Source organism: Rattus rattus, chromosome 7, assembly GCF_011064425.1.
Source record: "Rattus rattus isolate New Zealand chromosome 7, Rrattus_CSIRO_v1, whole genome shotgun sequence".
Taxonomy (NCBI): domain Eukaryota; kingdom Metazoa; phylum Chordata; class Mammalia; order Rodentia; family Muridae; genus Rattus; species Rattus rattus.
The window spans coordinates 4270281-4400664 of NC_046160.1; the positions used below are offsets into that span (position 1 = coordinate 4270281).

The 130384-nt window shown below is 46.5% G+C and overlaps 1 protein-coding gene across 1 annotated transcript; it reads right to left on the minus strand.

Moving 5' to 3' along the window:
• Positions 1-14842: 14842 nt before the first annotated feature.
• Ppp1r21 (protein phosphatase 1 regulatory subunit 21) lies at positions 14843-78913 on the minus strand. Its single transcript, XM_032908703.1, has 22 exons — positions 78772-78913; positions 64841-64909; positions 62179-62325; positions 60096-60197; positions 58015-58179; positions 57831-57889; positions 56973-57067; positions 52640-52692; positions 51810-51959; positions 48738-48839; positions 48559-48647; positions 44628-44764; positions 41448-41540; positions 38339-38466; positions 34921-35073; positions 32454-32546; positions 30798-31040; positions 25788-25820; positions 23439-23555; positions 21641-21739; positions 20206-20334; positions 14843-15528 (listed from the first exon to the last, which is right to left on the minus strand). Exons 1-22 carry the CDS (start codon positions 78826-78828, stop codon positions 15499-15501), a joined length of 2343 nt encoding a protein of 780 aa, XP_032764594.1. The 5' UTR covers positions 78829-78913; the 3' UTR covers positions 14843-15498.
• Positions 78914-130384: the final 51471 nt, after the last annotated feature.

Genomic DNA, 130384 nt, shown 5'->3' on the forward strand with positions numbered 1-130384 from the left:
TGATTCCTAAGCAGCAGTGAGAGGTTTGCAGAGAAGACAACATCACCCCTCCCCCATGCTAAGGTAATTTTTGCATGGAGTTCTTCGTTTGTAAATGATAGCAAGCTGAAGATACTTTCAGGAACATAAGTATTTTAAAATTTACCAAGGAGCCTGTTTAAGAGAACTTCAAGTCCCCAGAACAAAGAATGAAAGCAGGGAATGAGTTGAAGGCCAGCCTGGGGTACGTGGGAAGACCCTGGAGGGGGGGAGCAAGGAGGACAAAAAAGACAAACACAGAGATTGTAAATTTACACTAATGGGGAAAAATAGACTCAGCTGGGAGGTGGCGGTGCCCATCTTTAGTCCCAACACTGGGGAAGCAGAGGCAGGCTGTGAGTTCAAGGCCAGCCTAGTCTACAGAGTGAGTTCCTGGACAGCCAGGGGTACACAGAGAAACTCTTGTCTCAAAAAAAAAAAAAAAAAAAAAAAAAAAAAAAAAACCCAAACAAAGGTGTGGAGAAAAGGATGCTGAGGACTGCCCTTGTCAGGAAGCCTGAGTTCAGCTCCTACCACCCATACCTCAGCCACACACATACACATAATTTACACACACACACATGCACACACACATGCGTGCACACACACATATATTAGCAGCCTCATAAATCCACTGAATGGATACAGTAAAATACTGTGATATAAGTGTGAAACAGGAAGCATAAGGAGAAGCAGACAGGGAATAGAGTGTCATTAGTTGTCAAATAGAAAGACCCAGAAAGCCCTACAACTGCCGTTGGCTTCGAGCTTCCTCCAGCAGAATGATAAAAGATAATCACCAATAATTGTGGGGCACAACCCCCATTAGAGAGCACAGGCAAACTGCTCAGAGGGACATACGCCCACCACTGAGACCAGAAAGAAACCTCTTATTTGTTAACTATAATGAAGAACTCAAATAACAGTGTAATTGGGGTGAATCAGGAGGGGGTTCTTGACACTCACATTGATTTTTCTTTTGATGTGTCTATTGTTTTATATTGTATGTGTGTGGATACGGGCATGTGAGCACAGGTGCCCACGGAGGCCTAAGGAGGGTGTCAGATCCCTTGGACCTGAGTTACAAGTGGTTTGTGAGCCAAAACTCAGGTCCTCTGCAAGCACAGTATGCAGTCTTAGTCAGGGTCTCCCTACATAGTCCAGGCTGTCCTAGAACTCACTTTGTAGACCAGGCTGTCCTGGAACTCACAGAGATGTGCCTGCCTCTGCCTCCTGAGTGCTGGGATTCAAGGTGTGTGCCACACTTGACCAAAATGTATGTTCAGTGAGGTCACCGTTATTAGAATCATTACGCTTCCAGCAATCGCTCCCAGAAGAATGGGGAAAAGACTTTTTCTGAGACTTAACAAGGCTTGTCGGTGGGTAGGGGCAGTGATGACACAGTGGATATTTCTGAGGACAGGGGAAGGAGAGAGTGACCTCCGGGGCCTGGCTCCCTGTTAGAGTGGGCGGAGCTTAGCCTGGTTCCCTGTGGGAGTGGGCGGGGCTGAGCCTGGTTCCCTGTGGGAGTGGGCGGGGCTGAGTCTGGTTCCCTGTGGGAGTGGGCAGAGCTGAGCTTCAGATTCCTGCCAAACTCCCCACCCCCATTAAATTAGCCAACCTTGCCAATGCCTGAGATCGCCCACAGAGCCAGGCTTCCAAATACGAGTTCACTTCTAAATGAACTGAGCATCGAGACACAAGGAGCTTCTCCACACACCCCATCGACACTGCCGTGAAGGGCAGCAGATGCCCAAGCTGATAGCTGTGTAGACAGAATCTGCCTGGTCTACTTCAAAACGCCCAGCCTCACACTCCAGCTGCTCCCAGTCCCATGGGTCCCTGGAACTCCAGTCTGGCTGGGAAGCTTCCAGAGACTTCTGGTTACATCTATGGGGAAGACTTGTTTCGCAATTATGTTGTAAGTCAGGAACAGTCCTCGACAACTTCCAAGGAAAGGGGTCAGTGGGAGCATTTTATAAGCAATATTTAACTCTATTAAAGCAAGAAATGTATTCCTTCCCTTTTCTACTTGTCTATAACACTACGGACAACCTGCGTGCAGGGACAGTAGAGACTGAGGTGTGTAGGATTTCGCCACTGACCTAAGTTTGAGATTCGCTTCCCACACTTAGCACCTGTGCAGCCTTGGACCAGTTCCCCTCTAATCCTGGTTTCTGAATCTCCACAATGAAAATAATAATAGTTCTTACCTCAGAGAGTTTTAAGACTAAGTACTCCCCGCGAGTGTTTAACACTTGGGAAACGTTAGCTCTCATGACTGTCAGAAGCTGAGGAACCGTGGTCAACATGAGGAAAAGCAGGAGCAACTGTAATCCTGAGTCCGCTTCAAAGCACAGCGTTTCTCAAGCACAGCGTCTCAGACGTCACAGGTATATTTTCAGAGTGAAAGGATAGTGCTTTCTAATCCATAACTAGCTATTTGAATTCACCCCTGCTCTCTTAGCATCTGCTATGTAATTCAGTATTCTGTACAGCATAGCATTTAAAACATTCCTCCGGGTGAGTTTACTTCTGACAACCCCTACCCTCATGCCTTTGGACAGAGGTCTCACACCTTCTGTATTTCTAACCCATTGGACACAGACAGGCAGGTGGTGGCTGGCTTTCCCCTGGCTGTGTGGAGATGCAACTCCCCCTCACTATTCACGCTGAGGTCAGGGCCCCTTCTGTGGTCTCTCCTGTGTAGCCCATGCCTAGCCAGCCTTTGCTGCTGGGTTTGCGGCAGACTACTCTGTGTAACTAGATTCATCCCGTGATGGGTACAAATAGAGCATGGGCAGATAGGCTGTTGTTTTCCCAGACAGTATAAAGTGGTTTCCAGGGCATTAACCTCACCATTAGAAATTCTCAGGAACAGGAAAAGACTGAAGATCCATATCAGGGTGCATTGTTTGTCTAGGGAACAAGGGCATACAAGTTCAACACTTGAGGACTTGCATTTAAATGAAGGATATCCCAACACCCTATGCTGTTACAAGACCACTGACAAAGCCTTACTGACTGATATAAACGTGAGACTGTCACACTGGGCAGAAGTGACACATCCTGTTTAAAACAAGTCACCCCTGCCCCCTATTTTCAGGAATTCAGTTTTTAAAATCCTTTGTTGTATTAAGTTTTTCACAATGCCTACATACATAAAACGTGCTTTAATCATCCCCTCCTTGTCCTCTTACCCCTTCTCCTCTCTGCTCTTCGTCCTAAGTGCCCCCTCGTGTATGTGTGTGTGTGAGTGTTTGTGTATGTGTGTGTGTGTGTGTGTGTGTGTGTGTGTGCTGTGTGTGGGTGTGGGTGTGTGTGTGTGTGTCTGTCTGTGTGTGTGTGTGTGTGTGTGTGTGTGTGTGTGTGTGTGTGTGTGTGTGTGTGTGTGTGTGTGTGTGTGTATGTGTGTGTATGTGTGTGTGTGTGTGTATGTGTGTGGTGTGTATGTGTATGTGTGTGTGAGTGTGTATGTGTGTGCTGTCATGTGTGGGTGTATGTGTGTGTGTGTCTGTCTGTGTGTATGTGTGTCTGTCTGTCTGTCTGTGTATGTGTGTGGTGTGTATGTGTATGTGTGTGTCTGTCTATGTGTATGTGTGTATGTGTGTGTGAGTGTGTGTGAGTGCATGTGAGTGCGGGTGTGTGTATGTATGTGTGTATGTGTGACTGTGTATGTGTGTATGTGTGTGTGGTGTGAGTGTGGGTGTATGTATGTGTGTGTGTCTCTGTGTGTGTATGTGTGTGTGTGTTCCATTGCACTTTATCACGATCGCTTGTTTTAGCATGGGTAGGGGGTGCCCTTATTCAACTTACCAGTAACTGCACCACTGAGGACTATCTCCTGGAGATCACTGATTATCTGAAGCTCAACAGGGAAGGCAGAGCCTTAGGAGCCCCTCCCTGATCCTCGATGGACGTTGGTGAGCCCAGTTTTGTGCAGTAGCCTTACTGCAGCTGAGCTCATGTAAGTGTTTTAGCATCCATCAGTTCTTCATTTCTATCCACCCTGTCTTCTGCCGAGTCCCTGAGCCTTGCAGGGAATGATGCAGACGTCTCATGGGCAGTCCCTTATCTTCAGTGTGCTAAAAGCAGTTGTAAGTCTCTGCAGGTTCTTTTAACTCTATATGAACACCCTCGCCTGCCGTATACTGTTCTCTGTGTCATGTGCTATGACCCTGGTGTTGTTTATACAGAGAACAGCTCATGTTCCTCAGATCATGTCTTCCTCGGGGGCTAGACCTGGATAGGAATCTCTGCACCCACGTAAAACATACACGTGGCAAGAACCAGGCATGCCCGGGCAGAGGCGGGATGCTTGCTGGGGTTTGCCAGTCTGTTGGGCAAGCAGTGGGCTTCAGGTTAGTGAGAGACCCTGTCTCAAGGGAATAGAGCAGAGGGGATTGAGCAGGGCATGCACCATCCTCCTCTACCTCCCATAGTTGTGCACACACACACACACACACACACACACACACACACACACACACACACACACCACATGCACAAACACCCTCAAGAAGTGAACTTAAGGCAAGCATGTATTCCCCACACACAGTGAGGTGTTGTGGCCCCTGTAGTTCCCCTCACACAGAGCAGCTCTGGTGAGGCCCGGCTGCCTGAAGCAGCTCTGACTCCTAGTGAGTGATGAGCAGACAGCCAGCCCCACTCAATCCCTAAAACACAGGCGGAACGACAACAAAAACCACTCCTGACCCATCTGTGTAGACACAAACTACTCCTGACCCATCTGCGTAGCTTTGTGGGAAAATCAGCAGGCTGTCTGAAAGAGCCCAGAGAACCAAGCCTGTCATGGAAACATTGATTCAGCCATAATAAGACCTGACATAAAAAGCACACAAATGAACTAAGCAGTCCTTCCGCCCAATCAGAACTCAGTGGAAGCCGCAGCCGCAGAGCTAAAATGAGTGCACTACCCCGCTGCCCATTTTGTCTATGGCCCTCACTCCAGTTTCTGCTCTCTCTCTCTCTCTCTCTCTCTCTCTCTCTCTCTCTCTCTCTCTCTCTCCTCTCCCTCTCCCTCTCCCTCTCCCTCTCCCTCTCCCTCTCCTCTCCCTCTCCTCTCCCTCTCCCTCTCCCTCTCCCTCTCCCCTCCCTCTCCCTCTCCCTCTCTCTCTCTCTCTCTCTCTCTCTCTCTCTCTCTCTCTCTCTTGTCTGCACCTCCTGCTTAGGGCAGAGAAAGTGCAAAAGGGAACAGAGAGCGCTGCAGAATGGCAGGCTGGAGTGACACCAGTCTTCCTGCCCAAGCAAGTGCGGGGAAATTAAAGCCTCCAGCCTGGAGGGGGCTGATAGCCCGGTTAGAGGAGTCAAAAAACAAAACAAAACAAAACAAACTAACACAGTTGAGTGGAGACTGAAATCTCTAATTTCCCAAGCCCAGCTTCTGCACGCAGTTTTATTTTGTTAGTTGCTTTTGTTCCGTTTTGTGTTTGTTGGGTTTAAGTGTCAGCAGTGGGGCAGGGATAGAGCGCCACGGGTGGAATGTGGAGTGGGTTTTCTCCCTGCACCATTTAGATCCCCAGCAATTGAACTCGAGTCCTCAAGGCTTGGCAGCAATCACCTTTACCCACTAAGCCATCTCACCGGCCCAAAAGAAAAAACAAACAAACATTTTTGGCTAGAATTCTATTTTCCTTCATGAGCTTTGCCATCTAATTAGATTAACTGTCATTGATGGGACCATACAGTTGGAAAGAAAATAGACAGACCATAGACAACTAGATATCTAGGATGGGTGCTACCAGACCATAGAGTCAAGTCCTGTAAAGGGATGTAGTCTCAACCCCTTCAGCATCCTCAAATCCTCACACATGCCAAATCCTCACACATGTCATTCCTGCAGCAAACTTTGGGGCAGAGTGTGCTGACACTCCTGCGTGACGCCTTGGCCTGACTGCAGCCTGGCTGGTCATCTCGGAGGGCAAGAGGGGATGGAGGTGAACCCAGAGGTTCACAGGACCACCGAGGACAGGAGCCAGGAAGACTGCAGGAGTGGGGGTGGGAGTCATAGGTGTGGGGATCCGGAGTTCTGAGGGAAGTCTGCCCTGATCCGACAAGTCTGGGTGGCGGTGACCACGCGTCGGCTCCTACAGTCCCCGCCCCGTCCTGCCCACGAACTTGACTGTCCCGTGCAGTAGTACTTTTCTTTCTTTGCAGTCAGGCCCAGGGCAGAGAGAAGCCGGCGGGGCCCATCCCCTCGCCGGCTCTGGGCGCCTGTCGCGAGTTAGGGAGATGTCTTCTGCCCCCGCCCTCAAATTCCAGAGAATCAGAGCGATCCCACCCTGGAGAGGGTCTCCCCCAAGCCGCCTTGGGCCTGTCCCTGGGGCTGATCACTCACGCAGCGCTGCTGGGGCTCCGACTCTGGCCACCGCCATCCACACAGGGAAGAAGAGAGGGGAGGAAAGGGAGGGAAGAGGGGAGGGAGGGAGAAGGGGGAGGAGGGCCCGGGCGGCTGGGGGCGGGGTGGGGGGGACGCTCAGTCCCCGCCCCTCTTCCCCTGCAAGATCCTCCCTTGCTGGTTTCTCCAACCTAGATCCCCCAAAGTTGTTTTTTTTTTTCTGGTGTGAGATTGGACATTCGCTTTCCCTCTGTCCCGGGCGAGTCTGTAGTCCCTAGAAAGGAAGCTGGAAAGTAGTCACCAAATTATTCTGGAAGCCTCCTTTTTTCCTTTCAAAGTGGAACCAGCCGGGCCCACAGTGATGGGTGGTGGTTGGTCATGCTAAAAACCCTCCTTCCTTGATGAAATCCACACCCATCTGGCGCACAGATGACCAGGTGAAAGAGTGAAGGGCCAGGCTGTGTGCGGAGACAGGAATACCACGACGCTCTGGCGGGCATCTTGGAGGGTACACGAGGGATGTGGAAGAGGAGGCCTCTTCCCCAGATGGTTTCCAGTGTATTCTCCCCACAACACACACACACACACACACACACACACACACGCACGCGCGCGCGCACACACACACACGCACACACACACACGCACGCGCGCGCGCACACACACACACGCACACACACACACGCACACGCACACACACACACACACACACACGCGCGCACGCACACACACATACACACACACACACGCACACACACGCACACGCACACCCCACACACACACACACACGCCACACGCACGCGACACGCACAATGCACACGCACACGCACACACACACACAAAGACATCATGAAGGTTTTAAGCAAAGAGCCTTGATTCCAGTGGACTCCCACTCACTTTTGTATTCCCCAGCAGGGCGCGCCGTGAATCCCCGTGGACTGAGAATGGCCAGAAGAAATACTTGTTTAGTGGTCTGCAAGATAAACTGCCTAGGAAGAGAACATGTGTGGGAGGGAGAACAGCTCAAGCAGAGGCTGGGCTGGCAGGTGAGAGGATGCGGGAAGTCTGGTGGAGCATCTCCCTGAGCTCACACAACATTTTCCCCGGTGTCGTTTTTGTGGTCTCAGAAAACCTAATGAAATGGAAAAGATATTCCAGAAGTCTGTCCAACCACCAAGACTCAGGGAGAAAATGGGGCTCCAGAGAGGACACAGGTGTGCCTGGCATCACACAGTTGGGCACACTTGGGATAACGTTATTTTCTGGTAAGATTTCTAATTGTGTTTATACTCAGAGCATAACACTAAGAGAGCTAAACAAACAGAAGAAGGAGGGCCCCTTGCCTTGAAAGGCAGGTCTGGGTAGGGACGGCTGGGTCTTGCCTACCGCACAAAGCCTGGTGTTTGGTCACCAGCACCCTGTTTTGGGTACATGTGTGTCCATGGGAGGGTTTGTGGGTGTGGGTGTGTTCAAAGAGGCCAGAAAATGGCATCAGATCCCCTGGAGACAGAGTTACAAGCACCTGTGAGCTCCTCAACATGGGTGCTAGGAACTAAACTCTAGTCCTGTCAGAGTAACACAGTGCTGTAACCACAGACCCACCTCTCTAGCCCAGAGCACCAGATTTAAATAAAAACAAACAAACAAATAAACCAAAAAAAACAATGGGCTGAGATCCACTGTCCCTGTGTCCCTTGTGTCTACCATCAGCTTCTGGAGGTTTGAAGGGGACAGTCTCTCTCAGAAAGGCCATAGCTAACTGGAAAGGCATGCAGAAAAGAACGCACTTGGAAAAGTCACTACCACTTACAACAGCTTTCTGAGAGCTGCTTATAAATCATATCATCTTTGAAACAAGCAGTATGGCCTTAATTAGTAGCTTAGGGTAGCTAAGCTGGTGAAAGAAATCTCAGGGAAATTTTGACACTTTCTGGGGAGCAAACAGACATGAAACTCTCAGAAGACTTCTCCAGTTAACTGAAAACTGCTTCCTCTCTTACCTTATGTTCCTGCCCTCCTGTGACCCTACGTCACTCTGGAGATCGCCACCTTTCAGATCTTTTCTTCTTTCTGGCCTGTTTGAATGTACAACGCTCATCTCTATAGGATTCTGTCTTGCAAAGTCTTTTTATATTAAAATCCGGTGGTAAACTGCTTAGCCTATCCTCACGTAAGCCACTGCAGCCATGCACCAGCTGGGACCCCATTTCATTCCAGCTGCATTCGCCTGCTGTGCACTACACGGACCCTCGGAGGACGCCTTCCTCCTTTTTACTCAGAGCTTCCCTTTTCGTGGAAACCACTGAGAACTTTCATGGAGGTCCCTGAACTCACACAGCAGTGGGGTTCTGTTTTAAACACCTTCTCTGCTATTGTCTTTGTGACCTTGGGAAACCTAGTACATGGAAAAGATATAGAAATGGTCTGTCCAGTCACCAGGAATCAAAGCATTCAGGATTCAGTATTACGAGGAGATCTCCAAAGTTTCTGTGGGTAGACACAACAAAATTAGTCAGCTAAAGCTACTAGGATCAACATACCTTCATGAGGAGGGCAAGGTTTGGCCTCAATGGTTAATGAGGCCATTATTTCTCTCTCAAACTTTACAGCAATAGTCTCTAAAAGACAAAAACCATTCAAGACAATGGGATGGCTTTGGGGGAAACTATTTAAAAAAAAAAAACAAACAAACCCGGAACACAGACATTTCACATGCATGATGCATTCTGACACAAGCTAAGTAGCTTTTCTGAGTTCTTTTCTGAAGGAATTCAAGTACACTTTGTAGATTGATGTCACTATGCAGGTGAAGGCAGGTACAGGATAGAAGAGGCTTGTCATTGGACAAGAAGGATGGGCGGGAGTAAAGTTTTAGAGAGGAGGAGACCAGTGAGAGGAGAGGGAGCAGCTGAGAGAACAAGGAGGCGGATGTTAAGATTTCTCTCTGCACATTTACAGGTTATGACTATTCTTAAGGGATGGATGTGTACAGGATTTTGTGTGTCTAGATGAACAAATTATATCTTATCTAGGTGGGCGGTTTATATCCTTATCAATTGGTTGTAAGTTAATCGTGTGGATGTATTGTCCATTGAGCATTTAACATACAAATCTGGTTGCTGGGTCCCCGTTCGTTGAGTGACAACTTCACTGGGTTGTCGGGAGTGTGAGCAGGGTCCGTGACAGGAAGCCATACCAGGCTATAGAGTGCTTGGGGCTAGCGTGGCGTGGGGCTGTGCTAGCAGGATCCTCGGAACTCGATGGTAACAGGCGTGGTAACAACTCGCCAAGGCGACAGCGTGTGAAAGCAGCTGGCAGAGAAACAGCTAGAGAGCATGCGGATTCGTGCGGAGTGGGAACTCTCGGGAACCAGGTCATGTACCTATTTAATTACACTGCAGCAACACTTCAGAGGGGAATTCCTGAGCTGAAAAGCCCACATCTTCACTCAGAATGCCAACCAAAAGCCACCACATCAATGCCAGCCAGCCATCGACTGGTAGTCTTTTATCATGAAGATGACACTCCTTGCCTGTCTTGAGCCACGCTGGCTGCTGGCTACAGCTGGTCCATGGCCCGCGCCTGTGAAGTACCTGATGAGCGTTTACTGACTGCCTTCGGTGTACAAGATACACACTGCTCAACGGCAACAATCTGAGCCTAGCGCTGGTCCCTGCCTCCAGCTCTGGCCGCTGTTGGGGCCGATGACATACATTAAAACACAATGGGAAAATAGTCCAAGTAGCCCAACTGACGGGATGACTAAAGAAATTAAGAAAGGTTAGAATGATGGATGCCTATAGCACGCAGGAGGAGACGCCAAGGAAGGAAGCCCATGAAGCAGGGCCCAGCAAGGAGGAGGAGAGGGTGGGGGAGTGGGAGGGAGAGAGGCAGGCAGGCCAAGGGGGACTGCTCTTTAGTATTTGAGCAGGGTGTGACTGCCTTGTGCTGTGGACTAGATTATGCTGTGTCTACTCTTAGGCCTCAAAGATCTCCCTCCTGGGCCATTCCACTACACTCCTGGTGTTTCAGAGAGGACTGGGGAGTTCAGGGATTATTAAAGCCCCCAGCAAAATAAACAGTGAGGTTCCAATTGGAGAGTTGCCTTTCGAGGCCCCTCCATTGACGGGCTCCCCCACGCTTCTGCTGAGTGTTCCTGCCTTTTCATGGAAAAGTTGTCCAAAAGTTCTCTTGCCTTTTCTTCCAAAGACTTAGAAGAACAGAGCTATAATTGCCAGCTAGCCTCCTAACTTGGAGCTAATTACCAAACTGCTCAGAAATGTAAGGCAGAGGGCTCTGTTTGCTGACAGCCTCCCCCCCTCAGATCACCATGGTATCTGAGGACAGGACTCCCGGCCGAGGACAGAAACTTCCTCTGCGTACACAGACTGGATGACTCTCTGGCCTGACCCTCATAATTTCTCAGCATCATCTCCATCTATGGTTTCTCTTCGGGTTGGAGTTACGGAGTGGCTTGAGGCCTTTAAGAGTGGGGAGGACTGGAGAGATGGCTGAGCAGTTGGAGCACTTGTTACCCTTAGAGGACAGAGGTTCAGTTCCCAGCACCGACCTGGTGGCTTACAAGCATCCACAGCTCCGGGTCCAGGGAGTGAGCTCTCTTCTGATCTCCACGGCACCAAGCAAGCTCACACGCACAAATTCAGGCTAACCCTCATGTGCGTAAAATCACATAAATAAATCTAAAAGATACTGTTTTTAAAGACCAGAGCCAACCACAGGGGATAACACTGCATAAAACAGAACTGTAAATCTCAGACCTTAGTCCGCTGGAGGATTTTCACAGTAGAGAAGGTTTCCGACCAACTGAGGAAAGCTTTTGGTCGCTCTCACTCGGTGGCTTCAAGCTGGTTGTTTCCAGTTTTAACTGGCTTGCAGAGGCTGTGCTATGGCTCAGTTGCTTCGGTTTGTAAATTGTTGTTTGTTTGTTTTTAATGCAAATGCTAGTTACTTCTGTCTTGCAGTGACTAAATACTTGGCAGAAAAAACTCAAGGGAGGAAAGGTTTATTTTGGCTAACGGGTTTGGAGAGACGTCAGTCCGTCCCGGAAGGGAAGCACAGCAGCAGAGCGTGTGCCAGGGCCGTCCACTTCTCTGTGGTCCAGGAAGCAGAAAGAGCAGGCTGGACAGCGGGCTTATCACCCAGTGGCCTTCTACCACCTACAGTCTTCAAAATGGCCCACAAGATGGGCCCTGCATCCAAAGCAAGGCCCTGCAAGAGGTGTTTCACGTACTAACCATGACAACGGAGTAGGAATCAGAAGCAGTCATGTTACAAGTCACATCGGTTTACCCAACAGTGTCTTTTTTTTTTTTTCTTTTTTTTTTGGAGCTGGGGACCGAACCCAGGGCCTTGCACTTGCTAGGCAAGCGCTCTACCACTGAGCTAAATCCCAATCCCTACCCAACAGTGTCTTAACCACCTCACAAAAAGCAGCAGCTCTGTGTGGAGAACTGAACATTCTCGGTATACAGAACAAGCTATCCCTTGGTGTGGCTCTCACATGCTTGCCTGGCTGTTATCTGCCAACGAAGTTACCATCATCATGTTAAAGCCCATTTTATATATTTTATCAGCTCTGAGAGCCAGCAGCACCACATCTGACAACTTAATGCAGGTGATGCTGACGAATGACAATTCAGCAAACAGCAAGACATATTCATCCGTCTCTCAAGCTGCGTCTGAAGGTTCTCCACACTGCCAGCCTCTTGAGTGCTCACAGCCTGCCAGGCATCGGGAGCCAGGTAATGAGGTGACAGACCTCCCTTACGGTCGGACAGTCTTTGTTTTCCCCACTGGAATTTCTTAACCACATATTTTTTTTTCTTTTTTCTTTCTTTTCTTTTTTTTTTTTTTTTTTTTTGACTGGGGACCCGAACCCAGGGCCTTGTTTTTAGTCCTTTTTTTTTTTTTTTTTTTTTTTTTTTTTTTTTTTTATGTACAGCAGTCTGCTGTCATTGTGACTGCAGGCCAGAAGAGGGCACCAGATCTCATTACAGATGGTTGTGAGCCACCATGTGTTGCTGAAATTGAACTCATGACCTCTGGAAGAGCAGTCAGTGCTCTTAACCGCTGAGCCATCTCTCCAGCCCGCTTGCTTTTTTTAAAGGTCCTTATTGGCTCCAGATTTATGTAGGAATGGAGAAGTCATATATTATGTGACTTGGATAACCATGTACATCTGAACAGTCATAAGGAAGTTTATATCGAATATCAACATGATCAGATGTTGAAGTAACCGATTTAAGGAGACAGTGTTGTGTGAGCGGTGGGCAGGGAGGCACATAAAACATCTCCCAGGGGCAGGGCCAGGGCCCATCAGGAAAATCACAGGTAAGTACATGCTATTAGGGAATATAAAGACCAGACCGGTGAGCGGAAGTGGTTTTCTCTTACAGAGCAGGAGGTAGGCAGAGGACTGAGGGACTGTTTTTGCTTGTTTTTCCTCAGTAACATATTTTAGAATAGCCTCACTCAACTGAAGTTCGTAGCAGGAGTAAAGTATAGACAACTTGGGAGCTAGAGCGATGGATGGCTCAGCAGTTAAGAACGCTGAGCCGAGTTCAGTCTCCATACCCAGTTCAGCTCAGCTCGTAACCACCTGAGACTCCTTGTCCAGACGCTTCTGGCCTCCTGCATTCATGCACACAGGGAGACACACACATAGTTAAAAGTAATAAAAAATCGTCAATAATGAAACAGTAACACGAAGAAAACTAGCCTCTATGTATTCTGCTTGGTTTCTTGATCTGAGACAATCCCAGGCAGAGTGAGAACAAAAGACAGTGGTGATTGTGTCCCCGATTCTGTCCCCGATTCTGTCCCTTCCCGGGCTCTCCAGGCAGCCGACAGAACTCTCTGCCCCCACCACACCCAACACATGCACACGCTTCTCAGCACCTGAGTGATTGTGTGAAGAAATGGGACCAGAATCAGTGCTTACACCACCCACAAGTGCGCAGAACTAAAGCGTTCAGATGAACTAACCCAGCCTTAGAAGAGCCCGAGAACAGAAGTGTGTACACAAAGGAAATAAACAAGATTAGTAAAGTATCTCTAAAGCTCGGTGGGCATGAGGCTATTCTTTTCACATCTGCTGTGATGGTTTGTATACGCTGGCCCCGGGAGTGGCACTATTAGAAGGTGTGGCCTTGTTGGGATGGGTGTGTCACTGTGGGCATGGGCTTAAGACCCTCATCCTAGCTGCCTGGAAGCCAGTGTTCTGCTAGCAGCCTTCAGATGAAAATGTAGAACTCTCAGCTCCTCCTGCACCATGCCTGTCTGGATGCCGCCATGTTCCTGCCTTGATGACACTGGACTGAACCTCTGAACCTGTAAGCCAGCCCCAATTAAACGTTGTCCTTATAAGAGTTGCCTTGGTCATGGTGTCTGTTCACAGCAGTAAAACCCTAAGACATGTATTATTTCAAGATTCTCATAATAATGACAACCAAATTAATGGCATAAATACACTCAACTTGCTTTGTTAGATGGCAAGGTTTGTATAGAAGAGAATATGTATTAAAAAAAAAAAATCCAGGGGCGGGAGAGGTGGCTCAGTGGTTAGGACCAGTTGCTGCTCTTGCAGAGGACCTGGCCTCAGTTCACAACACCCACATGACAGCTTCTAACAGGGCGCAATTCTGGTTCTAGTGACCCAATGCCCCCTTTTGGCCTCTCCAGGCACCGGGCACAGGTGTGGTACATACATACCTGTAGGCAAAGAAGTAAAACGCAGAAAAAATAAAAATGAATTTCTTTTGAAGTCAGAGAAGAAAAAGTCTTGCCAAGGGCTGAAGATGGTGGCAGTTAAGAGTGGTCACTGCTCTGGCAGAGCCCGATTCCCAGAACAGCTCTCTCATAACCACCTAAGGCTCTCACCTTAGGGGAGCCTACACTCCTGGCTCCTACAGGCCCCTGCTCTCATGTGTACATACATACATACATCACTTTTTAAAAAAGAAAATGTATGCCAAAGGGAAATATTGTATCCAGCCTTGAAATGATCTAAGAAGCTAGCAGCTTACAGGCTTCTGAATGAGGTGTGGAAGGTGGGCAGGATGAAGTCCTGGAGTGACTGAGAGACAGTTTACCTCCAGATATGAGGCACCTGCAGTGTGATGCCCATCCAAAGGCCTCTTGGTGAGCAGGCGCAGGCATGTGTTCCTAACTGTGGCCGGGCTGCCTCAGCCCTCTAAGCCTTACTTTTCTCTCTGCAGGACAGTGGTGAACGGCTGGGCAGGAAGCCTGTGTTTGTGGCCTGGGGAGCAGGGTGTAGGGAGAGGTACCCGGGGTTTGCACTGAAGCAGCTTGTCTACCACAGGCCAGGGAGAGCTGAGGGCTTAGGGTCCACGGCAAAAGCCGAGGGCCTCCTACAGGCTCAGCTGTGGATGGCCCGATTAGGAAGGTCACCTCTACGTCAGTGTCTTTCATCACAGCGTCACAGACTGAAGGTTCATGTGTGTATGAATTTATTGACAGGATTTCCTTTAGCAGTTATTTGAACACAGTTATTTGTACAGCTGCAGACATGACAGCAAAGCCACAGGCTCTAAAGGGCTGTAAGGCTTGTCACCCCCAGGGGACAGAGGAAAGGGAAGGGAAAGGACGGGGAGAGGGCAAGGCAGAGAGTCTTTTAAAAGGAATCTGAGATGTCTTTCAATTTTTCAATTATAAGAAGAAATGACAATACAGGAAGTGGTGACATCTGACAATTTAAGCATTTTATCCAGAAACATATATCTATTCCACAGATACCAAATCCATTACCATATAATTGAGTTTGAAAATATACAAAATATTTGTTGTTCTTACATACTGAAATTAAATCCTAATTTTAAAAAGTGCACAGTAAAAACAGCGTAAGGAAACCTACAATCCATGGTATGTCTACTGTTCTCCATTTGACTGTCAACATGAAATTCTGTATTCGCCTCGCTGTTTACAAATGTCTCAGGGTCACAGACGACACTGGTTAGTCTAAGTCCAACAGCACATGGCTTCCCAGCAGCCACCAGCACTGGTTGTGGAGTCTGGCTCGAGTCTCCAGGCAGCAGCTGCAGCCGATCTGGAGGGAACAGTCACTGGCCAGCCGAGGTCATCAACTACCGACTCCTGTTCTTCTTAGCATTTCCCTGTGCAAAGAAAAGCACCCACCATAAGAACCCAGGTTTCAGAAGTGTTCTCAGAGCTGTGGAACACTATGGCTTCCCATGAGGAGAGCAGCTGGCGGGTAACCTGCACGGTGGCTGGGACGCAGTAACCACAGAACTGTCTAGACTCTTGCCACTCCCAATGTCCACATCCAATCTCCCCCAGGGCCAAGGGCAGATAAGACAGGAAAGCAAGCCATTACCTGGTTTACCAAAATCCCTTTCTTATGGAATTTCATGAAACAAAATAGTTTTAGCACAAATATGGATTTTGTTGTTTAAATAAACGGGTTTTAGAGCAGCGGTTCTCAACCTTCCTAATGATGCAACCTTTAATATGTGGTGATCCCAGCCATAAAGTTATTTGTGTTGCAGCTTCATAACTGTTATGATTCTGTAATGTAAGTATCTGTGTCTTCCAATGGTCTGAGGCGACCCCTATGAAAGGGTCATTCAACCCCCACCCCCACCCAAAGGAGTCAAAACCCACAGGATGAAAACTACTGTTTTAGAGCTTGGAGCAGTGGTCCAGAACTCGCTCTCACAGGGTGGTTTCACAAAGTTCTCTTCTCTGTGGAGACATTCACTTCTTAGGGCTACATTCCAATTAAGTCCCTAAATGACAAAGTCCATACACTACTTCTTCCCATAAATGGGAACATTTGCAGCGTACAGGCACTAAGAGCAAGATCATGACACACACGGTAGAGACCGTACTCAGCATCCAGTGGATAGATGGTCACTCAGCACAAGAGGACATTACAGCGATGAAGGTGACCAGTGAGTACAGGCATGTGCTGGACAGTTTATGCCGAGCTGATACAGCTACAGTCATCTGAGAGGAGGGAACATAAGAAAATGCCTCCATAAGACTGGGCTGCAGGCAAGCCCATAGGCTGTTTTCTAAATTAGTGATTGATGTGGGAGAGCCCAGTCTACTGTGGGTGGTACCATCCTGGGTTCTATAAGAAAGCAGGCTGAGCAAGCCATGAGGAGCAAGTCAGTAAGCAGCATCCTCCATGGCCTCTGCATCAGCTCCTGCCTCCAGGTTCCTACTATTTGAGTTTCTGTCCTGACTTCCTTCAGTGATGAGCGGCAATGTGAAAGTGTGAGCTGAATAAACCCTTTCCTCCCCCAAGCTGCCTTTAACCATGGTGTTTTGTTGTAGCAGTAGAAACCCTGACTAAGACTAGCAGGAAACAAAACCCAGGGCTGTCAGAGTGGCCCGAGAATGATTAAGATCACCACTCTGACCTAGAGAGGTTTCCTACTTGGATTAGTTTCTTTTGAGACAATGTTATAATGTCCACTTTGCTTGTGTTCGCCTCACACTATGTATGTGTACCTCAGGGATGAAGCACTCCTCTGGGAACAAGGTCACTGCTTTTTAAATATTACACCTAGCTTCTCAAAGTTTGCTACAATAAATTAAATTACAGAGAAACTAAATATGACCATGATTAGAAATATAACCAAGTCATGAGAGTAAGGGGAGGCATTCACAGAAAGGAGCTTACCCACACTGTATGTACCCCCTGCCTCCAAGGTGGCTGGTAACCAGCACAGAGGTGGCCCAGTTGAGCAGGAGTGAGACCTCCCCGCAGGAAGAAGCCAATGAACATCCTGAACTGATGCTGACAAGTGTTATGCAGTGCACACTTCTCCAGCAGAGAACACAGTACATTCTCCAAGGAGACCTCGCTGAGCAGACACCTGGTCTAACCGCCAGGACAAAGCCGCAGCTGCGCCTCTCTATTGCCTCATCAGTTCACAGACGGGTGGGAAAGTACGTCTGACCTACAGACATGCAGTGACCGCCTGAGATGACACACAGAACTGAATGCCTGCACCCTAAAGGTTACATTCATAGAAAAGAAGCTGTATAGTACCATTCACTAACACAGACAGGATACATGGAAACGCACCCCAACCAAAGATAACCAAAGTTATCTACCGACGGGCTCAGACTGAGGACCTTTCAGAAACAAAACCACCAGGAATCCTGGAAGTAAAATGGTTAGCATTCCTAGGTTATGTGGACAGTTCAGAGAATAAATAAAGGGTTTTATTCCACTCCTGGGCGTATATACAAAGACGGCCTGCTGGAGTAGGTGTGTCACTCTGGCTGTGAGCTTAAAAGTCTCATCCTAGCTGCCTGGAAGCCAGTATTATTCTAGCAGCCTTCAGATGAAGATGTAGAACTCTCAGCTCCTCCTGCATTATGCCTGCCTGGATGTTGCCATGCTCCTGCCTTGATGACACTGAACTGAACCTCTGAACCTGTAAGCCAGACCCAATTAAATGTTGTCCTTGTAAGAGTTGCCTTGGTGTCTGCTCACAGCAGTGAAATCCTAGTTCAGACACAGCCATGTCCTACCCCAGAGATGCCCACACATACACGTTCATTGCTGCTGTATTCACAATAGCAAGGGGAGGAACCAGCCTGGATGCCTAGCAACAGATGAAGAGATCATGAAAATGTGAGAGATATAAAATTTGCAATATTACTCAGCTGTTAAAGAAATGAGATCTGCAGGAAAATGTATGGGTTTGGGAGGCATAATTATAGCTAATATTCTAATACTATAATTATTTAATTATAATAATAATAGAGGTAGCCTAAACTGAAAAGAAACTGTTCCCCCTCATATATGTATCCTAGTCACTCATGTAAACACGGACGCATAGAACAGGTCTGAGGGTGGCCATGGTCTAACAGGTCTGAGGGTGGCCATGGTCTAACAGGTCTGAGGGTGGCCATGGTCTAACAGGTCTGAGGGTAGCCATGGTCTAACAGGTCTGAGGGTGGCCATGGTCTAACAGGTCTGAGGGTGGCCATGGTCTAACAGGTCTGAGGGTGGCCGTGGTCTAACAGGTCTGAGGGTGGCCATGGTCTAACAGGTCTGAGGGTGGCCATGGTCTAACAGGTCTGAGGGTGGCCGTGGTCTAACAGGTCTGAGGGTGGCCATGGTCTAAGGTCTGAGGGTGGCCGTGGTCTAACAGGTCTGAGGGTGGCTGTGGTCTAACAGGTCTGAGGGTGGCCGTGGTCTAACAGGTCTGAGGGTGGCCATGGTCTAAGGTCTGAGGGTGGCCATGGTCTAACAGGTCTGAGGGTGGCCGTGGTCTAACAGGTCTGAGGGTGGCCATGGTCTAACAGGTCTGAGGGTAGCCATGGTCTAACAGGTCTGAGGGTGGCCATGGTCTAACAGGTCTGAGGGTGGCCGTGGTCTAACAGGTCTGAGGGTGGCCGTGGTCTAACAGGTCTGAGGGTGGCCATGGTCTAACAGGTCTGAGGGTGGCCGTGGTCTAACAGGTCTGAGGGTGGCCATGGTCTAAGGTCTGAGGGTGGCTGTGGTCTAACAGGTCTGAGGGTGGCCGTGGTCTAACAGGTCTGAGGGTGGCCATGGTCTAAGGTCTGAGGGGTGGCTGTGGTCTAACAGGTCTGAGGGTGGCTGTGGTCTAACAGGTCTGAGGGTGGCCGTGGTCTAACAGGTCTGAGGGTGGCCGTGGTCTAACAGGTCTGAGGGTGGCCATGGTCTAAGGTCTGAGGGTGGCTGTGGTCTAACAGGTCTGAGGGTGGCCGTGGTCTAACAGGTCTGAGGGTGGCCGTGGTCTAACAGGTCTGAGGGTGGCCATGGTCTAACAGGTCTGAGGGTGGCCATGGTCTAACAGGTCTGAGGGTGGCCGTGGTCTAACAGGTCTGAGGGTGGCCATGGTCTAACAGGTCTGAGGGTGGCCATGGTCTAACAGGTCTGAGGGTGGCCATGGTCTAACAGGTCTGAGTGTGTCCATGGTCTAACAGGTCTGAGTATGGATGTGGTTTAACACTCAGAGAAGAAGCCAAGAGGCTAACACTGAATGAGGAGGAGGACAGTGCAGGCGGAGACATGGGATCCATGGAAGAAGATCTTAAGTTAATTTTACTTTATTTTTTTGCTAGTTTCAACTCTGCCCATTTCTGCTTTCTTCTTGTGGTGGATAACTGAATAAAGTTGTAATGGAAGCCAGGCAGTGGTGCACAACTTTCATCCCTGCACTCAGGAGGCAGAGGCAGGTGGATTGCTGAGTTCCAGGCCAGCCTGGTATACATAGTAAGTTCCAGGACAGCGAGGGCTACACAGAGAACCCTGCCTCAGCAAAAACAAAAAACAAATAAAAAAAAAAAAAAAAAAAATAAAAAAAAAGTATAACACATAAAACAAAAAATAAAAAAGGAAGTGCAGTGAAAGGTGTAACCTAGTCAATGAGGCCTGTGGTCTCAGAACACAGACGTCACCGAGAGTCAAGAGTTTGGGATGGGTGTTTGAGTGGCTTCCTTAAGCTTGTGTGGTTTTTATCTGTGAATTAACCAGATACAGATTTTGCTAAAGAAAACACTTTGCTAAGGGTTACCCAAACATCACTGAGGTCTTATACAGACAGCACGGTATCCCCCTCCTGAGGCTGTCTGCCAGTCCCTCACTCTGACTCAATGACAAAAGGCAACAAGTCAGACCTGACCATAGCTTCGACTCAGCCAAGGAAACGTAATTTTCTTTTGGGACAGGAAATGAAGCGAAGGAAGAGGGTTCCCAAGAGCTTTCCTCTTACACACAGCACATGCGGTGTTTTCTAGCGCTGCACTGGGCCCGCCTGTGGGGCAGGCTGCCTCCCACACACCTTACTGGACATCTTGAGCGTGTCAATCTCTTCCCTCTGCTTGGACAGCGTCTCGTTCATGCTGCACAGGTGGTCGCTCATCATGCTCAGCTGATCCTCGTAGCTCCTCTTGGTGGTGGTCAGCTCATCCTGAACAGCAGGGAAGGAGGAAAGGCCGTCAAGACCCCCCACCACCTTGAGTACAAACATCTGTGAGGGCAGCCCGTCACAACGTTGATCAGTTAACACAGTGTTAAGGTGCAGGCCGAATGGAAGGCCGGAGTTAAAGGAACTGGGAGAAAATGCGTCAGCCACCCAGGAGTGCGCTCATTACTTATTGGCAAAAATTGAAGGGCCGGCGGCTGTATCAGCAAAGTGTTTGCCTGGGAGTAGGAGGGCCCAAGTTCCTTCCCCAGAACACACATAAAAAGAAGGTGAACCTGGGGGTGCACACTAGGATCCCAGCCCCGGGAGAGGGAGATCCCTGAGACTCACTGACAAGATGGCCAGCCTACGGGGCAGAGACCCAGTCTCAAAAAAAAAAAAAAACAAAAAGGCGGCCAGCTCCTGAGGAACAACACCAAGGTTGTCCTCTGGTCTCCACATACGTGCTCACATACATGTACCTGCACTTACAAAATCCAAGCACTCTCTTCTTGGCTGGCTACAGAACTGCCAAAGCCTGAGGGTGAAACGATGCTTCCAAACCTGCACAGGCCTCTGCACCTTCCCAGAAGGCACCCTCCCCTCCTCCCACCCCCTGCTCTCCTCAGCCCCTGGAACAGACTGCAGGATTCCTGACTGACTGAGAGCAGGGCGCTGTGTTGCAGGGTTCCCCGGGCCTACCTCTTGTTGATATCAAGATCAGCAGGTTATGGTCACCAAAGCCCAAGGGCACTCATTCACTCACTCACTCACTCACTCACTCACTCACTCACTCATTCCAAAAATCTCTGCTGAACACACATGGTGGAGAACGCAGAAAATGTGGCCACCCTCTTGTTTTAACAAGATGAGAGGCCAGCAGCCCAGCTTAACAGGGGCTTCCTGAAAGCCAAGGTGTGAAACTGAAATCTGACTTATCCACTTATGTACTTATTTAATTATGCATTAAAATGTGTATCTGGCAGCCGCACTCAGGTTTACTGAGGTCAGGTTCTGAAACAAGACTGAGTACTGTGTACAGCACAATCCTCCAGTCACTCGTGAGTGTTCTCAAGAAAGGGGAAGGAAAACTGTGGGTAAGTGTAAATAACAAGTGGAAGAATGAAATTCTATGGGAGAATTTAAAGTCAGCTTCCAGCCAGACACAAACAAGACGGCCAGCCTCTCTGTCTGTATGAATGATCTTCCCTATGGCACTCATAGACCGCTGCTTCCCAGGGAAGGCTGGCTTCGCACCCCGCGCAGTGGCCAGTGAAGGACGTGGTGTGCGGAGGTCACGTCAGGAGCTCACCTGCAGCCTGCTGACGTTCTGACTGGCCAGCCTCATCTCCTCTGTCAGCGTCTCCTTCGACTTCTCTGCCAGGGCTAGTCTCTTAGAGAGCGCTCGGCACTGTATGGTCAAAACACCAAATCTTATCCTCGGAAGGTTAGCAGGTTACAGTCACCAAAGCCGAAGGTCACTCACTCACTCACTCACTCACTCACTCACTCACTCACTCATTCCAAACTCTCGTCCTGCTACCGTCCAGTGACCAATGATTACAAGCAATGAGAACATTCTCCATTTTCACAGGACCCATTTATATCGGTGACAGATAATGGACAGTGGTTATCTTAAAAGGGACCGAAGGCTGCCAGCCATAGCAGCTTTAGCTTTGAGTTCTTCACTAGGGTCTCACTATGACAACCAAACACCCCGGTAACCCACCAAGACTCACAGTCAGTCCCCTGGGGGGGCAGGCGGTCTCTCTAGGAGTGTTGTTAACCCAGAGGATGCAAGGCAGAGCAGTGAGAGGAAGAAGAGGGAACTTTATTTATCTCACACTATTGTTTCCCAGGGAGGATCTGAAGACGTGCGTGAATGCTGTCTGTCCCAGCTGTCTGTCCCAGCACAGTGGTGCAGGGGGCAGTACTTCCTGTTTACAGATGAGCGCAAACTACGGCAATCTAAACCTCCTTGTACCATAGCCGTGCTGAAGCACTTACTGGAATAGGCAGATCTCACGAAAACCAGACGGCCTGAAATCCCCAGTTAGTATTTGTTCTCGAGAGAATCTCAGGACAGTTTGTACAGCCAACCCAATCGCTTCCCTCTGTGCTCAGCAATGAACTCCCAAGAGGGAGACAACACAAGACACAGGCCCCAGGAAGATGACAGTCACAGCTGGGACACCAACTCAGAGAGCAGAAAGGGAACCAGAAATGATGGCGTCAGCTGCAGGCATGGCTCAAGACAGCACTCCAGCGTCTGCCAGCCCCACACTGCACTGTGACAAGCACGTGACCAACCTATCAAGGGTGGGTACAGCAGCTTCCTAAACAATGGACTAGACACGGTCCTATTTAACAGGAAAACCAAAGTCCTTCTCCACCCCTAGCAAACTGGCTGGCTGCTAACCTCTTCATTTCTGCAGTGTTGGAGACAATCCTAGGTAAAGCTAGATCCCAATATAGTGTGCCATTCCTTCCTTTTTGGTTTGACAATATAAGTGGTGTAATTCTCTGCCTACCATCTGTAATTAATTCTTGCTATAAAGTGTCAAATCAAAGGCTTAAAGATCTTGCATGATTAAGTATTTAATAATACTTATCATTCACTTTCTCTCTAACACACACACACACACTCATAAATACACATATACACACATACATACATGGATGAAGTTTGGTGCAAGCTGTTTTCTCCCATTAACCTGTGCTGTGACGCTCACACACATACAGAACAAATAAATGTAAAGATAAAACACATGAGGTGCACCAGACCTTTCACCTTTCTATGCCTGTCCTCTACCTCTAAGATAAGTTATCTCTACTAATCCTGCAAAGCCCACAGCACAGGACCATGGAGAGGCTGCTGAACTCCGTCCTCTCTCTTGCAGTAACTTGGAAACGACACAGGAAGTCGTACACTTGCTGAAACGAACATTCTGGAGTGGTACAGGCTAATCATCGTGAGCCACAACCAATCCAGACACACGTGGACAAAAAGTGCAGGCGATGGTGACTTTCTTCCAGCAGATGGAGAACAGCACAGGGACCTGACTCTAGCAGGGTCAGGGAGAAGTGGGGGTCCCAGTGGGCCCACTCACCTCGGCGTAGAAGTGTACTGACTTACTGTCAGCCAGCTGCAGCTGAGACGTGAGCTCTGCTATCCTGGCCATGTAGTGACTCTTAATTAGGTCTTCACGGGACTCGATGTCCGGAGCCTAGCAGAACATGAAGAGAGATGCCAGTGAGAAGGGCAATTCTAGCGGAGGAGACAAGGACCACCTCTCAGCCCTGGAACCTTACAGGAACCACGCGGTTCTCAAACGTCAGTCATGGCAGAGAGCAGACCAGCCTTGCTCAGTCAGCATCTGGGGTCTGTGTCCTAGGGCTCCCCAGAAGACAGCAGCACTGTGGTGATGTACGGAAGCCCCATGGGTCACGCCTTCCAGGAACCACGTTTTTCATTCATCTGTTGATTCACTCATTCTTTGTCTTTGAAGTATTTGCTTGTTGTTAGGTTAGAGTGTTGCTAAGCATCCAGGGCTAATCACACATTCATAATCTTCCTTCATCAACCTCCCAAGTGCTTGGGATACAGGCATGAGGCACCACAGCTCTGACCAGCTTTTAGCAGCTACAAACCTAACTTTCAAAATCCCCACGTTTCTGACGGGTATGTCCTCTTTAACTAGAAGAGGCACAGAAGGGGCATTCATTGGAACCACTGTTTTTACTAGCATATAGTTACATACAGCACTGGGTTTCAGCTCATATAAGTATACATACATTTGCCTGTGCCCCAGATTTCCCATCTTCTCTTGTCGCTCCCTCCTCCCATTAGTCCCCACTCTTCTTCTAGATAATCCCATGTGGAGCGCCTTTTGGGGCCACTTGCTTCTAGACACTTGGCGGGATCTGACATTATCAGGACAAAAGAAGTAAGCCCAGGGCAGGACTCTGGCTTAGGGCCTGGACTCGGGACTCAGGCCCAGATTAAGAACATTTACATCTGAGTTAATGCAAAGCTCAGAGCAGGCGCCGCTGAGGCCTGTGTGGCATCCTTTTGTCTCGGTCATCCTGACCAGCCCCCAGAAAGGTGTTTACAGGAGCCTTGCTTGTTCCTTGACCCAGAACTGATCTTAGTATTCTGCAGGTAATTAAATTAAAGGTATAAAAGCTGATTGGAAAATAAAACATCTGCTTCGGCCTCCGAACTGGCTGGGGTCATGTTAAATGTTGTCGAATTGTCGTTTTCTTTTCAATCCTCACTCCTGCCCTGGAGAACCTGCTGACTGATGGAGCTGGCTTGGTCAATCCCAGATATGCTTTCCTGTATCTTTATGTAGTCTAGGACCCGAGAAGGGAGAAAACACAGCGTTGGTCTTTCTGAGCCTGACCTGATCTACTCTGTATGACAGTCTCTAGTTAGATCCATTTTCTGGCAGATGACAATCACTGCTTATGGCTTCATGGAGCTCCACTGTGATACACAGCACATCTTCTTTGCCATTGCTCTGCTGATGGACACCTAGGCTGACTGCATGGCCTGGCCACTCTGAACACTGCTGCCTAAACAGCTAAGGGGAAAGAGTGCTGTGCTGTGCTCACCCTTTGGAACTTCTAAATTTACAACCATATTTTTAGCCCTTAAATTTTCTTCAGGAAAATATAAAGCTCTTAAAAATACTAATAAATTAAACAAAACTTCACGGTTTTGTTTGTGGCCTTGGCTCCAGACTGGTATTTTTCCTGGTTGCCCTTCCTTTAAGTTTGGATACATAAGTGATCCAAACTTAAAAATACACAAATCTCGGGCTGGAGAGATGGTTCAGTGGTTAGAGCACTGACTGCTCTTCCAGAGGTCCTGAGTTCAAATCCCAGCAACCACATGGTGGCTCACAACCATCTGTAATGGAATCCGATGCCCTCTTCTGGTGTCTGAGGACAGTGACAGTGTACTCATATATAAAATGAATAAATAAAATCTTTAAAAATAAATACACAAATCTGAATACTACCTTTGTTAAATAAGGAAACCCGGGCCTCCTGGCCTCCTGACCATGATGTGTCATGGCCACACTGCGTGATAAGGAAATCACAGAGTCAGCCTCCTAAACCACTGCATTGGTGCTAAGCGACCTCAGCTACTTCAGCTTTCATCTTCTGGTCCCATGCAAAACCATAATCTTCAAGTACAACAAAATTCAGACGTGCAAGCCCACATGGAGGCCTGAGAGCCACGCCTTCTCAGCCGCCCTGGCTCACACACCTGGCCTAGGACCCAGAGCAGTGGCCACAGCCAGGCAGGGACGCATCACCAAACTGGGAAAGCTGTGAGAGCTGGCTCTAAACTGAGGACAGCATGCAAGGAGTGAGAAAGCAGCGTGGACTGTCCACAAACACGCGCCACACACGTGCTAACAAACATCATGACCCCGAGTGCACGTTACCTCACTGTCTGGAGTCCTGGTTAAAATCCCGATCTAGAACATAAAGAAAAATACCGTTAGAACAGGAGATTTACATGTGAGACACAGAAGCTAACAGCCGACAGCACATTCTCTTCTCAGTCTGTGCTGGTGCACGCAACATTGATCACACAGCGGTGGATGGTCAGCAGGGATTCTGCCTTGAGCAAGAGGATGATCGACTTCGACCTTGAAATATCATCTCCAGAGCAGTAGCCAGAGATAGCTCTTTGGAGACCACAAACCTGTAAATGTGCTGAATGAAAAATACAAATAAACACTGTATAGAAACTCAAAAGGAAAAGGCATACTTCAACATGATGTTATCAAGACATTAATAAATATTTGAGACTTAAAACAAATATATATAATTTTAGATAAATTATAGTACAACTCCATTTTTTCTGGAGTTTGCTTTTATAGATTAAGACTTCAAAGACAGAACTAGGGGTATCTCAATGGTAGACAGCTTGCCTCATATTCACGGGTCTTAGGTTCAATCTTGACCACTACCCCCACTCCTTAAAAAAGAGAAAAGATATCAAACACAGGTATAACTGCAAGATTCAAGCTACTGTCCAGGGTGGTGGGTTGGGCCAATGGTAGAGTACTTAAGGGAACAACTACTGGGAATCATTCTAAGAGGGTCCACCTCACTCTCAGTAGTCAGACTCTCGGGAGGTCACCAGGGAGGACCTCTAAAGAGCGGTTCGCATATGCTCTCAACCAGCCTTTGTAAAAACATGTGTGCTGGTTTGAAAATGCTGATGCAAGGAGGGGCACTGTTAGGAGGTGTGGCCTTGTTGGAGTAGGTGTGTCACTGTGGGCATGGGCTTTAAGACCCTCCTCCTAGCTGCCTGGAAGCCAGTCTTCTGCCCACCTTTGGGTGAAGATGAAGAACTCTCAGCTCTACTTGCACCATGCCTGTCCGGAGGCTGCCATGTTCCCACCTTGATGATAATGGACTGAACCACTGAACCTGTAAGCCAGCCCCTATTAACTGTCGTCCTTATAAGACTTGCCTTGGTCATGGTGTCTGTTCCCAGTAGGAAAACCCTAACTAAGACAGACAGGCAGTTTCCCTGTATAACCATGGCAGGCGGCCCTGGACTCGTGGCAATCCTCCTGGCCTAGGCAGCCGAGTGCCTGGATCCCAAGTGCACCCAATGCCCAGCTTTCAGGCATATTACTGTGAGGACTGAGTGCTACGAACTAATGGGGCTCCTCCCATCTAGCTACAAGAATCTTCCCTAAGGATTTTGGCCATAGAAGAGCCACAATTTCCTCCTCAGTGAAGCAAGAGTAGCAATTTCTCTGTTTCTCTTTAAGCTTAAAACTACTTATATTTATCATTTGATTTTGTGCAATCAAATATAACTATATTTGGTGAAATAAAATGCAAAGCTATGTCTATGTCCCTTTCCTTCTCCCATTCCCACATTCGCAGGTTTGAAAACGTGGTACCATGGAGAGACCTTCGAAGGAATGGTCTACAAATAGAAGAAATGAGGTTTATTCTTTCAATGTTTCTCATTCTACTAACAGGAGTATAAACCAATAGAGTCTTGTTAGAACACATGGAGCAATGAAGATCAAGGAACTTAGAATATTCGTGTCTTCTAGTTCTGTCGTTCTGTCTTAAGGCTTGTTCTTATTATCTTAATTATGTGTGTCCATGTGTGTCTGTATGTGGGGTACATGCACCATGAGTTCAGTGCCCCCAACGTTTCTACGAGGGCATCAGATCCCTTCTGGAGCTACAGGAGGTTCTGAGATATCTGACCTGGGTGCAGGGAGCCAGACTCAGGTCCCCCACAAGAGCAGAGCCTGCTCAGAGCCACAGAGCCATGTTTTCAGTGTAATTCAGTAAATCCAAGCCTGATCAAAAAGGAAATCATGTAATGAGCAGAGAGAGTCTAACACGAACATGAGACGGCATTGGATAGGACAAATGCTGGAACCGCATTAACCTTACACAGGGCCCAAACTGTTCGTTTGCTTTGTTTTCAACGCTGGCAGTCCGGGAACTCGCTTTGACACCAGACTATCCTTGAACTCAGAAACATCCACCTGCCTGTCCCTCCTCAGTGCCCGGATTAAAGGCCTGCCCCTGCCCAGCAGGCCCAATACTTTCATCAGTCAGATCTGACGCTTGGTAGAATATGTATTTAGGATAGCGCTATTGGTTTTCCTCTTGGTTGACTTTGATATTATTTTTAATTGGCTCTAATGTACATGGATAATTTTTACATCTAACATATAGTTGAAAAGTCCACTAATTTAAGCAATGTTTTTATGAAAACAAAATGTGAACATTTGTGTTCTCTGTGCTTTTTCCTTCTTGAGATTATGATCTTTTAAAGATAATGACCCTGAGGCACTCTATACAGCGGTGTATGAAAATCCTGCCTTTCTCTAACCTGGACCGTCAAAGACAGCATCTGAAATAGCAGTTCGTGAGAAATGCATCGCCAAGAACTGTTGGTGAGAGGAGGTGAGCAAACGGGCATTCGGGCAAAGGTGCAGAGGGAATGGATCGAGCACCTCAGAGAGCACCTCAGAGGAAGGGCTAGAGCACGGTGCGGCTAGAAAGACAGGTACCCAAGACCCTGAGTGCCAGATGAACGGCCACATCCTACAGAGAGCAGGAAGCCACATAAGCCCAGGAGCTAGAGGACAGCAATTACTAACTAGACTGCAGGAAAAGCAGGGACGGCGTGTGTGAGGGGAAGGGGAGGGACCTTTAAGAGGTATGGTCAGGAGCAGAAGACAAGGCTGACGTACACATGCTACCTCACATCCTACTTAGAGGAAGAGCAGTCCATAGAGCCAGCCCTGTAAAGTCGCCACTTGGACCCAGAGCTGTTCATGTCCGGGAATTCTCATCTACACGTGGGAAAACGGTGTTTGCCATTACTACAGGTCAAGGAAAGAATCAACCTTGGCTTTTGCAGCTGAAGTCACCTCCAAGTGTACCGGTTTCCAATGCCGTCTCTGCAGAGAGCTGAGCAGCTCACTAGAGCGAGACCAGCTGTGGCCACAGGAGAGCTCTTCTCCTTCCCTCACCTTCAACTGTAACATGGACAGTGGCTACAACTCACACTCCTACAGTGCTACTCAGGACGCACTGAGGGAATACACTGCCACAGTTTTAGACCCAGTCTGGCAAATAATTAGGGAAATCCCTGCTAAAATCATTAGCATTACCTCTGGCCTAGTCTGTGCCATGTACATGTCATGACCGCCACCAATGCCGAAGTAAGTGAAAGGAAGGAATAAGAGTTTGTGTGTGTGTGGGGAGGGGGGTGAGAGAGAGACAGAGAGACAGAGACAGAGACACAGACAGACAATGGAAAACAGTCTGACCCACTGAAGAGACTGACTCTGAAGTGGTTCCTGCAGAATGCAATGGTGACTACTGCTGCCATGCTGTCACACGATTCTTGGGCAGCCTTTAAATTCTGGTGTTTTTTGGATGTCTTATCCATGCATCTGCTATCTAGATTGAACAGAAGCATTCTACCTTTGCTTTACCCTTCGTATGTACACACTCTTCTCAACGTCTAGGAGAGCTCCTAGGTAGCAACGTGGCTCGTGGATAAAGCACCGAGCACCTCCTTCTATCCTACACACACACACACACACACACACACACACACACACACCTTGTGGCCAAGACACCTCTGCACACTTGCCAAGCCTTGCCGCACACGCCAGCACGCACGCACATGCACACACGCACACACACACACACACGCGCACACACACGTGCAGCACTGGCCACAGGCAGGCCTAGACACACCGAGAACAGTGGTGGCCAGCACTGCAGAGGCACAACTCCCTCAGCTGCTCAGCTGGCAGACTAACTACATTTGCCCTTTCTGGTTTCTCTTTCTTTTTTTTTTTTTTTTTTTAGATTTTATTTATTTTATATGTTTGTTAGTATACTGTCGCTTTCTTCAGATACACCAGAAGAGGGCATCAGATCTCCTTACAGATGGTTGTGAGTCACCATGTGGTTGCTGGGATTTGAACTCAGGACCTCTGGAAGAGCAGTCGGTGCTCTTAACCACTGAGCCATCTCTCCAGCCCCTGGTTTCTCTTTCTTGACTTCCCTTTTTTTTTAAATTAACAAGCAGTGGTATAACTAGAAAACTTTATAAAAATAATTGAATTCTTCAGTGTCAAGAGAGATGTTTCTTTTTAGACAGCACTTACAGAGAAGGCGGGGAACGTGAGGCTGAGACTGACTGCTCAGGTGATCCCTGACAGGAAAGACTGAGCCCGAGGGTTCTACGTGCACTCTGAGCTCGGCACTTTCTGGGATTTACCAGGAAATTCCTTTGAAGTGGCCTTAGCGGTCCTTCTAGAAAAGTTAAGCATTTATGGGACTTGGAATTTAGTGCAGTAATACAGTACTACCTAGCAAGAACGAGGCCCTGGGTTCAGTCCTCACTCAGTACAGAGAGAATTGAGTAGGTGTAGAGAAAAGACCAAAACCAAGGTAACTAAAAGTCACACAACTCCATCTTGGAAGTGTTTTCAAAGAGAAGTAGAATCCCCGTTGATTTGACTTCCCGTATCGTCTAGAAACATAGCTGTCCACACGGACATCAGGTAAAGTCTCGTGTAATATCATGGAGCTGCCTCTGCTTAAAGCAATAGAAACTGCCTTGATTTAGATGGGCCTGTCTGTCTCTCTGAGTTCATACGCGATGGAGTAGGAGAGGCCCGTGGGAGACGGCCTCCTGGACATTTACAAAACAGGCCCTGGCTGCTCGCTATGTCCACTATGTATGTAGAGTGACCCGGAAGTATACCCTGGACAACCCGGAAGTGCACCTTGGACAGACTCCTACTGCTCTTTGGACTTCCCGGCCCCTGCCATTCAGAAGCCACGCAGCTTCTGCTGTTCTGTTTTAGGAACGGGTCGGGTCTTTATCGATTACCGCTGAAATGAATGGCAGCCAGGGGAAGCGGGAAGACACTCACCAGACTGGTGCTCTGCACAGGCTCTGTCAGGGCCTTGGCTGCAGCCTCCTCCTGGCCTGAGGCAATGGACACAGTGGCATTCTCCTGGGCCAGCCCGAGCAGCTGGGCACTGCTCGCGCTCCTCAGCCTGTCCGCCATCCGCTGGTTTTCCTTCTCCAGCTTGATTCTGGCCAACTGTGCTTCTAACATCCAGTGTTCTTTTTCCTGCTCCAGTTTAGAAATCTTTTCCAAACTCTGCTGAACCTTAAAAAGTAGCAGAGTTTAGAGAATGAGAGACAGAATGTAGTCGGGGCAAAGACTGTACCGAAGGGGAGCTCTAAAAACAACACTGGCAGAGGGACACCGAGGAATGACCCTAAAGGCAAAGACTGAATCAGCTAACCATCGAAGGACACCATGGGAAGACAGCTCAGGCAGGGAGTGTGGGTCTGAGTCTGCTGCCCAGAATTCATACTAACAAACCGAAGGGCACACTGATAACCCCAGCTCTGGGCAGTGAAGAGAGGTGGGCCCACACGGCGAGTTACAAGAAGGTGGGCATTGCCTGAGGAACAACAGTGGCTCAAGCCTCCTCTGGCCTCCATGGGCCTCCACACAGACAGGGAAAGCGAGCTCATCCAGCACAGACATGTTCCTTAGAACACATAAAGAATCCTTCGTGGGCAGACATGTGTTTTGGTGACACTCAAATCTTATGTATACTTTCTAAAATTCAAGAAAAAGACACCAAAGCAGAAAAAAAACATCGAAAACAGAAACAGAGTCAGAGCTCTGGAATACGCCACAAACACACAGAACCTGCTTGTTTCCTTGGAATTGTTCCTGAGACACACGTTATGCAGTGAAGCACTACCCCCCCACACCACCCCCACACACGCACACTATAGAACGTTCCATCCTGGTTACAGCAGTGAAAACTTGTAACAACCGTGGCGTGCATCAGTGATCTGATACATCTCTGCATGTTACACTTTTAATCTTTTTAAAAGTAATTTGGGGGGTTGGAGACCCGGCTCAGCAGTTAACAGCACTAGCAGCTCTTGCACTCAATTTGTTTCCCAGCACCCACATCAGATGCCCACAGAGGTGAGAAGAGGCATCTGATCCCCCCTGCCACAATGGAGCTAGGAATTGGAATGGTGTCCTCTGGAAAGCAGCAGTGTGAACCAGGGTAGTACTTTGGGAAAGCATTTCCTAGTCCTGTAAGGAGAATTTTCCCAAATTACAAATAAGTCAGACATTAAAGTAATTTAAATGAATATCTGACAAAAATCTAAGCTGATATCAGTTTATACCAATCTCTGAAAGAAACATGGCATCTACTGCCCCCAATTCAACTGATCAGCAAAGGAAAAGTTCTATTAGTATAAGAGGAAATAGCCTGAGGCTCCCCTCCCCCTTTCCCTGCCTCAGTGTCCTGATGTCCGTCTGTTGCTACCACTGAGCACCAACTATGACACCAGCCAAGGCAAGATGCCCTGGATGTCAGTGGACAGCGCCTCGGGTCCTCATGCTCTATCAAACATCTTACATGGTACAGATGGAGAACTGACTACCAGCGCCGTCTGTGCTCCTTCTCGTTCCACCTACTCTAAACCTCCCACAGGACTGACCATCTCTGCTTGTAATCAGACCATGATGTTCCTGGAGCCATACCTGCTGTGCGAGGCCTTCCCGACTCTCCGTAGAGCTGAGAAGAACCCGGCGGTTGGCCAATGCTTCCGCATAAGGCACAGACTCGGCCAGGGGCTGGAAACAAAGCACTGTAGTCATTAAAGGTCCTACACACAAAACAAGAAGGCCAAGTGGAGTGTGATCATAAACCAAGATGGTTGTCAATGCAGATGATCTCCGTTATTATATATCAAAGGAAAACAAAAACACTTGTCACGGCAATTGTACAGCTCTCCAGCACCTGTACCAAACACGGGTGGTGGCAGAGCAGACAAGGTCCACGGGCCTCTGCTCGGTGACAAAGGCTCCCTCCAGCTCAGAGAGGAAAGGAATGCTTGACACACAAAGAGTAAGGCCCTGCTCTCTCCTGTTAGTCATGACAGATCGGAGACAAACACTTGAAGGTAGGTGAGGAAAACTATTTGAAGAAAACACAGCTCATGCTTCTACAGCCTTGGGAAAGAGGCCTTGACTACGAATGACCACCACAGAAGAAAAAGAGAGAAAAAAAAAATGAAAAACAGGAAAAGGCCTACTGAGTGATAAATAGCATAAGGATCAGAACTGTAGAGTGTGACTGGCTCGGTGGGTGAGGGCTTGCTGTCAGGCCTGACAACCTGAGCTCCAGCCCAGGGAGCCCCGTGGTAAAGAGAGGGAACCTTCAAGCTGTCCTCAGAGTTCCGCATACAAACATGGTGCCTGCATACTGACCACTCAAATAAATACAATTCAAATTTCTACTCTAAAAGCAGTACTATACCAAGAGTAGAAATTGTTTTCTACATAAACAATTAAAATTATTAATATAGGTTATCCAGGAGGTGTTGAATGGATATGACCTAGACATACCACATCTGTGTAAGAAACTGTGAACAAATAAATTTAAATATTTTTTAAAATTCTTAATATATAGGGAACTCTTTGAATTCTAGCTAGGGACACTTATTTTAAAAAGACTTAGAAGTAAGCATGAAAAGCTACCCTGCCTCACCGTGCATCAGCACAGACACGACACTCAAACACTGAGAAACTCTCTGAGACAGATGAGCAGGAAGCCTATGTATTAGCTGACAGTCATGAAGTGTAGTCTGGAACACTTAAAGTTGCAGAAGTAGAAAAAAACGAAACATCTGTAATTTTTTTCTAAGTATGGTAAGAATCTGTGATGATGACGTAAGAAATGCAGGGTTCATTGTCCTACTTTCAGTCTTACCCCTCACGGGACTCTCCCCTGTGTGAAGACTGTCTACATGCAAAAAACTTTTGCACTGAGGAGCACAGCCTTGCAAACATCTTCCAGGCACAGGTTAGAGCACTGACAAGCTGAGTGTTTAGGCTGCCTAGTTTGCATGCTTTATAGTTAAGCATGCCACTTCTCTGAAGGGCATCCCTGGCCAGATATAAGGCTACCCAGTACTCTAGAGTTGTTTAACTGACGTCTTTGTGACTGATGCTCCCAAAAGGAAATGCTGATTGAAAGTCTGTGTGTGCTCATGTGCACAGAGACTATATGACCATGATGCATATGTCCTGCTTGAATATACTCTTTTAGAGGTTTACGCCCCTGATGCACTGTGTATTATATATATTTCATATAACACATATGCAGGATATACACTGTTATAGTGACGGGAGGAATGTGTACCATCCCCACTCTTTTACGGTCTCTCTAGTTCACTCTCTGAATCTGTAGGCCTTAACCACTCCACTGCTGGTGGGTGGGGCTGTTGCCTGGTTCTCACCCCTGTACGTAGTGCTACAGTAAGTATAGTTTGTGTTTTAGGGTTTTATCTATAAAACACATACAAACATTCTTAGAGTAGAACATTCCAGGTGAATTAGCCCTAATTTCAGCTTCGATTCAGGGGCAATCAGTTATCAGCCTGGTACATATGTCTGGGCCCTGGGCACCTCTATAAACCCGCGCATGCTGTGCAGAATGCCTTGTTGTTTTCTAAACCGAAGTTTCTCTGTACCATTCGCTCTTTGCATTCACAATGTTTTAGAGCTCACTGTTGCTCTGCACATGGTGTCCACTCTATCCCTGTTTGCACACTGTGTGGTTTTACAGTGTGGATGCTCCATGGTTCGTTTACGTGTCCTCTGACTTATGAGCACTGAGGAGCACAGCCTTGCAAACATCTTCCAGGCACAGGTTAGAGCACTGACAAGCTGAGTGTTTAGGCTGCCTAGTTTGCATGCTTTATAGTTAAGCATGCCACTTCTCTGAAGGGCATCCCTGGCCAGATATAAGGCTACCCAGTACTCTAGAGTTGTTTAACTGACGTCTTTGTGACTGATGCTCCCAAAAGGAAATGCTGATTGAAAGTCTGTGAGTGCAATGTTCCAAAAGAAAACAGAAAAGACACAATGCTGTGGTCCCCACCCAACACAAGACCAATAAGGGTAACGTGAGTTAAGAAACGACGGGTTAGCAGCAGCCACAAACCTTTCTCAAAGACTTTATATAGGCAGCAGCTTTCTTCTTGTACTGTAGCATGCATTCAGCTGAGAGGGGACTAATGAATCCACTGGCTGTCTTGGGTCCATAGCTCAGAGAAGCAATGAAGTAGTCCGTGTTGTTGCTGAAGAAAGATGCAATCTAAACAAGCACGACAAGAAGACATGACTTTCCAACACTTCTGCAGTGGTCTGAATGAGAATGGGCCCCAGAGGCCCACATGTTTGAATCTAAACACAGCACGACAAGAAGACATGGCTTTCCAACAGCTCTGCAGTGGTCTGAACGAGAATGGGCCCCAGAGGCCCCCATGTTTGAATGTTTGACTCTCAGTTAATGGAACTATTTGGGAAGGATCAGGAGGTGTGGCCCTGTTAGAGAGAGAAGGTATGTACTTGTTGGAAAGAGTGTCACCAGGGGTGGGTTTGAGGTTTCAAAAGCCCATGCCAGGCCCAGCCGCTGCCTACCTACGACTTTCAGATGTGCATTCTTAGCTATTGCTCCAGCACCAGACCTGTTTGCCTGCCACCAAGTTCTCTCATGGACTCACCCTCTCAAACTGTATGCAGGCCCCCATTTAAAAGCTGCCCTTTGTAAGTTTCCACAGTGTTTTGTCACAGCAGTTGAACCACAAGCTCTCAGAGCAGTTTGAATGAAATGAACTTTCCACACCTGCCCCAAAGCCTGCACTTTTCTGAGACGACCTTCACAGCGTGTGATAGGAAACCCATGTAAACACAAGAAGACTTCAGACGTGCCCTGCTCATTACAGTTTCTGTCTCTCCTCAAAGCCCAGGCTGATGCAGAATTAGTCTGTAGGTGATTAACTGACACTCTTTTCTGAGCTCAATATACAGCTCTGGCTGGCTTAGAACTCACCATGTAGACCAGGCTAGCTTTGGACTCACAGAGGTCCACCTGCCTAGGATTAAAAGCATGCGGCGGGCTGGAGAGATGGCTCAGTGGTTAAGAGCCCTGACTGCTCTTCCAGAGGTCCTGAGTTCAAATCCCAGCAACCACATGGTGGCTCACAACCATCTGTAAAGATGGGCATATGATGCCCTCTTCTGGTGTGTCTGAAGACAATGACAGTGTACCCACATATATGAAATAAATAAATCTTTAAAAAAAAAATAAAAAAATAAAAGCAGGCGGCATGCTCAGCTATGGGTGTTTCTCATCAGCTCTAACTTCTATATTGTTCTTAAAGTATCTATGTTTGGGGTTTTTAATGTTAACTTTCAATATCTCATATTCCAACAGAATAGATATGACATAAGCCTCTTAAATTCATAATTGCTACCTGAACCTAGTTCTGTACAACCTTAACTGGTTAATTATAAATAGAACATGAACAAGACTAAAAACGTGTGGACTCCTGCCAGACTGAGCATGTGTTCAATCTATGTAACAGCTACAAAGCCCCATAGTGACATTTGTGCCGAGCTATGGTTCTGAATCTACAGTGCTACCTGGAATGGAGAAATAAAGACAATGATTGGCTAAACGTCCTAGCTACAGAAAGAAGTTCTGCGTACACTGGCAGGTGTCCTAGTTTGTCAATATGAGACAGTATTTGTGAGAATTCAACCCGGGTAAATATTGCTCAAAACTAAGCAACCACATTCCAATCGTCTACATGTTTCACTTTTTATCAGTCTTTTACAGCATCAGGTAAACCCAGTGGTCGGTACTATATGGCTCATGTGAGTGAGCACTTTGTGGCAGTTGGTAGTATTTTAGGAGGTTGTGGAGTCTTGGAGAGGAAGCAGGACACTGGGGGATGGGCCTTATGGTAACAGCCTTCTAGTTCCTACAGGCCTCTTTTGCTTCCTGACTGCGAATGTAATGTCATCAGCTCCACACGTTTCACGGCCACCGATCCACCATGCTGCAGATGTATTACCTCAAACGGTAAGCCAAGTCATTGTCAACAGACATTCCAAAGTGGAGAGACCAGGAGGCCCTGGGCCTGCACAAAGAACCACAGGCAACTAAGGGACACTGAGAGTTCCCAGGGAGGAGCGAGCGCACCAGTTAGTTACCCAAGACCAAACGGTCAGCCCTGAACACATACACACAAGAACACAGACTCAGTGTTGTGGGGATCTCTCTGGAAGAAACACTCTGACGCCAATGAAAATGGAAGGGACAAGGTGCCACCAGTGGACTGAAGTCAGGAAAGCTCCCAAAAGGCTTCAATCCCAGCTTCCACTCTCATTTTGTGCTCTAACACCACAAAGTAGGGCAGTTTTCACTGGTGTGTATGTGGCCATCAGCAGGTTGTTAAGGGCAACAACCCAGTGTTTCAGCTATTCCTCAAGGTCATTCTGTTCCCGACAGCAGTGCAGGCGATTTAGTAGGTCACTAAATACATCACTCCATCAGGATCTAATAATTGTCTTTCTTCCTTACTATACTTCATCAGGGCATAACACTTAGGAGTGTGTCTGTGTATCTGTGTGTCCGTGTGAGCGCGCACGCGTGCAGTGAATTCATGGTCTCATTAATGTATAATCTCCAGAGTAAACCATTAACTACAATTCTCCTTTAATTGTTTCTTGCAAGGCATTTGGTCACAGGTAAGGAAACTGTACAGGCTCTGCCCAACAAGATCAGCACTGGGGGCCGGCAGACGGGGACTGTCTTTGCTGCCAGTGCCAAGCTGAGGCCCATCTCCAGGGTCCACGGGTAAAAGGGAAGACTAAGTCCCACAAGCTGTCCTCTCAGCTCTTTGGCTGGGGCCATGGCAGATAAAAATAATGGTAAAGATGCTGTATTATAAACGAGTAATAATATATCACTCAAAAGAGTTATGGCTGCAGATGTGTGATGTTGATCTGCGTGTGGCGTGTGAGCAAGAAGAGCTGTTTGGGAGGAAAGAGACGAGCGGGAAGGAAAGGGAAAGGGGTGCGAGGGCCATGGGGCTGGACACAACAAAACACAGTGTCAGATACGTAAGCAATATCATAGTGAAACCCAGTGTTTTGTATATGAAATAAAAAATTAAAAACTGCTTTGGTTTTAAAAACCAGTGGATGAGCCACTCATTCACCAGAGTGCTCAACGGTCACTGCCACGGTGTTTTAGATATTCAACAGGTGGGTCACTGAAGAGAAGGCTGGGGGGCACGGCACAGTGGCAGAGGGTCTGCCTGCCATGCACAAAGTTCTGGGTCAACCAGGGACTGCTCCTCTCTTCCTCCCTCATGCACATGCATGCACACACACACACATGCACACGCACACATGCATACACACAGATGCACACGCACACATGCACACACACACGCACACACAGATGCACGCACACACACGCTCACGCACAGGCTTTATTTCCTGACGTTTTTTAAGGAGCACATGTGGAGAGCTGACTTTAAGTTTGGGATAGGCTGGAGCACACTCACCTTCCCCGCTCCGTTTGTTAACGCCACTGCTGAGGACAAAATGCAGTCGTTAGTCGTTACCAGCTTCTGCGTTGCTGTTGGAAGTTCATGCTCTATGGAGGCCTTTTGACTATAGTGCTTGGAAATATCTATAAAAAATGATGAGATGAAAACATGAGTATTCACATACAAGCTGCATGCAGCTAGCCAGTCGGATTGATTCTCACAGCTAGTCTTCCGGGTTTATTAAGTGCATTTGAAAACAATGACCTCAAGAATCAAGACTGTGCTACATCAGCTGGTTACAAAGTGAATAGGAGGTGGTGTGTGTGCATGTGTGTGTGTGTGTGTGTGTGTGCATGTGTGTATGTGTGTATGTGTATGTGTGTACGTGTGTGTGTATGTGTGTGTGCACGTGTGTGTGTGTGTGTGTGTGTGTGTGTGTACAGGAATGTACACGTCTGTGTGAATATACGCACATATGTGTGCACAGGTGCCCAAGAAGGCCAGAAGAGGGTATTAGAGTCCTTGAAGTTGGAGTTATAAGCACTTATGAGCCATGTGATAAGGGTTCTTGGATTGCAACCTGGTCCTCGTGATTAAGCATCAAGCGCTCTTAACCACGGAACCATCTCCAGCCCCTGTATGCAACTTCTAGTCCACTGTTCTGTTCAGAGACAAGTTAGACTTTTCCTCTATTCCTCAGCCACTTTTCCTTCTTACATGAGTTATTTTTGTTTTGTTTTCTTTTTCTTTCAGTAGCAAGGACCAACCCCAGGGCCCCGTGTGTTTCTGGCAAGTGCTCTAACCTCTGAGCTACAGTGTCCATCTTCACACTGTGGTCTTACGATGTCACACTGCCACGACAAAGACCCAACGAGCTGGCACAGGGCTAGTATGTCCCAGAGCGTTTTACATAAACGTCTCCCGCACACCACAGCGTGTGTGAGGAAACCAGGTGACAGCCTACAGTAGTTCTTTCTCAGCTCCTCCACCGCATGGCTTCTAGGAATCAAACGCCGCGGTCAGTCCTGGTGAGGGACAGTATCTACTGAGCTATCCTGCTGCCTCGGTTTGGATTCAATCTCCACATAGAGCACACATTTGACACTCCCATGCTTTCCTTCTACGCTAACCACCTCCTACTCACCCTGCCTGGACATCCTCCCTATGTCCAAACTAGAGGGAGCAAGTCTTATCACTCGGCAGAGCAGAAGGGAAGAGGGCTGCAACCAAAGTTGTCTTTAAAACCAAGATCCTGCCAGGCATCGTGGTGCAGGCCTGTAATCCTGTACTCAGGAGACTGAGGCAGGAGCACGAATTTGAAGCCAGCCTAGGTGACAGGGTAAGACCCTGACCAAACCAAACAAACAAACACCCAAACAGCAATGACGAGATGCTTCTGCTAACACCAGCTACTACACTCCGACTCTTCATCGCACCAGTCTTTCCAGGCAGGCAAACAGGCTGAGACCGTCACCCTAGCAACAGGGCCCACAATCACCTCCCCATCCTTCCTGTTTCCCACCTTTCTCTTCTTTTGTTATGTTCATTTTCAAGAGTAAAAGCAAGCTTGAAAATGTCATGATGAAACCCATCACTCCCTCACTAAACTGGAAAGAGAAGAAAATGAAAAGAGAAGAAACAGCAGCAGCACAGGGGCTGAGGAGGCCAGCTATCGCCCACAGCCTCCAAGCAAGAGAAGTAACACGCTCTGTCCTGGACACCTCACAAACTAAAGTGTGTTAATGTCTTTAAAGCATTTTAGGCTCCTTAGGATGTAACTGATGAATTAAAATATCAATAAAAATAAAATAAAGATATTGTGACATGCCAATCTTGAGGAGGACACTAATTCTCTCCCTCCTTCACATTGTACAAAACACTTTTGCACTGAGAAACAAATCATTTCCTGAAGGATAATCACTAACTGCCAGCAGTGCGGAGAACCTGGGAACTTAGGCTGGTTACGGGGCCCCTCAAACAGCTCCTGCATCGTTCCCCTTCCTTCCTGCCCTTTCCAGTTTCAGAAGGGAGGGCGAGGGGACGGGGCATCTAGAAGCAACAGAGCTGTGAATTGATTATTACTCGGAAGACCCCCTCAACTCCGTGGCCGACGACATTCTGTTTGGAGGGCTTGAGGGGGAGACAGGGTTTCTCTGCACAGTTCTGTCCTGGAACTCATTCTGTAGACCAGGCCGATGTTAATCTCACAGAGATCCACCTGCCTCTGTCTCCTGAATGCAGGAATTAAAGCCATGTGCCACCACTGCCCAGTGGCCAACTGTTTTTAAAAGCACAGAACCAAATGAACACTAGACAGGTCCTTAACCAACATTTATTTACTTACCTACTCCCTCCCTTATTTATTGGCACAGGGTCTGTCTGCGTAGGCCAGGCTGGAGCTCAGAGACCCTCCTGTCGTTACCTCTCAACACTGGGACTAACGTGTGTGCCGCCACACCTGAGATTTTTATTTCTTAAACGTTATGCCCAACAAGACCAGACTTAAGACAGGCATTTCAGATGGCAAAGCAAGAGCATGGAATACAGCTCGGTGTGGAACACTATGTACCGTGTTCAAGGTCCCGGGTTCAATCCCCAGCACGGAGCGACAACAATACCAAGGATGCTGGTGAGATGCTGGGCCTGGGTGTGTGTCTGCACCACAGCATTCCAGAGCAGAGGCACGGAGATCACCAGCCTAGACCAAGACTGCACAGTGAGGCTGTCTCACGAAGACAAATAAATATTCTCAGGATAAGGGGCACTAGGATACCATTTTCTAGAGACATTGTGCTTGGTTTCTTTATGCCTGCATGCTTGAGTTCTAACATGATAGCAAATTTTGCTGAGTGCCACTAAATATCATGTCTGGTGTGGTCCAATCACAGTCCCTCGCTGAGTCACTACAGTGAACCCCTGTGCTAAGGTCTCCTCTTCTGCACTGCGCTTCTCTTCAGAATGAAGCGGCTGGAAGAGAAGGCTGCAGCTATGCACCTCCCCATAAGCTGGAGGCTACTGAGCCTCTTTCTGGGGCTGTAGCCCTCGGCAATATGTGTTTAAGCGAAATGCAGGCAGATCGGAAGATGAAGGTTTTCACGGACGCAGGTCCTGGTCCAAGGCTCACCTTTCATGACGTCATGAAATCCATGCAGAGCAGCACCAACATTTGTTAAGACAGAAGTGTAGTTTGTCCGAAGGAGTCCATCTGGCTCTGTACCTAGGAAAAAGCCCAGTCACAAGCCCATGAGCATTTCCCTAAGAGCTGAGAGGTGTGCAAGCATGCGCTCATGGACACCCACAGACAGCACTGAACCCACACACAGTAAGTGAAGAAGAGAAAATCAGTAACAACTCAGGAGGACAGCACGAGTCCGTCCTAAGTGAGCCGCTCCTCTCCTCCAGCAGCGCAGGACAACAGAAATCCCACTCCCAACAGGCGCAGCCCACAGGCCTCCTTCTCCTCTGTCCCCGAGCTAAGGCCGGATTTCCCCTTCTCCTCCCAGCCAAGGCTGCTGAGGCTCCGTTCTGATCAGTATGGCCGAGAAGTGGGGAGGAGCCCACTCCTCACCTGCTCTCACACCTCTGAGACGGAGGCTCTTCCTTGACCAAGTGCTGCATGGCCCTTGTCACCCCTGGCAAGCCAAAGAGACCTGAAGCTCCTGAGATACAACTGTCCCCAACACTTCAACTGTGGCTCTGAGATTGAGCTCTAGAAAGAAGCAGCAAGGAAATGATCTCATCTGGGACACATGATAAAGTTTTCAAGCCTATGGCTCTCACGCAAAAAAGTGGTGTGAAAGCACAGAAGAAACTGGCCAAGTCACTGAACCAGACGGACGATAGGTAAATTACCACAGTGAAACGACACCATCCTCTGGTGGTCACAAATCATAAACACGAACCTCAAAAATTCTACCAGTTAGTTATATGTTAACTCTAAAGAAGCCTGTATTTAATGCAATCATCCTGTAAGTGACACATGCCCCAAAGCCTTCAGAAAAGTCCAGAGCGACGGCTCCAGCAATCACAGTTAGTCCAGGGTCTAACTAGGGAAGGAGAAAGTGAAGTCTCTCAAACCACTGTCATCGTGAGCGTGCATGGCCAAGGCTGAGGCCCTGAGCAGCAGCACTGTATGAACCTCAGGCCCCCAAAACTACACTGCGTAAAGAACTATGATGTTCACTGATCAGAAGACCTAAGAAGTCTATCTCCTGGGGCAATTATAACAAAGTTCCGCAAACGGGAAACTTGCATTACGGAAACCCAAGAGCTGGTGTTAGAACTCATAAAAAGGGTCCTGAGCAACCAAAACACTCTTGGAAAATTAGAAAGTAGGGAGTTCACATTTCCTCATCTCAACACTCACTACAAAGCATCAGTCATCAAAATGGTGTGTGACGTCACAGGAGACAGGCAGATCCAGAAACGACTCTGGGAGTCCAGGAGGAAACTCTGCACGTGTGGTCAACTGCCTTTCAGTGAGGGTGCAGGACAAGAGAACTGTCCTCTCAGCAAATGGACCTGACATGCTGGGTGGCCACATGAAAAGGGGCCAGAGCCTCACCTTGCACCACACCCCCAAACTAACTCAAAATGGACCAAAGACCTAAGTGTAACAAAACTGTAAAGCTCTTAGAAGAAAACATGTCCTCATAACTTTGGACTTGATAAAGGGTTTTTACATATGAAAAGGTGGGACCCCCTCCCCAACAGAAGGAAAATAATAGTTAGACAGATAACTGAGATTCGTCACACTTAAAGATGTCTGGGCTTCACAGCAAGCTGCAGGCAAAGTAAAAGTAGGAGAAAATCCAGTGGATGGTGCATCCAACAAGGGACTTGGCTGAGGAATACACAAAGAACTGTTATAACTCAGTGATAAGAAGGCAAACAACTGAACCCAATTTAAAATGAAGAAGAGATCCAAACAGATGTTTCACCAAAGAAATAACCATGCATGTGGCACAGCTGGACAGTAGGAGAGGACAAGCCAAACTGCAGTGCAGAGTCACTTCAGAACCACCAGGACAGCTAAGACCGAAGTCTGGTAATAAGAACAGCTGGGCGTTGGAGCGTTAGCCAGTGGTAGGCGCTTGCCTAGCAAGCTCGGGGGGTGGGGAGGAGTCGGGGGGTGGGGACACGACAGTTAGGGAAGACATGGAAAAAATTAGTCTCACATATTGCTGGCAGGAAAGCAAAATGCTGTTTTGGAAAACGGTCTTGGTAACTCCTCAGATAGCTCAACACAGTCACCATCTGATCTAGCCGGTCTGCTCCTAGGTACAGAAATGTGTCGCCAGACCCAGAGCATGAAAAGGGAAGCCCACATAGAAGTGTGTGTGTCTTAATGTCTGAGGCATCGCTGTCAAACAATCCCAGGTTCTTGATGAGTGGACCTGTAGTGTTTGGTACAGAGGCACGGAGTGTGGACAAGGCTCACACTTTGCGTCAATCTCACTACAGTCTCACGCTAAGCCTCACCACATGAACTAGCAAGCACACCAAACTGCATGCAGTGGTCCCACTGTTAATGCACAGACAGGAGATAGAGAAGTGGATGCTTAGGGCTAGACAGGAGGAATGGCAGCCTGGAAAGCAAGAGCTAAAGAACAAAGGGTTCTTCAGATGGCAAATGGTGTACAATGGTCTGCACGGCAGGGACCCGTCAGGAGTACACTGCAAGCTACAGAGCTGGACTTAGGTGGGTAAACTGTGCAGCAGGTAACTGAGAGCCAAGAGACAATACCAGGTGCTTTTCTTACGCTGCCACTCACGCTGTAAGAGTCCTCCCTTGTCCCCCTCTCCCTCCTCCCCCTTTAAAGGCCAGGATGCAAAGGAAGGCAGGAAACTTAGGATACTCCTGCCTCAGCTTGCTGGGCCTACCTAAGACCACAGATGTGCCACCAGGCCCAGCTAAAACCACAGCATTCTCAGTGATTTCCTCAGTACTTCCTGTAATTAGGCCAAAGGGAGAAACTCCTCGGCTCTGAAAGCTCCATGTGCTGTGCTGCTATCAAACGGCCATGACGCCCCTGGGGCTTCCTTAGTGAAGTGGTTACACGTTCACGCTATAGGCAGCCATAGTACGCCCTTCTCTACTTAAGAAAAAAAGAGAGAGGGAATTGATATTTAACCCATGGTTAATGACAAACAGTTACACAACACTCAAATCCATTTACCTTTCATTCCCTAACTCTAGCTCACTGAGCTCAGGGTTTTCTGCTCCTGACCTTCTTTCTGCCCCTCCCACTCTCCACGCTCTGTAGTCCTTCCAGCTGAGCTGCGAGCCCGGGGTCTCACTTACTTGGCAAGGCGAGGAGAGTGATGTACGTCTGCAGCTTTTCAAACACGGCTGTCATCCTCTTCATGTCCTGGGACAGCTCCAGGTTCCTGGCTCTCAACGCAGGCGTGCAAAGGGAAGATTCACATTCTTCTTCTAAACTAGGAACAGCAGTTTCAAAGGTAAGCATCCTCGATGACTGTCTTTTCTTGTTTTTATGATACAGGGTTTCTCTGTGTAGCCCTGGATGTCCTGAAACTTGCCCTGTAGACCAGGCTGGAACTAACCATCTCCCTCACACAGAGCAGAGATCTACCAGCCTCTGCCTCCAGATTACAGCTGTGTGCTACTATGCCTGGCTTCCTTTGGTCTAAATGGTTAGATAGATAGATAGATAGACAGACAGACAGACGACAGACACACACACATACACACACGCGCGCGCGCACACTTTTTTATTTGTCTAATGCTTTGCCTGCGTGTGTGTCTCTATGTGTCAGGTTCGTGAGGAGGCCAGAGGGTTAATGTGCTCTGGAACTGGAGGTCCGGTGGTTGTGAGCTACCATGTAGTTGCTGGAAATCAAACTCAGGTGCTCTGGAAAAACAAAATGTGCTCTTAAGCACTGAGCCACATCTCCGGCATGAACGTATATATATATTGTTAAGTATGAAAATCATGTTTTCAAGATGTTATTTGTGTGAATGCACATGCCACGGCATCAGTATGGCAGTAAGAAGGCCATCTGCAGGAGTGGGTTCTCTCCCTCCACCACGTGATCCCAACAGCCGGGCAGCAGAAGTCTTTAGTTACTGAGCCACCCTCTGGACTCTATAAAATAGGCACGTGTCAACGTGTCACTGCGTTTCTCACCGTGACCTCTCACAGGACTTTAAGAGTCAAACAGTTCCAAGAAACAAAAGCAAAATTGTCTCGTTTCCCTAAGGATTGGACGAAAACTGGTAATAAAACAGTACAGGACAAAGCAAGAGGAGACAAGAAGGAGAACCAGGCTGCCTCTGTGCAGCTGACAGCAGGGTCACGACCGCTCTGCTGAGCCTCGGCTTGTCATCGTCACAGCAGACAGAGCTGGGCGTTCCCACGTCTGCAGAGTGGCCGTGGGGACATGGGAGCCGCCTCGCTTTTCTTCTGCTCCAGGTGAGTTTGTTAGTTCAGTAATAAACACACAGAGCCCGTGCCAGGGGACACCTTAAATCATTTATAGAAGACATTCATTTAACCGAATTCCTAAAGAGAATTAATGAAACAAAAACTGGTATTGCTGCTGCTATAGGCTCACACTTAAATGTCCTTAATATTATCAAAAACATACTTTACCGTTTTCAACTTTAAGTAGGTACTTTAACTATAAAGTTCTTTAAGTGTGGATTCTTAATAATGTTAACAATGTGCAATAATCAAGTAAAAAAGCTCGTACGAAACTAGAAAACACTGCCATCAGGGGCGGGAAGGTGAACTTGAGGTGAGCCTGGGCCATGCAGCCAAACTCTGTCTCCCACCCTCAAACAAAACAACAAAACCTAGGAAAGCTAACGTGGAGACAAGAGTTCATCTCCTCCCTTGCTGTTCCCTTCATCTGCTCCTGAAGTGGTTATTTAAAAAGAGTTGGGCCAGCAAGACAGCAGAGCAGGCAAGGGCATTTGCCATCAAGACAGAGAGGAGTTAAGCAAGTGCTTTAAAATAAATTCATAGAGAGTCAGATGGGCACAGCTTTAATCTCAGCAGAGGCAGAGGCAGAGGCAGAGGCAGGCAGGTCTCTGGGGGGTCGAGGTCTGTGCTAAACAGTTGAGATCAGGCTGGCTAAGCCTACATAGTGAGACTGCCTTAGATAGGTAAGTAGGTAGACAGACAGACAGGCAGATATTATAAAAATGTACAGTCATAGACAGACAGGTAGATATTATAAAATGCACAGTCATAGAAAAATAGATGGGGGGCTGGAGAGATGGCTCAGTGGTTAAGAGCACTGACTGCTCTTCCAGAGGTCCTGAGTTCAAATCCCAGCAACCACATGGTGGCTCACAACCATCTGTAAAGATGGGCATATGATGCCCTCTTCTGGTGTGTCTGAAGACAGCTAAAGTGTACTCATATACAATAAATAAAATCTTTAAAAAAATAAAAGAAAAATAGATGGATGAGTGGGTAGATGGGTGGATGGATGGATGGATAGACAGACAGACAGACATATAGACAGACTGATGCCATGAAAATGTATAGCAATGTAAAATAACAAATCCTTTCAATGATTTAGTTTGGGCCTCATTGTTTTTGTTTTGTCTTCTGAGATAGGGTCTTCACTGTGCTGCACATTGACCTAGAATTTATAATCCCCCTGCCCACTTCCCATGGGGTAGGACTCGGAGTGTATACTGCCAGGCTGGTTTTGCAATGCTTCTGAAATGCAATCTTCTCAAACAAGCCACACCAGTACTGTCTATTCTGTTTTAAAGTCTTTTTTAAAGATTAATTTATTCACGTATTTTTATATATATGTGAGTGCTCTGTTTTTATACAGACCTAAAAGAGGGAATCAAATCTATTACTGCAACCAGAGCTTCCAGGGACTAAGCCACTACCCAAAGACTGTACGTGGACTGACCCTGGGCTCCAACCTCATAGGTAGCAATGAATATCCTAGTAAGAGCACCAGTGGAAGGGGAAGCCCTTGGTCCTGCTAAGACGGAACCCCCAGTGAACGTGATTGTTGGGGAGAGGGCCGTAATGGGGGGAGGATGGGGAGGGAACACCCATATAGAAGGGGAGGGGGAGGGATTAGGGGAATGTTGGCCCGGAAACTGGGAAAGGGAATAACAATTGAAATGTAAATAAGAAATACCCAAGTTAATAAAGATGGAGGGGGAAAAAATCTATTACTGATGGTTGTGAGCCATCATGTGGTGGCTGGGAATTGAACTCAGGACCTCTGGAAGAGAATCCAAGTGTTCTTAATCACTGAGCCATCTCTCTAGCCCCTGTCTTAAAGTATTTAAATCTTCTCTTATGCACAAACCTTAGAATTTGTTTACCCAAATACCTGGATAGGTTAGAATTCAGAAATAAGACATCACATAAAATGTATTAATTCCTAAAAATAAAACTTTTACAAATCAGCAATTAATTTATGTAGCTTCTAATTTTGTAATATTTTATATTTCAAGAAATTTTTTGTTCCATTGTATTAAAATCCTTAATTTAAAAAAATATTTAGGTGCAACAGAAATCTTTGTGGTTTTAGATCAAATATCAAAGTATTAAAACTTGTCCGGTGGGCCTAGTGTACGCCTTAATCCCACCAAAAGCTGAGGCAGGTAGATCTCTATAAATCAAGGTCAGGCCAGTCTGCATTGCAAGCTCTAGCCAGTCAAGACTACATACTGAGATCTCGTCTCAAAACAAACAAACAGAAAATATTAAAGGTTACAAGCAACTTTATCAAATTTCTTGTACATTTTTATGCCTTTCTAGAAATTTAATGTGAATATTAAAGGTTATTGAATACTTAGGGTAGAATACTCAAGGACCTAGGCCCAGAGCAGATAAAAGACTTTACTTTATAATTTAAACAAGCCCACAATAATAATAAAAATATATCACTTCAAAAATACCTAAGGACTAGATTCAAATGCAGATGTTAAATATTCTAACTCCCATCTATACATTAACAACAAAGGAATAATAAAAACTGAAAGTCAAAATTTTTCTTACAAAAAATGTGCCATTCCCAATTATTGGAACCACTGACTATGACGTCATGCGAAGTTATTCAGTCAGCAGAGCAGAAGGCAGCTGAAAGCCACAGCTGACTGACAACTCAGACTTGCAGCAAAAGATCCAGGCAGATGCAAAATGCCCTGTTACTATTTTATTAACTCCAGGGCAAGTCGGTCCCACTGGCAGCTCCCCAGGCTCCCTGGCCTCTCGGAGAATGAGTACCTTTTTAACTGATAAGGAAGGATCTTCCTCAGGAAGCGTACATAGGAAGTTAGGTGATCTGAGAACACTTTCAATTTCACAGTTGTCTCCTGCATAAAAAGTAATTTCACAGTTACAAGCGTACGCGGTAGCCCAGTAAGAGCTCCTATTTTCTGTTGTTAAACAAGGAGGAAAATTACCAGGACAGTCACAGTATCTTCTGTAATGCTCTCAAATAAATGCAGCATTCCTTCCTCCAGGGGGCGGACATACGCTGCGTTTTCATGAAGGTGTTGGGAGAACTGAAAGAGAAGAGTGTGAATGAATTCTCTGGAAGATGTGCATCAGCATGTGGGAAGTGAGCTGGAGCATGTGAACTCGCTTCTCGAAAGCCCTCTAAAGCCCCAGATAAGAGGCCGTGATCCTCACCCCAGTCCAAACCAAGGAAGCTGGAGAGTGATGACAGGACTTATAGTCAGGCGTTTGAAGAAACCGGAGAGTCACAACACTGCACAGCCAGTGAGAGCACAGAGGGCCAGCAACCCTGAGCACGGGGCTGCTCATCAGGGACCCAGGGAGAGACACAGGAGATGAGAGGACCTGTTGCGCTCCAAGGTGTTCAGAGCAAGCCCACTGGCAGCTTTCTGTATACTCAATACACCACTCAAGGTTAACAAATGCCAGGACTGAAATCAGGGTGAGTTAGAATGTTTATTACATCACTGATACCAGTGTGCAAACACAGCCTGGTAGCATACAGTGTACGCTTAGCATTTGTGGGGTTCTGGGTTAAATCCTGACATGGGGAGGGGGGACCCCCACTATATTTTAGACAATTTAGAAACAACGGGGTTTCACTTACTAAATGTCTCAGCCATCTAGATATGTTTGAACTCCTGCACATAAACATGTCTTCTATACCACTCAGGCACTCCGATAGCCACTGCCTTATAACTCTAGAAATGAGCTTACACATTTTTACCATCTTTTAGCAAAAGGTTTCCAAACCTTCAATATTATAAACTTCCAAACAACAGAATATGAAATACTGAGACATGCGTGAACTCTTCAAAATAATGAAGTTGTCTGGACAAATTCAAATTACATTAGTTATTTGTATGAGCTTCGGTGGACTTGTGGAATGAGAACTGGTGAAAGCCAAGCAGTGCTGAGGCACAGGATGGAACCACTAATGTATACCTAGTGTTCACTGCATGCCAGCCACTCAGCACTTCATTTGCCTCGTGGGGATCTGTGGAACGGACACGCCCCTCCCATTTTAAAGAGGAGGAAACAAACACAGAGGGATTTAAGGCAAGTTTACAAGTTGACACAACATGACAGAGCTAGACTGGGAACCAAGAAGTCCAAGTTCAGAGTCCAGGTCTCTGCTAAATGAGTAACCATTTAGGGTGTCTGGAGACAAGAGTACAACCAATCCCTAAAAATACTACAATGCACTCTCGTGCACAAACACACGCACACACAATCTAGGAAGAGTCCCACAGGGTAAAAAAGCATGGCTGACCACGGATCATATTATCAGGCCCACAGAGGACACCTTTGCATCAAGCCCTTCACTTCCCTTGTGTGTGAGCTGGCCTCAGTGACATCCATGTATTCTTGCCTTTGAATGCTACCCACTCAGACTGTTTCAGGGTTAGTCAGTGTGATGGTTTGTATATGCTGGCCCAGGGGGTGGCACTATTAGAAGGTGTGGCCCTGTTGGAGTAGGTGTGTCACTGTAGGCATAGGCTTTAAGACCCTCATCCTAGCTGCCTGGAAGCCAGTATCCTGCCAGCAGCCTTCAGATGAAGATGTAGAACTCTCAGCTCCTACTGCACCATGCCTGCCTGGATGCTGCCATGTTCCTGCCTTGATGATAATGGACTGAACCTCAGAACCTGTAAGCCAGCCCCAACTAAATGTTGTCCTTTATAACACTTGCCTTCATCATGTCTGTTCACAGCAGTAAAACCGTTACTAAGACAGTCAGTGTGACCAAAATCACAACAGGAATGCCAATGGGGCTAGACAAGGGTTTCAAAAGACTGACTTCCATGTCTTTTGAAGCAAACTCCCTAAGGGATGAGGACATCAAAAGCCCTCCAGAGAAGAGCACATGAGGAATAAGCACTAAGTCCATCTAGCACTAACTTACCAGGCTTATGAAAAAATAAATCTCAGCCACCTGAGATAAATCCCCGAGCCGGTGACAGGCAAGTCAGGAGCCACAAACCCCCTAGTCAGCTGACCAAGAAGCCAGGGGATAGCCAATGTCTGCTGCTTGAAACTAAGTCCAGGGTATCTTACTGTCCAGCCATACAAAACGGATCTACTCATTAACATTTTAGCTTTTTTGATTAAATAAAATCTTGCAGACGTCCATAAATCCTTTTTAGAATTACCTGGGTAGGCGGGAACAATCTTTTGGTCAAAAAGAAAGCGCAGGGACTGAGGAAAGTAGCAAGCAAACCTCTTCAACCCTCGGTTCTGCCGCACCGACCCTGAAGAGTACTCACCTGGGTATGCCCTGTCCCACTAGACGCCTCAGCAGAAGGAGGAGAGCAGGCAGAGTGCATGGCTGCCTGGCCCAGCGACAGACTCACAGCACCCACACTCGAGACAGAAACATGCCAGGGAGTCAGCCCTCCCAGCAATAAAATGGAAACATCCACTACACCAACACCTGTCAGAGGGCCGCACAGGCCGCAGCAAGGGAAGGTCTGCCCTAGCCCAGCTCCAGGCCTCCGCTTTGTTGTCCTGGCCTTCATCCCATTCCTCCCCTCCAGGGATTTCACATTCCAGCCACAAGTTCACTCAGCATCCCCTCCAGAGCCCACGCTCAGCCCCTCCCACCATGCTTTCCTGCCCCACAGTTCCAGCCACAGAGCTCCAGCCACAGAGCTCCTTCTGGGAGTTGAAATAAACAAACAGAAAGGACAGTCACTACCCTCTTCCCCCTCTAACCCTGCTCAGTCTTCCAGGTTCTCAGATGAGAGTAGCACGGAGCCCCCTGGCCCACTGGTTCCCACTTGCTGGCCACACTGGATGCTGGCCACTGGCTCCCTCGCTCATCCCGTGTGTCCCTTGATGAGTCACTCTGCGGTCTCCTGATAATTCCCTAACACCCTGCATTTGCCATACTCATTTTCACGAAGACCATGACTTGCAATTTCTTCCTGTCTCCCACAATCCTTGGCTACGTAGTCTGAAAAGAATCCCCTATTAGTTGTCCCCATTGTGCAGGCAACAAAAGGCACTGTATTTACCTTCTGATTCAATGGTGATATAGTGTCTATGGCCGAATCAACAGGGAAGATCTGAATCCTCTGCTCGGTATAGGTGTGAAAGTTCAGAAGAGCCGGCACAAGATCCTGAACAAAGGCCAGGGCCTGCCCAGCTAAATCTCGCATCTTCAGCTTTAAAATGCAAATACACATGGTCAACTATCAAACGGTTGTTTTAAAGGACTCCAACCCCAGTGAGACCACAAAGGTCTACATCCCTTGCTCCCTCTTGGATCTCAGTGCCCTCCTGTCCAAGTTAACTTAGGAAGCCTACGACCTTAAACAAAAGCCTGGCCAAAAAGTAAGGTATCCCATAATTCAATTCTAATGTGATAAAATGAAAAAAGATATTTAAAAAAAAAATCAGTAGTACTACAATGTTGCCACATGCCTTTAATCCCAGGACCTGGGAAGCAGAGGCAGGGGGATCTCTTTGAGTTTGAGGCCATCCTGGTTTATAAACTAAGCTCCAAGTCAGCCAGAGATATGCAGGGAGATGCTATTTTGATCAAATAAAATCATCAGTAGTGGTATTGGGTAAGGGTGCTTGCCACCAACGCTGCCAATCCTGCTGAGCAGAGGCCAGGATGTAGAGGAGAAAATAACACTCCAACGAGCTGTCCTCAGCCCCCACATGAGCTCTCCCCGAGTAACATAAAAAATAAACTAGCAGTTTCAACAAGCAGTAGCACCCAAACTCAATCAAGTCAATCCTCGCAGTGTAAAGAAACCAATGAGCAGCATGTGAGCGGGCGCGTGCGACACAGAGCAAGCACTAACCCTGCTGCCTGGGACGCTCACACCAGCCTTACCTGGTGCCGCCTATTGTGCAAGGGAACGTTGAGAGCGTTGTACTGATTACACTCTACGAAACAAAAGGGAGGCCATTAGAGCGCATCTCAGCCTTCAGAGGAGGAGCAACTGCAGAGTCAGCCTCCTCAGAGACCAAGATGCCAGACCCCACAATCACAGCACAGGGGGGCGCTATGTACAGCGAATGTGGTTCCTCAGGGAAGTAGTAACTGCTTTCTTCTTTAGTTCCTGCAGCTCTTGGGGCCTCAGGATTCCTTTAGAGGCCTGTGATGTCCCTGCTGTCATCAGCCATTCTTCTACAAGAACCCTGGCCAGACTGCCACACTGACCTCCAAACATACAGTTTCCCTGACAGAGCCACGTGTTCAAATCCACCATAGCCTGCTGCTGCTGGTCCCAGCACCTCAGTGCTCTTTCCTATCCAGCCCCCTCCAGCCTCTTCATGCACAGGCGGCTGCCACCTGCCTTGGCTGCTGCCCACGCCAGGCAGCAGGCTGCTGCTTGCAGCTGTTTCTATCCCCTTCACCTCCTTTCAGCACGGCTCACTCACAGCCACAAGCCATTCTGAGTCCTGGGCCTTCTCACCTGTGCTCTCTAAGCGAGCACTGCTGTCACTCAGCCATGCGGGCCCACCTGTCCCTCTGTCCCTCTGTCCACCTCTGTCCCTCGGCACCTCTGCCTTCTTTCAGTTCCCCTGAAGCCTTGCTTCTTGCCCCACTGATGCTGGTCATCCTTCAAAAATGCCCTGATAATAATAGCAGAGGCCGGTCTGCTGCATTAGTCAACGTAACTTCAGTGGGGCCTCCAACTCTGCCAGGAAATCAATGTCCTCCCCTGCTGTCTACTAGGACCAGGCCAAAGTGGAAGTAATTTCCAAAAAGAAAATGTGTGTGTGTGTGTGTGTGTGTGTGTGAGAGAGAGAGAGAGAGAGAGAGGGAGAGAGAGAGAGAGAGAGAGAGAGAGAGAGAGAGAGAGAGAGAGAGAGAGAGAGATTGATTATGTATATCATACATGTCCAACAAGGCCGGATTAGGGATTCAGACTCTCCGAGCTGCTGTGTGTCTGACGTGGGTGCTGGGAGTCAAACTCAGGTCCTCTGCAGGAGAAGCACATGCTCTTGACTGCTAAGCCGTATCTCCAGTCCAACAGTGCTCGTAAACTCCCTGACTCTGCCTCAGAGGCTGGAGGCCACAGCTCAGCTAATCCTCTTCTTGGGCTCTGTAGCAACAGTTCCTCCTGACTGACTGAGAGACCTAGCACATTTCTTCTTCTTCATTCTAAGCCTCTCCCCCCATCTCCTCTCCATCCTCCTCCTCTCCCTTCTCCCCACCCCCAGCACAGCTCTAAGACAGGGCCTTTCTATGTACCCCAGGCTAGTTTCCCACCTGCACTCTCAGGGCCTCAGGCTCCCCAGCGCTGGTAAAACAGGAGGGACACAGCACATATCCAGCCCTCCCTCCTTTACCTGTCCTGTAACGGACTTCTTTCTGCCCTCACCCATTTCTTTATTCCCACTGGCTAGATAAACATCACTTTATCAGTCCCCTAATAACCATCTATCTCTGAGTCCTTGTGCTAGCAACTGGGTGGGCACAGAAGCCCTTCCCTCAGAAACAACTAGTTCTCCCAAAGCCACAAGATGCAGCCAGCAGGCTCAGCTGCCTTTCAGTCACTGTCTCTGACCTCCTCACAGCCAGGCGCGGCAATGACCAACACCACCCGATGGAAGCACTCCCTGCATGAAAATCCTCACTGTTTCCCGCCTTCTCTCTGTCTCAGCCCTTCACTGCCCACCACTGAGATGGGCTCACAGGGCCCTGCACAGGCGCCTCACACTGTGTCCGTGTTCCCTGGGCTCACACTGGGGCCAGCAGGGCCAGCATGCTTCCCTCCTGAGCTGTGTGAAATAGTAATCAACAACAAAGTTAAACCTTTCCATCAACCCAAGCTATTCACACCCTGCTATCCATCCTCAGTAATAGCTTAGACCATAGACCTCTCCAGAAGCCCAGGCATCAAAGACGTGGTTGGCATTTTATAGAGCTATTGTGAGGGTAAGGAACAGTCCAGTGAGACCCCATTGCAAGGAATTACGTCACTGAAAAAGTGCTCTTCGGAGGGATATGGGGACCCCAGCCCTTCCTGTCTCTGCTTCCCTGTTGCCTTTTTACGTGCCACCACCATGACGCTCAGTCTTACCACAGGCCCAAGATCAGCACGTCTGAACCATAAACCAACACCCAAGGCCCTGAGCCCAGAGACACCGTGTCCCTCCTTTTGATTGTCCCTTTTTAGATTCTTTAGATAAGTAGTTTTGTTGTGACAGAAAGCTACCCATCTGCCTTTTACTTCCGTCTACTGTAGCTTCGTCCTCCCCTTGCCTCCCCACACCCACCAGTCTGTTCTTTCCTCTACCACAAGATCCTCCACAGCTCCCTGCTCACACAGCCCATGTCAGCACATGGGCTCTCGGACCAGAAGCTCTCCCCTCTCCCACTCTGTGCTCCAGATTAACCGTGTGGGTACATAAATCCAGGAAATGCCTCATCCACACAACTCCCCTTCAACCTGAAAGCCGTGGGAATTTGTCCGAAGTCCTGACCCTAGAATTTCCTGGCCATTGCTCCTCTCGCCCCTGACCTGAGCCTCCTGCCACTGACCGTTAAATACCTTAGACAGCACAGCGGTTCTCATCCCGTGGATGACACTCTCTGACATTCCCTGCTGCTTTCCCTCTGTTCTTCCCTGCCTCCTCAAAACAAAACAAAAACAAAACAGTAACAAAAATATAGAAGACCCAAAAAGCTGGTTCTTGCATGCGGGTCTGGATACTTCCTGAGCAGGCGCCCCGCCCGCTCCGAGTGTGTGCACGTGTGAGTGCCCTTCCCTCCAACCCAAGGGGTCTCTATGGCAGAGTCCAGTTAAACAGCTAAAGACAACCCACGATGACGTGACGAGAATCTAAAACCGGGTGACAAGGAGTCCTGGAAAGAAAGGAGAAATGCTTACGATCCCCTCCCATTAACTGATACAAAGAGTAAGGGGGAAAGGACTCCAGGACGGCATGGCCCAGCCAAGGTGCGCTGACACCACTGAGTTAATGTACAAGCTAGAAGCAGGCTCTGTTTTCCAGGGAAATGTAAGCTGCTGACCCAGAAACGGCCTACGCTGATTTTAGTTACTTTATGTGTTTGTGTCTCACCTGCATAAACAATCAGTCACAGAAACAATTACAGTGTGTGTCTGTGCACCCCGTGCGTGCCCACAGCATCAGACCCCTAGAAGTAGAACTGTAAACCGTGGGGAGCTGCTGCAGTCATGCTGGACGTGGAGCTCAGGCCGGGGAAGAGTACTCCGTACTCTCACCAGTTGAGCCCTCACCGGCCCCTCAGTGTTGATGCCGGCGGACATCAAAGCACTGCTTCCAAAGCTTCCCTCTTCTCCCTCTAGACTTTTCTAAGGAAAATTTAAGGGAACTAAAAAATGAATTTCAAACATAGCTGTAGAAAAAGGAAGCATGTATTAACTTGATTATAGGCTTCAAATTCCAAAGATACTTTCTTTTAAATTTTATTTACTTTTTTAATTTTTAAAAACTATTTATTTCCTGGAGCAGGTGAGAGCAAACCCTGAATGCCACAGGCATGGAGGTCAAAGGACAACTTCCCGGGTTGGTTCTCTTTTTCTGCCGAGTGTCGGACTTGGCAGCAATCACCTCCACCACTGAGCCATCCCTCTGGCTTCCCAAATAAATATTTCCTTTGCTTTCAAGGATTTCACTTCATTCTTACCTAAAGGCTAAATATCTAAACAGCATATGAATGCTGTTTTAGAGTATTGTTTAAGTCCCTTTTTGTCACTCCAGGATGTGTAAGCTACGAGGCCATCCCCAGTAGGAAACAGAAGCTAGACTTGCAACAGCTTCCTGTCACTGGGGAGTCCCCAGGAGCTAACAGGCCAACAAGACACATCCCACACGGACACACATGCATAACCCCAAAACCCAGTGAGCCATTTCCCTTATGCAAACATCCCACCACTTCACATGCAGGTGGGTCTCACCTTAGGATAAGAGAAATGCGGCTAAGAGAACACACTGGACATCTTCCAAGAAGACTGGCTTTGGAACCCTTAGGAGCTAACTTAGGAAACATCAGAGCCTCGCGATCAAGAGAGCCAGACAGAGCCCTCCACTGGGACAATCTGGGTGTTTGTTTGTCGGTTGGTTGGCTTGTTTGTTTGAGTGAGAAGAAATTATCTTACTTTTTATTGGCTACTACAGAGAGACTCAAAGATACAAATAACAGAAACTTACATTTATGTAATACCTACTTGTATCGTTAAAAGGGACTTTTTCATTGATGATTGATAAGGATTCTTCTAATCTACCTGACAAATCTTCATGAAGATTCTTTAGCTGTAATTGACTGAAAGAAAAAAGAACCCACAAAACCACATTATTACTAATCAGTGAATCGACAATTCTCGTTACCACAACAGCTGGCAACGAGCTTTCAGAGAGCTGTGCCAACATCTGAAACACTCCGCTGAGGGTTGTTCAAAGATGACGTTAGGAGGCACCAGCCCCACAGCAAAGCCCCAGAGACGTCTGGGATCCACCATAGCACTAGTCTCTTACACAACCCCAGGCATAAACTTCCTCTTTACTATCCATGTTTATTCAACTATTGCTACACAGCTTCTAAGTATTATACCAAATTATTTTCTGCTTGAGTTCAAAAGCTGATAATTTCTGTTTCATTTAAATTATTAGCACAGATAAATATCAAAAAAAAAGTTAAGACTATGAATGTCTTTAGTACATTGCTGTGCAATGCTCTGAGGTTTAGAAATCTCTCAGTTAGATCCTATAACTTCAAAATGTACAGTAAAAAGTTGGCATGGTTTAGCCCAGTTTCGTGCTGAGCAATTAGGCAGTCCCTGTCCCAGGAGAGGCAGAGACATAGAGACCCAGCTCAGGAGGTGCAGAGTAGGGTCTCCCAGAGTTTCTGCTGAGGCCAAGCAGAGACCACTTTGTCAAGATGCTGTGGCCCCTGAGAAGGAAAAGGACCCTGAGGTGACCTACTTCAGTCTTCTCAACTCAGAGAAAAGCCGGGAAAAGGAAAAGCTCAGTGGAGCCTTGGGCTGATTCTGAGTCCAGGGCCGCTCAGAATTCATGCTCCCACTCACCACTCTTCTGTTCGAAGTCGGCATTCCTTGGCCTCCTTTTCTAGAGTCTGAGATTTTACCTAAATTTGGGGAGAAAAATAAAAGTTGACAGTTCAGCCTATGGCTGAGCCGCCACACAACACCCAAACCATCAGAGGAGCATGAGCTAGATCGTAGGCCACGTCGCCCTGGGCAGTGGGCTTACTTCTAGCTTTGCCTTGTCATTCTGGAGTTTCTCAATGGTCTCCATGTACTTCCGGGTCAAGCCGTCAATCACAGCCTGGTGCTGAGCAGCTTCCGTTTCCAGAGTGGCCAGCCGACTCCGCAGCTCCGCTTCCACAAGCTTGTGATGCTCATCAGCTTCGAAAAACTGTAAGGGAAGACCGTGGCTCTTCTGAAGACCCCCATACAGACTGCAGGGACAGCAGCGGGCATTCACCCCCTGGCTGCCATGTAGCTAGCTGGAGGCAAGCTTACTTACAGAGGGAACCGGGGTCTGCATTCTTACCACTGCTTTACAGAGGGCAGACAGCCTGAACACAGTGCAGCACTGGTCTCTGTCTCAGAGTTAAACACTGCAGACAGGACAGTAAAACACAGCAGCCCGCCCCAAGCCTGCACCTCCCTTCTCTTAGGCCCACGAACCTTCACTCGGAACAACTACTCAGAGACAATTCACCTGAGGCACTGCTCCCAAAACACACAAAGCCTGAGTCTGATAGTTGTAGGATGATGTTTATGGTCCCAGGGAACCAAATGAATCCCAGTTGTCAGTCTTGGCAGCAAGCACCTTTCTGCACTGAGCCATCTCAGGCACCCTAAGATCTTTCAAAGTTGGGCGCGGTGATTCATATCTGTAATCCCAGCACTTGGGAAAGGGAGCAGGCGAACTAAGAGTCCAAAAACATCCTCAGCTACACAGGGAGCTCAGGGACAGGGCTGAGCTACAACAAAAGCTGCCTCAAAAATAAAACAAAAAAACCCCAAAAACCTACGGCAGCCATCTTTCAGTAACTCACCAAAATGATGAACACAAAGGGAAAGAGGAGAGGCACCAGGTATGTTCTCTAGGCCTTTTAGGAAACGTGGAGTCGTTCCTTTGGCCACATACATGCGAATTTACAAGAAGGGTGATGTTATAAACATCAAGGGAATGGGCACTGTTCAAAAAGGAATGACCATAAGTGTTACCACGGCAAAACCAGAAGAGTCTACAGTGTCACCCAGCATGCCGTGGGCATCATTGTAAACAAGCAAGTTAAAGGCAAGATTCTGGCCAAGAGGATCAATGTGAGGATTGAGCACATCAAGCACTCGAAGAGCAGAGACAGCTTCCTGAAGCGGGTGAAGAACGATCAGAAGAAAGAGGAAGCCAAAGAGAATGACAGCTGGGTTCAGATGAAGCGCCAGCCTGCGCCACCCAGAGAAGCCCACTTTGTGAGGACTAACGGGAAGGAGCCTGGGCTGCTGGAGCCCATCCCATACGGATTCACGGCCTAATGGACAAAAAGGAAATAAAAGACCCCGACTGGGAAAAAAACCAAATCTAATAATCCATAAACAAAGAAACAACTCTACTCCATAAATCATGGAATAAGCCTTACTTATTGATAAGCCACATGATCCATCTCATCAACTCCTAGGTTAAGACACTAGTGCCTATATATTTCTATTCCGAAGACTCTGAATAAATGTATATATTCACATCAAGCTGTAAGTGAGATTTAAGAAAGAAACAAATCACAGTCACAGTACATATTTAAGGACATAGAAGATATTAAAAACCCATGCAGACAACAAGATAGAAAACTGTTTGCATTAATTTCTCTACTTCTTGGAATATAAAACCCACTTTTTAAAGAGTTGTGCATTTGATGTGTATGAATTTTTGTCTGCATGTTTGTACTGTACCGCATGCAAACAGTGCCCTCAGGAGCCAGAAAGGGGTCCCCTGGAGCTGGAGGTATAAGCATGTTTGAGCCATAACGTGGGTGGTAGGAACTGAACCTGGGTCATCTAGACCGCAGTAAGCACTCTTCACCACAAAGCTATCTGCCCGATATACTTCCTTAAACATTTACTTATTTATTGTGTGTTGGGAGTGGGGGGCACACATAGTACACATGTGGAAGTCAGAGAACAACTTGTAGGAGTTGGTTTTCTCCTTCCATGATATGGGACCCAGGGATGGAAGTCGGGCCATCAGACTTGACAGTCAGTGCCTACCCACTGAGCCATCTTGCCAGCCCCCAAGACCCATTCTTTTGTAATTCAGTTCTAAGGCACCTGTATGTGCAGCCGTTCGTTCTCCTCAATTTTCTTTTGCAAATCTTCATCAAAGACACTCTTCTGCTCTTGGCTCAACTGAGAAGAAGATTCGCCACTTTTCTAACGAAAAGAACAGATTATGTCCACACAACTTTGATCCTTTAGGAAAACATGCTAAGGCACACGACAGCTCTGTGACCCTAGTGGTTTGTCTCCTCTATGTGTTACAGTTTTCAAGCATCCCCACAGCGTTTAACTCTGCCTACGGGACCCAAACTCGAACAGCAAAGACTGAAAAGGCAAGGAAGCTTAAAAAGACAGAGGAAAACATAAATGAGTTCGTCATTTTTCGCATACAGACTCAGGAGTTGCTGTAAGACAGAATAGCAGGCAGCCTTGACTCACCTGACCTTTCAGTTTGGGAGAGATTACATTAGTGTCTGAGCAATTGTTACATTCCTTTAAGAAGTTCCATTAATTTATTTATTTATGTATTTATTTATATATTTGCATTCACAAACTAGTTCACATAAAATTCTATTTAGATTAAAAAATAACCGTGTTAAAAAAAAGCTGCTATACACACAAGAAAAAACTAAGCTTATGAAAAAAATTCCCTTCTTTTCAATATTGACTTTCCCACTAGGAAGAATGGCAGTATTTAAGAAATCCAAGAATGAACAGTTGTTTCAGGGTGGGTGACACACAGAACAGAGACTGCAAGGGGCTATCTAACAAAGACACTGTGTTTACACAACAGTCCCCACTCTCTGCCTTTTCTGCATCTCGCTCATCGCTTCAAATAAAGTCACCTGCTAATCCAACACAAACTGGTGATGAAAGGGTCCTCTGAATACAGCTATGTATTCATAAGACCCTAAATATCCATCACATATAGACACATAAGACACATTGTGGAATGATGTATTTGTACTCTTCATGCTCCTAAACTCGGAAGCTTTAACAAGACTGACTTACAAGACTTAGTCACTTCTGCTAAATAATTAATCTGGTAGGTTAGCGAGGCATGGTGGCTCACACCTATAATCTTAGTACTTAGGAAGCTGAGGCAGGAGAATTTCTACACATCTGAAGCCAGCCTGGCCCACATATTTAATAACAGGGCAGCCTGGCCTACAGAGTAAGACCCCAGCTCAAAAAACTAAAACAAAGATACCTAACAGTCAAGTCTGAAGTCTGGAGGACTATGTCCTCCCAGTGACTCTAGCATGCATGTGGTGAGCCCTCTTTGTCCCCTCTTTACCTGAACACTTTAGAGCATCCTAAACAGATCAGTGCATTTGGAAAGGAATGAACATGTCGTGTGATAACGCAGTTTTAGGCACTTTGTAAGATCCCATTTAATCCCATAAACCCAAATCTCTCAGACCCACTTAACTGAGAAGAAAGTGAAGCTAAAAGATCACCAACTTTTCCAAAGTCATAGGTTCGTAAACAGCAGGCAGAGGATCCAAGCTGAGCTTAACTCTAGAGGACTTGGTCTTGTACAGGAACTGTTCTTCCCCCCACACATCCTTCTCAGGGTCTCTGTGCTTCTTCCTGTCAGCACAGCTCGTTAACACCTGTAGGACGGAGGTCTAAATATGCTAACCTAAGAGACTCCCTTAAATCACAGAAGTAACACACAGAGAACACCTGATCCCAGAGGCCCCGGCTGCAGCCACGGTTCATCACACCATCCGATTGTGTTTGCAGGAATTAAGGTAACAAAGACATCAGTTCTGAGCACTAGGAGAGAGTCCGTTGATTTCTCAGGTACCCCCTCAATTATGTACCTGTTTGTGCTAATACAGTGTTTAAAAACTGGCTTTCCTATGCAAATGCCCTGAACTGGTCATGTGGCTCTGGTCAGGCAGTCATTCTAGCACCAGGGAGGCAGGCTGATGAGAGAAGTGAGGATCCGATGCCAGCCTGAGCTACGAGAAAAGATCAGAAAAGAGGAAAGGAAACTGCCTCTACGTGGTAGGCTTCCGTAGCGAACTTCCCCTCTGGACTCAAGAGCGGGCTGGAGGACAAAGGGGCGCTCTGGCGAGCCAGTCGCCTGCCTTTCCTCAGGTGACACAGGTGCTTCTGAGCTTACCTTGTTTTTCTTGCCCCTCGGCTCACTCAGCGCCAGCTCGTCTTGAAGGAGTTCCACCCTCTTGGCAAGCTGCAGATTTCGAAATGTCAAACTGTCCATTTCCTGTTGTAGTTTCCTCAAGGACTGGTCCTTCATTTTCAGTTGCTCCTACATCAGAGCCAAACAGGTCCTCATACACACAGTTTTGCTTTTTCCAGTCTTTGTTCCACCAACATAAAATCAAACACCTTGCTCCGGGGAATCTAAGTTTTATGTTTGTCATTTCAGTGATGGTTTTGGCTATTTTGCATACACAATATGCAAAATTATATTGCATATAAAATATCTCCTAGCCAAACCAGAATATTTACAAATAAAATAAGAAAAACTATACACAGGAACAGCAGACTGTCAGCAACTCACAGCAAAGGCCCACCAGTGTGCGTCGTGAGTGTGTGGCCGTGACAGATAAGCCGTGGTCTCACATTTACAGAGGTGATGTCTTACAGGAGCCCCATGTTTTACAGACTTCACACCAATACCTCTCCGTGACCAAGGAGTGCGCTTCCCGCCGAGCGCCATCCCCAGCCCACGGCCTTCTCAGCATCATTTCACCAAAGTCTCTGGCCGGTCAGATTTTAAGGCCAATACTAACCCAGCACAAGCGCACGTCAGGCGGGTCCTCCACAGCTCACTGTCAAGCTCATGGAAACAAACACAAAACTCTAAACATCCGAAAAGCCCCACGAGCATCCTATCTGCTCACTGACCTCTGCTGTGCATAAAGGGTGAAAAGGGAGTTGCTGAGCAGTGGTGGGCACACCTTTAACCTCAGCACTCAGGAGGCTGAGCAGGCAGAGCTCTGAGTTCAAGGCCAGCCTGGTCTACAGAGCCACCCTGTCCTGACTGTGTCCCTCCAAAAGAGAGAAAGAAGAAAAAGAAAAACAGTAGGCTAAATAGACATTCAGTTTTACCTTATTTAAAGAATTCACTATTTCAACTATATTCTACTTACAACTTTGTGTTCACTGATAACCAGACCTACGTGGTCAGTCTTCTATTTAAATAATTACTTTAATTAACTTCACTCTAACAGTTATAAGACTGAGAAGTGAAATAACAAATAGTTATTCAAACTGCACAGGAGCGGCAGCCGAAACGGCCGAGGCTGCTGTGTGTGCTGTGTGTGCTGTGTGTGCTGTGTGTGCTGTGTGTGTGCTGTGTGTGCTGTGTGTGTGTGTGTGCTGTGTGTGTGTGTGTGTGTGCTGTGTGTGTGTGTGTGTGTGTGTGCTGTGTGTGCTGTGTGTGTGTGTGTGTGTGTGTGTGTGCTGTGTGTGCTGTGTGTGTGCTGTGTGTGTGTGTGTGTGTGTGGGGTGTGTGTGCGGTGTGTGTGCTGTGTGTGCTGTGTGTGTGCTGTGTGACAAGGGCATTAGACAGTCCCTGCCATGGGCCCTGGTGAGTAGAAAAACTGTTTCTTTCCCACTGGTTATCAAGTAAACCCTTAATTTTTACTTGAAGGACAAAGCCACACATAGGCTTGGCTCAAGTATAAATTATCGTAAAACCTCAAATGAAAGTAAGTCCAGTCAATGCTATTCACCCCCAGCAACTCGCTCAGGCACAAGTCCAACAAGATCAATCAGAGGACACCCCAACACTTGTGGCTAGCCGGCTGGCAAACGGCCAGTAGCAACTACTATGACCTCAGAAGGAGCACAGTGAGAAGTCATTTCGTTACATTGTTGCTACGGCGTCCGCTAGTGGAATGAAGCTCCAAATATGCTAACCACTCAGGAGCTTCAGAAGCAGTCTGTCTAAGGCCCAGCTTCTGCTGCAGGGATGGCAGCACTACAGAGTTGCTGGAAACAAGAAGATAACGGTGTAGTAATGTGCTCTGTACGATGCCTGGATGTGGTGATGCTCAGAGAGAGAAGTAAATATCCCAGGATCACGACCATAACCACCCACACAGTCCCACCAACACAGCGGTACCACAAGACCAGCATCAGGAGCAGCCACACAAAGCAGGCCACTTGAGACACTTCGCCAGTAGTAGGTTTGAACATTAGGAACGTCAGTGATCATTTCATCAAAGGCTTCAGGAAAGATCCATGCCCTACAATTATTACTCTCTCCATTCAAAACTATCACAGGCCAGCACTCATCATATGCCAGACAGATGGTACAGAGGGAAGTCCTTCCTGACCCCACTATGCCTCAGCTAACAGACAGGTGCTGATGGTGAACGAGCCGCTCAGGCAGTGTGCGCGCATGTCAGACCGGTCACCACTGCCAAACTGAAGGCCACAGTAGAGGAGCCAGAGTCACACATTGCACTTTCATTAGGGCAGACCACTGGGCACCGGGGATGCAAACACAGACATGGCCGCTCAGAGGGCTGCCTGGAGACAGCAGACAGAAAGCTGCCCTCATCCACATGGATTTGACTCCGCAAAGGCCTTGAGCTACATAAGAAATGCACTAAATAAAGCCAGTATTGTCCTACAATTGTTTTGCTGAGGAGACAGAATATGCATGTGTCAGCGTGAAGGGAGCTAGACACAGGGAACACTCCTGTCATTCCTACCCTAGTCAATCAGTGTCAAGACCAGGACTTTACCCCTAAACCACCTGCTTTCCAGACGTGGAGCAACCTCAGCTACTCCAGCTTCCCGCTGCTTACCTTTAGAGCAGCAGAGCTGGCCTGCTCATCCACAACACCTTTCTTCAGGACCTGATTCTGAGCTCGAAGCTGAAAACAGAAAGCAGTAATTACTTTTAAAATACAGCAAACACTTACAGAAAGAACATGCAGTTACTTCATAATGAAAACTTTACATTGAATAACTAAATATCTTCTCACATTATATATACATTCTTCTGTACACACGCACGCGCACACACACACACACACACACACACACTTGTGTGGAAACAAGCACTATTTGCCCCAAAGGGGGAAACATTTAATAACTTGTCACATGGAACAGAGAAGATGAGTCCTCCAGTGACATAAACCTAGCAAATGTACCCCCTGGGCAGAAGCCCAGTGGCAGGCAGAGTGCTTGCCTGAGGTAAGTCTTGGGGTTTATTTAAAAGATAAATAAGTAAATAATAAAACCCAGGTCTCATGGCTTTGAGTATGTCATTCTTTATATGTTTTCATATTCTTTATAAGCCATGGTCCTGAATTTAAAAGGATACAATAGAAGAGAAAGTGTGGGGCTGGAGAGATGGCGCAGTGGTTAGAACACTGACTGCTCTTCCAGAGGACCTGAGTTCAATTCCCAGCATCCAGGTTCTGGATCCCAGTCTCAGCACATCCAACATCCTCTTCCGGCCTCTATGGTTACTGTATACATGAGTCTTCATGCCACAGACACATACATGCAGGCAAACACTCACACATATAAAATAAATCCACATAAAGTAAAAGCTCAAAATAAAAAGAGAAAATGCCATTTTCTTGAATATTTGGAACAGGTTCATTAGACACAAGGCAGCAAATGACAGAACAAGATGTGAGCAGAGTGTAGAGCAAGAAGACTCATCGGACCTGGTGCCCGATGGTGGACAGACCACCACCCTCATCACCTGATGACCTGCCTCAGGAATGGTAGGCCTTTATCAGCCGTCAGCTGAGCGTGCGTTTATTATTGTTGCTCTTTGGGTTTTTTCTTTGTTTTGTTGTTTGTTTTTTAAGGCAGGCATGGTGACTATGAGAGTTGAAACAGGTACATCTCTGGGGCTTGCTGACCAGTCTGAGAAGTAAAACTGAGTTTGTTCTCTGGCCCTTACACACACACACACACACACACACACACACACACACACACACACACGCATTTGCATTGCACGCAAGCCTGCACATACCGCACACACACCTCTACTACTTTGCATCCCAGTGCCTTCCATGTGTGACACTGCTCACAGTCCTCACCTCCACTTTAGAGACATCGAGGCCCAGAACAGCAAGGGTTCTGCTGCTGAGATCAGGCCCGGCAGGCAGTTCTGACTGTTGTTCTAACGCCAGCTAGGCAATGCCAGCTACTGTTTTAATGAGTTTTTGAGATAAAAATGGGCTGTAAAATGGACCTTCTGCTTGTAAAATGAGATAGAATTTGAGCCTCTTCCCCAAAGCTATTTTTAAAATATATGTATAACTACATTCGTGTGTGTGTGTGTGTGTGTGTGTGTGTGTGTGTGTGTGTGTACCAGCAAACAACTTGCAGGAGTCTTTCTCCCTCCCCCCACTTCCTCCTCCTCCTCCCCTCCCTTCCCTCCCCTCTTGCTCCATAGTAAGAAGTAAATCTTCCCAGTGAGAAAGACTGCACACAGGTAAGTGTGAGCATATGACTTAAATATGGCTGAAGCAAGGGACTGATGGCTAATACCCTGGAGCTCAACCCAGACACTGAATGACTATGCTCTCCTCTGAGAAACTGAAATAGGATAACGTTATCTATGAGCTTAAAAAAATCTATTTCACCAGGTATTCCCATTCATGGATCCCATAACCTGAATGGCTGAGGATCTAGGGCAACTTGGGCTATACAGAAAGTTTGAGGCCGGACTAGTCTACAGGAAGACCTTACCTCAAATTAATGAATTAGTTAAAATTCTGCATAGCTCAGATCTGTCGCCTTAGGAGAATAGAAGTGACAGTGACAATTTTCTGTGCCAAGAAAGTGGGAATATTGAATGCTGAATCTTCATGGGATATTTAAAATAAAACAGAAAGTTTACCATTAGAATGAAGAGACAAGCATCTTTGGCTTCTCTAGTTAGGAAGTGAAGAATCACAGTTCAGAGCTACAACAGGAAGCAGATCAAATTCGTGCCCCCCCCCATTTACTAGGCAATAGAAACGGGGTCTTCACTTAGACTTCTGAGCTCCAGCAACATGGTCTGCAATATGGGTGAACACATCTGCCCTATCCCCTTCCTTCTGAGGACACCAAGAGAAACAGATAAGAAGCCGGCATCAGAACACAGAGCAACAGTGTTCACAGATGGGAGGAGAGACCTTAGCATCAGCATGGATTTAAATAGCCTGCTCTTTAAGGTGTGTTTATTGGTTTGCACATGCATGGCATTGTTCTAATGCTGCAACCTTTTAAGTTATTTTCATTGCTACTTCATAACTGTAATTTTGCTAGTGTTACGAATTGTAATATAAATATCTGTGTTTTCGATGGTCTAGGTGACCTCTGTGGAAGAGCCAAGACAAGGTTAAGAACCATGTTCTGAAGAATATGAGAAAGAGAACAGGAAGCATCTGGCTATTATTTAAAAACAATTCAAAATTTGCCAGAGGCGGTGACTCACACTGGGAATCCCAATACTACAAGGCTGAGGCAGGAAAACTGCCTTGAATTTGGGGCCAGTCTTTTACCTTTTATATAATAGTGAGTTCAAGATCAGCCTAAGTGAGCTACAGTGTGAGACTTTGTCTCAAAAACAGAATTTTAGGACTGGAAAGATGCCATGCAATCAGGAATGAGTCCAGACCCCAATGTGCACACAAAAAGCCAGGCACTGTGCACATAACAAGCCAGGCACTGTACACATAACAAGCCAGGCACTGTGTACATAACAAGCCAGGCACTGTGCACACAACAAGCCAGGCACTGTGCACATAACAAGCCAGGCACTGTACACATAACAACAAGCCAGGCACTATGCACACGACAAACCGGGCACTGTGCATACAACAAGCCAGGCACTGTACACAGGCACTGTGCATACAACAAGCCAGGCACTGTGCACACAACAAGCCAGGCACTGTGCACACAACAAGCCAGGCACTGTGCACACAACAAGCCAGGCACTGTGCACATCACAACAACAAGCCAGGCACTGTGCACACAACAGGACAGGCACAGGCACACTGTGCACACAACAAGCCAGGCACTGTGCACACAACAAGCCAGGCACTGTGCACACAACAAGCCAGGCACTGTGCACACAACAAGCCAGGCACTGTGCACACAACAAGCCAGGCACTGTGCACACAACAAGCCAGGCACTGTGCACATGACAAGCCAGGCACTGTGCACACAACAAGCCAGGCACTGTGCACACAACAAGCCAGGCACTGTGTACATCACAACAAGCCAGGCACTGTACACATAACAACAAGCCAGGCACTATGCAAACGACAAACCGGACACTGTGCACACGACAAACCGGGCACTGTGCACATGATAAGCCAGACACTGTGCACACAACAAGCCAGGCACTGTGCACATGACAAGCCAGGCACTGTGCACACAACAGGCCAGGCACTGTTCACATAACAAGCCAGGCACTGTGCACATGACAAGCCAGGCACTGTGCACATGACAAGCCAGGCACTGTGCACACAACAGGCCAGGCACTGTGCACACAACAAGCCAGGCACTGTGCACATAACAACAAGCCAGGCACTGTGCACATAACAAGCCAGGCACTGTGCACATGACAAGCCAGGCACTGTGCACATAACAAGCCAGGCACTGTGCGCATGATAAGCCAGGCACTGTGCACACAACAGGCCAGGCACTGTGCACACAAAAAGCCAGGCACTGTGCACACAACAAGCCAGGCACTGTGCACACAACAAGCCAGGCACTGTGCATACAACAAGCCAGGCACTGTGCACACAACAAGCCAGGCACTGTGCACACAACAAGCCAGGCACTGTGCACACAACAAGCCAGGCACTGTGCACACAACAAGCCAGGCACTGTGCACACAACAAGCCAGGCACTGTGCACACAACAAGCCAGGCACTGTGCACACAACAAGCCAGGCACTGTGCACACAACAAGCCAGGCACTGTGCACACAACAGGCCAGGCACTGTGCACACAACAAGCCAGGCACTGTGCACACAACAAGCCAGGCACTGTGCACACGACAAGCCAGGCACTGTGCACACGACAAGCCAGGCACTGTGCACACAACAAGCCAGGCACTGTGCACACAACAAGCCAGGCACTGTGTACATCACAACAAGCCAGGCACTGTACACATAACAACAAGCCAGGCACTATGCAAACGACAAACCGGACACTGTGCACACGACAAACCGGGCACTGTGCACATGATAAGCCAGGCACTGTGCACACAACAAGCCATGTGCAACAAGCCAGGCACTGTGCACACAACAGGCCAGGCACTGTTCACATAACAAGCCAGGCACTGTGCACATGACAAGCCAGGCACTGTGCACACAACAAGCCAGGCACTGTGCACATAACAAGCCAGGCACTGTGCACATGACAAGCCAGGCACTGTGCACATAACAAGCCAGGCACTGTGCACATGACAAGCCAGGCACTGTGCACATAACAAGCCAGGCACTGTGCACATGACAAGCCAGGCACTGTGCACATAACAAGCCAGGCACTGTGCGCATGATAAGCCAGGCACTGTGCACACAACAGGCCAGGCACTGTGCACACAAAAAGCCAGGCACTGTGCATACAATAAGCCAGGCACTGTGCACATGACAAGCCAGGCACTGTGCACACAACAGGCCAGGCACTGTGCACATGACAAGCCAGGCACCCATGCACACTGTAACCCCAATCTAAGGGAGGGTCACAGAAGAATGACTGTGGCTTCCTGGTTCCATTCAGCTGAGGAAATGTAAGCCTTAAGTTCAGGGGGAGACACTGTCTCCAAGGGATAAGTGGAGAGAGTCCTATGACAACTGATGTCCTCTTTTGCTCCCCGAGCTAGCATCTGCTCACACATGTACACATACATATACAGATATACAGACATAGATGTCCTAAATTATAAATAATTGAAAAGGAAAGATAAAGTACTTTTAGATAATTTAGGAATGGTGTAGTTTTTCGCTTTTTTTTTAGTGTAGGCACATTTTTGTTAAGAGCCTGGAGAGATGACTCAGCAGTGGCCGCTCCTCCAGAGGATCCCAGCCTGATTCCCAGGACCCATGTCATGTGATAGTCATAACTACCTAAACTCCAGTTCCCAGAGGAGGTGACACCCGCTGGCCTCCAAGGGTACCCAGACGTAATGGCATTCACTCACATAGACAAATACATAAGATATTTAGAAATAAAATTATTAAAAATCGAATTTTTAAAGGACTTAGCAAACAAAAGGATGAGATCCAAACAACTGCTACCTAATTTGAGGTTGTTTTGGAATGCAGCCATACTTCTGTATTTGTGTACCACACGAAGAGATGGGCAATTGCAAGAGAATCTTATAGCATCTTAGAACTAAATTATTTACTAGATAGCTCCTTACAGAAAAACCTGGTGGCCTCTGCTCTAACAGTCCAAGGAAGAACCTGGTGGCCTGTGCTCTAACAGAAGAACACTATCTCAATATTGACTTTCATTATGTAGATTCAGTATGTCACCCTCGAGGACAATGCTATTCATCTGGTAGAATGAAACCTTACCAATCCGGCAGCTAGAAAATAGAGCATCATGGAGTCCAGGCTGGCCTGGAACATGGCCTTGAACTCCTGATCCTCCAGCCTCTGCCTCCCAGCACTGGGATTAGCACACCCACTTCAGTCTTTAGGCACCACTCTGACCCCTGTTCTGACTGCAGTATAGCACATCTTCTCTGTGTGGTGTTTATAAGCTCCTAGTGACTGCTTTAAAGTCTATAGGGCTTCACCTCTACTGAACTCATCACTTCCTGTTCCATCAGAATGGCAGAAAAAATTTAAAATATAGTCCAATCTTATCACTCATTTCTAAGGTATAGTGAAGAGTATTTAGGACAAACTGAATAGCCCAATTTGTTAAAGGGGGGACCTTTCAAGTAACTCTGTGGATTCTTATATCACCAATTACGTCAACAACAAAAGCAAACAAAAAAACCTGGCTTTTCCTTTTGGAAACACTGCTTGCTAAACAGGCAACTCAAGTAGTGAAACTCGTCACCGAGCTCCCCGTTAGGAATGTGTATGTAGACAGCCACTGAGGACAGCTGGTGCTGCACATCCCTAACTGAAGCTGCCCTGCACACCAGCAGCTGCCAGGGGCTGCTTGTTGAGCCAGCACCCTGATACCTACGCTCAGTCTGGCCTTCAGAATCCAGCTTCCTCCTCTCCCGTAGTCAACCCCGAGAGGAGGTGACTGCAGCTGTTTCTGTTTTCAATAGGTTCGTGACTGCCATCCAGACTGTGACACTTCCAGGGGACAGGTATGGGGACTGATTCACAGTGATGCGACTGAGAAGCAACTGCTCTGGTGTCTCCAGTGCACAGAAAGTGACCCTGAAAGACGGCCCACCTGTTCTGAGCAGCAACAGCTCTTCTGTGCCACAGGTCAGAACCATTCCTGCCCCTCCACAGTCCTTTGGACCTCTCCCCCCCTCCCCCCCCCAGTGCCTAGCTCTTCGTCCCTGTGGGCAAGCCAACCCCATCAGTTCCGGGAGGCTGCTCTTGACTTCTGGCCACACTTCCGCCATAATCTTTTCCCAACCACAACCTGAGGCCCACAGTGAGCTTGCTCCTTGGTTCCTTTGGTACACAGGAGTAACAAGATGAGTTTGTTTGTGTTTTGTCTTAATTTTACTTTTCTAAAGTTGGAAAGTCTACAGTTACTAATGCATGTATATTTCTGTCCCATATCCAACATGTCAATTTAAACTTCTTCATGAGAGAAATCATGTAATTCCTGCTCACGACAAAAAAAATCAGTGCCATGGATAGAGAAAGAGCTCAATAAATGATTAGCTAATTATTCAAATAAAAAATAACACACAAAGGGTGTCTAATGCAATGGCAGGAGAGACTGACATCATGTACACAGGCCTTCCCAAGATACTTCTCCATGTCCTGTTGAGGAAAGAGCCCTCGAACGCCTGGGGCCTAACTACCAATCAGCTTCAGCCCTCGGTCAGGCCTACGACACAGGTGCTCCTCTTGGGCACTAAACCAGCTCTGTTCCCCTCATGTCCCAGCAATCTCTGTTTGGATCACAGGCCCAAGACCAGGGGTGTGTGACTTTACAACCACGATGGCTACAAGACATTGAAGGAAGGAGAAACAAGTTATGCACACCCTTTTCCCATCTAAACCTAACCACCATCTGCATTAGAACCATTCTTACATGGCTATTTCATGCAGTATATGTGCTGACATTTACAAATGGTTTACAACCCTATAAAATGAACTTTAAATATACAGCTTTTCTTCAACCCAAACAATGTGTATAAGGGCCAACCCTGAACCTCACCATAACCTCGATTCCGTTTCTGAATATGAAAGCTGTCTGCAGGTACTAGCTACAGTGTCTAGCCAGGACGGTCCATCCCTAAAACTCCATCCAGTTCTGAAACATTCTAACCTGGTACCAATATCTGCTGGTCTTTCTCTCAGACAGTTCTACCACAGGAAGTGGGGACAGGGGGCAGACCGCAAACTGTGGATCACTGAGTAGCAGGGGTTATTTTGCCATTGATAAAGGAAAAGCCTCCTCTCAGGTATGCCTTCAAATAGAATCCTTTCTTCTGGCCCTGCCTTCATGAAAGAAAATTAGCTAAGACCAAAGTCCTCTCCCAAAGCTTGCAGGTTAGCAAGCAACTAGAGGGAGAGTCAGCTCAGCCAGAGGAAAACAATCTGCCAGACCTTGTCTTTTGAGAACAACAGTTCTCAACCTGTGGGTCTCAACCCCTTTGGGGGGGGGTCACATAATCCTGCATATCAGACATTTATATTATGATTCATAATGGTAGCAAAATTAGTTATGAAGTAGTAATGGAATAATTTTATGGTTGGGGGGGTCACCACAACATGAGGAACTGTATTAAAGTTTAACAGCACTAGGAAGGCTGAACATAACTCTTGGTCTTCATACAGCTAGGACGGCAACTTGGAAGGAAATCCCAGGCCTCACCGGGACCTAGTAGGCCAGAGCCTGCAGGTTAGAGAGGTCTGCTGACTGATACACAAGGCGCTGAACCAGGGTCTCAATGAGCAACGTCCAACAGGGTAGCCACGAGCCATGTGCAGCCTTGTTAATTACTCCAGATTAAATATAATGCAAAGTTCAATCCCTCGGCCTTGCTAGCCTCATTCTTTAGTCCAAATCGTCTGTACATGGGGCCAGTGAGATGGCTCATTCAGTAAGGTCACTGGTTACTAAAACTGAAAACCCAAACTCCATCAGAGAAATCCACATGGTAGAGGGAGAGAACCGAAACCCACAAGCTGTCCTCTGACCTCCGCACATCCATGGTGGCACACGCATGTGTATCTATGCACATACATGTGCATGTGTGTGCACTCACACACTGACACATACACATAAGTTAATTTCCACACGTGGATGCCCTACTAAACAGCAAAGAAAAGCAAAGACCGCCCTTCTAATGCAAAGTTCTACCCACAGCACTGAACACAGACCTGCCCCCCTTTGGCTGTTGAAATCCACACATCAGGAATAAAGAAAACTGGTACTCAATTTCCATGCAATCTGGACCAAGCCTATTTCTCTTGGAGCTGGTGAGTCATCAGGCTCCGCCAGGCCCCATCACCTGCAAAGCAAACTGGATCAAACTGGCCCTTTCCCAAGTAGCTCTGAAAAGTTCCCAAAGGCCATCTGTCTTCATAAATAGATCCTTTAATTGCAAAATAAACTGCTAGGGAATAAAACAGGCTCCCACCAGTTCCTAAGACAACAAAGAGAGCCCTGAAAAGACTGTCTTTACCTGAACAAAGGCTACTTTACAGATAGTGTCCTTTCAAAGATGATCCTCAAGGTTTATCCTCAAAGTTTATCCTCACATGCTCAGGCTTAGGTATTAAGTGACCCCTAAAGGTCCACACATAAAGGCTGGGGTCTAGTGTAGCCCTGGTTTGGCTTTTGTTGCTATTGTTGTTGGATTTGGTTTTGTTTGCTTGCTTGCTTGTTTTGTTCTTTGGGGAGGTATGGGGGAAAGATAATTAAGTGTGAGGTCCCCAGGCTACTAGGGCCGTCAGATTCTTCCTTCAGCCATGCTCCTAGAGTGACTCCTGCATCTGCACTCATTTGCTCACACTGAGCCTGCGCCACTCTACTCTCTGGATGCTGACCCTCCAAGAGAGTGAGCTAAATAAACCTCTGTACGAGTCACTTGCTCCCTCAGGAACTCTGCTGTGGCAACACAAGTGTACTAGTAGTGTATTCCAGTCACAGAGGTTTACCACAGCACAGAGGGCTGGGCCATTTCAGATCCCATGGGTTCAGGGAGAACTCTGGGGTCTGCATTTCTAACCCTTCCCCAGAAGGTGTCACTCGCTGATGGGAACCAGGGCTCAGACTCTGCAGGAGAGCATTAACACCACCAGGATCCTGAAGCTGGCTCAGGCACATAATCCTCGGTGCAGGGCAAAGGTGGTCTCTCAGGGAGAGCAAGCTGAGGTAAGATGAGCCAGAGCGGCTTCCTTCATGAGACCAGAGCGCTGGGAAGGCAACCAGAAACGCTGAGAACTGCGTGCTCTTTTATTTTTCATGTATACTGTGGCAACTGGGCCTTAACTAGGTTTCCTTCACGTCTCGAAGAAGCAGCTTGCAATTTTACCTGCTCACTTCAAAATCCCTCTGGAAACCAAACTAGATCTTTTCCTTCCCAAAAACAACTGAAGCTGAAATCTTAAAAGTCTCCAGTGACCTCCACTGCCCAAACCATTTGCACTGATCTCCTAACCTTTGTTTTAACAACCTGTTTACCTTTCGGCTTTCGGATTCTCTGCCAATTCAGTTAGCTCTTATCTAACTACATTCTCATCTCTTTTTACAGTTATTTTGTTGTGTTCAAAGCTCACAGGGAGGAACTCAAACCCCAGCCGCAGCAGAGGAACTACCAGCAACTGATAAGTGTCGGGGAGGGAGAGTTGATTTCCTCTGGGGGAGCGGATCCTGGGAGGCTGCTGGGGCTCCAGTGGATGGCCCCAAACCATGTGCATGCAGGCAGCTCTAATGTGAGGACTCAAAAGAAGACATGAACTGCAAAGGGGATATGTTGTGGGATCAGGGGGAAAAGATCAAGGAAGTGAGGTAGATATGGCCTACACACACTGCACACATATGAAATCGTCAACGAGTAAAAAATATTCTAAAGTCTGGTGTGGCGGCACGTGCCTTTAATCACAGCACTCAGGAGGCAGAAGCAGGAGCATCTCTGAGTTCTAGGCCAGCCTGGTCTACAGAGTGAGTTCCAAGACAGGCAGGACTACACAGGGGAAAAAAAGTTGTCCTGAAAAACCAATAATAATTAATTAATTAAAGTTTAAAAAAATACTGTAATCTTCATCATTTTCATCATTGAGAACTTTACCATACCCCAATCTCTCTGAATACTCCCATAGTTTACTACTCTCTGTGTTCATCTTGATTCTTTCCAAAATTAATGCCATTCTTGGGGGGAAAAACAAAACTTCTCAGAAAAATATCTGCCCGTGTTATTGAATAAGGAAGGCCTTCCCCAAACACAGGCTGAGGTCTGCTCTGAAGGGATTAAGAGGAATGCAAACGTTCCTGGTTCAGGAATCAATCGTGCCTGCTTCTCTCCTTTAATATATCAATAGTAACGCTTCTCCCTTAGCACAGAACAGTACAGGTGCACTTCAGTATCTGCCATGGTCTGTGCACCAAGGAAGGGAAGTAAAAGGTAAAATATCTCTTCCATGGCACAAGGCTATCAAAGGTAGAGATCTAATCTAGAAACTGTTTTACACTACAGCTGACAGGAAATAAAACAACAGGAAGTCCTTGACCAGTGTCTGTTGTCTGTCCGTTTTTGTATGCAAGTAAGCGAACACGCATGTGTGTGAGTGTGTGTGTAAGTGTGTGTGAGTGTGTGTGTGTGTGTGTTGTGTTTGAGACTTGGTCTTACATTATTATAGCACAGGCTGGCCTGGAATTCTCTATGTAGCTAAAGCTTGTCCACATAAAGATCTCACAGCACTGGGTTCGGGCCCCAGCTCCGAAAAAAAAAAAAAAAAAAGAACCAAAAAGATCTCACAGCAATGCCCCTGCCTCAGGTTTGAGTCACCTCACCCAGTCTTTTTGTTTCTATGTTCAGAAATGTCTGTGACAGTGGAGACAAAAGAATGAGAACTAATCTGGTCCAAGGGGAGATGAGCCCTTCTCCCTGACCCATCGCTCCTACAGGTGTTCTCCACACCCAGACCCTCACTGCTCTCCAAGTTCATCTTTATGGAACATTTTAATGAACTAATCTCTGCCACCATTTTAAGCAAGTTTAATGCCAGTAAGTGTCCAGCAATTATTCTCAGTATCAACTCAAGCTAACATATGAACCAGGCAACTTTAGCATGATCTGTGTCCCTAAATTCCAAGTCTATATCTTTAAGATGCCCGTTTGCTCCACATGGCCTTCCTTGGTTAGTGGCAATCACAATCCTTCACCTCAAAACTGTCAAACTCTGTGTCTTCCCTTATTCACCGAGTCCCAAAGTAAGACCAGAGGACAAACAGTTCATACACTGTTCATATCTTTCCTGAGCCCAGTGCTATGAACAAAGCAGGCCCTCAAAGCAGGTAGGCTAAAAAACATATTGTTACATCAAAACTCCTGAATGCAGCTTCTCCATTCCAGTTCTGAACTTTACTTAGGCCTACGTTTTCTTCCCACTGTGGTCCAACAACCTAATCTCTACTCCAACCTATCTACCATATGCCTACTACTTTCCTTCCACAGAGTGATATTACTCCCTTAGTAAGAGAGACCTTTGGAAGCTGGCAAGATGGTTGGTTCAACCATTAATGGCACTTGTTACCAATCCTGATCTCAGTTCAGTCCCTGGAATCTACATGGTGGAGAAAAAAAAAAAAAATCAACTCCCAAAAGCTGTCCCCTCCTCCTCACCATCACCACCATTACCCTCCCCCAAACACACACACACATACACACACAGTAATAGATGAATGGATGGATGGATGGATGGATGGATGGATGGATGGATGGATGGATGGATGGATGGACAAATGGACAGGCTGATAGAAGGGTTTCTTCGACTTTCCCGTTGCACACATCTTATCTGAAGGGGTTTTCACAACAGCAAACACAGGCTAATCTCTTTACATGGAAAGCTTTCTCCATCTCCCTTCCTACTTTACCCTCACCCAGTGACCTCCTCTGTGCCGCACTGACCATCACTTGTTACACCATATCATAATTTCAGGCCACACTTTAACAGTCTATTAAAGGCGATTGTGTGGTTTGAACTCTGGCTCTCACCTGAGCCTGGCACACCGCGTGTGGGGTACACATAATAGCACGAGTTTGTTGAACACATTTACATACCTAAAAGAATAAAACCTTTTGATGTCTTTTAGTACTTCAGGAGGTGATATAATTATTCCCGCACAGCGGCCACTGCTCTGAGCACTTCTGGAACTACTCACTGGCCATTTGGAACCGCCTTTCAAAACTGTTTACCCTCCAGAGATGGAAATCAGTCCCCTTGCTTTATATGCATGAAACATTTTCAACCAAAAATAGTAGAGGCAAATTTGGGCACTGCCATCCTCCACCCACTCTCTTTCATCATATGGAACTGTTCCAAACTTCTGGCTTCAAACAAGGGAATCCTCCCCAAAAGACAATGCACTATCTCAGACACTGAGCCACAGAAGCCTAAGAGGATTTTAAATGGAAATAGAAAGTCGACAATGGTGGGGTGAATGGGCTAAGCAGAGCCTCATAAAGGCTCCCATCTGATGCTGAAGACTTAAGAGTTTCATTTCTTTACACACTTCAGTCTTCCTTCCCGAACACGTGCCTAATAAAATCATAAAGGGGAGTGCACACTGCCTTTTCTAAATTAGAAGAGGTGCTAAATCTTTTCATTGGTTCTGTGAACGCCAAGGTAAGTGAAAATTAAACATGACTACTGATTTCCAACAGCGTGAGGTTCTGCTTTAATAACTTCATTAGACTATTCTTAAGGCAGAAAACCCTACCCAGGAACTGCACCACCCTTGTCCAAGAAAAAGGTTTCACCATTTGAAAGACTGACACTTCAGAAGGCCGTTTTGAATGATTCTGTATGTAAGGAGAACCTGCTGTGTGCACTGCCCCGTTCCAGGTAAGGATGGAACAAGTGAAAAGGAAACCAGTCTCACCACCCAAGCTGTCAAAATCAGTGGAGACAACATCTGTATTCTAAAACACCAGTCCCGAAGAGGCAGTTTACCCTCCCAAACTGGTGTGGAGGCAGATAAGTCCCTTTATCCTTAAAGCATCCCCAAGGGAAGGGTAATCTCCCCCACCATTGGGCTGGGCAAACTGAGGAAGCAGAGAGCAAAGGGTGGTCCCACATTCCTCTCTTCCCCTCAGGCTAGCACCACGGGCTGAGTCCTGGATTTCTGTCATTCCATTTCTAAGCCTGCTGGTCCAGCGAGAAGGAAGACTCAAACTCCAGCTCCCTTCTGCAGAGACGCACACGGACCCAGACACCGCCCGGCCCTATCTCCATGGAGCTGCAGGTGGAGGCATCGTAATGGTGGAAGCAAGAGGTGGAGAGGAGAGGAGGAGCCCTCAGCATCCCCCACCGTCCCAAATCGCTGCCATGGCTAACCGAGGCCGCAGGGCCAGGGACCCCTGTCTCCCCACCCACGATGGGTACCTTCGAGTACTCCTGAGCCAGCTTCTGGTACTTCCCCTGCAACTCTGCGGAGGCCATGGCCTCCCCCGCCCCGTCCAGGCCTGGCCGCCCGGGCTGCTGAGCCCCGCCCCCCGCCCCCAACCCCACACTTGCTCCTGGGCAGGGCTCAGCCAGCTTCTGCGGCTCCGCCGCCGCGCCTCCTCCTCCACTTCCGGGTTTCCAGGCGGGAGGAAGGCGGAGCGGTCCCAGGGGCGGGGCGACCACCATGGGCGGGGCGACGTCTTGACATCACCGCCCCACCCTCTGGTGCTCCAGTTCACGCATGTGCGGCCTCGCCGATATGCTTGTGCGGTTCTTTTGCTCGGCCTGTGGCCCGGGACGCCATCTTGGAAGAGGCATCAAGATGGCGACCGGCTTCTGGGCCAGCCAGAATCAAGCGGGAGGAGAATGAGTGCATACGGAATGGATAGAACACCGAGGAGAGAGACAGGGGGTGCAAGGAGAACCGGAAGGAGAAACATTCTAAGAGCATCAAGAATTCTGGCTACCTGGTTCCCATGGCAACCGCCTGGAGTCAGTTGGTTATCTTTCAAGAGGAGCCTGGAAGCTTGTTTTCCCGCTGTCTCGTTCATTATCTGCCTTCTACATATTTATAACGTTTGCCCTTCTCCCCTTCTCCCCTTCTCAGATCAGAAAACCTTTGTTGTCGGACTCAAATGCCATATGCCCACTCCTGACCCTTATTCATACATCAGAACATTTTCAGTGATAAAAAGCCACTAGGAAATTTTTGAGAATTTCTACCACACATTCATGTGTAAAGAACATTAATTTTTTTTATTTTCAAAGGCTAAACTAGATAGCTTGAGATATCTTATGATGAAAATCTGTCTAACCTTTTTCATTTAAAATATTTTTGACAGTTCTGTTAGGGATTAATGTAGGTGTAGCATTGAAGTATTTCTTGATAGAATAATATGAATGAATAAAAATATGTTGAGTTATGACAGCTGAAACTAATGAACTACATTTGTACACACACACACACACACATACATGTTAAACGTAGTAACTAAATTGCACTGGATGCAGCTGTGTAATCCTTTAATCTTAGTACTTAGTTTTTATTTTGGTTTTTTTGGGGGGGGGCTGCAGCAAACTTTATTGATGGTATTCAAGAGAGTAGGGAGGGCTCTGGAGGCCCCTCCTGTTATTATGGAGGTCTGGGATGGAAATTTTGAGGGAGATGTTCAGTGTTGGGTGCCGAGTTGGGATGGAGACTCTTCAGCAACTGAGGGCCTCTCTCTTGCTCTCAGTGTCCTTCCTGGGGTAGGTGGTCCAGTGTTTCTTACTCCTTGGAGGCCATGTAGGCCACGAGGTCCAACACCCTGTAGCTGTAGCCGTGTGTTCACTGTCATACCAGGAAATGAGCTTTACAAAGTTGTCATTGAGAACAATGCCAGCCCCAATATCAAAGGTAGAAGAGTGGGAATTAATGCTGAAGTCACAGGAGACAACCTGGTCTTCAGTGTAGCCCAGGATGCCCTTTAGTGGGCCCTCAGATGCCTGCTTCATCACCTTCTTGATGTCATCATACTTGGCCTGTTTCTCCAGGCATCATGTCAGATCCACAACAGATACATTAGGGGTAGAAACACAGAAGGCCGTGCCAGTGAGTTTCCCATTCAGCTCTAGAATGACCTTGCCCACAGCCATGGCAGCTCCCATAGATGCCAGGATGATATTCTGGGCAGCCCTGTGGCCATCACGCCACAGCTTTCCAGAGGGGCCATCCACAGTCTTCTGAGTGGCAGTGATGGCATAAACCATGGTCAAGAGCCCTTCCACAACGTCAAAGCTGTCATGGATGACCCTGGCCAGTTGGTGGTGCAGGATGCATTGCTGAAAATCTTGAGGGAGGGAGTTGTCATGTTTCTCATGGTTCACAGCCATTACAAACATGGGGGCATCAGCAGAAGGGACAGAGATGATGACCGTTTTGGCCCCACCCTTCAAGTGAGCCCCAGCCTTCTCCATGGTGGTGAAGACACCAGTAGACTCCATGACATACTCAGCACCAGCGTCACCCCATTTGATGTTAGCGGGATCTCGCTCCTGGAAGATGGTGATGGGCTTCCCGTTGATGACAAGCTTCCCATTCTCAGCCTTGACTGTGCTGTTGAATTTGCCATGGGTAGAATCATACTGGAACACTGAACATGTAGTTGAGATCAATGAAGGTATCGTTGATGGCAACAATCTCCACTTTGCCAGATGCAGAGCAGAAGGCAGCCCTGGGAATAAGGCACCCACACTGCATGAGAGGATGCGGCTGTCTCTGGAACAGGGAGGAACAGAGACCCAATCTCAGTACTTAGAAGGCAGTCAGGCAAACGGATCTCTACTGGTCTTCATATTAAGTTCCAGGCAAGCCAGTGAAACTCTGTCTTTAAAAATGTGAATTATAATATACTATAAATACATCTTAAAAATATTAAGTGGAAGTAGCCAGACATGTTTAGTCATACCAGCAGTACAAGCGTGTGGGAGGCAGGAGGAAATCAAGTTTGAGAGCACTACACACCCACACACACACACACACACACACACACACACACACACACACACCCATCCATCCATCCTATGTGAAGTAACATTATTCTTAAACACCCGAACAACTAGAACTCTGGTTGGTGGGTGCCTCTAGTGAGAAAAGAAGGAAATGAAATGGTCAGGACAGAGGAGCATCCACTTTATTTCTTTAGGGTTTTTTTTTTTTTTTTTGAGGGTGCAGCGAACTTTATTGATGGTATTCAAGAGAGAAGGGAAGGCTCCCTAGGCCCCTCCTGTTATTATGGGGTCTGGGATGGAATTGTGAGGGAGATGCTCAGTGTTGGGGGCTGAGTTGGGATGGGTTCTTTAGGGTTTTTAAAGTAAATATTATTACATTATTATGGAAGAAACCATCCAGGAATGCTAGGTCAGCACTGTAGATTATTTAGAGCCATAATTAAAGTGAAAGCAGTGCTAGCCTAGCTTCTCTTTTGTCTGGGAGCAATTCAGGAATTGTTCAGCAAAGAGCTCAACCTGTATCACTTCCTGACCGAACTCAAAGTGTGCACTTTTGGCTTGCTAATAAACAAGTACTGCCATCCAAACTTCCAGAATAATAGTTCCTAAGAGAAGTGTTAGTTTTCTGTAGCACCACCAAGTGGCAGAATTAAATAATGCAATACTTTTCCATGGCTTGGATGGGAATGGAAATTTTTTACTGTTTCAAAAATGTCATTCCAGAAATAATTTTCCAAAGAAAGAATGTCCAGCTTTAGCCAGGGAGCCTTATGAATTCATATTACTGGGTTTAGAAATTTACTTTGACTGACTGGCCATCACATTGGCTAGACACATTGTTTTAAAAACTCTAGTTGGTAAATATGAGTAAATTAAAATTAAGACTTTCATTCTCAATTAGTATTAAAAAGGCAAGCCACAAGGGGGAAGAAGTTAACAGCAGAATATGTACCGAACAGTAGGCTCTTGTCCATATCTGTAAGGGGATCCTACAAATTAATTTTTTAAAAAAGCCATATCTATGTATTTTACTATTTCAAAGGATAGCTGAGGCATGGGAAAGATTAACTGGCAAGTGGACTTTAAGGACCCATGGTTTGGGGGAAAATTAGATGATGATGATGAAGAAGAAGAAGAGGAAGAAGAAGAAGAAGAAGAAGAAGAAGAAGAAGAAGAAGAAGAAGAAGAAGAAGAAGAAGAAGAAGAAGAAGAAGAAGAAGATTGAAAATGTTATGGCTGGCAAGGTGGCTCAGAGACTACCTGCCACACAGACTGATTTCCTTTTTTTTTTTTTTTTTTTTTAAGGTTTATTTATTATGTATTTAGTGTTCTGACTGAATATATGCCTTCGCCAGAAGAGGGCGCCAAGATCACATTAGAGATGGTTGTGAGCCACGATGTGGTTGCTGGGAATTGAACTCTGGACCTTTGGAAGGGCAGTCAGTGTTCTTAAACACTGAGCCACCCCTCCAGCCCCCAGACTGATTTCAATCCCAGGACATACATGGTAGGAGAGAGCTGACTTACTTGGACTTCTGTTCTCAAGGTATGGCATACATACACACACACACACACACACACACACACACACACACAACACACACACACACACACACACACACACACGTAATAATTTAAATATATTAAGTGCAATACCATTCTGTCAACTGTTGATTATCAAACCTAATAAGGAAGGCACTGCACATTAATCATAGATCTCTTAAAAATTCATAGAAATGCAACAAAAGTTGTTTGCCGCTGACTCTGACATGCTGTGCTCACAGTCAGTACTCATCCACAAAATGAATCTTCAGATTTGCATAAAATGTGTGTGTAACTCAAATACATCACTCACTGGGGTGTCTGCAGGCACGCACAGAGTAGCGAAGATCCGATATCCTGAGAGATAGTACTAGGTGAGTGCTTTGCATTATTTTGCTGAAAAGTTTGCTATTTCAAATGGCCCCAAGCACAACAATGAAGCCCCTTCCAGCCCTGGACAATGTTTCTTTTTTCTTTCTTTTTTTTTTTTCCGGAGCTGAGGACCGAACCCAGGGCCTTCTGCTTGCTAGGCAAGTGCTCTACCACTGAGCTAAATCCCCAACCCCCTGGACAATGTTTCTTAATGCAGAAATGCTAGTTTTAGCTTTATGAAGATCAAACATGTATGACAAACATTAAGTCCAGAATGCTAGTTGAATATGGTGATGCATGCCTTTAATCTCAGAACTTTGGAGTCTGAGGCAGGAGGATCTCTGTGAGTTTGAGGCCCACCTAGTTTACTTATTCAGTTCCAGGATGGTCACAACTACATAGAGAGACCCTGCCTCAAAAAGAAAAGAAAGAAAAAGAAGGAAGGAAGGAAGGGAAGGAAGGAAGGAAGGAAGGAAGGGAAGGAAGGAAGGAAGGAAGGAAGGAAGGAAGGAAGGAAGGAAGCAGAGTGCTGCTGACCGTTGATTTGAAATTAATGAAGGAAAAATATCTATCTAATAACATGCCTTTAACCCAAGTACACTTAAAATGTGATTCTGTATGGAACCATTAAGGAAAATGTGACCAGTTGCGCTTAGGAACCTCTGAATTTTCCCCAGGAGTGATGCTATTTGTACATTGATGTTTGTAGCAATTTGTAAGACATAGCTACTGTATGTACTAAGATTCAACTGAGTGTAGATTGAGAACACTGTAGAACATCTCTTGATTACATGGACAAGTAAGTATGCCACTGGTTTACAGAAAGTATGAGAAAAACTCTGAGCCTTTGAGCGAATGTTATTTCATGGGAGAGTAGAAGCCACCTGTGTAGTCTTAGCTATGGTAAGGTATCCATGTTTGCCCATGTCTGAAAAGCAACATCTACATTCAGACTTCAAAGCATTTCTTGAGCCGTCCAAAGCAAGCAATCAGAAAACAGCAAGGAAAGAGTAAGAGAGACAGCTAGCTGGCGGGCCTTTTAATATATAGCACACTCTCCTTACCAGTTTGTTTGTTTCTGAGACAGTGTCTCACTCCGGCCTCAGCTTCTCAATTCCCTATGGTCAAACCCTAGTACTGCAAAATAAAATAATCCATTTCTGACCATCTGATTTGTTTCCACTTAGGGAGGTTGTGAATGGTGCATCTGCTCGAATCCCTATTTCCAAGCTGCTGAACAAAGACCCTGAAAGTCATGTGGTGATGTTACTTTTTAGCTTTTATTTTTTTATTTTTTTTTTTATTATTATTTTTTTTTTGGTTCTTTTTTTCGGAGCTGGGGACCGAACCCAGGGCCTTGCGCTTCCTAGGTAAGCGCTCTACCACTGAGCTAAATCCCCAGCCCCCTTTTTAGCTTTTAGAACCTTCCTATTTTCCACAGCGTTTTTCTGTGGACTGTACAACTTGTTAATTCTCTGCATCCTCACAAGCATTTGTCATTGTCTATATTCCTTGTCCAATTTGCTCTAATTATTAAGAAGCAGTGTCTCATTCTGGTCTTCATTTGCATTTCTCTAATGGTTCTTATTAAGCATGGTTTCCTGTACTTACTGCTGCCTTTGGTTTATTCGTTTCCTAAACTGCCTATGAACAGCACTTCTAGCTCTCTGCCTATGCAACAGGACCTGGGTCTCTGTCTCTCTGCAGCTCTCCAAAGTCAGTCCTTGATCCACAGCTCCACCATGAGAATCAATCTTGAGGTTTCATCGGAGGCTGCTGGGCTGCTGGGCTGCTGGGCTACTGCAAAACAGGCCTATCTGTCTCCTCATCTGACCACCCTCACTCTAGGCTCCTCCCCCTCCCCCTCTCCCTCCCCCTCCCCTTCTTCCTCCCCCTCCCCCTCCTCCTTCCCTCCTCTTCTCTTCCTCCCCCTAGCTTCATAGAGTAAAAGTGGATTTCTATTCCCATAAGAAAAACCCCTACTTCCTAGGCTCCTCTGGGCCCTGCTGCACTGAGCCTTAGTAGGTCTGGGTTCAGTTGGCCCCCTAGCACCTGTGTCCCTGTGCCCTTGCTGGCAATGCCTTCCCTGGTCCCCACCACCTCCACATCACCTCCCCACCTTATTCCCAGTGTCCTTTGGTAGATTTTTTTTTAACCACTGTAGAATTGTGAAGTTATTAGCTTGTGTTTCTTGCCCTGTGTTCCCTATCATGCTGGGTTCCCTCCTGTGTCCCCAATGAAGCGACAAAGATCCTTAACTATGGAAAACTCATTTTGACTCTTTAGCACCTGGAGAGGGATGCAGGACTGCACATCATCAAAAAGAATGCAATTGCATCACACCCCTGCAAACACAGAGGGTTTCTTTCCCTTCACCTTTCTACCCATGTGAAGGTCATCGCAGATGGCCTTTTGCTGTACCCTCTTCCACTCATGTCCCTCTTCCATGGTGCCCTTGGCATTGATTTCTTTCTGGAAAATCCTGACTATTGAGCCAATGGTGTTTGCATGAGTTCAATAGAGATTTTTGCCCAGAAAATTCTTCAGAGTAACATGGTAATTTATTTATTTATTCATTTCTTTTTCTTAACTTTATTATCATTATAAGGACACTGTCATCAGGACAATGGCAACCTAAAGATTGGGAAAAGATCTTTACCAATCCTACATCTGATAGAGTGTTAATCTCTTAGTCAGGGTTTCTATTCCTGCACAAACATCATGACCAAGAAGCAAATTGGAGAGGAAAGGGTTTATTCAGCTTACAAATTCACATTGCTGTTCATCACCAAAGGAAGTCAGAACTGGCACTCACATAGGACAGGAAGCAGGAGCTGATGTAGAAGCTATGGAGAGATGCTACTAACTTGCAGGGGGTAGGGCTTGCTTCCCCTGGTTTGCTCAGCTTGCTCTCTCATAGCACCCAAGACCACCAGCCCAGGGATGGTGCCACCACAATGGGCTGGGCCCTCCCCGCTTGATCACTAGTTGAGAAAATGCCTTACAGTTGGATCTCATGCTGTCATTTCCTCAACTGAGGCTCCTTTCTCTGTGATAATTCCAGCTTGTGTCAAGTTGACACATATAACTAGCCACTACAGTTAATATTTAATATATACAAAGAACTCAAAAAAGTTAGACTCCAGAGAACCAAATAACTCTATTAAAAGATGTGGTACAAAGTTAACAAAGAATTCTCAACTGAGGAATATTGAATGGCCAAGAAGCACCTAATGAAATGTTCAACATCCTTAGTCATCAGGGAAATGCAAATCAAAACAACCCTGAGATTCCAACTCACACTAGTCAGAATGGCTAAGATCAAAAACTCAAGTAACAGCAGATGCTGGTGAGGATGTGGAGAAAGAGGACCATTGCTAGTGGGATTGCAAGCTGGTATAACCACAATTTTTTACTCAAAAAATTGGAAATAGTACTATCTGAGGACCCAGTTATACCACCCCTAGTCATAGACCCAAAAGATGTTCCAACATACAACAAGGACACATGCTCCACTATGTTCATAGCAGCCCTATCTATAATAACCAGATGCTGGAAACAACCTAGATGTCCCTCAACAGAGGAATGGATACAGACAATGTGGTACATTTACACAATGGAGCACTACTCAGCTATTAAAAACAATGACTTCATGAAATTCTTAAGTGAATGAATGGAACTAGAAAATATCCTGAGTGAGGTAACCCAGTCACAAAAGAACACACAGAGTATGTACTCACTGATAAGTGGATATTAATAGGCAAAAAGCTCAGAATAATCACGATACAACTCATGGACCATATGAAGCTCAAGAAGAAGGAAAATAAAAGTGTGACTGGAATAGTCCTACTTGGAAGGGGAAACAAATGATCATGGGAGGTAGAGGATAGGAGGGATGTGGGAGGAAAGGAGGAGAGGGAGGGGAAAGGGCAGGTAGGATCAGGTATGGGAGGATATAGAGGTCAGGAAATTGAACAGAGGTATGTAGCAATGGGGGACGGGGATCTGGAGGCAACCATCAGAAAGTCCCAGATGCCAGGAAAGCAAGAGGCTCTCAGTACCCAATGGGGATAACATTAACTGAAATATCCAACAAAGGGGAGAGAGATCCTGTAAAAACCATATCCAGAGATTAGGCACAGCCCCTGATGAGGGATGGGGCCACCCACTCATCTCCAAAATTTTAACCCAGAATTGTTCTTGTCTAAAGGAAACACAGGGACAAAGTATGGAACAGAGACTGAAGGAAAGGCTGTCCAGAGACTGCCCCACCTGGGGATCCATTCCATCTGCAGACACCAAACCCAGACACTATTGCTGATGCCAAGAGGTGCTTGCTGACAGGTATGGATGTCTCCTGAGAGGTCAATTCTGACAGATCCTGACTTATACAGATGTGGATACTCACAGCCAACCATCTGACTGAGCATGGGGACTCCAATAGAGGAGTTAGGGGAAGAAATGAAGGAGCTGAAGGGGCTTGCAACCCCATAGGAAGAACAACAATATTAACCAAGCAGATTCCCCCATCCCCCAGAGATCCCAGGGCATCAATGGGAAGGGAGGCCCTTGGTCCTGTGGAAGCTCAATACCCCATGTAGGGGAGTGCTAGGGAGGTGAGGCTAGTGGGTGAGTGGGTGGGGAAGCACCCTCATGGAGGCAGGGGGTGGAGGGATGGGATAGGGGGTTTGCTGATGGTAAACCAGGAAAGGGGACACCATTAAATAAAGTAACCAATTGAAGAAGAAGAAGAAGAAGAAGAAGAAGAAGAAGAAGAAGAAGAAGAAGAAGAAGAAGAAGAAGAAGAAGAAGAAGAAGAAGAAGAAGAAGAAGAAGAATCATCTCTGTTGAAAAGGAAAGCTGGGTCTTCTATCAGAGCCTCGGGGCATAGTAGCTGTGGCTCCTCCCAAGCATAGCACCACAGTTCCAGAGGAAAGTTGGAAAGTGAACTAGACAAAGCTAGGCAGCCTGTGCTAAAACCACAACCCAGTTCGGGTCTATGCAGGAAAAGCCTGCAACTCTCCAGAGTTGGGTGGAAAGAAAAGGCCGAGGCCCAGAGCCAGCAGCCTGCCTGATGGGCCACCCCAATGGCAGAAAGACCCTACACCTGCAGAAGTGGGGAGAGGGCAGAGAGACTTGGTGGACACCAGCTACAGACATGTGCAAATGGTGGGAAAAGCTGAAAAAAAAATCTAGAGACTTGGAAAACACTTGGGAAGTCCTCAAGGAGGCCGAGCGTGGTGGCGCGCGCCTGTAATCCCAGTAGCTTGGGAGGCTGGGGCAGGATTGTGCTGGAGAGTTCAAGGCCAGCATCCTGGGTGTCAGGGAAGTCCTCAAGGAGAGAGTTAGAGGTTAAAGAGAATATTTTCTGTGTCAAAAATGGAGAAAAAATGCAATGGCAGAGGGCATCTGGATCCTGTATAATTTCATTTTGCTTATCAGTATACGAATAATTATATTTTCAATCAGTATTACAATTTTATATATCCATTTGAAGAGAGATCAGAAGAAAGACTTAGGTAAGGAAAGGACTGAAAACAATTCTTCTAAATTATAAAAAGAATAAAATTTAGACAATTCTTTGAATCATGAAATGTCAGATGAATCCAATCCAAAGTCTACAGCACTACTGTTGTGGTTGGCCCTGGGATTATCTGTATTTTGATGCTAATTCCACCGCCCCAAGGATGGCTGCCCAGTCACATACTCAGGACTCAGGTGACTTCACCAGAACCTTCTCCCCATTTAAATTGTAAAATACAGGTGAGGGATAGAAGGAGGCCTGTCATTGGACGAGAAGGACGGATGAGTAGAAGAAAAGTTTGAAGGAGGAGGAGGAGGAGACAGGAATGGAAAGGGGAGGGACAGGAGGGACAGAGGGAGAAGCTGTGGGGACAATATGGCAGGTGACGTTGATTCCATGCTGTACCTTTACAGGTTGTTATGAATGTTCATAAGGGATGGATGGTACAGGGCCTTGTATGTTTAGGTGGGCAATTATATCTTATCAATTGGGTCAAAGGTTATTGTGTCGTGTGTTCTTTCATGTGCAGATTTAAGTGTAAGGGAGTGTGGGGCGGCTGGTCTGGGCCGCCACAGAATTGGAATGTGTGCTTCTGACAAGACATCCAGCAGATATCTTGGGGCACCACAATGCCGGACCTAGTGGTAACCTGTAAAGGCACAAGACTTAAAGAGATTTAAGGAAGCAATAACTGCAGGTTGATGTCGTTATGCAGGTGAAGGCAGGTTCAGGATAGAACGAGGCCTGTCATTGGACGAGAAGGACGGATGGGCGGGAATAAAGTTTTAGAGGAGGAGGTCACTGGAGTGAGAGAAGAGAACAGTCAAGAGAACATGGAGGCGGATGTTAAGATTTCTCTCTGCAAATTTACAGGTTGTTATGAATATTCTTAGGGGATGGATGTGAATCTAGGATTTTGCGTATCTAGATGAGCAAACTGTATCTTATCTAGGTGGGCAGTATATATCCTTATCAATTGGTTGTAAGTCGATTGTGCGGATGTATTGTACACATACATTACATATGCATTTAACACATAAATCTGGTTGTTGGGTTCCAGTTTGCTGAGTAATGATTTCACTGGGTTGTTGGGAGTGTGAACAGAGTCTGTAATAGGAACCTGTGCTAGGCTATAGAATGCTAGGGGCTAGCGTGGTCTGCACGGCCCTGAGAACATGATGTGAGTCTCAGGTGTGGTAATAACCGCCAAGGGGACAGTGTGTAAAAGTGGCTGACAGAGAAACAGCTAGAGTACACAGATCCATGTGGAGTGGGAAATTCCAGGAACAAGATCAGGCACCCTTTTTTAATTTTACCTCAACAATAATGATCTATGGTTTACAGTCACTGGGATGGTTTGCATATACTTGGCCCGGGAAGTGGTACTATTACAAGGTGTGGCCTTGTTAGAGGAAATGTGTCACTGTGGGGGTTGGCTTGCAGACCCTTCCCATAGCTTCCTAAGGGTGCTGAGTATGTTCCTGGCTTCCTTTGGGTGAAGATGTAGAACTCAGCTCCTCCTGCACCATGCCTGCCTGGATGCTGCCATGCTCCCACCTTGATGGTGATGGACTGAACCTCTGAGCCTGTACGCCAACCCCAATTAAACGTTGTCCTTTGTAAAACTTACAATGGTCATGGTGTCTGTTCACAGAAATAAAACCCTAACTAAGACAGAATTTGGTACCAGGAACTGGTGTACTGCTGTGATAGGCCTCACCATGCTTTTGTTTAGAAAAGTGTGGATTTTGGGACTTTGGATTTAGAAAGCAGTGGAATGCTTTAAATGGGACTTAATGGGCTATCTTAGTAGGAACGTAGAAGTCTTTGTTACTGAAAGTGATTTGAATTGTGCAGGCCTGGCCTAAGAGGTTTCAGAGGAGAAGAATTTTGGTATGTGCTGGAAAGACTGCTTTTGTGGTATTTTAGTGAAGAATGTGGCTGCTTTTTGCCCTTGTCTGAAGAGTCTGCCTGAGGCTAAGGTGAAAGACTCCGATTAATTGCATTGACAAAGGAAGTCTCAGAAACGCCCATCATAGACTTTTTTCTCTAGTTAAGTCTCATGAAGAGCATTTTAATGAAAAAAGGGAGGTTGAGAAAGGAAAAAAAAAAAAAAAACAAAATATATGGTTAAAGTATTAAAGGGACACCAGGAAGTGAAATGGAGCTGAATCCTGTGTTCACTAATATTAAATTGAATTAATGGAGTAATGACCTTGGGACAAGATCCCACCAAGCTAAATTAGCTCCAGGCAATTTAGTATAAACTTTTTATCTCAGAGGCAAAGACAAGCAGATCTCTGAGTTCAAGCCCTGTTGTGGTTTGCCTTGAAATTTTCTCTGAATTTGTTAAATAAAGGCAAGAGCGTGAGATTTGGACAGAGGGAAAAGTCGGGAGTGAGAGGGGGATTAGAATCAGAGAATAGGGTGAGAGTTGGCAGTTGGTGACAGTTGAGCCAGTAGAACCTGAGGAAGGGGGAAGGGATTGAAGAGTTGGGTGGAGAGAGAGTGAGGAGAGGAGTAAGGAAGAGAGGTGAAAAGGGACTGTTTAGCACACGATGGGGAACTGAGAAAAGTTAGAGGAATCAGGGGAGGAGAAAGAGAAGAATCGAGGAGAGAGTCGTCGTGGCAGAAGAAGAAGCTGGAGACTTAGCAAATAAAAGGTGCAAGGGATGAGGGATTTGGGAACTAGGAATAGGACAGTGTAGGGTGGATCTGCCAAATCTAGACGCTGGATTGTTTTCACATTAATTAAGTTGCGTTTTCTTTGTACGGGCCGATTCGGGTTGGAGAGGAAACTGCAACAAAGCCCAGCCTAGAACATAGCAAGTTCTAGGTGAAGAAAAACTTAAATCCAGGTGTGGTGGTACACACCTTTAATCCCAGGAGACAAGCATATGGATCTCTAAATTCAAGGTCAATCTACAGAGCAAGAACCAGGACAGCCAAGCTTAGGCAGTGAAGGAGTTAGGAAAGAGGAAGTTAGTGATAATGTAATAGAACAAGGGGGCCATATTCTAGCTCCTGCAAGCAGAACTCAGCATCTTCAGCCATGTGTCTTTGGCTTTATATTCAAGAGGAGAAGGAGGCTACTGGGACAATTGATGCTGGTTAGCTGGAGCTAAGAAAGAGATCAGCATCACTAAGGTGAAATCTTCTGGGAAGTGTTTTCTGAGAGCACAAGGAAGCTGTGTTCCAGAGAGCCAAGGTTGTGCCTCATGCTGTAGCTGTACTTGGTAATGTGTAAGAGTCACCCAGGTGGTACTGGTTTTGAAGGCATCGTGAAGAACAGCTAAGGCTGGGCACTGTAAGAGGCCATGGAAGGCCATTGGTGAAGGTGCACCCCCAGTTGCAATTGAAGGCTCAAGCCTGAAGGGGTCATGCAAAGGAGTTGAGGCTTGGCACCATGAATAGAGCCTGTGAGAGGCTACTGGTGAAGCCTAGTTGGCAATGGAAGACCCCAGTGTATTGGAGATGCCAGTACCTTGGGATGGTCACCAAGACCAGCTGAGGCAGTGGAGTGAATCAATCTGAGTGCTACAGAGGGCAGAGCTGGAGAAGTGAAGCCAGCCTTTTGGAAGCTCAGGTGCTGATCCTAGTCATTGAAACAAGCTATAACATTGAAGCTGCCTTGGAGACCCAAAGATGTTAAAGATGCCAGAGCCACGGGCTATCTCCTGAGGAAAGCTGCTAACAGGGAGTGGAACCAGCTCAGGAGAAATAAGTTTGTTGTAGTCAACAAACATGAAATAGGAGTTGAAGATCTGAAGACCACTTTGATATCAGACATGGAGATGGCAGAGTGTGAAGTTTGCCCTGAAAGGTAAAAGTTTTAAAGTTGCCCCCCCCCCAGACACAAAGTGTAGAGCAGAAGAAACAGGTTAGCCTCAGAATTGTATGTTCCAGGAAGCCTCTCCTAGGGCTATAGAATAGGTAATTACATCTGCTGGTTCAAGCAGCTTCTCCCAGGAACTAGTGGACCATAAAGTTAAACAATCTTGAGAAGCAGGAAGCAGCTTCTCCTAGGAAACAATCGTGAGAAACAGAGTTTCTCCTTGTGATTTTTCACTGGTATTATTCACACTTTCCAATGACGCCATCCCTGCCCCCTCGGGTTGTGGTTTCTCCCTTTAAATACCCTTCTCCCAGCCTCTCAGGGTCGAACTCCACTGCCCCTGCATGGGATACGAGTCTCGACCCCAGTGCACTGGTTCCTATGGATAAACCTCATGTGATTACAGCAAGGACGGTCTTGTGTGAGTTCTTGGGGGGGTCGCGTCATCCCGAGACTCGAGTGAGGGTCTCCCCACTCCGGGGGCTTTTCCGCCCAGATGGTTGCCTGTCTTAATTTGGTGATTATAGTTAATTAATTAGATGGATCTCAGAAGAGACTTTGAACTTTGGACTTTTAACATTGTTGATACTGTTGGAACTTGGACTAAATGTACTTTATTATGCTATGTTTAGGTATGACCTCCATAGACTCATGTGTTTGAACAAGCCTATGGAGGCCAGGGAGTGGAATGTGAAGGTTTTCATGTGCTTGGCCCAGGGAATGGCACTATTACAAGGTGTGGCCTTGTTGGAGGAAGTGTGTCACTGTGGGGGTTGGCTTGCAGACTCTTCTCATAGCTGCCTGAGGGTGCTGAGTCTATTCCTGGCTTTCTTTGGGTGAAGATGTAGAACTCAGCTCCTCCTGTACCATGCCTGCTGGATGCTCCCACCTTGATCATGAGGGACTGAACCTCTGAGCCTGTAAGTCAGCCCCAATTAAATGCTGTCCTGTGTAAAACTTACATTGGTCATGGTGTCTGTTCACAGCAATAATATCCTAACTAAGACAGTGAAAGATCCCCGAAGAGAGACCCTTACTCAAGTCTTGGGAAATCTCGGACCCCAGACACAGAGAGACCATTTTGGATGTAATAAGCAAAGGCGAGGTTTATTACAGAGATCTATTACGGGGATCTCCGGGCCGACACGTATCCCACGCAGGAGACAGAGGTGTCGACCCCGAAGCTCAAAAGTCAGGGGTTTATATAGGGAAGGCTAGGGGGTTTGGTGCGGTTACACACAATTGGCTAATTTCTGGCGTGACTATAAGTGATTGGCTCATTCAAACATGGCAGTGAGATTACAGCACAGCAGGAGAGTACGTATTGACTGGAGCATACAGGATTTTAGGAGCTAGGGGCTTATCAGGGTTTGAAGGACATCTGGTTAAAGTGTGACTCTGAGTAAGCTGGGGGAGGTGCCCTTCTGCCAAATGGTTTATGAGTCAGTCCTGATAACTCGGGCTGGTTCCTGCATTCCTTTTCTTTATCTTTATGGTCTGTTAGTCCTAGCGGCAGGGCGGGGCTGCCTAGACTTGCTTTTTACAGTGTTTAGCCCTGAGTCTGTGAATTTTGAAACTTACTCTTTTAATTTTATATTTTTAAACCTTAAATCTGTATAATTTTCCTTTCAACAGTCACCATATGTAAAACGGATACTTAATAACTGGGCCACGCAAAGTTGTATAATACCGAAAGACTGAAGTGATTTTATGACAGCCATCTTAGGGTCTGGCCCTCAGTGAGCTACAATGGCTGACATTGGTGGAAAGATGAGGTTTCAGTTATGGAGCAATAAAATCTGACTAGAGGCATTGATGTTGTCAGGATCAGTTACTAGGTGAGAGTCAATAATATGAATAGTACAGATTACTCTTGATGTTGCTGTCCTAGAATAATATCAGAGCAATAGCTTTAAATGTTTGGGACAAGGTTGAACAACAGGGATGATCTGAATCATTTACAAAGGTAACCCAGGGTGCAGATGAATCTTTCACTCACTTTTTACAAAGACCAACTACAGCTCTAAATAAAACAATATTAGATGCAGCCACTAGAGAATTTTCAATAGAATCTTTAGCTTTTGAAAATGCCAATGCTGAATGCAAAAAGGCTATTAGATATTTAAGAGCTAGATCCACACCACTTTATGAATGGATTAAAACTGCTGTGGATATAAAATCTAATGCTCGCAATTCAGTTGTGGTTGGACAAACAATTAAAGAAGATATAAAAACTCAAAATGCCTATTGCTCTGTCTATGAAAGATGCAATCATTCCCTAAAGGACCTTAGACAAACAGTTCCTAAGGAGAATTCTGCTATATTAATAACTCAGGGGGAAAGTTTCCTGTGAAATGTAGATGATGTGGAGGGAACAGACTTAAAGCTCATGAAAGTAGATTATCCAAAGATGTTTGAGGTGATTCCTTAATATTAGAAAACTGACTAAGGGGCCTCACTCAAGGCCCACCAAAAAATACCAAGAGCCATTGGTTTTCTGTCCACCAAGGAAAGACTGTTCTGAAAAAGAACTAAAACAAACAAAACAAAAACAAAGCCTGATAGCACAAGCAGAGCTGCTCAAAACTTAAATAAATCATTTAACAGGGATAGAGCAACTCCTGTGGATAAAACAAGAGATTCCAAACATACCAAGAAATAGACACTTGGGCAAAGCGCTATAAATGATAAAAGGCAAAGGTTAAAATGACAGTTAGATGGGATTGAGATAGAAGGCTTAGTGGACACAGTGGCAGAAGGCTCAGTGGCTACAGGGGCAGAAAGCTTAGTGAATAACAACTTCACAAGAATCTTGGAATCCAGCTTGGCCACTCTGAAGGGTATATACACAGCTCCTAGGAACTGGGACATTATCTCAAGTAAAACAAAATCTAAAATTATTAAATGCATAGGATCAGAAGGTCAAACAGAATAATTAAAGCCATATGTGACAAATATAGCCTTCTTCTACAAGGAAGAGATCATTGAAAATGTAGGAAACACAGATTAGCATTCCTCCAACTTCAGAGACAGTCTATAAAAGAGGAGATGTTCCTAATAAAGAAAACTTAAAATGTCATCAAAGACAGTTACATACTGTCTGAGCTGTCCATAAGCAGAGTACAGCAGAGCCCGACTGTTTAACTTTTTGTCAGGAAGCCACTGATTCTACAATCAACACCAACTGCCCTACCACTGAAATGGCATACTGATAAACCTGTTTTGGGTAGAACAATGTCCTATGACTAAAAAAAAAGTTCCAGCCACTCGAACAGCTAGTCTAAGAGCAGCTGGAGGCTAAATATATAGAAGAACTCAACAGACCTTAGAATTCTCCTATATTTGTCATTATAAAGAAAATGGAAAATGGAGGATGTTAACCGATCTGAGAGCAATCATTAAAATCAGCCAGCCCATGGGTTCTTTTTTTTTTTTTTTTAAAGATTTTATTTATTTTATATATGACGAGCACACTGTCTCTGTCTTCAGACACACCAGAAGAGGGCATCAGATCTCGTTACAGATGGTTGTGAGCCACCACGTGGTTGCTGGGATTTGAACTCATGACCTCTGGAAGAGCAGTTAGTGCTCTTAACCACTGAGCCATCTCTCCAGCCCCCATGGGTTCTTTACAGCCTGGAATCCCATTGCCTTCATTGTTGCCTAAGGCATGGCTTGTTATAGTGAAAAGGTTCCTTTTTCACAATCCTTTTGCATGAGCATGATAGAGAAAGGTTTGCTTTCTCAATGCCTACTCATTAAAATGTTTGATGAAGTAAAGAGAATTTTGCCTCCTGGGAGTTACAATTTTCTTCTGAAAAAAATACAAAGAGAAGATTATACTAATTATGTAGGATATAAGATAGGTATACAAAGTCTTCAACCACAGAAAGTACAAATCAGAAGAGACCAATTAAGAACTATTAATGATATCCAAAAATTACTGGGAGATATTAATTGACTAAGATTCATAATTGGATTAACTACTCAAGAGCTAAGTAATTTATTTCAGATCTTATTACCTTACGAGTTAATAAGGACCTAAATAGTCCAAGAAAATTACACAGCTGAAGCTGTGAGAGAATTGGTTCTGGTAGAAAAGAAATTACAGAATGCACAAGTGGACCATTTAGATCTAAAGCTGGCTTATATTTTTGTTATTTTGCCTTCTAATCATTTGTCCACAGGAATTCTTACACAGAAAGAAGATAATATCTTAGAATGGATATTTTTAGCATATAAACAATAAAAAAGTTAAAGACCTATGTAGAAACGTTTTCTTAATTGATTCTAAAAAGAAAAATGAGAGTCATCAATTAGTAGAAGTAGACCCAACAGAAACTGTAGTACTTTTTACTAATGCTGAAATCGCCTCATTATGGGTAGAAAATTAATATTGGCAGAGAGCTTGCAGCATTGTGGGGAGGGGGAAGATTAACAACAAACACCCCAAAAGCAGTGAATTCAATTTATAAAGGAACTAGTTGGAATCTCCTTCATATAGTAAAAGGGACAGCAATTTCTGGAGCCCCTACTTTCTATAATGATGCAAGTAAGTCAGGAGGGGCATGTTATAAACCAGTAAAATATAAGCAAAGTAGCTCAGAGCCCTTTTTATTCAGTACAAAAATCAAAGCTATATGCAATTCTTATGGTATTACTAGATTTTTCTGAATCTCTCTTTTTTATTAGATACCCTCTTTATTTACATTTCAAATGTTATCCTCTTTCCCCATTTCCCCTTCAGAAAGCCCTATTATACCCCACTTTATTTTAAAGGCTTATTTATTTTATGTATATGAGTAAATCCACCATGTAGTTGCTGGGAATTGAACTCAGGACCTCTGGAAGAACAATCAGTTCACTTAACTGCTGAGCCATCTCTCCAGCCCCCTGAATCTCTTAATATAGTCACTGACTCTCGCTATGCAGAAAAAAATTGTTTTGCATATAGAGATTGCTGAACTTATTCAAGATGGTTCAGAATTAACTACATTAATTCAACTACAAGTAATCAGAAATAGAAATCATCCATTGTATATAACACATATCAGACACTGTATGAATCTGCCAGGCCCTCTAACACAAAGTAATGATGAAATTGGTCAGCGATTAATAGGAAATGTGCTAGAAGCTTCAGAATTTCATTTAAAAATATAATGTTAATAACAAAGATCTGAAGAAAGAGTTTTCTATCACTTGGTAACAAGCCAAGGAAACTATAAAAAAAAAATGCCCTTCCTACCTGTTCTTTTTATAACCAAATTCTATTACCTATAAGGAGTAACCTAAAAGGTACCCAAAGAAATGAAATTTGGCAAATGGATGTGTTTCATTTTGTAGAGTTTTTGGAAATTAAAGTATGTGCACCATGCCAGAGAGACATATTCAGGATTTCAGTGTGCAACTGTTTTAAGTTCTGAAAGGGCTGATTCTGTAATTGCACATTTATTAGACACTATGACTATTATGGGCTTACCTGTACAAAGTAAGACTGACAGTGCCACAATATATGTCTATAGTCAAATGAAATCATTTATTATATTGCAATATAAAGCACTTTACAGGTATACCACATAATCCTATAGGACAAACAGTTGTAAAGAGATCTAATAGTACTTTAAAGGAGATACTTAACAAGCAGAAGGGAGTAACAAAGATCCTCCAGAGATAAATTACATAACGATTTATTAACTTTAAAATTTGTAATGCTAGGGCTGGAGAGATGACTCTGTGGTCAAGAACATTGTCTGCTTTCCCAGAGGTCCTGAGTTCAATTCCCAGCAACCACATGGTGGCTCACAACCATGTCATGAGATCTGATGCCCTTTCCTGCTATGTAGGCATACATGCAGATAGAACACTCATATAAATAAATAAACCTTTCAGAAATGTTTAATGCTAATGAATAGAATGTAGCAGCTGCTGAGAGACATTGGATTATGGGGGGAAACTGCTGGATTAGAATAGTGCATCTATTTTAAATATGTCTTAACTTCAGAAAGGAAGGAAGGAAATGTGTCGCATTGGGGGAGAGGTTTTGTCTTTGTTTCAACAGGAGAAAAAAAAAAGCTATGGATTCCATCAAATTAATCAAGATTAGATTTGACCAGGGGAAACTTACTAAAAGGCTTGGCAGCAGTTACATGAAGGAAGAAACCAAGAACAACAGAAAAGCAGGTATGGTATATCCTGCTTGGTCCTGCTACATGAGAACAGCTCTAGAAGCTGGCTGAGACATGAACGCCTCCAGACAGGACTTCAGCTATGCATAGCCAATAAATCTTGTTGGCTACAGAGTCCCCAGGACTTATCATGCCATCCTTTCACATGGAATGGATGGAAATTCATACTACAGTTTGGCATACCATCCAAATGGACTTCTAAAGTTTGATGCTTTTTTCCTGCTCAAACATAGAGCAAAGAATCATCTTTAGCTGAATTGTACACATTGCACATTCCATACATGTGTTGGTAAAGAAATGTTTGTTACTTGTGAAAGTTTATATGTTTACAGAACAAAAGGACCAGGCACCAAAGAAGACAAGACAAGTAGTTCAAGTGACTCAATCTCAAATTGCCTCAATTGCTGTTTCCACAGAAGTCTACATCCAGGACTTCTTTTTTTTTTTTTTTTTTTGGTTCTTTTTTTTTTCGGAGCTGGGGACCGAACCCAGGGCCTTGCGCTTCCTAGGCAAGTGCTCTACCACTGAGCTAAATCCCCAACCCCCATCCAGGACTTCTATACGGCTAACTGCGACTATCTAGGCTTATGGACTTTTTCAGCCAGGACCTTAGTTAAGCCCTACACTTTCCCATCACACAGAGGCTGGGTAGCAAATGTTATGGCTTTCCTAGGACTTGGTCATTATCACAGTCTTCCTCTGGGCCCTGAAAGATGCTATTGCCCCAGAGAGCAGTAATGACACCCCATTCCCTCAAAATGGGGTGGGTGGTTTTCAGTTATTTGGTGGCAGATAGGTGTTTGTCATTGTTTAAGGGGATTGGTCACAAGTTGTTGATGGTCTTGGTCACCGAGGAAATAACATAATGGTGGTTAGACTCAGGGATCTCTTTTTCTCTGTTTCTCTTTCCTCTATCCTCCTTTCTCTCCTATCTAGCATTATGGGTAAAGAAGGGGAGGGGAAAAAAAGAAAAAAAATGAAAAGAAAAAAGGGGGATATAGGAATGATAGGATAAAAGGGCAGATTATTGAATCTACTTTTAAACTAAAGAACATCAACAAGTCAAACATTTTTACATCAGTATAGAATTTCATATATTTGATACAAATTTAGGGCTTTTACAATATACTTATATTTATGTTTCAACTTTTGTTCATATACAAATCATCTAAAAATTTAACATAATATTCCAGTTTTTGAAAACTGCTAATTACAAACTGTTTAGGATAAATAAGAAGTGCAGTAGTTAGTCAGTCAAACTTATGGTCGTATTAAATACTAGTTTAGTTAACTACAGAAATATGATTCCTAGGTTGAACAGATAGGAACAGCTAGAGACAAGCAATGTTTGCCTATTCAGATATACTACAGACAGATGGATGGTCTTCAAAAGCCTCAGAGCTATACAGAATATGGAATTTGGAGAGGTTTTATTAATAGAAGGCTTTTCATGACAATGAGACATCTGCTCCTGGCAGCACCACATACTATTTCATAGAAGACGAGAAGCATTAAAGATTCTCCTTATGGAGTTTGCTCCAAATGTGGCAAGCTAGCCACTGGGCAAGAAACTTCCCTTTCCTCAACTACAGCTATAATCCTGTCCAAACTAGACAGATAGGACCTGAAAGAAGTCAATTCACAAGCTTTGCAAGGACAAGGTAGGTGAGTTCTTCATAGCTCTATGAAAAGTCTGTCATCCTGAGTCAGAAAGGCCAAAGAAAGGCTCCAACAACAAAGAAATTTGCGTGACTGTCCAGGTATCGAGCTGTCTCTGACATTTCTTAGTTTTGGAGGCTGCTTGCTCCATACTTCCTGTTTACTCAGGTAATGTTTATCCTTCTCAGGTCTATGATGGGGTTGAAGACTAGATAGTTATAGTCTCACAGTAAGCTTAAGTTGTTTAGGATTTAAGAAAATGTTATAAAGTCTAAAAAGGTATTTTTAGGTTGGTAATGCAAGTTATGATAGAAAATTATTTAGGTATAGAACTTTGGCTCACCAAGATAGGATAGATAATAGAATATTTTCTCCAAGTTTGCCAAACACAAATGGACTGGACATTGTGAATGTAATTCTTACCTGAGAGTTTCCATAATTGTTCTTACCGCATGCAGTTTATTGATGTTAAAGAAAGGACCTTTCATTGGACTAAGAGGGGGAGATAGGAATTTTGTCTTGTGTACTTGTAAAAGCATCATCTGTCAAGAAAAATCTGATGGCAATAAGCTGAGGCAGGATTACAAGGTGGGGACATCTGGCAGAGAGAGGAACTCTGGGAAATCGTCAAGTGGGAGATATGCCACCAAGCTGCCAAGGACGTCGAACATATGAAGCTGAGGAGAGGTAAGCAGCCATGTGGCAGACATGAAATAGTATAAACTGGTTAATATAAGTTAAGAACTAGCCAGGGAACACGTCTAGTTTAAGGCTTAGGGATTAGTTCACAGAAAAGCCTGAATAATTCACCAGGATGTATGTTTATGTATTTCTATGGCCCCGAATTTCATGGAAGACCCAGCTCCATCCGTAAACAGGACCCACCGCTATATGCCCACACCTACATTGTTCCATCTCCCCTCCCATCTCTCCTTAGACTTCTGAAAGGCTTCCACATCGATCTGCCTCTGATCCCAGCGTTTGCCCAACCACAACCCGTTCTCACACGGCACCAGGAAGACCTTTATAAACTGATTTCTTTTATGTTATTTATGCATGTATGGTGGGGGTCATGTGTGTAAGTATGTGTAGGTATGTTTTGTGTACATGTGTATTATATGTGTGTGTGCATGTATCTGTGATGTGTGTGTGTGTGTGCGTGTATAAGTGCTTGTTGTATACAAAGATCAGGAGATAACTTTTTTTTTCCTTTTTTCTTTTTCTTTTTCTTTTTTCTTTTTTTTCAGAGCTGTGGACCGAACCCAGGGCCTTACGCTTGCTAGGCAAGTGCTCTACCACTGAGCTAAATCCTCAACCCCTAGGAGATATCTTTTCAGGGTCAGTTTTTGCCGTCTTCTATGTGGATCTCAGGGGTTAAACTCAGGCCATCAGCCTTGGTACCCTTTTCCACTGAATCATCTGACTGGCCACAGAATGTTTTTTTTTTTTTTAAATAAATGTATTTGTTTATTCACTTTACAAAATAACATCATCCCTTCCTCTACTCCCAGTAGCCCTCACACATAAGTTCTCCCCCATTCCCCTTAGAAGGGGAAGACCCCTCTGGGTATCAAACCCCCCACATGCCCATACTCCACACCCTACACCCCACTCCCCCACATCCTACCCTCCACTCTACACATCAAGTTGCCACGGAACTAGGCACATCTTCTCCCACCAGGCCAGTCAAGGCTGTCCGTTTAGGGATATGGGATCCACAGACAGACAGGTACAGGCTCCAGGACGCACTCTCACTGTTTGGGGACCCTCATGAAGACCAAGCTGCTCATCTGCTACACACGTGCAGGGGGCCTAGGTCCAGCCCATGCTCACTCTTGGGCTGGTGATTCAGTCTCCGGGAGCCCCAAGGATCCAGGTTAGTCGACTCCGTTGGTCTTCCTGTGGAGTTCCTGTCTTCTTTGGGTCCCTCAATCCAACTCTTCAGTAAGACTCCCCAAGCTCCATCTACCGTTGGATGTAAGTATCTGCATCTCTTTCCGTTGGCTGTTGGGTTGGTACGGGAGACAACTTCCAGAACAGAACAGCAATGGCTCAGGCACCAAGGTCAAGAATCAATAATAAGACCTCGTGAAACTGAAAAGCTCCTCTAAGTCAAAGGAGACCATCATCAGCCTACAGATTGGGAAAAGATCCTCATTAACCCTACACCTGACAGAGGGCTAATGTCCAAAATATATAAAGAATATACAAAGATGTTAGTCACCAACAATCCAAATAACCCAGCTAAAAAACGGAGTTACACAGAGAATTCTCACCAGAGGAATCTCGAATGGCCAAGAAACACCTAAAGAACTGTTCGCCAGAGAAACACTAATCAAAACAACTCTGAGATTCCACCTTACACCCATGAGAATGACAAAGATTAAAAACCCGAAAGACAGCCCATCTTGTTGAGGTTGTGGAGCAAGGGGAACAGTCCTCCATAGAATGATCTTGTAAAGCGTCAGTACTCCCAAAAGCTTAGTGCGTCCCCAGGGCACTCAGAGTAAAACACGGCTCAGTCTTGTGGAGACATCGTCTCAGCCGTGGCTCCTCCTTTCTGTTGACTCGAGCTTCTGTCAGGTTGGCATAAAACCAGCCAGTGCAAGCTCCTTCTACCTGATGGTTCCACGAGGCAGCTCAGCTATTTTCTCAGCATCCTCACTGAATCTTACTCCCAGCTCTGAGCGTCTTCTCCAATCTGTACAGGTGAGGAAAATAGTCCAACACTCATCCATACTCTACCACTGCTATTTTTGATTAATTTGGTATCAATGCCAAAGAACACTGCTCTTACATGACAGGGAATAGAGATGGTTTATTCTAGAGGCAAATTTGAGTAACCATGGGAACGAAGATTTAGGTTACCCCAAATTCCATTTCTAGTATAGAGGCAGTTTCATCAAGATTTTGTAACAACAGAACAAAGTCATAAGTCATTTTTAAAATACATTGATGGATACAACTAAAGTTACAGCAGGATGGGAGAATCTCTCCCATAGGCCTCTGATATTATCTGATGCCGTTCTCGGCTTTAAGGTTGGTGGAATCTGGTAGTATGCTAAGTTAGTTGATTATAAAAGGCTTTGAATCTAGTCATGGGATGTTTGTCCAACGTGGAAGTGAGCAAACGACAGCCATTCAGGGGGCTAAAACTAGCCCAGGACAAGGTTCTGGACCCTGCAGTTCCAAGTAGCCAGTCAGTCTCTGCTAATTCTACAGATTCTTTCCAAGAATTCCCACTGACAACGGCTGCAAATGGAACCACAGTAGCTAATTACCTTTCAAACAAAAGAGACAACAGCAGGAAAAATACTTAGCCCAACACAGCTAACTCTGTAGACAGAGGAAGGAGGTCACAAGCCAAGGAAACGGAGTGACCTCTAGAAGCTGGTAGAAATGAGGAAGAGGGTTTCCCCTATTGCTTGTGGAAGGAATGCAGCTGCTGACATATTCCTTTTAGCTCTTCCTAACTTCTGATCCACAGAACCACAAGACAATAAGTTTTCATGGTTTAAAACTAGTAATTTGAGAGGTAGTTTGTTACACCAGTAAAAACAAACTATCTCCCAAGATCGAGGTGAGGGAATGACTCACATGGCTACATCCAGCTCTTCTCCTATGTCCTAGGGCCATCCACCACTCCTGCTCAGAGGCTCATCCGGGTCTCACGCCCCCTCCACCAACGTCAGCAGCTGAATCCCGAGAGTGGTACAAACTGCAGTGCACTGATGCGTCCTCGTCTGGGCTTACGTGCAGTAACTCCTACATTTTCAAGAATTGCACAAGCCATTTGCTAAGCCCAGCCACTGTCAAAAGCTAGAGTGAACAGTATAGGGTAATAGGGCAATGGGAAGTCACCCTGCTCCTGCCTGTCCCTAAACTCAGGACTTGGATGTCCCTGCCACAGTCATAGGCAGTGTCTATACTGCCTATATAGTCAAAGGCAAGACTCCTATACTTTTCCAGTACCCCACTGAGCATGCCCCAAAGACCCCTCTGCCCAGTCCACGGCTGTCTTTCTTCCCATTCAGAGGCAGCCACCCTTCCGTTGTCTACAATAAATCTCTGTAAGCTTAGATTTTTCAAAGCCTATTTTATTTAGGGTTTTGAATGCTTCAACCTCCCCTCTAGCCCACTGGCCAGAGGCAGGGGAAAAGGAGGTTTATAGAAAAGGGGTTTCCTTTTCCTAGAAAGGTTGTGAACCTGTTTAGAAGTAGTTCTTTAGGATGATTCCACTCTTTAATGTTAAGATACCAGAAGTCCAGACCAGAAGCAAATACCAAGCACGAATCAGCAGCAGTGGCACAATCTGGCAGAAACTACAAGGCTCCAGTGAGTCGGCACTGGTCAGTGGAAGCAACCAGAATAGGCCATGTGCCTTTGTAGTGTTTCTTGGCTCCCAACTGTCAAGATACCCTTGCCTCAGAGAAATCCTTACACCCATATTTACAATGAACTAGAATTTCCTACAAAGATATTGTATAGCAATTTCCTCCCAGATAAACCTCTTAGGGAAGCTTGTTAACACAGGTTGTTCTAAAGTAGCATTTCTCAACCTGTGGGTTATGAACCTTTTGTGTTCAAATAAAGCTTTTACAGGGGTCACCTAAAACCACTGGAAAACAAATATTTACATTATGATTCATAACAGTAGCAAAATTACAGTTGTAGAATAACAATGAAAATTATTTTATGGTTGTGGGTTACCACAACGTGAGGGACTGTATAAAGGGTTGCAGCATGAGGAAGGTTGAAAAACCACTGTTTTAAAGGGAGATGAAACATTGCATCCTTTGAGGAAGCCCAGTTTAGCTTAGGAAGTAAACAATTCAAAGGCTTCAGGAAGTCCCTGAAATTGACCAGATACAATAGGTCCTCCCTCCTCAAGCATATAAAAGCAGTAGTGAGTGGTGAGAGATACTTCCAGGCCATAGAGCCACTTGAAAGATATTCCTCAGGTACTTGAGAGATGACTCAGGTGAAGACCACTGGCTGCTCTTCCCAGTAACCACACCTGACATCCTCACACAGACATACATGCAGTCAAATCACCAATGTCTATAGAAATAAAATAAAAATCCGAAAACATACCCCTCAGTGTGAGGCTGCCTGCCAGTTGTACATTGAACTCCTGGGTTCTGTTTTCCCCTATGTGGGCCCTGGTGCTGCAACTGTCTTTGATCATCTCCGTTGCTGTAAGTAGGATCTCACCCGTGCTCCTATAAGTAACCCAAATAAAACAGAGCTGGACGGAGGCTCGGTTTAAGAGCCTTGCTGTTCTTGCAGAGAACTCAGGATCTATTCTCAGCACTCACATGGTAGCTCAGACCTATCCATAATTCTAGTCTGTCACCCTCATCTGGCCTCTGTGGGCATCAGACACTCATAAGGTACATGATATACGTGCAGGCAAAGCATTAACATGAAAATAAATACATCATTCAAAACAAACAACAACAAAGGACATTTCCACTAGTGAAGGACCTTCCTGCCTTCACTGCATGCCAGGAAGTTGAGAAAGAAAGTTTCTTTATGCAGAACCAGGAAAGGTGGTAGGTTGGTTTTTTTTGTTTTGTTTTGGTTTGGTTTTGGTTTTTGGGTTTTTTTTTTTTCTTTTCTCCATCTTTATTAAATTGGCTATTTCTTATTTACATTTCAATTGTTATCACCTTTCCAGGGTTCCAGGCCAACATCCCGCTAACCCCTCCCCATCCCCTTCTATATGGGCATTCCCCTCCCCATCCTCCTCCCCTTACCGCCCTCCCCCCAATAATCCTATTCACTGGGGATCCAGCCTTGGCAGGACCAAGGGCTTCCCCTTCCACTGGTGCTCTTACTAGGCTATTTATTGCTACCTATGAGGTTGGAGCCCAGGGTCAGTCCACGTACAGTCTTTGGGTAGTGGCTTAGTCCCTGGAAGCTCTGGTTGGTTGGCATTGTTGTTCATATGGGGTCTCAAGCCCCTTCAACCCTTTCAATCCTTTCTCTGATTCCTTCAAATGGGGTCCTGTTCTCATTTCAGTGGTTTGCTGCTGGCATTCGCCTCTGTATTTGCTGTATTCTGGCTGTGTCTCTCAGGAGAGATCTATATCCGGTTCCTGTCAGCCTGCACTTCTTTGCTTCATCCATCTTATCTGGTTTGGTGGCTGTATATGTATGGGCCACATGTGGGGCAGGCTCTGAATGGGTGTTCCTTCAACCTCTGTTCTAACCTTTGCTTCCCTATTCCCTCCCAAGGGTATTCTTGTTCCCCTTTTAAAGAAGGAGTGAAGCATTCACATTTTGGTCATTCTTCTTGAGTTTCACGTGTTCTGTGCATCTAGGGTAATTCGAGCATTTGGGCTAATATCCACTTAACAATGAGTGCATACCATGTGTGTTTTCTGTGATTGAGTTACCTCACTCAGGATGATATTTTCCAGTTCCATCCATTTGCCTATGAATTTCATAAAGTCATTGTTTTTGATAGAGGAGTAATATTCCATTGTGTAGATGTACCACATTTTCTGTATCCATTCCTCTGTTGAAGGGCATCTGGGTTCTTTCCAGCTTCTGGCTATAGGTGGTAGGTTTTTTGGTTTTTTGTTTGTTTGTTTTGTTTTGTTTTGTTTTGTTTTGTTTTTCGGAGCTGGGGACCGAATCCAGGGCCTTGCGCTTGCTAGGCAAGCGCTCTACCACTGAGCTAAATCCCCAACCCCAGGTGGTAGGTTTTTTAAGACCACTGTTTTTTTTTTTTAATTTTTAGCAGAATAATTGACTGAAAGCTAAGGTCATCTGAAACTAGTGACAGGCCCACTAGGGAACAGGGAGCTGAGTGAGGATGGGACGCCATCCTGGCTTGTGAATCTGTGTCTGAACCGAGGAACAGCAACTCGGCCATTGGCGGTGGTCTGCATGAAGGCAGCTCCCACAGGCTTACAGGGAGTGGCACTCCTGGGAGGTGTGGCCTTGTTAGAGGAAGTGCGTCACTGGGGGTGGGCTTTGAAGTCTCAGATGCTCAAGCCCAGTGTCTCACTCTCTCTCTTCTAGATGCCAATCAGGATGTAGAACTCTCCAGCACCATGTCTGCCTGCACATTGCCGTGCTTCCCACCATGATAATGAACTGAACCTCTGAACTAAAAGCCAGCCCCACTTAAATGTTTTCCTTTATAAGGGCTGCTATGGTCTCCCCACAGCAGTAGAACACTGACTGACTAAGACGGTGCCGAAGGGTCTGGGAAAGAACTATGCAGCACACCTCTGATCCTGTCACCAAAGTCTTTCCCCTGGGCTTCGGATCTACAGTTCGCAAGAAACTCGGGGGTTAGAGGGACACCATAAAGAGTCTGATCTGGGGGTTGGGGATTTAGCTCAGTGGTAGAGCGCTTGCCTAGGAAGCTCAAGGCCCTGGGTTCGGTCCCCAGCTCCAAAAAAAGAACCAAAAAAAAAAAAAAAAAAAAAAAAAGAGTCTGATCTGTAAAGCAATGAACTACTGCACAGCTGCTAGGGAGGAAGAACAAGAAGTGTCTCAGATGAGAAAGGGCGTGGGTTTTCTAACAGACACTGTGACCAGTTATCTAAGAGGAGCAGGGAGACCAGGAGAGATGAGAACTTATGTCCACAAAAAGATACAAAACGCTCAGACGCTTCGTTACAGTAAAACATGGTACACACAGATTTGCATGCACATGCGCACGGACACACACAAACACATGTGCACACTCACACACAAACATGTACACGAAGACCGACACATGCAAAGACAGCAGTTTGATGTATAGTGTAACAGCCCCACCTGGACGCAGTCTAAATGTCAAGCAGTGGGTATCTGTGGATAGGATACAATGTAGCGATAGAGGAGAATGAGCCACCGTGTGGGGAAAACTCAAAGCACCATGCAGAGTGTGAAGAGCAGTACACGGCGTTCTGTAATTACCTGCTGACCATGGGATTTAGACCAGGCAAGACACCCACAGCCAAAGAACCGAGAGCAGTGTTCGCTCAGAGGCATGGCAGCCACTGTCTGAGGTCATGGACATGTTCTCTAGCCTGAGAAGAATGCAGATCAGTTGCAATGCACTTGTCAGAATTCATCCAACTGCGTGCTAATGCCTATGCATTTGGTTATTAACGTTTGTAACACTTATTCATCCATGTGTCTGTGTATGGGAATGAGCATGTGTGTGCACGTGGAGGTCACAGGACGTCTTGCCTGAGTTGGTTCTCTCCTCCCACCACGTGGCCCTCCAGGGATGGAACTCAGGTTGTCAGGCTTGGCAGCAGGTGACTTTACCTGCTGAGCCGTCCAAACCCTAGCTGGACATTTCAGTATATGTAGGGGATGTGATTTGAGAGAAGGAAGGACGGGTGAAAGAGAAGGGGGGAGAAAGAGGCAGGTCAAAGAGAGAGAGAAAGAGAGACAGAGAGAGAGAGACAGAGACAGAGAGAGAGAGAGAGAGACAGAGAGAGACAGAGACAGAGACAGAGAGACAGAGAGAGACAGAGAGAGCTAAGAGACAGAGCAACACAGTGTTCTATGGACTTCTGGGATCCACAAACAATTGAAAAACATTTTGAAGAAAACCCCAAGGTGAGCATGGTGCATCGCCAGTGGCCCACTCTAAGAACTGTGTACAGTAGACGTGACAGTGGCAGGCAGTGCTCTAGAAAGGCCCTCTATTCCAAGAATGGTTCTCGTAGCTGTAAGGTAAAGCAACACAATACCTATGTGAGTCACAATACTTGTGCAGGGGATAAAATAAGAACGACACAGGGTAAAGGAAGAATCAGGGTGTGCTAAACTCCATGTTGACACACAGGCTTAATGGTTCTTTTCACTCTGCTCTAGTGTATATTCTAAAATTATCATAGTAAAATATGTCTTCAGAATCCAGGAGAGAGCTCAGTAGTGTCAGTCAGACCAAAGACTTTTTTTTTTTTTTTTTTTTTTTTTTTTTTCCGAACTGGGGACCGAACCCAGGGCCTTGCGCTTCCTAGGCAAGCACTCTACCACTGAGCTAAATCCCCAACCCGCTACACTTCTGCTTTAGCAGATTATTCACATTTTACTACTAAAACCCACTCCCTTGGTGGGTTATATTTCTTTTTTGTTGGTTAGTTTTGTGTTAGGGTCTTTTGTAGCCCAGGCTGGTCTGGAATTTGCTGTAGAAGCCAAAACTAGCCTTGAATCTTCTTCACTCCATTGTCCAAAAGCTGGGACGGCAGGCATGAACCACTGGTCCAACCACTAACCACTCTATGCCCTCGCCCAATCATGAGATATTTATTAAGAAATAACCACAAACGTCCCGATGAGAAACTTCTTACAGCTCCCCTCCCACAGTATTATTGTCAAGGCTCCGTTCCACTGACTTTCTCAAACTGCTTTCTGCCTGGTATAACCTCATTTTGCCACCAGGCGGCGCGCCATCACCAAATTTGCAGCCACTCGGGGTGACAGTCCTGTAACTGGTTACCAATCCTGGGGCACGCCCATGACCACTGGTAGCAATTGTTTAGGCACGTCTCTGGTGACTTCATTCCACTAACCATGAGTCTTTTTCAGGAAACAATTAGCCTGTTTGAACAGAACAGGTTAGGCAAATTCGTAACTGGAAAATCAGTAAGTCCTTCTGCAGGGCGTGTTGGGACAGCTTGCACTCTTTCGGCTGAGTTAGGGTGTGGACCCTTTGTCCTCATGTGATGGCTGGGAAAGGAGGCCAATCACCATCCTCGGCAGGGCACAACCTCTTCTTTGTCCTGGGCTGTCTGGACAGCGTTGGGGGCGGGGAGCACCTGTGGCTGGGATGGACAGACCCAAAGCAGTAAGGGGTCACAGGCCTGGCGCTGCTGTTCTTTCTGGCAGGGTGCTGAGCACTCGCTGAGCTCCTGACCACCTTCAGAACCACAAGCAAGGCCTTTAGAGGACAAGGGGCTGGGGGACAGGGGGAGAATTGAAGCGTCCTTCTCAATGCGATTTGCCCCGGGCTATTTCCCACCGGCTCAAAGAAGCCCTTGGAAATAAGGGGTGCTGCTGGGACGCTGAAGGCCTTTCTCAGTCTGACCACTGTCCCTCAGATTCCTACAATTCAGTCAGTGTGGATTCTCAGCCCGCACCCCACCCCACCCATGGCCGCCAGATTCTCACTGTGAAGAGCCCTCTGCTCTCAAACCCTGTGCGTTCCGTCAAGAGTGCCTTGTGGACTCCTAGTAATTCTTTCTATGCTTGAAAGCCATAGGTTCCCACACTTGTGACTCTCTCGCTAGACTCTAAGGGACAGAAAGTCTTGTTTGCTTTTTTGATACAGACTCGTGTAGCCCAGCTAGCCTGGATCTCTGAGAACGTCTAAGGGTGACCTTGAACTCCGGCCTCCACCTCCCGAGTGCTGGGATCACAAGAGCTGATCATTATGACAGGCAGGCACCAAGGCCCCATAAAGCCATTTGAACATTGTAAATACCCCCCACTCCCATGGTTATCTCCACTGAGAGTGTGCAGACAGACCCTGAGGAGTGCAGCACTGGGAGGAAGAAAGAATTTGAGAACAAGACACCTTCCAGGAAGCCCTCACCACACTGCCTCAGTCTTCAAAACAGGCCTGGGGAGCAAGGGAGAGTTGGGTTTTAGGAAGACAGGAATGCTGGCCTAGGGGAAAGAGTGGGAGGGGCATGACAAAGGATACTTTTTTCGTTCCTCCTGTACTGGTGCCTTTAATCCCAGCGCTGGAGAGGCAGAGACAGGGGGATCTCCGTGAGTTCCAGGCCAGCCTTGTTTACTTGGGGAGTTCCAGTTGAGCCCTATCTAGAAAGAAAGAGGAGAGAGCCCAACATGTTCAAAGCTGAGAATACAGAAGACTGCCATCTTTTGTCCCACACCCAATAGGCTGATCCCTCTCCAAAGCTCCTGGTCCCTGCCCGCCTCAGACCACGAACACAGGGATCAATGTGATAATTAAATCCTGGCTGTCCCGTGTGTGCGCTGGGCACTGAGGTAGGTGCTGAAGAATTCATATACAGCCACAGTGGGAGCCTGGTGGTGGTGGAGAGATGTTAGGTTGACAAATTTACAAAGGAGATGGGGTCTGGTCTGGTCACCCAGTCCGTGAGCGCATGCTTAGCAGGACAGTCAAATACTTGCTCTCCTGGAGGACATTCCAGTGGAGCATGGTGCGAGCATGGTGCACTAGGTCAGAATTGTGTCGGCAGTGGAAAGGGGAGGGGCTAGGGGAGTTGCAAAGGGAGAGGTGACACTGAACTGTGACTCACAGATGAGGTGCAGGTGACCCGGCCGGGGTCCTGGGCATGGGGAGCAGAGGGTGTTTGGGGAGCAGCAAGAGGGAGGGACTAGTGAGGCTGGGGCAAGGAAGAGAGAAGAAGACGTGGGCAGGGAGCCGCAGGCCTTCTCTGCTGTTTGAAGACTTGTCTGCTCATCCTGAGAGAACGAGGTAACTGTGGGAATGGCGAGCTACTGGGGAACTCGGCTCTAAAAAGAAGCCAAAGCTGCAGCCTTGTTGATTCCACCAGGCACCCGTGGAACAGCTCTGAGAGGAGTCAGGGGGGGACATGAGCTTCTGCGGCTCACGAAGGCTCTGGGCATAAGGCTGGCAGCATCCGACTCCTGCTACAGGGCGGAGTCTGGGAGTGTGGTGGGACCAAAGGAGACAGTGGGGTAGAAGCCCGGCTTCAGGGGAGTCTGGCAGTGGTGCCAATGGATCAGACAGTCTCAGAGGTGAGCGTGAGTGGTAGTGGAGACGGAATAGCTGGCAGATTCTAATCACGACTGAATCCACCAGGATTTCTTGGCGGACTGACCATAGAGCACAAGAGGAGAGCTCCAAGGTTAAGGGAAAGTTTTGGGGAGAGTAAGAAGAAAGGCATTCTGGGAAGAAGAGATCATGTGTGGAAAGCCATGCTTGTGAGCTTACCTACTGTGGAACAAGAAACCAAGAGATGCGGCTGCCAAGGCAGCATTGGACAAAGCAGCAGGCAGACCTAGACCCGGGTATCTAGGTTAGTGATGCAGAGAGAGGTCAGGACTTGGGCCTGGGTCACAGGGAACCACTAATGTAGAACTCTAGGATAGGTGACAGAGAGGAGGTGGGGGAGAGGTGTTGAAGGTGTGCCTGTTTCTGGAAGGATAAACTTCGTGGTGACTTCATTTATTACATGCCAACTAGTTGCTGTTTTTATAGAAATTCCACAACATCCCAGTAAATTATCCTTCCCTGTGGAAAAATTTGATGCTATTTTTGCACCTTATTTACTTGCAAAATAAATTTTACTAATTCCCTTCCCTTTAGCTTTTATGAGATTACAGTCTCTGTTATTTAGAATGAGCTACATGCAGTAAATGAGCTTTAAAAAGGGAATAGAAATGCCGGTCTTGCAGTTAAATATTTGGGACGGATGACAGCATTCCTGGACAGACAGATCCAAGCCAAATGGCTTGGCTAACAGAAAATGATCATTTGAGTAACTGCTGGAGCGTTATAACAAGAGCTGGGCGGAAAGCAGCACAGTAACAATAATAGCGATGTAAGTCATAAATGCCCTTTCTGCATGCTCCCGCAATTTGTCCTAAAAAATGTCTTTAAGAAAATCATTTACAAAATGCCTCCATTGCTACGTCTGTAGACAAGGGCGCACAGGCTTGCCCACATCATACAGCCCTGTCTCTTGGCTTTGTCCATTTACCACACTGGGAAAGCCTTACAGGGAGCACAGGAGTCCGGGGTTTCTGCACGTCCCAGACGCAAGGCCAGGGCTCTTGGCAGCTCAGAGGAAATCCTCCATAAGCAGTTCCATCTGGGCATGGATGGTACACTTCTGTCATCCTGGCACTTGAGACACGAAGGCAAGATGATCAGGATTGCAGACCAGCCAGCGATATTCAGGAAAGATCTTGTCTCAAAAAAATAGAAATGGGGCTATGAGGTGGCTGGGGGAGGGGTGGCGCTTGCTGCCTGGCCATCCTGGCCCACGGGGCGGGCAAAAGAACAGAATCAACTCCCAGTGCTGGCCTCTGGAGTGAGCCCAGCACGAAAGTCTCTGTATGCACAGATCTCCAGAGAAAGCAGAAATGCTAAGCACACGGAAGCCCTTCCAATGGGAAAGATGAAAACCTGTTCTTTGATCGGAGGAACTGGAAGTGATCAATAGCCCCGTGACCCTCATTATCTGCTGGGCCAGGCCATATCAGGCTCCCACAACCGGAACCCGAGGTGGCCAGCAATCTGAGAGACCCTTACAGCTCAGGCTCCCCAAAGTCCCACAACAGGCTCTGCAATATCTAATAGTCTAAATGACCCGTATAGCCAAAGGCTCCCCCAAGTTCTCAGGACCAGACGGAGGTGGCTAACGCCCAAATGACCTTCGTGCTGTCTGTATGGCTGAGTCCATGCCAGCCTGAATCTCTAGAACCCACGTTCTTGGAAGAAATGTGTATCCTGAGTTGAGTTTCAATGTAAATATGTCTACTTGGGTGCGTTATTGGGATTGTACTATACCGGGAAACTCTTTTCTCCCAAATCTACTGGGCTCACGTGTGTTGGGAACAAACCATCCAGTCTGAGAGTCTTCAGAAGCCTTGATCCGGGTTAACAAAGCTGATCTGACTTCCATTCCCTTCTCACTTTGCTTCTCCTCCTGACCCCTGCAGACCCCTCTGTCATCTGACCACCACGTACACGGGAATGGGAAAGGGTAAGTACATTCTAATTAAAACTTGAAAAAATCAAGCCAGAGGGCGGTTTCACACACCGGCAACCCCAGCGTTCGGGAGATAAAGGCAGGTGGATCTCTGAGTTCAAGGCTGGCCTGGTCTACAGAGCGATTTCCAGGAGAGCCAGAGCTACATAGAGAGACCTTGACTCAAAGCACCAAACCAAACCAAAAGTACAACAAAAACAAAAAATGTCAAAACAAAACAGGAAACAAGTTTAAGCTAGAAATGTCTGAAGCTGAAGGTTCACACAGGAGCTGCCAAGTTAGGGGTGCTGGAGTGTTTGTCTAGTAAGCAGAAGGCCCTGGGTTTGTTCCCAACACCTGAACAAAAGAAGAAAGAGGAAACAACAAGCCATGGCTCCAGAGCAGGCACACACACCTGCCTGGTTCACACCTGCCTGGTTCACACACCTGCCTCCTGCACACACCTGCCTGGTTCACACCTGCCTCCTGCACACACCTGCCTCCTGCACACACCTGCCTCCTGTACACCTGCCTCCTGCACACACCTGCCTGGTTCACACCTGCCTCCTGCACACACCTGCCTCCTGCACACACCTGCCTGGTTCACACCTGCCTCCTGCACACACCCGCCTCCTGCACACATCCGTCTGGTTCACACCTGCCTCCTGCACACACCTGCCTCCTGCACACCTGCCTCCTGCACACACCTGCCTCCTGCACACACCTGCCTCATGCACACCTGTCTCATGCACACACCTGCCACGTGCACACACCTGCCTCATGCACACCTGTCTCATGCACACACCTGCCACGTGCACACACCTGCCTCCTGCACACACCTGCCTCCTGCACACACCTGCCTCCTGCACACACCTGCCACCTGCACACACCTGCCTCGTGCTTGTGTTTGTGGTGGGCCCTGCTGGGGAGTGGCCACAGCTCTTCGCCTCCTCCTTTCTGCACTTGAACACAGTTCACAATGAAGGGTTTTCCAGGAATGAAAGTTTCAAAGAGAAGCTGGAACTGTGCGTCTGTCAGTCACAGGGTTGGTCATCGAGTGTACATCCTCATCCTCACAAAAGGAGATCTCTGCTGCTGTTGCATTTCTGTTTTCAGCAACGGTCATCTCCATATAGTCACTGTCAGGACAAAGGGTAGGCGGGGCACTCTGGCCGTGTGTCCCAACCTGAATAGAAAGTAGTGGCGACTTACTGAGGAAAACAAAGGCTTGTGGAGTCAGCAAGCATGGATTCTTGTTTGTTTGTTTGTTTGTTTGTCTCTCTTCTAAGCTCAGAAACAGTTGGTGCACACAGACCCTGGCATGTGTGTCACTGTGTAGACTTGCAAGCAACATTGTGGGTTGGATGGAAGAATACGGCAAGATTTTAACAGGTTTGGGGATTTCGATGAAGAAGCAGACACTAAGAGGTTAACTGGTGTGCTCAAGGCAAGGAAGCAGCTTCAGCCCAGAGTCTGCCCCGGTGGCTTCTGGCTATCGGCTGCCTAGCCATCACCCGGGTTCTGTGTGCTGAGGTCCCTGAAGGGAACAAGACCCTGGGCTTACAGTTCTTTCTAGCCCCATGCTGTGCTGGGGCCAGGCTGCATGGGAGACACTGCTTCTTTGTGCTGCCCTCCTTGGCACAAGATGAAATCAGGTGGTCCTCCTTCTTCCTGCTCAACGTCGCCAAATCCATCTGAACACATTTCCTGTGCACAGAGCCAGCTCAGCAATTATCTGCTCCAATTAAGGACATCGAGCACGCTGTTAACTCAGCCGTTCCAGTGGGCTGACCAAGGCGAAAGGCAAGGCTGATGATTCTGGCCTGCGGGTCTTCCAGTGACCCTGGGCATGTTGTTTTCCCTGGTACTCCTTGCCTGCCCCAGACGACCTGAGAGGCTACTCTCCCATCCCTTCCCGTTCAGAGTCCCTGGTCTCCGTCCCTTCTCATATTGATCAAGTTCTGTCCTTCCTTCTCAGTCTGTGGCCATGGGTCCACTCGGATGCAGGGGATACTAAAGGAAGACCACGAGAGAATTAGCTCATACAGGACCTTGCCTATGAGGCATCTTCCGTGTCAAAGCTGCAGTCCATGCTTGCCACAGAGGAGTGTAGAAATCAAGCCTGTTTGGCTCTGTGGTGCAGACTCCAGGCTCAGCTCTCAGTTGTCAGCCCTTTCTGCTTCCAAGTGCCCCAGGGCAAGTGAGGAGAGGCCGGGACTGCCTTCCCTATAGCACTCAGGACTACAGGCACCACAGAGGCCTATGCTCTCTCTACCTGAACCCCTACAGCAGCTATGACGGTGAACCCAAAGCACGGACAGGGTAACCTATCCGTGTGCTCCCTCTCTGAATTGTACTGTGCTTCTCTGGAGAGATCAGAAGACAAATAAAGGACACGACCATTTCTAATCCAGCAAAACGCCTCTCATGCACGCAATCCCATAAGGTAGGATGAAGGATTTGACCACTCGCTCGCCCTGAATGGCCAACTCCAAAGAGAGACTAACATAAGTGTGTTATATAGGAACCACTGCCAATGTAGATGTCACTTTGCGGGTGGGGAATAAACCCTAATTCAGATTCAACGAAACAAAATCCAAGATGTCTTTGTTTTGTATAAAAGTCAAATTCCCAGAAAATTATACATTCACTACCACGCAAAAAATTATTGTGCTTATACATATATAAAATGACTATATGGTATATTTATAAATATATATCACACGTGTGTGTGTTAGGTTCAAAGCACAGTTAATTATAAACATTTTGCTGTCACTGTTGTGTTTAAACCTACATGAAAGTAAAACAGAATATCCTATATTTACTGAATGTAAGATATTACTTTCATTGTGACAAAAAATATATAACCTTCCTCCCTCTCAAAATGTCCAACACCCGACTAATGTTGTTCTTCAGGGAACAACTGCTTAGACAAGGTAAGGGTTTGCTTTTCTCACAAGAAACATAAACTTACGAATGGAGAGTCTTGGGCTGGTTTTATCTAAGCTTCTCAGTGCTTCTCTTTCCATTCCTAGACTCAAATTTCGTCTTCAAGTTCATAGCTACAGAACGGTTGCTAAGGCCCCAGCTCCTGTGTTTGTAATATAGGAAGGAAAAGGGGAAAGGGGGGAAGAGGAGGGCGTGGGGAGGAAGGAAAGAGGAGGCTTGGAATTCTCACCTAAGAACTCTCTCTATATCCCATGGGCTGTCCCCATGCTCAGAGTCAACCTGGAAACATGGTACTCCACTCGGGGCATTGCTCTCTGTAATAAATTGGGTTATGCAGCAAGTAAGAGGGAGGGGACACTGGGTGGGCGGCTGGTCCCCTCTGTGGCAGTGCTTTACCTACTGACGGTGCCTGGGAACAGCAACAACTGAAAATGCTAAGAGGGACTGCGGAGGTGGCCCAGCAGTTAGGAGCTCAGGCTGCCCCTGTAGAGTGTGACTCCCAGTACTCGCACAGCTGCACACCAGCTCACAACTACCTGTAACTCCAGCTCCAGAGATCGAAGGCTTCTGGAGGTCCCAGGCACCACACACATGCTACACATTTATACGGAAAGGTAAAACATTCATTCACACACATAAAATAGCTGAGCTTTTAAGACAGAGTTAAGCAATGCTTTGGATGACTTAGTTCCAGCGGTGTGTGTGAGCTTCCCTTTTTTTTTTTGACTACTCATCACAATGATCTATTCTGTCGAGATCCTGATTCTAAGCAAATCTGGGGAGGACAAGCCACACTGAAAACAAATGACTCAACCCAGAACCCCAACCCTTCGAGCCCCATGAAAAGAAACATGCCCATTTCAAACGAGAAGAAGCAAGATGGCAGTTTAGTGCGGCACGCTGAAGCTAGTCAAAGAACCAAACAGAGATGGTGTCGACGCCAGGGAGCGTCACAGATGCGTCTTCCCTGCTGTGTTTCTAACCCTGTGAGCAGCTACGTGAGGTGAAACCCATGCCCTCCCTTCCCGAGAGCGCTGAGTCCAGACTGTGGGGAGAGGCGGTCACTGTGCTAACGCGTGTCCTGGCGTGTAGAGGACGTGTGCTAACGCGTGTCCTGGCGTGTAGAGGGACGTGTGCTAACGCGTGTCCTGGCGTGTAGAGGACGTGTCCCCGACAGTGTGCAGCACTGTATGCAGCATATGCTCCACACACAGTTGCCTTCTGCCCTGGGACTCTTCCTTGAGCGGCAGGAAGAGCCTGCTCCCTTCAGAACCCACTCTCGTATGTGAGGAGTTAGTCACTCTGTGTCTTGTACGGCCTGGGGCTCCATATTTTGTTCCATCCAGTCACTTTTGCCCTAGAAAAAGTTACTGAAATATGGCAAGCGTGTTTACTTTTAAACTTTCAGAAATCCTACTTGGATGGAAACTATAGCAAATTCCTAGAGCTTAGAAATATTTGGAAATATGAAAAGATAATAAATATACTCTCTATGTTTGGGAAAAAAATTTAAATCCCTCCAGAGCACAGTTTGACAATAATTTTCAACAATGTTTGCTTTCTTGTTTTTTTTTGTTCGTTTGTTTGTTTTTCAGTTGTTTTTTTTTTTTTGTTTTGTTTTTTTTTTTGCAGGGGTAGGGTGGGTTTTTTGTTGTTGTTGTTTTGTTTTTTGGGTTTTTTTTTTTTTTTCTTTTTTTTTTTTTTTTTTTTTTTTTTTGAGACAAGGTCTTGCTGTGTAACTCAGCCTAGCCTGGCACTTGCTGCTATCCTCTTGCTTCAGCATCCTGAGTTAGCATTACTTATGTGAGCCACTGGAGTTTTCATAAAACACTGAGGACACTGGAAGTAGCCATTTCTCTTTTATAATTTATGCTGAGAAGATAAAGGCATACGGTAAACAAGAATGTGGAAATAGCTGGGGGTGGTGCACACGCCTTTAATCCCAGAGCTTGGGAGGTAGGCAGATCTTGGCTTTGGGAGGCCAGCCTGGGCTACAGGGTGAGTTCCAGCTAGAGCTACACAGAGAAAACTCTGTCTCAAAACAAAACACAAAAACAAAAAGCAAAAAGCAAATGTAAAAGTAAAAGCGTTTGTTAGAACTGGTTTCTGATAATGGAAGGATTGGGAGCCACCTAGATGTGATTGCTTCCAGTGTGTACTAAACAATGAATAACTGTTGTACCTTTCGTAGAAAGCACCACACAGTACCTCTGTGGTCTACCAGCTGCCTGCTGAGAGCCAGATATTAGCAGATAAAACCAGGAGACCTCACATCCACACATATGCCATGGTGTTATTTATTGACATGAAAATAAACCAGGTACAACCAGGACACATCTGTGACCCTCCTGAGGAGGCAGAGGCAAGAGGCTAGCCCGGGCTTCCTGTGAGACTCAGACCCAAACCACCACAACGAAACAGAACAGAACAATCAAAAAACACAAAAGAAAAAATAGGGTAAAGACAATTCACTGAGTGAAATGAAGCAAGCGGATTACAAGTCTACAGGAACAATAGCAGCAGCGGACATTCAAAGTGTTTGTTACATCATGCTGGGAGCTTTACCCACACTAAATGGCTTCACTTAGGTAAGAAAAGGACCCCTGTGTTTAAACCTAGATGTGGTTGTTTTTCCAGTGCGTTCTAAACAATGAGTAACTGCAGTACATTCTATAGAATGTACTTCCCCTTAACCCTGCGGTCTGTCTACCGGCTGCCTGCTGGGAGCCAGGCAGTTCCACAGTGGAACGAGCTTAACTTCCCTCAGCTGAAAGGAATGCTCACCCCTCTGGCCAGCCTGCTGTCAGTGTGTACACTTGAAGACTCGGGGCCTCTCCTTGCTCAGCGCCACCTGTTCTTACACCGGTCTCTGACTTCTCAAAACTGGGTGCCGGAGAACGGGGGCTGGAGATGGACATCTATCCTGTAGGCACAGTCCTGAGACACAACTGGCTCCGGTGGAAACCAGGGGGCCCTGCGGCCCCCTCTCTCTGGTGGGGGTTTGATGAGTTGCTTCTTAGAACCTTTCTCTACGGATGTGTAGCAGTTACTTTAGTTGTTGCTTATCGCTGTGACAAAAGACCTGACAGAAGAACTTAAGGAAGGGTTTGTTTGGATTGAGAGTTCAAGGGTCGGGTCCATCCTGCAGGAAAAGGCATGGGGGAAAGAAGGAGAGGCAGCTGGTTGCACGACATCTGTTCACCCGACAGCTGGTCACCCAGCACAGTATCCAATCAGGAAGCAGAGAGTTAAGAGTGCAGGTGCTCAGTTCACTTTCTCCAGTGTATTCAGTCTGGGACACTAGCACATGAAATGGTGCCACCCAAATTAAGTCTGGGTCTCCCCTTCTCTCCTCTCCTCCTCCCCTCCCTCTCCCTTCCCTTCTCTCCCTCTCTCCCTCTCTCCCTCTCTCCTCTCCCTCTCCCTCTCCCTCTCCCCCTCCCCGCTCCAGTTAAGCTTTTCTAGCCTCACTAACACTCCAGAGATTTGTTTCTTGGTGATTCTAAATCTCACCAAGGCCAGTCGTGGTGGCCACACTGGTAGGATTTGCTGAAGGAGGCAGAGGCAGAAGGATCATGAGCTCGTGGCCAGCCTGGGCTACACATTTTTGCACCCTCCGATCCTCACACTTTCCTCACATTTGGGATAGGATAGGGAGTTTATGGACAGGAAATTGGGAAAGGGGATAACATTTGAAATGCAAACAAGCAAACAAACAAACAAACAAATAAAGCTCACTGTGAAGTCTGAATTGAACCTCTTCCAGGACCTCTTGAATGAGACCCACGGAGGTGGTGATTGATGCAAAAGCAAGAGGAGTTTAATCATTCCGACATGTCGGGACCACCCAACTTCAAGGGGAGATGACCCTGAACAGACTCTAACAGTGAGTTATACACCTTGCAAGCGATTGGGACAGAATTCAAACAATTGGGGCAGAATTTGCACAATGGTAACTAGGCAGGGTGCTGTGTACTATGTGCATTTGGTGGAGCAAAACAACTTTCAGATCAACTCAGTGTACAGTTCAGGACTTTCAGTTGGGAGTCAGGTGGCTTGCAGCTGTTCCAGGAACTAAACCAGCTTTCTTTTCTTCCTGGAAGGGAGGGGCCCTTGTGCTCAGAGGTTTGTGGTGGGAATTTTCCTACTGGACCTAACTCTGACTCTTTCATCACCAAAACTAACCACAACAGATGCTATCTCTTTGCTTGGAAGCTCTCAGTTAGCCACAAGCCAAGGGTTTCTAGCAGTCCTTTCCCTCTTCTCCCTTTTCTCTCCCCTTCTTTCTTCTCTCTTCCTTTTTCTTCCCCTCCCTCTACTCCTCCTGCCTGCCCACTCAGAAGTCTTCTTGTGTAGTCTGCCTACAACAACCCAGGCTGGCTGCCTCCTGAGTTTACCTGGCCCCCAGGAAAACACATATCTTTATCTACCTCCTCCTCCTCCTCCTCCTCCTCCTCCTCCTCCTCCTCCTCCTCCTCCTCCCTCCTCCTCCTCCTCCTCCTCCTTCTCCTTCTTCTTTGTCCCTGTGGCATAAAGTCCTATCTAGTCTTTACTTGTAGGTATCTTTTGTGAAAAGCAAAATTCACTCCCTAAATTCTCTGAGGGTCATCTTGGAAATTCCCCCTGAATGACCTAACTGGGATGGAGGTGTGTTCCCCCCACCTGCCCTTCTGAGGAAGGTGTGACCCAGGCTGTTTGTAAATCTCACAGTCTTCTCTCTACATAGTTTGTAAGGGAGACATAACACTTAAATTATAGTCAGAAATCTAGAAAAGGCCTAGCTGGATTTGAACCAAGGTGCTGACTGGGCTGTGTGTTTCTTCTGGAGACTATAGGAGAGCATCCATTTCCTGTCCTTCATAGCTTCTGGCGGCTGCCATATTCCTTAGCTCATGGTTCTTGCATCTTTAAACCTGAATTGGTAGATTGTGTCCTTTATATCATTACTCCACTGTTCTCGTTCCTGACCCTTGCCCACACTTATGAACACGGTGATTACATTCTGCCCACCCGGATGATCTACAATCTCTCTATTGTAAGCCAACCAGAAAACTTACTTCCACACAGCACCTTCACTTCCTTTGCCATTAATAGTAATATATTTACACATTCCAGGAACTAAGAATACAGACACCTTGCTTGACACAGCCATTCCCTGACACATTCAATATGTCTCTGAGTCACCAGCCTTTTGACAGTCTCAAAGAAAGACCAGCCAAGAAAGTCCCTCAATAGAAAAGACTTACACATTTGAGCATGGACTTTCATCCGTTCAGTGTGCAGACCACCGATTGGTATCTCATTACTGGTAACCCAAGCAGGCAGGCAAACAGGCCTTTCCAATCTCCAAACACAACTTTTAGTTTAGAAAATTCCAAATATAGCAGAATAATCAATGTTCTTTCGGTTATTGACTGAGATAACACCATCTTTAAAATAGTCACAAATAAGCCAAGTTTGTGAACCACTATTTTCATTGTGGATATTAGTCACCCCCTGGATTTTACAAGGTTTCATTATAAGAAATAGAATGTATTTTACTTAGAGTCAACAAAAGGCTCAGTGGAAGATGGAAATTCATAGAGAACTCTGAGGGCCATCCACAGCTCAGAAACGGAACATCAAATGAGCTCTTTCCTCTTCCTTCCCCTGTCCCTAGGAAAGAGCCCAGAAAGGGAAGAGAAAAGCCAGTACCACTAGCTTGATGATAGCAGTGGGCATGAATAACGCAGGAAACTCGTGTTGCTGTGGTTACCTATCTAGGTAGTCATTCGTTTAGTTCTTTACCTACCAACCTACATGAATCTTCCTGAGATTTTTATTTTCCAGAATCTACGTGGCTTGTCTGAGCCAATCATAGAGTCTGTGTGTTTCTGATCTGGTTATGAGTTTCAGTGTTCAATTACATTAGAACAAATGTAATGGCCCTAGACGAGACAGGGGCAAGGTTAAAGGAAACAACCTCTGGATTCCACATGACTATCATCTCTATCAAACTCTGCACCAGCTGATTTCAGAGAAAGCTGCCTACACCTTTTAATGAACTGGGGACTTATTCAGGTCTGTCTCTTGACTGCAAAACAGGCGGTGTACTAGATTACCTATGAGGTCTCTGACAAGGTTCTTTGTGGGTTTTTTGTTTTGTTTTGTCTTGTTTTGAGATGGTCCCTTACACTATAGAGTTCAGGTTGACCTCAAGCTCATGACAGTGTTCCTGCCTCCTCTTTCCAAGGGCTAGAATTGTAGGCAGGAGGCACCACATTTTGCTAGGTTTCTGACAACTTTAAGAGGTTACTTATCTGTCTCCTATTAGATCTCTCTGGACAGAACACCATGAATTAAATTGATCAACCGATTGACTCATTCATGCACACACTCTGTGCATGTGCCAGGTACTGTTATAGAAAACAGAATGGGCCCTGTTCTCTAGGACTCTACCTCACAGCAGCACTCACTGGTCAGTTTATGATCTGAACAAAACCACAGAGGAGTTCTCTTTAAGAAATCATCACCATACTATGTAACTGCCAATGGGAAGAAAATAAAGTTAAACGGTGAGGGCCCTCAAATTAACAATATAAGAACCCAGTTTCAAGAGAACCTCCATCCCCTGAAAGTTCAAACCCTAACCAAAGCCATCAGAATAAGGTGATTCTGGAACTCCAATTAGAAAACAAGATCAGTAGTTCACTCTGGGCCTGTCCAGCCCTGTGCTAAATTCAGCAGCAGAGGAGGGAGGAGGGGCAATTTTGTAGAACTTTTTTTAGTTGTGGGGGAGCTTTCTTGTGGGCTTCAACTCACACGTCCATGCAGGGCGAGTGAGGGAAAAGGAACCTGCCCTGACTGACAGACTGATCAGGGTACCTCATGAAGCAATACATCAGACGGACACCTGTCTGTCTCCACACTGCCCTAACCTTAGCATAGCTCACTGAGGGAGTATGGGCTGATCTCAGAGACATTCCCCTTTGTTACATGCCTTGGTATAGCCTGCCTATGTAGAACTGAAGAGCCTTGAGAAAACACCAAGGGGGTCCTGATGCTGTCAGGTGTGTGTGTGTGTGTGTGTGTGTGTGTGTGTGTGTGTGAGAGAGAGAGAGAGAGAGAGAGAGAGAGAGAGAGAGAGAGAGAGAGAGAGAGTTCTGCTGCCACCAACCACTTGGATGGAGGAGGGGATTTCCCCATGTTTCTGGGAAGCGGGACCAAACAGTAGCATTTCCTATCAGGCTGCTGCTGCCCTGCCGAGGTTGTGCTGAGGTTGCCGCCAGTTCAGCCCCAGCCTGCACAAGGGTTAAGCGCCTTAGCTTTCTCTTTCACTGAGGGCTGCCTCTTGTTGCCTAGTGACTGCTGCTGCGTGGCTCCTTGCTGTCACTCAGCTTGTCTCCAGAGTTATCCTCTACCCTCATAAAGAAGGTTATGATTGGACAGAGGTGACATCATAGCAGGGGAAGGAACTGCATTGCTTTGTCAAGACAGCACCAATAAGATGACCCAGAGGTTGGTGGCAGCGTGTTCAGATTCCTTTGTTTTAGTGTCTTTCACACTGAGCTAACAGATTCAGTGGACATCCTCCTCCATTTCTTGAAGTGCTAGTATTGCAGGTGTTGCTGATGGATTTTTGCCCATAAAAATATTCCTTGACACCATGCAGATTCTCTTTACACCCATTTAATCAATGCCAGTAGCCCAGCCAAAACCTTCCGTGCCAAGGACTTGGCCAGCACTGTGGAGGCTGCAGATCACAGGCAGTAAATGACTGCCTGTAACTCATTATCAGAGCTCTGGGCTGCAGCGCTGAATTCTGAGAGAGACGGTTCTCCTCGGCGCTTATGTGAGAAGTGTCTGAAGTGCTTCGGAAGCACCCATCTCAAGGATGGGCTCAGCTTACAGCTCAGGGCACACAGGAGGCATCCCAGGAGGAACCCCAAGGAAAAACAGTGATTAAAGTTAAAAGCCTATCTATGTTTAAAACCAAGCAGTTGGACACATCTCACACCGTTCAGACAATAAACACAGTCCTTTGGTTACTTCTGCATCTGACATCGCACATGTTGGTGCTGCTCTGAGAACCGAGCCTCACAGTCCTTATTTTATTCTGCAACTTACACCACGTGCACCAAATACGCAAGTATTTCAGCCACTGAAGACACTGTCTGTGCAATTGTAGGGCTTCTTGCAGCCTCATTGTGCTTGGCTGCTGAATTACATCCTTGGTTAAATGCTCTTTTCTTGGTAAATATCTAGGATCCAGCATCATCACCGCTGGTGTAATGGGATGACTGCTTCCAATTAATGCTCTATTCCAAAAGCTACAACGTCATAGGAAGCTTAGGTGAGCTGTAACAAAGGCAAACCCCAGAGAGAGAGACAGAAAGAGACACAGAGACAGAGAGACAGAGAGAGACACACAGAGAGAGACACAGAGACAGAGAGACAGAGACAGAGAGAGACACAGAGAGAGACACAGAGACAGAGAGACAGAGACAGAGAGACAGAGAGACAGAGAGAAGAAATGTATTCTATACAGCCCTGATTATAACATCCACAAATAGAGGTCACGTGTCGGCTGAAACCCAAGAGGACTCGCGCTGCTCTGCCCAACGCTGGCTGGAAGTAGCTGAACACTGTTATTTCTTGCTTGAGTACCAGCTTGTTCCTAATGTGAATTGAAGCTGGTTATGCATTTTCCGAGGATATTCATTTAAAAAGGAGGGAGAGCATTTACACAGAAGCCAGGGTTACAGGAATACGCTTATACTTTGAATTATCAAGCATTTTCAGAAAAGAAATATAATTTCCTTTAAAAATTCAGATTGGAGGAGGGTGTGCTGCATTCTTTTTATCTCAGTGCTCTGGAGACAGAAGCAGGAGGATCCCTGTGAGTTAGAGGCCAGCCTGGTCTACAGAGTCAGTTCTAAGACAGCTAGGGCTACACAGAAAAATTATGTCTTGAAAAAACAAACCAAAACAAAACCAAACAAGGGGGCTGGAGAGATGGCTCAGTGGTTAAGAGCACTGACTGCTCTTCCAGAGGTCCAGAGTTCAATTCCCAGCAACCACATGGTGGCTCACAACCATCTGTAATTGGATCTGATGCCCACTTCTGATGTGTCTGAAGATAGCAACAGTGTATTCACATGAATAAAACTAAATAAATCTTAAAAAAAAAAAACAAAAGAACAAACACCAAAAAAACAAAAAAACAAAAAAACAAAAAACCAACCAATCAAATAATACCCTCCCCCCACCAAGTAATTCAGATTAGGAGATGGAGTCTCAGTGGTTAAAACCGCCTACAGTGCTGTCTGAGGGCCTGGATGCAGTTCCCAGCACTTACATCGTTCCTAGCTAGCAAACTGCCTGGTAACTCATTTCAAGGGGGTCCAAAGCCTTCTTCTGACCTGCAGCGAGCACTCACATACACATTTGCATATAGAAGCATATATGTACGTAAATAAATAACAAGTCTTCAGAAAAGTAAAGATAGGGACTAGAAAGATGGCGCAGAAGTTAAGAACACCTGCTTTCGTCCAGAAGACGAGGGTTCAGTTCCCAGGACCAGAGAAGTGGCTCACAAGCATCCTTACCTCCCATTCCTAGGCATCTGACCCTCTCTGGATCCTCGTGCACCAGGAATGCTTGAGGTGTACCGAGGGAAAACTCTGATTATGTAGGTTGAAGTCCACCATGACCGGATAGCCTTTGAGCTTGTCCAGGGAATTCTAAGCCCTCTCATCTGCCTCTACCTGAGGAAAGTCACATAGCTAGCCTCAATTAGTTTATAAGATCAATTTCCTTCCTCCTAACAAAACCTGCTCGTTCATACCTGAGATTCCCTAATTGCTTCCCCATGCAAATGAGGCATTCCAGGTACCCTAAGTCCCCAGCCAATGAACTTTGCCCATCCTGAAGGTCCCTACCCTCAGTCTCCCCAAACCTTATAAGCCTTCAATCACCCTAAGTAAAGCTGATCTGCCTCTGACAAGTGGTCCTGGTACGGTCATTCGTCAAGAGTACTCTCAGGACTTCCAAACCTATCCCTACACCTCACAGTCTCTGCTCCCTTTACCTTTGTGGACCAAACTGGCAGACCATCCACAAGGGTTGGGAGACCCGCAGTGTACATTCATACAAAGCATTCATACACATAAAATAAAATCAATCTTAAAAAAGAGGGGAGAAGGTCTGGAGAGATGACTCAGCAGTGGAGTGCGTGTTCTGCACTTCCAGGGTCTGAGTTCTGTTCCTCATGGCCACATGGCAACTCACAACCATCTGTAACTTCGGTGGTTTGAAGCCCTCTTCTGGCTTCCTTGGGTAATGCATGCATGTGGTGCGTAGACATACACACATGCAAAACACCCATACACACAAAATAAAAAATAAATCTTAGAAAACTGAAAATAGGGGAAAAAGCAGAATCCTAGAAAGCTTTCTTCTTCCTGTATTTTTTGTTCTTTCACCCTCCTGTGCGCCTCAGACCCCGGCCCCAGACAACGGCCTTTCTGGTTGTGTAATGTTACAGAGCGATGGTTTGAGTGAGAGCGTCCCCCCACAGACTCATGCTTGAATACTGGTCCTTAGCGGAACTCCTTGTGAAGGTTTAGGAGATTGGCTGTGTTGAAGCAGGTATGTCACTGAGGCCAGGCTTTCAAAGACACGAGACATTCTGACTGTTCTTGGTCTGCTTTCAAGAAGTGAGCTCTCAGCTGATCCACGCTCTACGCCTTTGCTCCACCAACCAGCACTGACTCTAACCCTCTGAAACGGTTGAGTCCCAAATGAACTTTCTTCTCTAAGTTGCCTTGGTCTTTGTGGTTGTTTGAATGTAATTGCCCCACCCCCACCCTCCCAGGCCCATACTGAATGGCACTATTAGGTTTGGCCTTGTTTGAGTAGGTGTGGCCTCATTGGAGGAAGTGTCACTGTGGAGGCGGGCTTTGAGGTCTCTTATATGCACAAACCACACCCAGTGGGATAGTCTCTGCTGCCGCCAAAGATGTAGAGCTCTCAGCTCCTTCTCCAGCACCATGTCTGCCTGCATGCTGCCATATTTCCCACCATGATAATGGGCTAAACCCCTGAAACTGTTAAGCCAGCCCCAATGAAATGTTTTCTTTTGTAAGAGTTGCTGCGGTCATGGTGTCTCTTCACAGCAATTGACCCTAACCAAGACACTCCTGGTGTCATATCACAGCAATTTAGAACTAAGACTATGCAAATGGGGTCACATGTGTGTTCTTTTGAGAAAGGCTTCACATATACTTACAAATAGCAGGAGCTTAGCTCTTTATTCTTTTTACCCTCCCCCACTCCCTTTTTCCTTTCCATCCCCCTTTTCTTTCATACTGGGACTTGAACAAGGGACCCATGCTCAGCCAGCACTCCAGCCCTGAGCTCTTCACTTTGAGACAGTCTCACTGTTTCCCAGGCTGCCTTGAACTTACTCTGAAATGTGGGTAGCTCTTGCATTAGCCTCCCAAGCTAAGCTCACACAGCTGTTTCACCAGGCCTAACTGCTTATTTCTCATTAGGTTATAGCTTTGGGAAGGTAGAGAGGAGACATATCAGTTCCCGTTTATGGTGTATCAATAGTCGGTGCTAAGAATGTGGCCATGGCTGTTGAAGCAGGCTGTCTGACTTCGGCACTGTGAAGATGTTCACTCTCTGCCCCATTCTTTGGCCCAGCAAAGGCTTGGGAAGGAAGTGAGCTCAGCCCGCAGTCAGAAGAAACCAGCTCTACTTCCATTCCCCACATGATTCAATTGGAAGACTGCCTCTGACCCTCACTGGTGAGTTTATCCAGGTGTTTATATCAGATGGACTCACGGATACTTATACTCCTCCCACCCCAGCCGCTGATCTTACCGTCTTATAGTTTTGCTTTTTCCAGAATGTCATATTGTTAGAATGCAGCAATAATCTTTCTAGATTGGTTTCTTGTACTTAGGATACATTTATTGTCCCGCTGTGTCTTTTCCAAGGCTTACGTATTATTGTATTTTAAAAGACCCAAACTTAAATTATGGTAGACTGTATGTACAATTTACTAATTTGTTTAAAACAGCATTATTCAGGAGTGTTATTAATGTTCAATGTTGGGCAACCAATCTCCAAAAGTATTTCCGTTTTATAAAACTCAAGTTCTGAGCATATTAAACTGTGTGCCCCTTTACTCTTTCCAAGCTCCTAGCAACCATGTTTCTGTCTCTATATCCTCTACAGGTAGAACACGTAAGTGGAATTTCTCAGTATTTTACTTTAAAGCTTACTTGTTGCATGTGACACACCATCCCGTGTGACGTGTCACATTTCCTACCTTTTAAGGAGGAATGTCTTTGTTGCGTGTTTCCTATTATCCCTGTTTACTCATGTGCTGATGGATGATGTGATGCTACCTAGAGGTGGCTCTGGTGAAGTGTTGCTGTCAATGTTGCCAGTGTTTTAGTGCAGAAGCCCTGATTTACAAATCTCAACAGATAACTCCTACCCACTTGTCCCACTACATCGGATATGAGTAGCTACTAAAGGTGCCATGTGCTCAGATTAGGAAAAATAGGATAAGGGGTTTAGTGACACCCTCCCAAGTCCATCTTCAACTTGCTGAGATGTTATAGAATGGGAAGTGAAGGGGGCGGGGGCAGGCACTGCTGCTGGGGCGAGACTCTGCCCAGCACAGTGCTCAAACTCATCGTCTGCTTCTACAAGAGATCTGTCAAAGTTGATATTACAGTCATCATTGAGGGGAGCAAGCTGGTTCCCATGAGAAAGTCAGCCTTGCCCCAAGGGGCAGCATCACCATGCTGCCGTTCCTCCCATTTTGCTCCCATCACTCCTTTTAGGCTTGCCATGAAACCTAAGAGCAACAAGGGGGCAGGCGTAAGAATCAGACAGTGGCCAAATGGAGTTGACCAAGCTAGTGATGAGTGCCTTTCATTCTTCCAAACATACTGAGTATGTGCTGCAGGGCACAAACTTAATCACATCATAACCTTATTTTTAACTTCTTGAGCAATGTTCATATTGCTTTTCAAAGTGGCTATACCATTTGGAATTACTCAAGACCTCTAGCTCCCCTACATCCCCACACAAATGACAATAATCATAATCTCAATCTCTCTCTCTCTCACACACACACACACACAAAGTGTAACAAATGTAACAAAATTTCCGCCTAGAGTAATGGTGATATCCTGTAAGACAAGCTTTAACATGGCTGCTGCAAGATGATTTTGAGTTCAATGGTTGCTAGGGCTACATAGTGGGGCCCTGACAAACTCATAGCTTAAGGATTCACCATTCCTCATCTGGTAAAAGTATTTACCAC

Excerpts from the sequence above, each read along its gene's own strand:
- Ppp1r21 (XM_032908703.1), bottom strand. The coding sequence starts at position 78,828 with ATGGCCTCCGCAGAGTTGCAGGGGAAGTACCAGAAGCTGGCTCAGGAG. Across the intron at positions 58,180-60,095 it reads ACGAACGGCTGCACATACAG|TTTTTCGAAGCTGATGAGCA; the intron begins GTGCCTTAGAAC and ends CTTCCCTTACAG. Across the intron at positions 38,467-41,447 it reads ATTTCATGACGTCATGAAAG|ATATTTCCAAGCACTATAGT; the intron begins GTGAGCCTTGGA and ends CATTTTTTATAG.